A 133,586-nucleotide genomic window follows, 5' to 3' on the forward strand; every position below is an offset into this window, starting at 1 on the left:
TCTGATTTGACGCTTAGCCTGGGAACGTCTATATGCCGAGGGTGAGGCCCTAAAAAAGAAAAACAACAACAACAAAACCTGTTGAGGGTTCCCTTCCTCCTCAGCTTGGGGTGTGATCAGAATTAGAACGCTTTTTTTTTTTTTTTTTTTTTTTTTGTCTATTTAGGGCCGCACCCATGGCATATGGAGGTTCCCGGGCTAGAGGTCGAGTCGGAGCTGCAGCTGCCGGCCTACACCAGAGCCACAGCAACGCTAGATCCGAGCCGCGTCTGCAACCTACACCACAGCTCACAGTAATGCCAGATCCTTAACCCACTGAGCGAGGCCAGGGATTGAACCTGCAACCTCATGGTTCCTAGTTGGATTCGTTTCCACTGCACCACGATGGGGACTCGAGAACAAGAATTTTTTATTGACATAATTAGCTCTCCTAATAGTGAACTGGGAGTTGGGGTTAGTCCATAGGAAGACCCTAAGCAAAGCAGAAGCGAGAAACTTGCAGCATGGCTTGAGCTCACTCAGAGCCCTCTTTTGCAGTGTCCAACCTGCACAACCATACCAACCAGCCCTGGTTAGGGGATTAGAGAGGGAAAGGGAAGAGAAAAAGAAAGGGAAAGCAATTCCACTGGGAACCAGGGCACTATTTAACCTTTAACCTCTACCAGATGGACTTCCATCAAGCCTTTGAAGGACCTGGGGGGAGCTGCAGTCCAGGAAGCCACAAGGAAACCCACCTAGATAGAGAGCCTGTCCTCTTTGGACGGGGCTGGCCTGGGCCCTGTGGGTGAGGAGTAGGGGACCAGGAGGAGTAGGATAGGAAGGTCCCAGCCGAACAACCCATTTTGTCTCTCCATCCCACCCCCCCCAACCCCATCCTGGATCCCGAAGAAATAAAGTACAGCTGGGTTCTTGGTTGCCATGGAGACTGCCACAAAGAATTTGGGGGGAAAAACACCCCGGGGGCATGAAGAAGCAATTTGCTCTCAGCTCCAGGAGGCAGGGGGTGGGAGGAGATCACAGATCAGCAGCATCTCCTGAGGAGGAAAAAGCAGAGAGCCAGGCCAGAGCAGGTGGCCTCCAGGAGCCTGGAACTTTCTACGGCTCTACCCCACCACCAGCCATCCGAGGAGGCCAGAGGGTGTCAGGGCAAGTCTGGCTCAGGTGGGAATTTCCAAATCTAGGCCTTCACTTCTGTGGTCTGCCCGGCAGTCACGTTCTCCCCGCCCTGAGCCCTCCACATCCCTTGTTTTCGGGTCTGCCAGGGTGAAACCTCCATATGGAGTCCTTTTTTTTTTTTTTTTTCTGAGTGCTGATTCCGCCTTGGGACAGGGCACTGGCTGGGGGGCAGCACAGGCCTGACATCCATCAAATTTTCCCCAAACCCAGGAAACAGCCCAACCTGAGTCCCCAGCCCCTCGCCTCCCCTCCCGCTTTGGGCTGTGTAGGAAAAATCCAAACAGCCTGTGATCTGGGGAGGAGGGTGAATTTAAACCCCCAGAGGGAACCTGCAGCCTAGTTCCCCCTCCGAGTTTCCCTAAACCTCTAAAAAAGCAGAGTGTGGTGGCAGCTGCTTTTTTTTTTTTTTTTTAATCTGTTAATAAAACGCAAGTGAATCAAATCCGCTCCAAGGGAAAGGGAAGGGGGGGCGGGCAGCAAGGCAGGGGCCATGGTGTTTGCAGAAGTTGGAAATTTAATAAGAAGGAAAAATAAAAATAGCCACTGTGCTGGAGAGACAGAGGGAGGGCTGGAAGAAGTAGGCGGGTGTGGGACTCCAGGCTAGGTGGAGGCACGTGCAGAGGGGGGATGGGGTGAGGGGCTGGGGAAGGTGAGAAACCCCAGAGCCTAGAAGGGCGAGGAAGGCCTAGCTGTGGGCAACAGAAAAGAAGGGTTTGGGGCACCACCCAAAGTACCCCAATTCCCTGGCAGATTTTCCACAGGGGTTTGCGGGACACAGAGATTGGGGATCGGCCATCTGAAAGCCCAGGTGCAGGAGTACAGCTCCCAGTTCCTTGGTCTTCACAGAGCCCTCTATCTCCTTGCTGCTCAGATGCTGCACTGCACAGACAGGGTTGCCATGAACAGCTGTGTAGGTTGTTCACTGCACAAGCGTGCCTGACAGAAGCCTGAGCAAGGGCACTTTTCATGGGCCAAGAGGAAGGGGCACCTTTTTGTTTTGTATTGTTTTTAGGGCCACACTTGTGGCATATAGAAGTTCCCAGGCTAGAGGTCAAATCAGAGCTGCAGCCGCTGGCCTACGCCACAGCCACAGTGACACCAGATGAGAGCAGCTTCTGCAACCTACACTGCAGCTCACAGCAACACAGGATCCTTAACCCACTGAGGGCGGCTAGGGATTGAACCTGCATCTTCATCGATACTAATCGGGCTCATCTCCGCTGAGCCACAACCAGAATTCTGGGGCACGTTTTAAAGATCCACACAGGAGTTCCTGGCTTGGCTCAGTGGAAACGAATTGGCATCCATGAGGATGCAGGTTCTATCCCTGGCCTCGCTCAGAGGGTTAAGGATCTGGCATTGCTGTGAGCTGTGGTGTAGGTTGCAGATGTGGCTTGTATCTCATGTGGCTGTGGCTGTGGCATAGGCCAGCAGCTACAGCTCCAATTTGACCCCTAGCCTGGGAACCTCCATATGCCACGGGTGCGGCCCTAAAAAGACAAAAATAAAAATAAAAAAGATCCACACAATAAAGGTGGAAACAACCCAACTGTCCATCAACAGATGACTGGATAAACAAATGTGGATATTATTGTGGAATAATATGTGTAAATAATATATAAATGTAGAACATTATTCAGCCATAAAAAGGAATGATGTGCTTATACATGCTGCAATGTGAATGACACTTGAAAACATTATGCTGAGTGAAAGAAGCCAGACACAAAAAATTGCATACTGTATGATCCTATTTATGCAACATGTCCAGAATAAGTAAATCAATGAAGACAGAAAGCAGATTGGTGGTTGCCAAGGGTTGGGGGGAAGGGGAAGATTGAGGCGTGGCTGCTTAGTGGGTACAGATTTCCCTTTGATGTGATGGAAAGTTCTGGAACTAGATAGATGGTGGTTGCCCAATATTGTGAAGGTACTAAATGGCACTAAGTTGTATATTTTAAAAATAGTTGATCTTAGGAGTTCCCGTTGTGGCTCAGCAAGTTAAGAATCTGACTAGTATCCATGAGGATGCGGGTTCAGTCCCTGGTCTCGCTCAATCAGTTAAAGATCCATCATTGACAAAAGCTGCAGCATAGGTCACAGATGTGGCTCGGACCCGGCATTGCTGTGGCTGTGGCTGTGGTGTAGGCTGGCGGCTGCAGCTCTGATTCAACCCCTAGCCTGGAAACTTCCATATGCTGCAGGTGCAGCCCTAAAAAACAGAATGTTCATCTTACATGTTCGGCGAACTTCACCTGAATAAAAAAGGAAAGATCCAGGCAAAGACGGAGGACCAGCTGGGGCTCTGCACATGGCTGATTACTCCCCTGCCATCCCCAGAAAACCCAGAATTGCTGACAGGCTGGGACCAGAGCAACCTTGGGAGCCCTCTGGAAATGGCTCAATGGACTTCATTCATTCATTCCACATCTATTTACTGAGTTGTTTAATTTGTGCCATGTACTGCGCTGGGTGTGAGTCACCCCCTGCCCAGGAGCTGACACTCCAGTGGGGTGGACAGACAGACCAACAAACAGCCTGCGTATAGTACATGAGGTGGTGGATTGTGATATAGGGGGAAATAAAACCTGCAGAGCTGTGAGGAAGTAGGGTCACTGCCTGCAATTTTAAATGGGCAGCCTCACTGTGGAGGTGATATTTGAGCAAAGTCCTGAAACAGGCGAAGAGGGTCAAGCATGTGGCTTAGCAGGGGGGAAGAGCATTCCAGACAGAGAGAACAGCCAGTGCAAAGCGCTGAGCCTTGTTACCTGAAGTGAGTGCCTCTAAATGTAGGTTGCTCAGGGAGTTCCCATAGTGGTTCAGTGGAAACGAATGACTAGTATCCATGAGGACACAGGTTCAATCCCTGGCCTTGCTCAGTGGGTTAAGGATCTGGCATTGCCTTGAACTGTGGTATAGGTCACAGATGCATCTCAGATCCATTGTTGCTATGCTGTGGCGGAGGCCAGCAGCTGCAGTTCCAATTCTACCCCTAGCCTGGGAACCTCCATATGCCATGGGGGAGGCCCTAAAAGGCAAAAGTAAATAAACAAACAAACAAATAAATAAATAAATGTTGGTTGCTCAGCTGAAGTTAAGGTTCTGTTAGGGCTTTTTTTTTTTTTTTTTTTTTTTTTAATTTCCAGTTCTGACTTGGATGATGGCAGTTGGGAGATGGCTCAGGCATGACTTGTATTAAATCTCCCCCAAAGCCAAAAGTCTTTTTCTTTCTTTTTTCTTTTTTTTGGAGGGGTCCACACCTGTGTCATGTGAAAGTTCCCCAGGTCAGGGATCGAAGCTGCGCCACAATAGGCACCTGAGCCGACACAGTGATGTTGCTGGATCCTTAACCTGCTGTGCCACAAGAGAATTCCAAAGGTCCTGCATTTCTTTTCTTTTCCTTTTTTGTCTTTTTTGGCCGCCTCACGGCATATGGATTTCCCAGGCCAGGGATTAGATCCCAGCCTGCAGTGACTCTGGCAATTCCAGATCCCTAACCCACTGTGTGGGGCAGGGGATGGAACCTGTGTCCCAGGACTCCAGAAACGACAGCGATCCAGTTGTGCTTCAGCAGGAACTCCCAAGGTCTTGTATTTCTATCACCAGTGGATGATCCACAGTCTCTGCCAGAACCAGGACAATAGTCATAGCAGCAAATCATAGATAAGACTTATCTGCCTCCAGATTCACTCACTTAACCTTCACAGTGAACCCCAGTGACGTCGAAAATGTTATCTCCATTTTTCAAATGCAGAAAGTAAAGCACAGAGAGATGAATTGCCTCGCCCAATCTGACAAGAGACAGCTCTGGATTTGAACCCAGGACGCCTGTCTGCGGATTCGTAGAGCTGGGGGGGTGGTGCTGAGAGCTTCTTCCACGGACGGACTTTGATGGGGTCCCCAGGCCTCCAGTCTTGCCTTGGAGCTCCCTCTGAGTCCCGGGGCTCACAGAGGGGCTGAACGTGGCAGAGGGTCCCCAGCGCAAGGAAGTCAGCGTTGGCGGGTGATTGATGGTTTAATATCTCACGCTGCGTGCGACCCAGGCCCCTCCTCGCCCACGCTGAGGCAGTCAGCCCCCAACGAAAGGCAGAGATGGGATAATTCGGTTACCGAAAAGAGAACGAAATTCCACAGAGAGAGAGAAAGAGGCACGCAGATCAGGGCGGTCAGCTGGGAACTGGTTTAGCTGGGCTAGGATGGGAGGGAGGAGGCAGGTTCCCAATCCCGTTGGGGGCTGGGGTCTCCCAGAGCCCAGGGCTTCTCCATCCTCCACGTGACTTCCTGTCTTGAAAGAGAAAGAGGAGATGAATGAGAGGCCTCAGGGCAAGATCAAGTCCTCCGAGGAGGAGACGGCAGCATATGGTCTCCACCTGAAAAGCTTGGGTCAAAGCTGGGGCGACGCTGTTAGGAGGCGGGCTCTGGCGCAGCTGGGAGCAGGATCGGGCTGAGGGCTGTAGGTCAGAAGCCTCGGGTCATTCTTAACTTCATTCCTTTCTCCCTCTTTCTCTGTCTCTGTCTCACTCTTTCTCTTATCCAAACCTCGGATTTCACTTCTCCCCACCTCCATGGCCCGGACTTGGTCCAGCCCAGCATTGCTCACCTGGGTCAGGCAGTAGCCTCTGCCCTGGTCCCCAGCTCCTGCCCTCTCCCTAAAGTCTACTCCCACCACAGCCCCCAGGGGGCGCCAGTGAACACCTGAGCCTGGTCGCTGTTTTCTCTCCACAGAACGTGCATGGCTCCCCACTTTCCTGTTGCTGCCATCACTAATTCCCACACATTTAGTGGCTTAAAGGACACGCACGTATCGTCTCAGGTTCTGGAGGTTTGAAGTTTGGTTTGAGTTTTAATGGGCTGAGATTCAGATGTCGGGACTTTGAGGCTTTAGGGAAGGCTCAACCCATTTCCTTGACTGGCAGAAATCGATTCCTTATGATTGTAAGACTTACTGTTGGCTGACGAGGGAGCCTGCACCCATTGACTTGTGGCCTCTCCCTCTATCTTCAGAGTCTGCAAAGGGGAGTCCTTTTCACATGGCAGCTCTCTGACTCCTCTTTCTGCCCCCCTCTTCTACATTTAAGGACCTGTGTGATTAGATTGGACCACCCCATAATAAGGATAACTCCCTCTGAATATCATCAACTTAATTATGTCTGCAAAATCCCTTTTGCCAGGTGAGGTAACATAGTCACAGGTCCCAGGAATTAGGACACCTTTAAGGGGACCACTATCCTGTCTGCCATTCTCTTTACTCAGAGCAAAACCCCAGGTTCTCACTAAGGCACAAAGCCCTGCACCCCCTGGCCCATCACCTCCCTGCCCTCATCTCCCTCCACTTTCTCCCCCTCCCTCCCTCCTGCCACATGGGCCTCTCTGCAGTTCTCCAAACGCCAAACATTCCTGCCTCAGGGCCTTTGCACAAGCTGTTCCCTCTGCCTGGATCATCCTCTCCCAGATATCCACATGCCTTCTCCCTCACTTCCTCCTGGTGTCCCTTCACATGTGTTCCCTCCCCCCCCCAGGAAGCCTACACACAACCATCACCATTTACAACCATCACAGCCCCCATCACTGCTTCATTTTCTCCATCGCACTCACCACCCTGGGATATAACCAAGAATATTTACTTGTTGTTTGTCTTCTCTCTTGTCTGGCAGCCCCACCCACATGTCAGTTCCACCCAAATATCAGTTCCACCAGGATGCTCCCTAACAACTTCATTCCTTCTAGACTCCTCTACCCCTGACTCCAGCCCCTAGCACATAGCAAATGCTCAATAAATATTTGTTGAGTTAATGGAGGACAGAGAGGCAGAGCCCTAGCATGGACTCAGGGGCCTGTTGGAAGGCAGGAGGGCGGGTGGAGAGGGATCGATGTGAGGGGGGCAGAGCAAAAGACCTAGAAGTATCATGGAGGTCAAGAGGACCCTGTGTCAAGATTCAGTAGCACTGACCGGTCCTACTCCTGTTGTGGGATCAAATGCAATTCCCGGTGGGCTTCCCACCACCCCTGTTAGTATTCAGTGGGAGGAGGTGGGGATTGGGAAGCCTCTCCCCCACCCCCAACCCCACCTGCGATGACTGGATAAACTTGGTTTCCTGACTTTTCTCACTCCTCTCAGAAGGCAGATGCTCCTGTGGTCGCCTTAGGTCACAAGGCAGCTTGGACACAATTCGGAATGGCACAGACCCAAGCCCAAACCATGGTTTAGAGTTAACTATTCTCTCCCTTCCCAAGAGCCAGGTTCGGGGGTTCCCTGGAGTGGTGCCAGGCCAGTCCTCACCTCCGCCCTTCTTCATCTTTGCTGTCGTGCTCCTAAAACCAGAGTCTGAAGCACACAGTGTGAAGATACATTTTATTTTATTTTTTATTATTTTATTTTATTTTGCTTTTTAGGGCTGCACCTGTAGCATATGGAAGTTCCCAGGCTAGGGGTCCAATCAGAGCTACAGCTGCCGACCTATGCCACAGCCACAGATCCCAGCCACAGATCCCAGCCACAGATCCACAGCTCACAGCAACGCTGGATCCTTAACCCACTGCACGAGGCTAGGAATCAAACCTGCGTCCTCATGGATACTAGGTTTGTTACGGCTTAGCCACAAAGGGAACTCTTACTTTATTTTTTAAAACAACTATCACAGTAGAAGAAAAGAGATCTCAGCATAGAAGTGGCCTTTGTTCTGAATTCAGGATGAGCACGTGGGGATTCACAGCCAAGGAGCGGGGTGGGGGGAGTGGATGGAAAATTACTAAGAGGAAACCTCAGGGTCAGGGGGGATTCTGTCTCCCCTGACTTAGCTGGTTCTTGTTCAAGCTAGATTCTACAAGGGGGGACCCAGGGAAGCCTAAGTTTGAGTCCTAGCCAGAGACAGCTCGGAGGAGCCTGAGCAAATTTGAGTCAAGGAGAACATCTTTGCAAGACCCAGGATCTGAGCTCAGGGAGGGATGGGGAGTAGAGGGGATTGAATGGTGGTCCGCAGGAGGTTATGCCTATGCCTGACCCCCCAGAAACTCTGACTACGAACTTATTTGGAAGAAGTGTCTTTGCAGACGAAATTAAGAATCGTAAGATGAGATCATTCTGGCTTATCTGGGCCGGCTTCAATCCAGTGACAAGCATCCTTATAAGAGACAGAAGAGGAGTTCCTGTTGGGACTCAGCATGTTGAGAACCTGACGTGAGGATGCGTGTTCAATCCCTGGCCCCTCTAAGTGGGTTAAGGATCCGGTGTGGCCTCAAGCTGCAGCATAGGTCACAGATAAGGCTTGGATCTGGCATGGCTGTGGCTGTGGTGTAGGCTGGCAGCTGCAGTTCCAGTTCAACCCCTAGCCTGAGAAATTCCACATGCCACAGGTGCGGCCTTAAAAGAAAAAAAGAGAGAGCGAGACAGAAGAGAAGAAAACACAGGCACACAGGGAGACGTCTGTATGAAGACACAGGCAGAGATTGGAGTGACACAGCCACAAGCCAAGGAGTCTGGAGCGACTAGAAGATGGAAGAAGAGAGGAAAGATTCTTCCTTAGAGTCTTCAGAGGAAGTGTGTCCAGGCCAGACACCTTGATTTCACATTCTGGTCTCCAGAACTGTGAGAGAATAAATTCCTATTGTTTTAAGACTGGAAGTTCATAGTTCTTTGTTTTGACAGCCCCAGGAAACCAGAGGTCAGATAGTTTTTGTGGAACTGGTCCTATTGTCAGACGACACTGCCTTTCAGGACCTCACAGGTGTTCAGAGCGGAGCTTTGCTCTTGTATATACTTTTTTTTTTTCTTTTTAGGGCCACACCTGCAGCATATGGAAGTTCCCAGGCTAGGGTTCAAATTGGAGCTGCAGCTGCTGTCCTACACCACAGCCATAGCAACTTGGGATCTGAGCCAAGTCTGTGACCTACACCACAGCTCACAGCAACGCTGGATCATTAACCCACTGAATGAGGCCAGGGATCAAACCCAAATCCTCATGGATACTAGCCAGATTCATTACCACTGAGCCACAATGGGAACACCTTTGCTTCCTTCTTATAAGAACACTTGTGATTGGACTGAGGGCCTACTCAGATCATCCAGGATAATCTCCCCATTCTAAGAGCCTTAACCAAATTCCATCTGCAAAGTCTCTTCAGCCATAGAAGGTCACATTCACAGGTCCCAGAGATCAGGAACTAATGTCGTTTGGGGCGGGGGCGGGGTGTGTGTGTGTATTTTTCAGCCTACAATAGTGTGTTCCTCTAGAAGCAAACATTCAACTGAAAATACTTTATTTGGAAAATGACTCCAGGAAGAAGAATGGGCTACAATGTTGAGATTACTGTTTTAGGCAGCTAGGCTTGATTCTTTTTTTTTTTTTTTTTTAAAGCCACACCTGCCGTATATGGAAGTTCCCAGGCCAGGGGTCAAATTGGAGCTGCAACTGTTGGCCAAAGCCACAGCCATAGCTGCAGCAATACGGGATCTGAGCCTCGTCTGTGACCTACATCACAGCTCATGGCAACGCCGGATCCTTAACACAGTGATATGCAGTCACTCCCATCCCATGCCCTCCACTTTCCTTGTCTTTTGTGTTAATAGAATAACTTCATTTTTAAGAGAGGTGCACAGCCACCTAGGAAAAAGACTACATTTCCCAGCCTTCCTTGAAAGCTATGGCCATGTGACTGCATCCTGGCCAATAGCACTTGAGCAACAGTAATGTATCCATTTTCTGGGCAATGCCCTTGAAGGGAAGAAGCAGAGCCCCCACCACAATGCAGCCAACTATTCCAGGCCTGGACCACTTTGCTAAATAAAGTTATCTCTTATTGGAACCACTGTAATGTTGGCTTTCTGTTCCAGTAGCCAAAATGATACTGTAACTGTCACAGAGAATTTGGTAATAGAATCTAAAATTCGTGGCATTTCCTTAGCAAATGGGCAGCTGGTAAGGACTCAGACATGACAGACTGGGAAACTGATGGCCTTTGTTATGCAGGGACAAAACATTTAGGAAGCCTGCTGCTACAGACTCCATGTGTGTCTCCCCTAATTCAGATGTTGCAATCAAATCCCCAGTGTGATAGTATTAGGAGGTGGGGCCTTTGGGAGGCGTTTAGGTCATGAGGGTGGAGCCATTATGAATGGGATTAGTACCCTTATTTAAAAGACCCCAGAGAGCTCCTGGCCTCTTCCACCAGATGAGGGAGGACACTGGGAGAAAACAACTATCCCCACAGTGGGCCCTCACCAGACACCAAATCTGCCGGTGCCTTGATCTTGGACTTCCCAGCCTCCAGAACTAGGAGAAATAAATGTCTGTTGTTTATCAGCCATCCAGTCTGTGGGATTCTGTTATAGCAGCCTGAACAGACTAGGACATCTGCCATCTGTGATATCCTTGAAGACAGCCTGTAGCTCTAGGAGAGTGGTTGGCTTTGTAGAACACCAGCCATGCACCAGCTATGGCTGTTATGTGGGTCAGAAATAAACTCGTGTGTCCTTTCAGCCACAATAATGTTTCCCTTGCTATCCGTGTCCATTCAGCTCCTGAGTTCAGATGGCAAGAGTCTGGATAGCAAGTTGTAATAGTGATGGATACCGCTTTTTTTTTTTTTTTTTTTGTCTTTTTAGGGCCACATGTGCAGCATATGGAAGTGCGTGGGTCAGGGGTCAAATCGGAGATGCAGCTGCCAGCCTACACCAAAGCCACAGCAACTCTGGATTCAAGCCGCATCTGCAACCTATACCACAGCTCATGGCAATGCTGAATCCTTAACTCAGTGAGTGAGTCCAGGGATCAAACCCTCATCCTCATGGATACTAGTAGGGTTCTTAACCCGCTAAGCTACAACAGATGCTGCCTGGATACTGCATTTTCCAAATAGACAATGTTTGGACAGTGCATTTGGGGACCTTGTTGTTACAGCAGCCTAACCTCTGCCTTAATGAACACTCACCCACAGAAAAAAACTACTTCTTTCATTGACTATTGTAGAGATTCAGTTAAGGGATACAGGTAAAGCACCTAGCATGTGCCAAACACCCTTGTGCTCAATAAGTGTTCAATAAACATTGTTCCCCCTACCACTACCACCTCTGGTTCAGGGAAGGAGATGCCCCATCTTAAACTGAGGAAGATGCTTTGGTATCTCTTTTGTTTCCAGACAAGAAGGCTTGTCCCCAGACTGCCTTCCTCTGCAGCCACAGCTCCAGCCTGGTGTCTGGCGCAACCTCTTTCCACAGCTCCCTCTCTCTCTCTCTCTCTGTTCTGGTAACTCATTCCCTCCCTGTGCCCCTTCTTTCTTGGTTAGTTCTTTTCAACCTGCTTAAACTACCACAGTAAGCACACGGCCAGCAGCCAGCTGAAAAAACTAGGACCAATTTCTCACAAAACTTTGTATGAACCTCCCCTGACTACTAAGTGGTTAAAAATATCCACTCCGCCCAGGCAGTTTTGCTAAGCTGGTGTCAGGGGGAGACAGGGAGACGCGGGAGAACTCACAAATGAAGCAAATTGCTGAAAATCGGATTTTTACTGTCTTATCTGGGAGCCACATGAGAGGAGAGGAGATTGCAATTTCTGCCGGAACTTTCTCACATCCCTGAGTCTGGGGCAAGAAAGGGGTGAAGAGCAGAGGAGGAGTGAGTGAGAGAACAGAAGGAAAGGCAGAGAGGGAGGGAGCAGGAAGAGATGGGGGGAAAAAAAAAACCCGAAGAGGAGCAAAGAGAAATTAGGGGCAGCCCTGAGAAAGCATGTGGGGAAGGCAGAAGGTTTCAATGCCACAGCCCCAGCCAGGGGCACCTACAGGAGCTGTATCTCTTTCAAAGTCTCTTTGCTCAGAGCATCCAATTTTAATTGCCCATCAAGCTGGCACAATAAGTAAGAACTACTCACCCATTTTACTGATGAGAAAATTGAGGCTTAGAAGAAGGAAGTCTTTGCTCAAGATCATAGAGCTAACTTATTCTTCACGGGAACAGCCGAATGAGAGTCTAGAACAGAGACAGGGGACCTTTTTCTATAAAGGATGAGATGGTGTTTTCAGGCTACAAGTTCTCTATTGCGGTGACTCCACTCTGCCCTTGTGTGGTGAAAGCAGCCACAGGCAATGGCTAAAGAAATGGGCACAGCTGTGTGCCAGTAAAGCTTTATTAACAAAACCAAGTGGCCCACTGGATTTGGCCTGGGGGGCCTCAGTTTGCAAAGCTCTGGGTCTAGACCTATACTGCCCAATATGGTTGCCACTAGCACTGTGCCTATTTAGACTTAAATTCACTTGACTTAAATAAAATTAAATATCAAATCCCTCAATGGCTAAACATCACTAGCCATGTTTCAAGAGCTCAGTGGCTGTATGTGGCCATGCATGGTGGCTACTCAGTTGGATAGCCCCGAAAGTGACCATTTCCATCATCACAGAAAGTTCTACTGCATTTCGTGTGCTGTTCTAGAGATTTTTTGTCTCTAGATCATCTTTTCTAGGAGTTAAAGAAATGATATTTGGGATGTGTGGAAAAGCATTTACATTTTCATGTATTCAATCAACAAACATTCATCCACTAGTGTCTAGGTGCCAGACACTGGTGGTGGTACTGGGGGCGCAGAGGAGGTTAAAAAAAGGTCCATTCCTAATTCATTCATTGCTTTTTTGTCTCTGAGTCGCCCCTCACCCATGCCTCTGCATGGCACCCTCTGATGCTTCATTCAGTTTCTGTTCCCTTGACACTTCCTCCAGGAAGCCTTCCCTGACCACACCAGCTGAAGAATCTCTTCCTCATGCTCTTTGCCCTTCCTGTTTTCTCTTCACAGCTCTCCCTGACACTATGTTATATATCCAATTATTCACTTATTTGTTTTCATCTCCTCCACCAAAATTGAAAGTCCATTAGGGCAGGAGTTTTGGTCTACTTTCTCCTTGACAGGATTGGTGGTCATGAGCCCAGGCTTTGCAAGAGACTGCATGAGTTAGCATACTGCCCTTCCCTCTCTCAGTCTGTGTGATGTTTAACAAGATGCTTAGGCTTTCTCTATCTCTGTTTCTTTACCAGCAAAACAGAGACAATAATAGTATGTTGAGTGGTGGGCCCCAAAAGATATGTCCTAACCCCCAGACCCCATGAATGTGACCATATTTGGAAAAAGTATCTTTGCAGGTGTCATTAACAACTTTGAGGAGTTCCCGTCATGGCTCAGTGGTTAACGAACCCGACTAGCATCCATGAGGACTCGGGTTTGATCCCTGGCCTTGCTCAGTGGGTTAAGGATCTGGCATTGCCGTGAGCTGTGGTGTAGGTCGCAGACATGTCCAGATCCTGAGTTGCTGTGGCTGTGGTGTAGGCTGGTGGCTACAGCTCTGATTCAACCCCTAGCCTGGGAACCTCCATATGCTGTGGGTGTGGCCCTAGAAAAGACAAAAGATAAAAAAAAAAGAAGAAGAGAAAGTGGTGTTTCTGTTGCGCCTCAGCATGTCAAGAACCCGATGCAGGAGTTCCCATTGTGGCACAGTGGAAACGAAGCCAACTAGTATCCATGAGGATGCATGATTGATCCCTGGCCTTGACAAGTGGGTTAAGGATCTGGCGTTGCTCTGAGCTGTGGTGTAGGTCAGAGACACAGCTTGGATCCATGTTGCTGTGGCTGTGGTGTAGGCTGGCAGCTGCAGCTCCAATTCAACCCCTACCCTGGGAACTTCCGCGTGCTGAGAGTGCCGCCCTCAAAAGAAAAAAAAAGACGCTGATAAAGTATCTGTGATAATGATGGTTCTTTCTTTCTCTTCTGCCTGACAGACTGGCCTCTTAATTGTGGACTCCACCCTACAGCCCTGAAGACAGTGGAGTTTTATTGTTTTTGGCTTTTTTGTTTGTTTGTTTCTTTCTTTCTTTTTAGGACCATTCCTACAGCACATGGAAGTTCCCAGGCTAGGGGTTAAATCGGAGCTGCAGCTGCCAGCCTAACGCACATTCACAGCAACGCTGGACCTGAGGCATATCTGGGACCTACACCACAGCTCAAGGCAGCTCAGGATTCTTAACCCACTGAGTGAGGCCGGGGAGCAAGCCTGCGTCCTCATGGACTTTGTCAGATTCTCAGCCTGCTGAGCCACAATGGGAACTCCTGTTCTATTTTCATTTTGGGCTGCAGGATGCCTCAACTTGATCTCAGTTCCCAGACCAGGGACTGAACCCAGGGCCACAGCAGAGAAAGCGCCAAATCCCAACCACTAGACTACAAGGGAACCCCCAATAATGGAGTTTTAGGCGTGTCGTTCCCAGAGGTACAGATTTGCTAGCAGACACTCCAGCACACCCAAAAATGCAGAACATGGAGATGGTGGTCAGAAGGATTCAGGGCAAGAAGCTGGAAGTGATCTGGAGCCATGGTGATGATAAGACCCCACTCTGGATGTCCAAGACAGCCCTCTTATTCCATGAGGTTTTTCCTCCCCAGGTGTCTCTTAGATTGGGTCCTCCCTACAAAACCACGAACATTAGGTGACAGTGTAGAGCCCTGGTGATGAAGGGGATGTTTGAAAGTAAAGAATGGAGTAGTAGGAGTTCCCGTTGTGGCTCAGTGGTTAACGAATCTGACTAGGAACCATGAGGATGTGGGTTCAATCTCTGGCCTTGCTCAGTGGGTTAACGATCCGGGGATGCTGTGAGCTGTGGTGTAGGTCACACACGTGGCTTGGATCCCGAGTTGCTGTGGCTCTGGAGTAGACTGGCGGCTACAGCTCCAATTTGACCCCTAGCCTGGGAACCTCCATATGTCGCAGGAGCGGCCCAAGAAATGGCAAAAAGACAAAAAAAAAAAAAGAATGGAGTAGTAGTCAGTGGTGAAAAGAAATGAGCTACAAGAGCACAGAGAGGAGGAACCGACCTCCCAGAATCCTTCTTGGCTGAGAAGGTCACGTGCCACCAAAAAGACCCCTGAGTCAGATCAAGTCCGGGCCAAGCAAGACAACTGGCCAAAGACAACCCAGAAACTGACCCCATCCCTGTAAAACCTGAGACTTCGAACCACGTGGCAGAGCAGTTCTCCTGGGTTCCTTTACCCTGCTTCTCTCTGCCCAGGCGTCCCTTCCCAATAGTCTCTTGCTTTGTTGGAAAAAAATAATAAAAAGAGGACACAGAGGAAGCTTAAGTGTATACACTGACTGAAAGAAACCAGTCCAGAAAGGCTATAGACGATGATTCCAGCTATATGACATTCTGGAAAAGGCAAAACTATAGATGCAGTCAAAAGAACCACTACTGGGAGTTCCTGCAGTGGTGCAACGGGATTGATGGTGTCTCTGCGGTGGCAGGCATGCAGGTTTGAGCCCTAGCCTGGTGCAGAGAGTTAAGGATCCAGCATTGCCACAGCTGTGGTATAGGTCACAGCTGTGGCTCGGATTCAGTCCCTAGCTTGGGAACTTCCATATGCCACAGGTTTGGCCAAAAAAGAAAAAGAAAGAAAAGAAAAAAAGGTGACCTTCAAAAGACAATCAGCTATATGGCAGGCCCAGGTTTACAGCAGGTCAGTGGGACAAGGCAGATATTTCTGAGTCTCCAACACAGAGATGCCAACACTTTTCTAAACACAGCTGCCTGCCCCCTGCCCAGAGCCAAACAAGGAGGCAGGAGAGTTCCAAATCCAGCCTCTCCTAGCATCCACTTTCCCAGTCCCAGAGCAAGCCCTATTCTGTCCTTCTCTCCTCCCTGACCCACATTCCTTCAGAGCTGGAGGTTAATAAACTCATCACTGATGAGCAGGGAACACGTCTGCAGAGGTTTTAATTACAGCAGAAAATTGGCCCAATTGGTATTTAATGTAGAGTAAGTATTGAGTTAACTGGTCAAGGCAGGAGTTGCTGAGGTTTGCATGGAGGTGTCATGAGCCCTGCCTGGCTAGTTTTCCCCAGGAACCTCCAAGAGCAGGTAGGGGGCATGGTTCTGGTTCTCTGGGGACGGCAGGGGGACCTCAGAGACCCTGGAAGAGGAAAGGAAGCAGCCTGGGGTGAAGAGGTAAAAAGTCACTTCTGAAACCTCAGCTCAGGGCTCGACTCTTTGGCTTCAGAATTTTTCTCCCTATCGCTTCTCGGCCTTTTGGCTAAGGTCAACTGTAGAATTTTTCTCCCTTGTAATAGTTGATCTCTAACTCTTACAGGGAGTAGTGAAGGAAGTGCTGGGGACCCCACAGTAAGGGCATAGGAGGAGCTAGGGAATGGGGTTGAGGTCTGCTAGGCCTACAGGGATTGCCACTCAGAAAGGCAAGGCTGGAGTTCCCATTGTGGCTCAGCAGAAACAAATGTGACTAGGAACCATGAGGTTGCCGGTTCGATACCTGGCCTTGCTCAGTGGGTTAAGGATTTGGCATTGTCATGAGCTGCGGTGTAGGTGGCAGATGTGGTTAGGATTCCGAGTTGCTGTGGCTGTAGTCTTGGCCGGTAGCTGTAGCTCCGATCGGATCCCTAGCCTGGGAACCTCCATGTGCTGTGGGTGCAGCCATAAAAAAAAATAAACAAAAAACAAAAACAGAGGAAAGGCTGAGCTGAATGAATTAAAATGTCTAAGTGAAAACCAGGAAAGCAGAAATCTCCCTGGTCCTCTAATCCAGCCTCCCGTGTCTCCCCCAGAGGACGTGACTGAGGGGAAGATTCTGGGCGAGCCAGTGCTCAAGAGAGAAAGAAATGAAAAGCCCCAGACTATCAGAGGAAACTGGATAGGAAAAACCAACCCCACTTAGAATCCACTGCAGTTTGAGTTTTCCATATGTTCCAGGTTCCCAGGATGAGTGCACCTCACCCAGAGAGACAGTTTAGAAAAAAAGCAGAGTCGTTGGTGTCGGACTGCCTCGATGCCATCACTGACAATGTCACTTCCTAGCTGGGTGACTGAGAGCAAGTGACTTAATCTGTGTTTCAGTTTCCTCATCTGTAAAATGTGGATGTAAAAGTTCCCATTGTGGCTCAGTGGGTTAAGAGCCCGACAAAGGGCATTCCCTCCGTGGGTCAGTAGTTAAAAAAACGAACCCCACTAGGATCCATGAGGATTCAGGTTCGAACCTGCTGTGCCTGTGGCATAAGCTGGCAGCTGTAGCTCCGATTGGACCCCTAGCCTGGGAACTTTCATATGCTGCAGATGTGGGCATAAAAATTTAAAAACAAATAAATAAAACAGGGTGTAATTTTGAATGATTAGCAGAGACTAGGTGAGGCTGAGGAAACAAAGAAACCTCTCAGTGGCTGAAAATCAGTGTTGATTTCTCACTTGTGCTTCATGCCCATTTGGGGTCACTGGCGGGAAGCCTTGCTCATTATATAGTCACTAGTGGGGCATTCACATTCTCAAACATTCTGAAACATTGTTGGCTGTCATGCCAAGAGGTAAGAGCTTTGGAAGTTCATGCACAGATGTTTAAATGCTCTAGGGTGTGAATGATGTGGGTCAGTTCTACTCACAGCTCATTGGTTAGAATTAGTCACATGACTCACCCACAAGGTGGGCGGAAAGCACAATTCTTGGCCAGTAGCACTGGTTGTTGTGAGTTAATGAGTGTGGAGTGCTTAGGACAGTGCCTGGAGCACAGTGAGCGTTCTTTACATGTTCCCAATGTTGTGTTTTGTCAGGAAAAGTGATGCCACCCAGGTGGATGATGTGTCTCTTTCTTTTCCTTCTTTTCTTTCTTCCTTTCTTTCTTTCTCGGCTGTGCCCGCGTCAGAGGTTCCTGGGCCAAGGATCAAACCCAAGGCCACTGCAGTGACAACACCAGATCCTTAACTTCTAGGCCACCAGGGAACTCCTCTGATGTCTTTCTGATGCTGGACGAGCAGAACCAAGATGGACCAGTGACCGCAAGTCTTGAAAGGGTGCACCAGGTGTGTGCTAGGGATGTCTGATCACTGAGGCGCAGGCATGCCTGACCCTAAACTCAGACAAGACCACAGAGCTCCATCATGTATTCCAGGGTGCTGGAGCCTGCTTAGGCCCTTCACCCCTGGGCCAGCAGGTACACCCCATCCCCTCAGAGACCTATCTGCCCCCACACCATTCATGCCCTCTGAGCAAGGGCAAGTTCACATGTTGGTTCCAGCCTGTGGCCCTGGACCTCCAGAAGGTAGGAGCCCCCCCCCCTTCATTGTCCTTCATGTATTTGTTGGTTGATAGCCTTTTCTCTTGGTCCACATGAAACCAGGCCCTTTCATCTACTCAGTCTTGACTCAAACAGAAGAAGTGACAGGTAACAGGTGAGGAAACAGGCTCTGAGAGGCAAAGTCACTTGCTCAGGGCCTCCTGGCAGAAAGTGATGGAGACAGGATTCAAGCCCAGGTGGCTCTGTTCTTCAGAGCTTTTATTATTATTATTATTTTTTTAAGGGCTGCACCTGCAGCATGTAGAAGTTCCCAGGCTAGGGGCTGAATTGGAGCTACAGCTGCCGGCCTACATCACAACCATAGCAATGCCAGATCTGAGCCGTGTCTTTGACCACATCCTTATAGATACTAGTTGGGTTTGTAACCTGCTGAGCCACAACGGGAACTCCTAGAGCTTTTAAAAATGCCACCAAGTGGCCTCTCTGAGGCTGCCCCTGTGTCCCCATCAACTCCCCTCATGTCCCACCAGCCTCCTGCAAGCAAACTTCCCCCTTGACCCAGCTCATGAGAGCAGGTAGCCCTGCAGAACCCCCAGTTTTTTCATCACCCAATAGGAGCTCTCTTCTGAGGTGGGAACTGAGGCCACCCAGGCACCCACGGAGCACCCCCCACCCACCCCAATGATCAACATCCTCCAAGGGCTTGAAAAGCACTGGCAACTCCAGTAAAGGCCCAGGTGCCCTCCTTGGACACAGCCTAATTACACCAACAGAGCCCAGCCAGGCTCCGGGCCAGCCGGCTTCCTCCAGCAGCTTTGGCTTCAAGGAGAGCAGCAAAGCAGTGCAGCTTGCCAACTTCCAAATCCTGGTCCAGCCCCAGAGGGGACAGTGGGAGGCCATGGCTGGCCTGGCCAGGAGGGGCCGCTTACCCTGGCCACAAGGGTAGATTCCCATATGAGAGAGAAAGGATAGTGTCCTGGCGTGCTGGCAGGCAGAGGGGAGGAAGTGTCAGCCTGCTGTTCCCAGGGGGATGTCCCCATGAACACACCACACTGCCTCTCCTCTGTTACTGGAGCTGAGTAGCCCCTCCCCCTCCCCCAAAATGCTCCAGCTTCTCAGCCCTCATTCCTGTGAGCTAAACCCTGCCTGGGGCCTCCCAGCCCAGAAAGGGCAGGAAAGGAGAGTTAAGGAGGATTTAGAGACCCACCCGCCTGCTGAGAGATTAGCTGAGATCAATATACAGAGGGCTGGGCGAAGATCCCCTTGGAGGGACTCGTTAAGACCCGTGACCCTGAGAGGTAATTAGCAGGCTTACATGGATTGGGCCCCCACCCCCACCCTATACTCAGTAGCCCCTCCAAGCTGGGGTTGGAGTCCTGGCTCCCTCTTCCTCCTCCACACTGGCCCTGCAGGTTCAGAGTCTGGACCCTCCATGTAGCTACTCCCTCGGGGAGTCTGGAGGAATCGGATCGTTAGAATGAATGGTCGCAACCACTTATTTATTTATTTATTTTTCTTATTACTCAAATAATTTATCACATCTATAGTTGTATAATGATCATAATAATCTAATTTGACAGGATTTCCATCCCACAGCCCAAGCACATCCCCCATCCCCCCAAACTGTCTCCTCTGGAGACCATAAGTTTTTCAATGTCTGAGAGTCAGCATCTGCTCTGCAAAGAAGTTCAGTCTGTCCTTTTTTCAGATTCCACATGTCAGTGAAAGCATTTGATGTTGGTGTCTCATTGTATGGCTGACTTCACTTAGCATGGTAATTTCTAGGTCCATCCACGTTGCTAAAAATGCTGATATTTCATTCCTTTTAATGGCTGAGTAATATTCCATTGTGTATATGTACCACATCTTCTTGATCCACTCCTCTGTCGATGGACATTTAGGTTGTTTCCATGTTTCGGCTATTGCAAATAGTGCTGCAATGAACATCAGAGTACATGTGTCTTTGCGAGTCATGGTTTCTTCTGGATAGATGCCCAGGAGTGGGACGGCTGGATCAAATGGTAGTTCTATGTTTAGTTTTCTGAGGACTCTCCATACTGCTTTCCACAGTGGTTGCACCAATTTACAATCCCACCAACAGTGTACTAGGGTTCCTTTTTCTCCACGCCCTCTCCAGCACTTATTGTTTGTAGACTTTTGGATGATGGCCATTCTGGCTGGTGTCAGGTGGTACCTCATCGTGGTTTTGATTTGCATTTCTCTAATGATGAGTGATGCTGAACATCTTTTCATGTGTTTCTTGGCCATCTATATGTCTTCTTTGGAGAATTGTCTGTTTAGATCTTCTGCCCATTTTTTGATGGGGTTGTGTGTTTTTTTGGTATTGAGATGCAGAAGGTGTTTATAAATTTTGGAGATTAATCCCTTGTCAGTTGATTCATTTGCAAAGATTTTCTCCCATTCTGTGGGTTGTCTTTTTGTGTTGTTTAGTGTTTCCTTTGCTGTGCAGAAACTTTGAAGTTTGAGTAGGTCCCATTTGTTTAATTTTCTTTTTATTGTCAATACTCTGATAGGTGTATCTGAGAAGATGTTGCTGTCGTTTATGCCAGAGAGTGTTTGGCCTATGTTTTGCTCTAGGAGTTTGATAGTGTCTGGTCTTATATCTAGGTCTTTAATCCATTTGGAGTTTATTTTTGTGTATGGTGTTAGGGAGTAACCCACGCATCTGCAGCCAACTAATCTATGACAAAGGAGGCAAGAATATACAATGGAGAAAGGACAGCTTGTTCAATAAGTGGTGCTGGGCAAACTGGACAGCCACATGGAAAAGAATGAAATTAGAACACTCCCTAACACCATATGAAACCACTTATTGAGTGCTTGCTGTATGCTGCTAGTTGTCAAAAGCTTTAGTTAGCTCCACGGCTCAGACCACAGTTCTGGAAGGCAGTTGCTGTCACCAGGCCTACATTTCAAATGGAGCAACCGAGGCATGGAAAAGTGAAGGTGCCTGTCCAAGGTCACAACACAAATAAATGATGAGTGAGTTCCCCTTGTGGTTCAGCAAGTTAAGAACCCAACTAGGGTCCATGAGGATGCATGTTCAATCCCTGGCCTCGCTCAGTGGTTAAGGCTTCAGCATTGCCACAAGCTGCAGTAGATCACAGATGTGGCTTGGATCCCTTGTTGCTATGGCTGGGGCATAGGCCTACAGCTGCAGCTCTGATTCAACCCCTAGCCTAAGAATTCCCATATGCCCTAGGTGCAACCCTAAAAAGAAAAAAAAAAAAGATGAATCTGGGATTTAAATCCAGGCCTTTGGGAACCAAAGCTTGGGCCTCCATACTTCTGGACTATAATTTCTTTGTTGTCTCCCCACCCCCTGATCTGTCTCCACTCCTAGTCAAAGCAACACCAATAACGCCACCATATTGTCCCCATTTTTCTGGCATCTTTAACTATCTGGAACTCAATTGAGCATCCAAACACAAGGAAAGAAGTCTCTTCACCGAAGCACTTTGTGAAGTCCGTGCATCAACGAAAGCATCTGACCCAGAAAGTCTATAAGCTCCAGGAAGATGGGGATCCTGTTAATCCTGTCTTAAGAAATATAAGGTCTGGCATGTGGTAAGTAGCCAATATATTTTTGTGGAGTTGAATTGAACTCATAGTTGTGGCCCTTACTTATAGCCTATTCACTCATAGTTTAGACACAATAATGACTACCATAATAACTGGTTATGTTAAATGGGCATAGGAAGTTACTCAAGGTGAACAAACCAATAGTGACAAGGCAAGAGATAGGAAGAAATCTTGCCTCCATCATTTACTAGCTGTGCCTTGATTTCTCCTTCTGTAAATGGGTTATTATGAGGGTTACAGAAAATTATGTCTGTCAAGTGTTCAACATGGTGCCTATACTCAAACACCTTGCATGTTTGAGGGGGCCAATGGAAAAGCTATAAAAAGAGACAAAAGATCTCAAAAAAGTATGGCAGCCTAGAAAGAGCCTTGTGAGGTTGTAGGACTCTTTTTTTTTTTTTGGTCTTTTTGTCTTTTTGCCACTTCTTGGGCCGCTCCCGCGGCATATGGAGGTTCCCAGGCTAGGGGTTGAATCGGAGCTGTAGCCACCGGCCTACGCCAGAGCCACAGCAACTCGGGATCCGAGCCGCGTCTGCAACCTACACCACAGCTCACGGCAACGCCGGATCGTTAACCCACTGAGCAAGGGCAGGGACCGAACCCGCACCCTCATGGTTCCTAGTCGGATTCGTTAACCACTGCGCCACGACGGGAACTCCTTTTTTTTTTTTTGGTTGTAGGACTCTTGAAGGGAGATCAGGAACTTGTTTCCTCCACAAAAAGGAGGGTTGAGATTTCTGCTATCTATAGAAAGCCTGAATAGGTATTTGAAAAATTACCCATAACATTAACATATGTAATAAGAGCTGACATATATCAACTCTGGGCATTTGTACTTCCCAGAAATCCAAAGAAATGGGTACAATGATAACCCTATTTATAGAGGAAGAAACAGAAACTCAGAAAGGAAAAAAGAAGAAGCAGCTCAGAAAGATTAAGAAACTTGCCCAAGATCACACCACATATAAGTGGTCAGGCTAGGACTCGGGCCCGGCTCTGACTGAACCAAAGCCCTGTCCTGAGAAAGACTGTAAGGATAAACACCAAAAGATCAACAGTGATTTCCTCAAGGCTGGAAATGTAGGCAAACCTCATTGTCTTCCAGTACATACTAAGTGTGTTTCTTGCCAGTAATAAGGAAGAAAAAAAGCCAAATATTTAAAAAATTCTCCCTGAATATAGATAAGAGGAAAGCTCAAGAGGAAGAAGCCTTTTTGGTTAGGGCCCCTATGGGAAGCACACTCTGCAATTTAGGTACCTGACTTGAGTCTGCCACAAAGATTAGGAAGCTGTAGGAAGGGCTCATCCATTGAAGGGGTCCTGTGAAGTTGGGGAACCATCACCACACCTGGGGGCTGTGGTTCTGGTCAGGGAAGCAAGCAGTTTGCAGGACAGGCTCAGAGCTGCCCCCGCTCCCCTCCTGTGCCTCCTGGTGGCTGAACACACTGGAGGACCAGTGAGACCCTGATCCGCCCCAGCATCCCAAGCTGGATAGAGAAGGATGAAAATGGATTATTATTATTATTTTTTTTTTTTTTTTTTTTTTTTTGCTTTTAAGGCTGCACCTGTGGCATATGGAAATTCCCAGGCTAGGGGTCAAATCGGAATTGCAGCTGCTGGCCACAGCCACAGCCATGCTACATCCAAGCTGCATCCATGACCCACACCACAGCTCATAGCAACGCTGGATCCTTAACCCACTGAGTGAGGCCAGAGATTGAACTTGAAGCCACATGGATACTAGTTGGTTTCTTAACCCACTGAGCCATAATGGGAACTCCCAAAAGTGGATCTCTCTTTTTTTTTTTTTTGTCTTTTTGCTATTTCTTGGGCCACTCCCGCGGCATATGAAGGTTCCCAGGTAGGGGTCAATCGGAGCTGTAGCCACCGGCCTACGCCAGAGCCACAGAAACGCAGGATCCGAGCCGCATCTGCAACCTATACTACAGTTCACGGCAATGCCGGATCGTTAACCCACTGAGCAAGGGCAGGGACCGAACCCGCAACCTCACGGTTCCTAGTCGGATTCGTTAACCACTGCACCACGACAGGAACTCCCCAAAAGTGGATCTTGAAGGCCACCTGGAAACAACCTTATCCTACCCTGCATCCCCTGTGGAATGTAAAAGAGGGAGGGACAGGATCCGGAAGCCACTGTGACTTTTGGTCCTGAAGCAGCTGTGATGTTCCTACAACACACAGGAAGTCAGAAGAGAGGAGGCAGGGGGCAGGCACCCTTCTCTGTACCCTCAGTGGGAAGTCACCAGCCCATTTCATAGCCAAAGGCTTGGATGGTTCACGTCTGGAGTGTGGCGAATGTCCTCATCGTCAAGGGTGCTTAACCCTCAGTTCTCTAATCCATGAAATGGGTCTGATAATGACTGTCTCCCAAAGCCACTGTAAGGGTTGCATACATTATTACACACAGAAGTGATTGGCACAGGACCTGCAACCTAAAAACAATAGACACTGAGTGACAGTTATAAGCTAAAGTCGTTTTAAGCACTTTTCATGTGTTAATCCATTTAAGTCCTCACAATAACGCTATAAAGTAGGAATTATTGGAGCTCCCGCTGTGGCACAGCCAGTGAAATGTCCCTTGTTGTCTCTGAGGCAACTCGGGTTCAATTCCCCCCTGTCTGCAGTGCTTTAAGAATCTGGCATTGCCACAAGTTGGAGATGCGGCTCCAGTTTTGATCCCTGGCCCTTCCATATGGAAATTCCATATGCTGTGGGCATAGCTCTAGAAAAAGGAATTATTGTCTTGATTTTGTAAGAGAAGAAACAGAAGGCTTAAGGAATGAGCTGAGGCCACACATTGAGGCTACCAGACCCTTGACCTTCCTTTCCTTCTGACTCCAAATGCAGTGCTCTTTCTACCCACCACCCCACACCTCTTATGGAAAATAAATGAATGAACAAACAGGAAAAGTCAGGGGGTTTCCCTTGTGGCTCAGTGGTTAACGAATCTGACTAGCATCCATGAGGACACGGGTTCAATCCGTGGCCTCGCTCAGTGGGTTAAGGATCCAGTGTTGCTGTGAGCTGTAGTGTATGTTGCAGACATGACTTGGATCCTGTGTTGCTGTGGCTGTGGTGCAGACCAGCAGCTGTAGCTTCCATTCGACCCTAGCCTGGGAACCTCCACATGCCGCAGGTGCGGCCCTAAAAAGCAAGCAAACAAACAACAACAAAACAGGAAAGAGTGGAGAAAAACTACATTTTCTTGGGCTTTTCTGGGACCTAGGAGAGCTGGTATAACCCAAAGAGCAGGTGCACACCTTTCCTCTCCATCCTTCCTTTTTTTTTTTTTTTTTTTTTTTTTTGGATGGACCCAGGGCATATGGAAGTTCCCAGACCAGGGATCTAACCTGAGCCACAGCAGTGACAACACGGGATCCTTAACCACTAGGTCATCAGAGAAACTTCCCTCTCCATTCTTTTACTGTCTGAGTTCCACTCAGACCCTCCTCTCCAAGCCGCGATCAGAGGAAAGGAGTTCCCCCTCTTCTGACTCCCATTTACTTTTAAGGAGGAAAAGCTCCCTAGGCAAGGAGGCAGAGAAGTGGGTTGGGGGGGGGGCTCGCACAGCCCCATTGCTATAACAACCAGACTCACCAGTAGTTTCTGGTAGGAGAGTTGCCTGGACCCACAGCTTGGGATGGAAGAGGATTCAAGATTTTAAAAAGGACCTCAAAAAATAAATAAATAAAATAAAATAAAAATAAAAATAAAAAAAGGACCTCAAGAGCATCCCCTTGCCCTCAGACTGGACAATCCATTCCCCAGGGCCAGTGGAAACTAGAGGCCCAAGTCACCACAGGGACATGGGAGAGGTACAATCCCACTCTTGGACCTCCCTCCTGAATCTGAGGTATCTGCTTAAATTTTCCAACTTTTGTCCACACTAGAAGATTGTTGTAAAAAGTCTGATGAAGGAGGTGTCAGGATTCACCCAGTATATGGGTCACATATAGCTCTAGGGGACTTTTTCTTTTCTCTGTTCTCCTCCCCCCCTCCTTTGAATGAGATATAATTTGCATATGGTAAAGTGCTCAGATTTTAAGTTTCAGCTCAATTAATGTTTCCATGTGTATATGCCTGTGTACGCCACTCAGAGCAAGAGGGATCATGTCCATCCCTCCAGAAAGTTCCCTCATGCCCTTTCCTGGGAGTTAGTATTTCTCAATTTGACTTTTTCATCACAGATTAATTTTGCCTATCCTTGAACTTCATACAAATGGACCTATATCCTGTGTCCTTTTCTGTGTCTGGTCTCTTTCATGTTACATTGAACATGTAGGAATCATTGTTGCTATTGCAAGTATTATTAGCCTGTCCTTTTTCTTTGCTGTATAGTGTAGTCCACTGTAGGGACCAATCACAATTTGGTCTCACTATTGATGGATATTTGAATTGTTTACAGTATTTGTTACTGCAAATAAAGCTGATATGAACATTCTTGTATGTGTCTTGGGGAACACAGGCTCACATTTCTATTGGGTAATACCCAGGAATGGAACTGCTGGGTTTTCAGGCAGATATACGTGTAGTTTTAGGAGATATACCAGTTTTCCAGTGTAGCTAGAGCATTTTACATTCCCATCAGCAGTATATAAAAGTTCCAGTGGCTCCACATCCTGACAACACTTGGTGTCAGCAGTCTTTCATTTTAGCCATTCTGGTAGGTGTTTTGTGATATTTCATTGTGGTCTTATTTGCATTTCTCTGATGACTGATGACACTGAGCATTTTTCCATGTGCTTATTGGCCATTTTGTTAACTGTCCATTCAAGTCTTCTATCATTTTATCAGTGTGGTTTTCTTTTTCTTATTGATTTGTAGGTGTTCTTTATATACTCTAGATGTGATTTCTCAGTCAGATAGACCTATTGCAAATGTCTTCCAAGGGAATAGACCCTACTCCAAATTATCTCTCCAGGTTTTGAACTAGGAGTGGCCACAAGAGCAAATAGCCACAGGTTATCCTTTTCTGGCTCCATCCTCATGAAGAATGCAGATGCCTGGTTTACTGAATACCTGTGACATGTCAAGGACTTTACATCACTCAGACCCTGAAATAGTCACAATATTCTCATCTATTTAATTCACTTATTCAACATATATTTGAAAATCTAGTAGATGCCAGATGTTGTGGGGCACACTGAGAATAAGAGTCAGGGTCTCAAAAGAGGTTGTGTTCCACTGGGGAGAGGTGCAGTAGACTGGAAACATGAAAACCCCCCCAAACAAGGCAATGTCAGAGGGTGAAGAGTGCCAGGAAGGTGGTGGATGGAAGAGCAACTGGAGATGGAGGGGAAGATCTCATGGAGGAGGGGCTTGAAGAAGGAGGTGTAAGCAGCCATATGAGATCTAGGGGGAAGGGTGTTCCCAGAGAGGGAAATAGCTAGTGCAAAAGCTCAGTGGATGAGTTCCCATTGTAACAAAGAGGAAATGAATCTGACTAGGAACCAAGAGGTTGTGGGTTCAATCCCTGGCCTTGCTCAGTGGGTTAAGGATCCAGCATTGCAGTGAGCTGTGGTGTAGGTCGCAGACGTGGCTAGGATCTGGTGCTGCTGTGGCTCTGGCATAGGCCAGCAGCTGTAGCTCCAATTAGACCCTTAGTCTGGGAACCTCCATATGCCGTGGGTGTGGCCCTAAAAAGACAAAAAAAAAAAAAAAAAAAAAAAAAAAAGCTTAGTGGAGCTGAAATGGAGTCAGCAATGAGAGAGGGATCCAGAAGAGGCTGAGGGAAGGATTTGGATCGAATCTAAGATCCATGGGAATGGATTGCCATGTCCTGAGTACTCCGGCTTTTTTTTTTTAATTAATTAATTTTTTTACATTTATAGTTGCACAATGATCATCACAACCCAATATAGTATTTCCATCCCAAACCCCCAGGGCATCCCCCCACCCCCAACACATATGAGTACTCAGTCTAAACAGAGGTGAGAGCAGAAGCAGGGAGTCCAAGGCAGAGGCAACCACAGTAATCCGGGAAAGCCATGATGGTAACCAGACAGGGTGGGGTCCACAGGAGCAGGAAGAAGTTGGTGAATTCAGGATCTATTTGAAGATGGTTATTATCATCCTCAAGTTAGAAGGAACAGAATGTCAGAAAGGTGAAGTTACTTGCCCAAGGTCATAGAGCTCAGAAATGAGGAATGGACAAGAAAAGCCAAGTCTGGGAGTTCCAGTCGTGGCACAGTGGTTAACGAATCAGACTGGGAACCATGAGGTTGCGGGTTCAGTCCCTGGCCTTGCTCAGTGGGTTAAGGATCCAGCGTTGCCATGAGCTGTGGTGTAGGTTGCAGACGCGGCTTGGATCCCGCGTTGCTGTGGCTCTCTGGCATAGGCCGGTGGCTACAGCTCCGATTGGACCCCTAGCCTGGGAACCTCCATATGCCACGGGAGCGGCCCTAGAAAAGGCAAAAAGACCAAAGAAAAAGAAAGAAGGAAGGAAAGGAAAGGAAAGGAAAGGAAAGGAAAGGAAAGGAAAGGAAAGGAAAAGAAAAGCAAGCCAAGTCTGATTTTTCAATTACATGAAATGGGGTCTTGCAGAGTTGCCATTGTGGCTCAGTGGTTAACGTACCTGACTAGTAACCATGAGGTTGCAGGTTCGATCCCTGGCCCTTCTCAGTGGGTTAAGGATCTGGCGTTGCCGTGAGCTGTGGTAGCGGCCTGGATCCAGTGTTGCTGTGGCTGTGGTGTAGGCTGGCAGCTGTAGCTCCAATTAGACCCCTAGCCTGGGAATCTCCATATGCTGCGGCTGCAGCCCTGAAAAGACAAAAAGAAAAAAAGTTAAAAAAAAAAAAAAAGGAAAAAGAAAAAGGGTTTTGCTGTAGGAGGCCTGACCTCAGGAAATATAGAAATGAGGTGACTCTGGGTACTGGTGGAGTACTTGAGGGAGGAAGCCTCAGACCCAGAAAGTTCACTTGTCCTTATGTTGGTCCCTACTTGCCCCTGGACTGCAGGGCTGGCAAGTGGCAAGCTGCAAACTGAACTGAGACCCAGTGGGGAGACGTGTCAGAGGTGTCCCAGACTAGCTTGAACTCCCTATACAGCCCTTTCAGAGAGATGACAGGGGCCATGGGTCCCCAAGAAAGCCTGGAAGCCCTGGATGGTCCTTTAGCATAGGGGATGGGCCGAGGGGGCTTGGGCGCTGCAGCTGCCAGCCCCATTAGCACTACCGTCATTATCCCAGATTTATGTGTATAATCCCCCTCGCCCCATAGCTACAGCTTCTCCCCTGGCTGCAAACTCGACTCCCCCGGAAACAGCCACGGAGCCGCCCGCTACCGGGCCATTAGCACGCAGAGAAGGGGGTGTAAGGGGAGGGAGCAGTCAGCAGGAGGGAATCGGGAGAGGACGAGAGAGGAGGAGGGAGGCGGGAACTGGAAAGGCTGGGAGTGAGGTGGCAAGATGGAAGAGAAGAGGGGAAGGAAACGGGGCCGGGAGGGGAGGAGGGGCCAAGGCGGGTTGCGGGGGTAGACAAGTGTCCCAGACTGCTTGGCCTCAGAGAGCAGGACCCCAGGGCCAGCCAAGGGTCTCCTGAGCCCTGCCTGCTCAATGTCAAGACCGATGACGGCTTCTGCTGAGCGCCCACAGTCCAGGAGTTATTACAAAGCCAGGAGCCTGAAACCCCTTTTTCTGGGTACCAGCGCCCAAGGCCAGGGGCCAGGTACCCCGCGTCCCCCTGGCCGAGCGAAACGACCTGCAGGGGCTGCCCCTCGGAGCCCTAGGATTTAGGGGTGGGGGGTGAGGGAGTCCCCGCTGCTGGGCCTCGGCCCTGAAAGGTGACAACGCCCCCAACCCTTGGGATGGCCCCCTCTCCTCCTCCAAGTACCCCTCCCCCCCCCGCCCAGGGGCTCCAGGGAGGGGCCAAATCCCCGCAATTCCGAAGGAAATCAATGCCACATTAATGTAAGATTTCCAGGCGGGGGTGGGGGGGCCCTTCATAAAAGATGCATTGTTTCGATTGCACGCTCGAGGCTCCCTCCCCGCATCCTGCAAGATGGCGGCGGCCCCAGTGGAGGGCGAGGAGCCGAGCCCGCCGGCCCGGGGAGCGGTGGGGGCGGGGGAAGTGCGGCCCTCTCTCCTGCTGGGGAAAGTGGGAAGAGAGGCAGGGATGAAGGAAGGAAGAGGAGAGAGAGAAAGAGGGAGGGAAGAGGGGGCTGGGAGAACGACGGGGAGGCGAGAGCCAGTCAGAGGGAGGAGGGGGCGGGGGAGGGGGCGTGATGGCTGGGAACCCGGAGGAGGGAAGGGAAAGGCCGCCCAAGGAGGTGGCACCGGGAGAGGCTGGAGAGCAAGCCAGGGAAGGAGGCGGGGAGAGGGTTGCGGGGGAGACGGGGAGACGGGGGAGAGGTGAGGAAGGGGGAGGGCAGGGGGCCAGGAAGGGAGGCAGGCTGGAGTGGGAGAGGCGAGGGAAGGAGAGAGAAGGAAAATGGGAGAAAAAAGCAGTGAGGGGAGCCTGGACGGGAGGGTAGGGACAGGGACACCCCACCACCCCCCTCAAGCTGTCGCTGGTCTCCACCCCGGCCTCCCGCCTGGGTCCCTCGCAGGCTCTTTGCAGGTTCCGGTGCACCCTCCTCCTTGGCGATGAGCCCAGGAGCCCACCCCCCCAAAGGAGGTGGCTGAACCCCATTGGCTTGGCTCCCTACCCTTCTTCCTGTCCTGGCACCAGGGGTGCCAAACCGATCATAGCTCCTCCATCCGCGTCTCTCTAGGAACCCCGCCCTGCCCGGAAGCTAGCATGGGGCAACACCCCCAGGGTCCCCCAACTCAAGGCCGCCAGGGTTGACCCCAAAGAGAGCCCCTTTCCTTAGCAGAGACGGATGTTTGGATACATCTGCATCCATCCTACCTTCTGGAGAGGCATGCCAAGTTCCGAAAGAGGGGAAACTGAGGCAGAAGAGAGCCAAGAACACAACATGGATCTCCTTAGCCCCTAAGGGTCCCACCCTTGGCCCCAAACCACCCTTAGTGACCCCACCTCCTGGCCTGCTCCCCATCCTGCCTGGCAACCGAGAGAAGAGTTTCAAGCCCCCCTCCCCCACACCCAACCTTCCTGCTTCACCATAGGGGAGCTCCCAAACGCCTGAAAATATCTTTAAATTAGGAAAAAGAGCTAAGCCGCCAGGGTCCTTTGGTCTATTAAAGGAGGAGCAGAGGCCACTGGCGCCCCCACCCCCCTCTTACTCTGGTTTTGCATTTGAAGCCTAGACAGCAGATCCAGCTGGAACAATGATGGGGCCTGCCCAGCCAGCCCCAGCTGCTTCCTTTTCAGTGGCCCTGTGCCCCCTGCCAGGTGTGCCAAAATTAGGATGGCTCCCTTCTCGGGCCCTTTTCATCTCACCCCTCTCCCCCCACCCCCACCCCCCCGACCCCTGGGGCTCCTGGGGCTTCCAAGACGCTAATGAAGCTCTTGTGGCTGTCTTTTCTTTAAGGCCTGGGGGATCTCGAGACAAAGCTGTTCCTGGAACTGGAAAGGAATGGATTCAGGTGCCCTCCTCAGTGAGGATCTTTGTGCAGCACCTTCCCTTGCCCACTTCCTGCGCCTCCAATCCCTCCAGGTTGTGGCAACAACCACCTCCTCCAGGCAGCCCTCCCAGGCTACTGGCACTTGCTCCCTACTGTTTCCCATGGGGTTGGGCAGTGGGGTCCTACTGCCTGAGTTCACACCCAGGACTCACCTCTTTCTGGCTTTGTGTCCCCCTGGGCCAGCTTTGTGAACTGCTCAGAGCCTCAGTTTCCCCATCTGTCGAATGAGGATAATTATGAAAACTTAGTTCATGAGACGTATATGATGCAGAAAGGTCAGACGTGGAGTTCCCGTCGTGGCGCAGTGGTTAACGAATCCGACTAGGAACCATGAGGTTGCGGGTTCGGTCCCTGCCCTTGCTCAGTGGGTTAACGATCCGGCGTTGCTGCGAGCTGTGGTGTAGGTTGCAGACGCGGCTCGGATCCTGTGTTGCTGTGGCTCTGGCGTAGGCCGGTGGCTACAGCTCCGACTCAGTCCCTAGCCTGGGAACCTCCATATGCTGCGGGAGCGGCCCAAGAAATAGCAACAACAACAAAAGACAAAAGACAACAAAAAATAATAATAATAAAAAAAAAGAAAGGTCAGACGTGCTAAGTGGGTACAGGAATCCCTAGGCCTGTTGCTGCAACCACACCAAGCCCCTCACTGCTAGTTGTCACCTCCTTAGAAGGACTTTCTCTGGCCACTTAGCCATCACTAAGTTGTTTATCATCACTTGTTTTATCACCACCTGACATTATATTACTTCCCTGGTCTTCATTGTTATTGGCGTGTAACCTTGGGCACGCTACTTAACTTCTCTGAGCCTCATTCCCTCGTTTATAAAACGGGGATAGTAGGAGTTCCCGTCATGGCACAGTGTTGCACAGCTGAGTGCAACAGTTCAGGTCACTGCAGAGATGTGTGTTCAGTCCACGGCCTGGGGAACCTCAATATGCCATGGACGTGGACATAAAAACATAAATTAATAAAACAGGGATAGTGATAAAACCTACCTCATACAGCTGGTGGGATGAATAAGCAACTTAGTAAATGGAAAAACTTCAGAACAATGCTTGGCCAACACTTCGGGTTATTTCCCAAACTAAGGTTGTTTCTCTTATTTCTGGATATCCTCTCTCCTTCCCCCCCAACCCCCGAATTAGAATGTAAGCCCTACTTTCTTTCTTTTTTTTTCCTTTAGGGCCGCACCTGCGGCATATGGAAGTTCCCAGGCTAGGGGTCAAATTGGAGCTGTAGCTGCCCACCTACAGCCACAGCCACAGCAACTCGGGATCCGAACCACATCTGCAACCTACACCAGAGCTCATGGCAACGCTCCTTAACCCACTGAGTGAGGCCAGGGATGGAACCTTTGTCCTTGTGGATGCTAGTCAGATTTGTTTCTGCTGAGCCACGATGGGAACTAGAATGTAAGCCCTCCTGATGGCTAATACTTTAGGGGGAAGGCAGTATTTATGTTTTGTTTATTTTTGACCCCACCCACGGCATGTGGAAGTTCCCAGGCCAGGGATGGAACCCTTGCCACAGCAGTGACCTGAGCAGCTTCAGGGTCAATGCCAGATCCTTAACCTTCTGGGCCACAAGAGAACTCCTGGGAGCAGTATTTGTTTTATTCAAGGCTGTATTCTCAGTGCCCAAAGGGCCTAGTATATAACAGATGCTCTATAATTGTTAAATGAGTGCATAAATGGGTTCTGGACCTGTCCAAGCCTCGGTTTTCTCATCTGTAAAATGGAATGATAATAGCATGTACTTCACGGTTGTTGAGGATTCTGTGAAATAAGTGCCATTGTTACTATTTTTACCAATAATTCACAGTGAGCCTACAACATAATGCCTAGTACTTAAAGGGTACTCCGTATAACTGATCTGAATCTAGATCTAGAGGCAGAGGGAATTGTGGGAGACACACTTTATTGCTTCCAACACTCACTCTCATTTTCTTCCTTTGCTAACAGAGCTCGCTCTTTGAATGGCGCTTTGCCCTGCTCTACACGTGCTTCCCACCCTCCCTTGCTTCTCATTGGCCAGAAATGAGCTGAGTGACACACTTCTGACCAGTGAGACCCAAGCAGAAGTTTGCTGGGGGACTCAGGAAAGGATGAGCTTGTTATTTTAGCCTTCCCTTGCATTGTCTACAAAACAGGGATAAAAACAGCAATTAGGGAGTTCCTGCTGTGGCTCAACAGAATCAGGATCAGCAGCATCTCTGGAATGCCAGGACGAAAAGGTTAAATCCCTGGCTGGGGCACAGAGTGTTAAGGATGCAGAGTTGCCAAAGATGCAGCATAGGTTTCACCTACACCTCAGATCTGATCCTGGTGGGGATATCTAGGTGACCATAGGTATCTGGGTGGTGCTGGCCTTGATGCCGTCTGGCTACTGACCTCCAGCAGCATCAGGCACCAAACTCCAGATTGTTTGCAACTTTTGCATTTAAGCCACTGCTCTCAGATAACCTTTGTTTTGTTTTGTTTTGTTTGTTTTTTTGTCTTTTTAGGGCCGAACCTGCAGCATATGGAAGTTCCCAGGCTAGGAGTCTAATCAGAGCTGCAGCCCCCAGCCTACATCACAGCCACAGCAATGCCAGTTCCGAACCACCTCTGTGACGTACACCACAGCGCACTGCAATGCCGGATCTTTAACCTACCGAGCGAGGCCAGGGATCAAACCCACATCCTCATAGATACTAGTTGGGTTCATTAACTGCTGACCACAATGGGAACTCCCACAGCTCAGGTGTCTTGATACTTGCAGCCCAATGCCTTCCCAAATAATGATACTAAATTTTTCTGGATGTCCAAAAATGCTCAGGATAGGGTCATCACTTATTAATATTTTTTTGGCTCCACCCGCAGCATGTGGAAGTTTCAGGGCCAGAGATCAAACTTGCACCACAGCAGTGACAATGCTGGATCCTTAACCCACTGAGCCATCAGGGAACTCCTATTAATATTTTTTTTAAGTCAGCAAAATATAGATTGAGGTTCAGGCATTGCAACATAAAAAGAAAAAATAGGGAAGTGGATGCATTTAACTGGGCCCCTGTACGCCCAGGAAGAGATGACAAGAGAAAGCCCATGTGGGAGGGAAAATGTTATAGGGCAAATTGTGTACCCTTCAAAAAGATATGTTGAGGAGTCCTAATCCCATTGTAGCTAAGAATTCCACTAGTATCCAGGAGCACTCGGATTCATTATTCCTGGCCTTGCTCAATGAGTTAAGGATCCTGTATTGCCACAAGCTGTGGTGTAGGTTGCAAATGCGGCTCAGATCCTGTGTTGCTGTAGCTGTGGTGTACACTGGCAGCTGCAGTTCCAATTCAACCCCTAGCCCAGGAACTTCCATATGCTACACGTAGGCCCTTAAAAGAAAAGAGGAAAGAAAAAAAAAAAAAAAAAGATGTGATGAAGTCCTAACACCCAGTACCTCAGAATGTGACTTATCTGGAAAGAGGGTTGTTTGCAGATGTATTTCATTAAGATGACATCAGATTGGAGTAGGGTGGGAGCTTGATCCAGTATGGCTGGAGTATAGATTTATTCTAAGAAAAGAGCCGCAGATACGTGACAGGAGAATGCCACGCAGTGATGGGTCTACAAGCACCAAGGATGGCTGACAACCCCCAGAAGCTGGAAGCTCTGTTGACACTTGGATTTTAGACTTCTGGGCCTCCAAACTTCCAAATGCTGCCGGTATGGCAGTAAAAAGAAAAGAAAAAGAAGGGAAGGAAGGAGGGAGGGAGGGAAAGAAGGAAGGAGGGAGGAAGGGAGGGAGACCCATCTGCCCAAAAAGGAGAGAATTTTCATTCGCATGTGAAACACTTGAGCGAATCTCAGTGAAGGCCCCAGTGCCAGTGTTGAAACTTCCTGGGTTCAGATCCAAGTGCCCCTGGGACTGCCTGAGTCACCTTGTATATATGTGTCTTTGTTGCTCTGTGCCTCAGTTTCTTTGACTGTAAAATGGGGAACCATGGCCGTCCTACCTTTTAGGGCCATTTCAAGAATTAGGTCTTTAATCCATTGTGAGGTCAGTTTTGCCAGTGGTGGAAAAGAAGGGTCTAGTTTTATTCTTTTGTATGTGGATATCCAATTTTCCCAGCACTGGGTGTTCCCCTTATGGTGCAACGGAAATGAATCTGACTAGCATCCATGAGGTTGTGGGTTTGATCCCTGGCCTTGCTCAGTGGGTTAAGGATCTGGCATTGCCATGAGCTGTGGTGTTGGTCACAGACGTGGCTTGGATCTTGTATTGCTGCAGCTGTGGCATAGACCAGCAGCTGTAGCTCCAATTTGAGCCCTAGTCTGGGAACCTCCATATGCATTGGGTGCGGCTCTAAAAAGCAAAAATAAATAAATAAATAAATAAATTTTTTCCCAACACCATTTATTGAAAAGACCATCTTTTTCTTCTTGGCTCCCTTGTCAAATATTAGTTGACCAGATTTGCTTGAGTTTATTTCTGGGCTCTCGATTCTGTCCTATTGGTTTATGTGTCCTTTTATTTTTCTTTTTAGGGCTACACCTGCAGTATATGAAAGTTCCCAGGCCAGGTGGCAAATCAGAGCTGCAGCAGCCAGCCTATACCATAGCCACAGTAACGTCAGATCCAAGCCTCATCTGCAACCTACACCATGGCTCATGGCAACACCAGATCTTTAACCCACTGGATCTTTAACCCACTGATCACTGGCCTCACTCGCTCATCCCCATGGATGCTAGTCAGATTCGTTTCTTCTGAGCCACGATGGGAACTCCCCTATGTGTTTTTTTAAAATGCCACTACCATACTGTTTTGATTACTATTGCTTTTTAATATAGTTTGAAATCAGGACGTGTCATGCCTCTGGCTTTGTTATTTCTCAAAATTTCTCTGGCTCACTTCAAGGATTAAAGGAGATCATGCCTGTCAGATACTCAGAAGTCAGATGCACAGTGGGAGTTCCTGTCGTGGCAAAGTGGTTAATGAATCTGACTAGGAACCATGAGGTTACAGGTTCGTTCCCTGGCCTTGCTCAGTGGGTTAAGGATCCGGCATTGCCGTGAGCTGTGGTGTGGGTCGCAGACTCAGCTCGGATCCCGAGTTGCTGTGGCTGTGGCATAGGCCGTGGCTACAGCTCCAATTAGACCCCTAGCCTGGGAACCTCCATGTGCCACGGGAAGCGGCCCTAGAAAAGGCAAAATGACCAAAAAAAAAGAGAGAAGTCAGATGCACAGTAAGTACTTAATGAGTGTTGGTCTCATGCAGCAGTGGGCAGCACTGGCTAACTGTGTGCACAGAGGACGATGTGAAGCCAATAAGCTGCCCCGTCTATGCTCCCCTTATATCATTTCCTTCCTTAAGCAGGTGCAGGAAGGAAAGAGGACTGACCCGGGGGTTATGAGAGATCTAATCTAGCCTGCCTTGACACCTGACTTCACTCCATCATTACTGAGCACCTACTGTGTGCTAGGATCTGATTTATGATTGGAAAACCCTCTCTGGCTGTTGCAAATCAACTGAGTGGAGACTGGTAGGAAGAAGAGACCCTTGCTTTAATGAAAGTGAGAAACAAGGATAGCTTGGCATGAGCCGATGGCAGTGCAAGTGGAGAAAGGTCTATGTGATTCAAAAGAGATTATGGAGTTGGAGGTGACAGAGTTAAGCTAATGGACTGGATGTGAGAGATGAGAGAAAGGGGGAAGTCTAAAGCGATTGGGTAGTTGGTTTACCATCACTATTTGTGTGCCTTCCCCCATGTCCCTGTACAGGCACTCAGCACCTCCATGTAACAAATTATCCCAAAACCTAGTGGACTAAAACAATGTGCACGTCCTCTTTTTTTTTTTTTTTTTTTTTTTTTTTTCTTTTTACAGCTGCACCTGTAGGATATGGAAGTTCCCAGGCTAGGGTTTCAGTCTGAGCTGCAGCTGCCAGCTTATGCCACAGCCACAGCAATACCAGATCCAAGTCCCATCTGTGACCTATGTGACAACTTGTGGCATCACTGGATCCTTAACCTACTGAGCAAGGCCAGGGATAAAACCCAAATCCTGGAATTCCTATCGGTGGCTCAGTGGAAACGAATCTGACTAGCATTCACGAGGACACAGGTTCGATCCCTGGCCTTGCTCAGTGTGTTAAGGATCCAGGCATTGCCGTGAGCTGTGGTGTATGTCGCAGATGTGGCTCAGATGCCACGTTGCTGTGGTTGTGCAGTAGACGCCTAGCCTGGGAACCTCCATATGCTGCAGGTGTGGCCCTAAAAAGACAAAAGACAAAAAAAAAAAAAAACCCACAAACCCCAAATCCTCATGTAGACTATGTCAGGTTCTTAACCCACTGAGCTGCAATAGGAACTCCCAGTGTGCACTTCTTATTTCACTGTTTCTGTGGCTCAGGAATCCAAGTATGGCTTAGTCCGGTGCCTCTGGCTCAGTCTCACAGAGCTGTGACCAAGATGGCCGCTGGGGCTGTGGTCTCATCTGAAGGACTGACTGGAGGAGCCACTTCCAAGCTCACTGGTTGTTGGCAGGATTCAGTCCCTCACTGGCTGTTGGTCAGAGGCCTCCTTCAGTTCCTCACTGTGTGGACCTCTCCATAGGGCAGCTGGCAACATGGCAGCTGGCTTTCCTCAGAGCAAGCAAGAGAGAAAGGGTGAGAAGGTACTCAAAGTAGAAGTTACTGTCTTTTTTTTTTTTTTTTTTTTTTGGCTATGCCCACGGCATGTGGAAGTTCCTAAGCCAGGGGTCACATCCATGCCACAGCAGTGACCTGAGCCACAGCAATGACAGTGCCAGATCCTTAACCCTCTAGGCCACCAGGGAACTCCGTCACTGACTTTTCATAACCTAATCTTGGAAGGGATAGCCCATTGCCCTTGCCACATTCTGTTGGCCAGAAACAAGTCGGAGACTCCCACCTGCACCCAAGGGGAAGAACTCACATAAGGGTGGGGATTGTTGGGAGCCATTTAGAGGCTCTGCACATCAATCCTATGGCTCCATACCACCAACACCTGCAACTCTGAGCCTGGCAGCTCTCTCTGGCTGCAGAGGCAGCTCAGACATGCCTGGCGGCAGCCAGACATCCTAAAGAACCATTCCCCTGCTAGCATACATCCACCAGTGAACATGACCCAGCTTACTCACCCCTCACGTGAGGTGACTCAGGTTTATGTGCCCCAGAGGTCTCCGGGGGGAATTAAGCCCTAGGTGTCCCAGTATAACCTGTTAAGGAACACACTCTTTGCTGGTGCCCCACTCCCCATTTCACCTCCCCTCTCCTCTGCCAGTGTTTCCTGCAATCGCCTTCCAGGTAAATCACAGGTATTCAAATCAAGGTGTCAGCAGAGCTCATTCTGGAGAACCCAACTGTGTGCGTTTCCTAGGGCTGCTGTAATAAGTTACCTTGGTGGCTTCAGACAACAGAAGTGTGTTGTCTCACAGTTCTGGAAGCCCAAAGTCCAAAATCAAGGTGGAGGCAAGGCCCTGCTTCTTCTGATGGCTCTAGGGGAGGATCTCTCCTTGCCCCTCTCCTGGTTTCTGGTGGCTGCCAGCCATCCTTGGCTATCCTTGGCTTATAGCTGCACTGCTCCAATCTCTGCCTCCATCTTCTTCCCTGTGTCGTATCCACCTCTTAGAGGGGCACCCATCACTGCTTTGAAGGCCCACCCTAGATCCAGTAGGAATCATTGCAAGATCCTTGGCTAATGACCTCTGCAAAGACCTTATTTCCAAGTAAGGTCACATCCTGAGGTTCCAGGTGAATGTGGACCTGGAATGGGGGAGGGGGTATTATTCCATTCATTACACTAATGAAGAACAGTGAGGCTGCCATTGACTGCAATGGGGAAAACAGGAAAGGTGCAGGTCTTGGGCAAGGGAAGGGGTCAAGAGTTTGGGTTCAGACACAATCCTTGGGCATTCCTATCAGGTTTCCAAATGGAGACATCCAGGGGGGCAGCTAAAGGTCAGTGGAGAGACCCAAGCTGGAGGTGTCATTGGAAGATATCATTGTTAGATATGTGGCATTTAAATCCTTTAGACTACATGGATGGACCTAGAGATTATCATCCTTAGTGAAGCTGGTTAGACAGTGAAAGACAAACATCATCTGATATCACTTGTATGTGGGCTTATTTGCAGAACAGAAACAGACTTTGAAAAACTTATGATTACCAAAGGGGACAGGTTGGTGGGAAAAGATGGACTGGGGGTTTGGGATTGGCATATGCACACTGAGACACTGAGGTATATGGAATGATTAGTCAATGGGGACCTGCTGTAGGGCCCAGGCAACTCCACCCAATATTCCGTGATAAACTATGTGGGGAAAGAATCTGAAAGAGAATGGTTGTGTGTACATGTCTAACTGAATCACTTGGTTGTACAGCAGAAATTGTCAGAACCTTGTAAATCAACTATACTTCTATAAAACTTTTTAAAAAAATGAAAAAAAAATCCTTAAGACTGGTTGAGATCCCCGGGAAGATAGACATATACACAGGAAAGAGGAGGGCAAGCTCATGGCTCTCTCTCCAACATTAAGGACAGGAGATGAGGAGGAAACAGAAGAGACTGAGCAGGGGCAGCCAGGGAGGTGGAAGGGCGACTCAGGAAGCAATGCATCCTGGAGGCTGAGAAAAGAACCTTGAATTTGGCAGGATGGAGCCTTTTCCCTGGCCAGGCAGGGACAAAGGCCCAACTGGAGTGGGATGGAGAGGAGCTTAGAGGAGAGGATCTAGAGGCCACAAGAAGAGACAGCTTTTGGAATCGTTTGCTGGGGACCATGAACGTATTAGTTTCCTGTGGCTGCTGTAACAAATAGCCACAAACTGGATAGCTTGAAAACAAGAGAAAAGAAAAACAGGTATTCTCATTGTGGCTCAGCAATAACAAACACAACTAATATCCATGAGGATGAGGGTTTAATTCCTGGCCTTGCTCTGTGAGTTAAAGATCTGGCGTTGCTGTGGCTGTGGTATAGGCCAGCAGCTATAGCTCTGATTCTACACCTAGCCTGGGAACCTCCATATGTTGACAGTGCTGCCCTGAAAAGAAAAAAAAAAAAAAAAGAAAAAAGAAAGAAAGAAAGAAAACAAAAAACAAAAAAAGCAAAACCAAACCAAACCAAAAATCCCCAGAGAAAGGTATTCTCTCATGGTTCAGGAGGCCAGAAATTCAAAATCAGTGTCATCAGGCCCAAATCAAGGTGGCCTTCTGGGGACTTTAGGGGTGACTCCATTCTTTGCCTTGTCCAGGTACTGGTGGCTCCAGGCATCCCTTGGTGTGTGACTGCATCACTCCAGTCTCTGCCTAGGTCTTCTTGTGTGTGGCCTTTCCCTGTGTTTGTGTGTCTCCCTTTCTCTTCTTTTTCTTAAAAAAAAATTTATTTTATTGAAGTTTAGTTGACTTACCACGTTGTGTTAATTTCCGTTGTACAGCAACGTGATTCCATTATACACACATAAAAACACACACACACATGCACACTCACATGCACACACCCTCTTTCTTTTCTTTTTTCAGCCACCCCAAGGCATAAGGAGTTCCTGGGCCAGGGCTCAGATCCAAGCCCCAGTTGCAACCCACACCATAGCTGCAGCATCACCAGATCCTTAACCCACTGTGCCGAGCCAGGGATTAAATCTGTAACCCAGCACTCCAGAGATGCTGCCAATCCCATTGTACCACAGCGGGAACACACCACACACACACATACACACAAATATATTCTTTTCCATTACGGTTTTATCACAAGATACTGAATACGATTCCTGGTGCTCTACAGTAGGACCTCATTTATCCCTTTCTCTTCTTTTCTAACCATGCTTGTCAATGGATTTAGAGCTCAACCTAATCCAGGATGATCTTATCTTAAGATTCTTAATTTAAATGATACCTGCAGTGACCCTTCTTCCAAATACAGTCACATCTGCAGGTTCTGGCGGGAGAAATACGGGAATATCTTTTGGGGGCCACCATTCAACCAATTACAGAGAGGAAAGGAACAGGGTTTGGGATGGAGAGGGATAAGGGAGTGACCTTGACCATCCACCTGACCTCCTAGAGCTGCTATTTCCAAGTCAGCAAAACAAGGGCTGTCACTGGCCTTGAGACCAAAGTGTTGAATATGCACTGGATGGTCATGGCCACAACTCTATACAGGAGAACCCCCTTCTGCCCAGAAACAGGGTGAAAGCCCCCAGGTCTCTGGCCACTGACAGAGGCCCGAGATACTCACCATGCCTCGGCACCCACCTAGCCCTTGCCTACACTGGACCCCGTGACTTTTCTCCTAGGTCTGAGCCTGAACCAACTTCTTTCAAACCTCAAGATATTGGCCCAGGAAGTTCTCTCCACTGCAATGGCCTTCCCTCTTGCAACTCGGTTCATCTGTCCTCCCAGGTTCAGCTTGAGGGGCTCTTCCTCGGTAGGTGGGGCTTTAGTTATGTCAAGATCCCGTTATCTCTTCCATCACACCTTACACTATCACCTGAACTGTTTCCATTATTGTAATCACATAGTTTTACACAATTATTATTATTATTTTATTTTTATTTTTATTCATTTTATTTTATTTTATTTTGCTTTTTAGGGCTGCGTTAGCAGCATATGGAAGTTCCCAGGCTAGGGGTCAAATCGAAGCTACAGCTGCCAGCCACACCCACAGCCACAGCAGATCTGAGCCAAGTCTGTGAATTACACCACAGCTCACGGCAATGTCGGATCCCCAACCCAGAGTGAGGCCAGGGATCAAACCTGCGTCCTCATGGATACTAGTCAGATTTGTTTCCACTGCACCACAACGGGAACTCCCACAATTATTTTTACATGTCCATCTCCCCCTTTCTAGAATGCAGACTGGGAGGAGGCCAAGCCTGGGAAACCACTGTGTCCTTTGCACCTAGTTCAGGTACAGCACACACACAGCAGGTGCTCAGCAAACGTGCCCAGGTTTTTGAAGGCATTCCTTTGTCTCGATGGGGGATGCTCTGGGCATCACCTAATCTGACAGGTGACTTAGTGTCTCAGTGAATGTTCTGGAATCTTCTCTGAGGCGACGGGGACATTGGCCATGTGCACACACACACACACACACACACACACACACAGAATGAGCCCCTAGTCCCCAATTCCTTGGTGGAATATTCTTTTCCCCCAGGGCAGAAAATGAACCATTATTAAAACAACAGAGGACTGGTTGGGAAAACCCATTTGCAGTGATTTACATCGCGTCACCCTCGGCGTCACTGAGGCTGCTGAGAGGAAATGGGAGGAGAAGCATGGGCTTTAAGCACGGGGTGAAGAATTGCATTCCATCAGAGGGAGAACAGATGGGTGTTTTTTTCTCCCCTCTCCTCCTGCTCCCGGCTCCAAGTCAGGAATCCATGTCATCCCTGAGTTTGTTCTTGCTGTGATGGGGGCGACTCTTGGAGGAGGCAGGCCAGGCTGGGGGCCCACAGGGGAGGCTTAGCACCCTATCCCTCTACCCACATCCTGTGCCGTCACCTGGGCTGGTAGGCTGCCTGATCTGAGCCCCTCCCCCCAATCACCTTCCTTTAATTTTTCCATTTTTTAATCGCCACCTGGGATTTTCCTCTCCCTCTATTTCCTCCCTCATCCATTGGGCCTTTCCTCAAAGGCCGTACCACGTCCTGTCCCTTCATTCCCGGCACAGAACACACAGCAGTTGGTCAAATATCCACAGACATGGGCTAACGCACCCTTACACCGCCGTTGCATCCTGTTCTGACGTTATTATTTATGCATCTGCCCTCCCCACCAAGCTGTGAGCGCACTCAGAGGAGCGAGCTCTTTCATTTGTTTCACTCATTTATGGATTCGTGGTCCTTCCACCCCCAAAGAAAGCTTAATCCACAGCCAGCATTGGGGTCAGGGGAGGCACGAACATGACTGAGTCATTCAGCTGTTTAAAAGCCATCAGTGGCTTCTCTCCTTCAAAGTTGAAACCTGTTAGCTTGGCTCCAATGGCCCCTCCCGATCATGACCCCAAACACCTGTTCCTTTTCATCCCAACACCCTGCACCTCACCAGGCCCCAGGCATTTTCTAGTCAAACCCGATGGCCGATCCACGGTCCTCATCTCACCCACGGTGCTTTGTGCGGTGGCCTCTTTTGAACATCCCAGTTTCTGCATCTGGATGCCCTGCCCTCTCTGTGCCCACCTTCTGAGCCTGGGGATTTGAGATCCAGAGCCCAATCCAGCTGAAAGATGTGATTTGTGTGGCCCAGGCAGGGTTTTAAAAAATTGTAACGAGTTGCCAGCCTTTAAATATCAGGCGATTGTTGCATAAAAATCTGGATTCCTGGCTTTCCATCCAAAGACGCGGTCTCTGTGAAGCTAAAGGCAGTCACCCAGCAATGAGGGGCACTGCTCAGTAAGGGCCCCCACCCCAAGGAGACAGCAGAGGTTTGCCAGTTCTCATGCGGTGAGTAGTTAAGGGGACTCTGGACCCAGACAGAATCAACCTTCCTGTTCTGAAATCTTCCCTTTGCCCACCTGGAGCAATTGTCCCGGCTTTTCCACCTAGCTTGGTGTCCTGGGAGGATGGGATGTCTGGGCCTCACCAATAGGCTCCTGGGTCCTTTGGCTCAGGTTGTGTTCAGCCAATGAGGACCCCTGCAGGGAGGGAGGGGAAGTGAAGAGGATTTTTGTTCCCTGGTTCAGTTCAACTCTGTGTCCTCTGTGTCCTATCTGCATCACTGTCAGTAGTCACAGGTTGTCCCCGTCCATGAAGCTGGTGGTGTCTCCAGCTTATGGCAACCACTCCCTCCCCTTGCCTCTCAGACCTAGGGATGCTAACGGCTCCCCACTTTTATTACCCCAAGGCGTGGCATTATCCTTGTGGTTGCCTACATCTGTTCATGCTTTGTAAATTCGTCCCTTCTTTGAACTCTGCTCAAAAGACCCAATTTGAATGTATCATCTGTTTCCTGCCTCAGGCCCTGACTGTGCCTTTATCCCTTTGTTAACCCATCTGGTAAATGGGGCTAATGCCTGCTTCTAGAGTTGATGTGAGGATAAATGAGTTAATACTGTGTAAAGAAAGGGCTTAGCAAGTGCTGATAAATGTTAGCAATTCATCATTTTTGACACTGTCCTCACCACTCCTTATTGTCCCCCCAATGCTAAACTGAAGGTCTCCTGCACCACGGCTGACATGGTCACCTTCTTGACTTGGCAGATCAGCGTGTTTGTTTATATAACCAGCTGTCCCCAATGGTTGTGGCTTGCCTGGGGCCAGCTTGGTGTTGTCACCTCTGCTGTAGCAAGTCCCCCGGCAGTCCTCCACCGCCCCCCCCACATGTCCATCCCGCCATGCTCTCCTCCATTAACAGTGATCCCAGCATATTGGAATGATCCATTTGTGTGTTTGCCTTTCCCACTGTACCATGAGCCCTTTCAAGGCCTTCAAAAATGTTTGGAGAATTGAATATGAGGCCCTGTATTAGTTCCCTAGGGTTGCTATAACAAAAGACCATAAACAGGGTGGCTTAATATGAGGAATTTATTCTCTCACTGTTCTGGAGGCCAAAATTGAAATCAGGACATCACTTGGGTGGTGCTCCCTGCAAAGGCTCTAAGGGAGGACACTTTCTTGCCTCTTCCAGCTTCTTAGCTTGTGGCTGCATCGCTCCAGTCTCTGCCTCCATTTTCACAATGGCCTTCCTCTCCTTTCCACAAACCTTCCTGCCCCTCCACAAAGTTCTCTTTTGGGTCCCTTCCCAGTCAATCTCCATATCCATTGTCCTAAGGTAACCTCTGTTCCAATTTTTTTTCCATCGTGGATTACTTTCTAAAAAATTTTTTTAGCCATGCCTACAGCATATGGAAGTTCCTGGGCCAGGGATCGCACCCATGCCGCAACAGCAACAATGCTAGATCCTTAACCCGCTGAGCCACTAGGGAACTCCCTCTTCTCTTCTAAGGACATTTGTCATTGGATTTCAGACCCATCCTAATCCAGGATGATCTCATTGCAAGAGCCTTAATTATATCTGCAAAGGCATTGTTTCCTAATTATGGTCACAGACCCAGGTTCTATTTATTTTATTTTATTTTTTCTGTTTATAGCCATACGTGCAGCTTATGGAAGTTCCTAGCTTAGGGGTTTAATTGAAGCTGCAGCTGCTGGCCTGCATCACAGCCACAGCAATGCTGGATCTTTAACCCACTGAGTGAGGCCAGGGATTGAGCCCGCATCCTTGTGGAGACTGTGCCAGGTTCTTAGCCATTCAGCCCACCAGCCGTTCCCCCAGTTTCCCGGAGCCCTTAGCGTGCTTGCTATCTCTCTTCACTCATTCAATTTTTTGAAGCCAGCAGAGACTCAGACCCTGAAAACCCAGCAGCCCCTGGCCCCCTGTCCACACACTGCAGAAGGGAGGTGGGGAGTTGGGGGAAAAGGGGAGCATAGGTCCAAATGTCTCTCAGTGACCCTCAGTTTCCAATGCAGGCTGAGCCCTCAAGAAGTCTGCTCCTCTGTGAGCTGCTAGAAGACCTGGAGTGAGGCCCCCATCTGCTCTCCAGCTCACAGAGAACACCCCCACAAGCACTTGGGGGGGTGTTTATCATCCCTCTGTGGCGTCAGGCTGTGCTGAGCACTTGTCATTTCTCTTCCACACGTCAGAACTCTGCATTCCCTTCAACAGTTCGCCAGCTGGCCTCTGACCTGCCTGCGATTTCTCTCCAGGGCTGACAGGTTGGGTTAAGAGGGAGCGCTCCCCTGAGCCGAGACATACTTTTTTTGCCTCTGTTCTTCAGCCTTCCTCTTGCCAAGAAGGCCCATGGCTCCCACTCCCCATCCCCACCCCCACCACCCCACACCAAGTCAGCATTTTCTCTGGACAGACGTTGTCACCTGTCACCTCATTTTCCCCACTGTCCCCTCCCTCCATTGCAAAGTGGCCAAGCTGGCCCAGGGACCAGTTTTGTTCAGCCTATTTAGGTTAACTCTCTTTTAAAAAAAAAAAAATTCTTTTTGAGGCAAAATTCAACAAAGATTAACCATGTTAGTGTACGATTTGTCACAGTTTTGTATATTCTAGTGTTGTGCAACAATCACTAGTATTTAATTCCAAAACATTCCCGTCACCTCAGAGGAAACCCCAACCCCATTAGCAGTCAATCTCCATTATCCCCTCCCTTCGTCCCCCACCCCCCTTCCCTAGGCAACCACTAATCTGCTTTCTGTCTCTATGGATTTGCCTACTCTGGACATTTCATATAAATGGAGTCATGTAATCTGTGGCCTTTTGTATCTGGCTTCTCTCACTCAGCATCATATTTTTGAGGGTCATCCATGTTGTAGGGTTCACTCTTTTACTGTAAAACACATACCTCTTAAGAATACAGCTCTGTGATATATATATAATTACATATATAAAAAAATTTTTTTGACTGCCCTGAGGCATATGGAGTTCCTGGGCCAGGGATCAGATCCTAGTCGCAGCTGCGACCTATGCTGCAGCAGCAGCAATGCCAGATCCTTAACCCACTCTGCCAAGCTGGGGATCAAACCTGAATCCTGGAATTGCAGAGACACCACCGATCCCATTGCACCACAGCAGGAACTCTGCGGATTTTAAAAACATGTTCCATCCTGATCACCACCACCGTGCTCAAGATATAGAATATTCCAGTCCCAGAGTTCCTGTCATGAATCAGCAGAAACAAATCTGACTAGCATCCATCAGGACGCAGGTTCGACCCCTGGCCTCACTCAGTGGGTTAAGGATCTGGTGTTGCCGTGAGCTGTGGTGTAGGTTGCAGATGAGGCTTGGATTTGGTGATGCTGTGGCTCTGGTGCAGGCCAGCAGCTGCAGCTCTGATTCAACCCCTAGCCTGGGAACCTCCATATGCTGCGGGTGCGGCCCTAAAAAGATTTAAAAAAAAAAGAAAGAAAAGAATATTCCAAGGAGTTCCCATCGTGGCGCAGTGGTTAACGAATCCGACTAGGAACCATGAGGTTGCGGGTTCAGTCCCTGCCCTTGCTCAGTGGGTTAACGATCCGGCGTTGCCGCGAGCTGTGGTGTAGGTTGCAGACGCGGCTCGGATCCCGCGTTGCTGTGGCTCTGGCATAGGCCAGTGGCTACAGCTCCGATTCGACCCCTAGCCTGGGAACCTCCATGTGCTGCGGGAGCGGCCCAAAGAAATAACAAAAAGACCAAAAAAAAAAAAAAGAATATTCCAGTCCCTCAGGAGCTCTCCAAGGCCACTTTCTAGTAAGTGTCCTGCCCCAAAATATAACTTTCCCAGTGGTCTGCACCTGAAGGTGATTGTGGCTCCCCCAACATGGGACATGTGTCACAACTAGTCATGTGCTACTGGCACCTAGTGGGGAGAGACCAGGGATGCTTCTCAACGTCCAAGGCACAGGACAGGCCACTACAGCAAAGAATCATCCAGACCCAAATGTCAATGGTCTGTAGTTAGGAAATCATGAGCTCCCAGACTCCACAGATTACTTCCACCTTTCCTTGAGTGTCCCAGGTATATAATCACTCAGCACACCCTATTTGTGTCTTATTTGCATCATGCACAGGGCTGTGTATGAATTCGTACTTTGTTCTTTTTCATTGCTGTATCATATTCCATTGAATGAATATACCCAGCTAATTCCATTTGCCAATTGATGGGCACTTGGCTGGTGTTCAGCTTCTGGCAATGGTGAACAAAGCTGCTGTCAACATTCACATCTGAGTGTTTTGGTTGCATGAGTGCCCATTCCCATTGGGAATAAACCCAGGGCTGGAATTGCTGGGTCAGAGTGATTTAACTTTAGTAGATCAGTCTGTAAGAAAGTTAAAGCTCAAGGAATTTTGCATAAAAACCCTGACTTCCAGCTTCTCTTGAAGAATCCATTCTGGCAGTTCTGAGGCTGACTTCCCATGGGGTAACTCTCCGCTGAAGCTGAGTTGTAGCAAGCGACTGCTGGCTTAAAAGGGGGTGCATCTCCAGCTCCTCACAGCTGTCACCCTCTCTCCTCGCTGCCTCACACCAGCCCCATTTCGGGTTTTGTTCCCCGGTTGGCATTTGGCATTGACGCCCCTGCCCCGGGTTCATGCAGGGTCAGGAATTACTTTTTACCTTCCTGTTGCCAAACTGCAGCCTGGACCCTGCAGGCATTTTTCTTGGCAACGTTCTTAGAGCCTCTGCTCTGCCCAGACCATCACAGTCTTTTCTCTTCAGCTGGTGGGTTCTTGCTCTCTGCTTATAAGTCACTTCCCCAGGACAACCATCTCGGAGCCCCCTGGCTGGGGAGGGCCTCCCACTTGAACTCTCCCACAGGCCCTATCCGTCTTCCACCCTTTCCCCCAACAATGTCCCTGGATTCCTTGCCAATTCCGGGTCAACCAGGACTCCCTCTGTCTCCTTCATCTGCCCACCACCCAGCTCAGTGCACGGTGAATAATGGACATGGGCATGAAGGAGAGACAGGGAGAGCCCTCATGCCCTCGGGCCTCTGGGTGGAGCTTGACGTGCACACCTCACTCCTCAGAAGCCCTGTCCCCACTGCTGGCCCTAGGGGGTCAAGGCCTGAGAAACTATCCTCTCCTTCCCTCCCCTCCCCCACAGTCCACATCGGCCAAGGCTGGCAAAGTGCCCGGTCCCTTCCCTGGGGTCCTTAATTTACCACCGGCCAGGCCCACCCCTCCTTTAACCCTCCTAGCCGTCCAAATGTTCCCCTTCACTTCCAGGACTCTCCCTGACTCCTTACCTGTTCAGCTGTCTTCCCACCCAGCTTTGCGCTATGCCGGGAGTAGTTTTCCCCCAACTCCTCTCTCTGCCAGACCCCTTAGCTTTCCCTCCTCTTTCCCAAGCACGCAGCAGCCAGCCATCTCCTCCTCCTCACCTGAATCCTCCATCTTCCCCATGGCTTTTTTTCTACCCCCTTTCAGCAGACCCCACGTTGGAGGCAGTCAGCTCTCTCCTTTCTCCCCCATTTTGCCCCCTCACCCCCGACTCCTCCCCCAGCCCCGGGCTCTTCACCCTCCTCCCCTGGCCGCTTGGCGGCGCCTCCAGTACATCTGGGGGCGGGGAGGGGGGAAGAGGCGGGGCCTCCTCACCTGGCGGCCTCAGAGCAGCGGAGCAGCGGCCCCTGGCGGCCGGGGAGGGAAGCGCAGCCCAATTGGGCTCCCCTCCCGGTTGTGGTGCCTAACTGGGAATGGACCACCATTCCTGCCTGCTGGCTACTGCTCAGACTGGACCCAGGCAGCTTCCTAGACTCGCCTTCCGGGAGTGAGGAGGGTGAAGTGTTTGGAGTTTTCGATAGTGTGATCAAGAGGTGACATTTGAGTAGTCCCAATGGAGGGGTGGGGGTCCTCTAGGCTTTGTCCCTAGGATATGCCTCAAATCTGACCACTTCTACCCAGCATCCTGATCCAGGCCCCCATTGCCTCTCACCTAGATGGACTGTGGAGGCCACCTCCCCAGTGTCCTGGCTTTCTCTCAAATCCTCCCTATCATTTTGTTTTAATTGAGGTAAAATTCACCTAACAGAAAATTAGCCACTAGTCATTTCAAGGTGAACTATTCTGTGGCATGGAGTATATTCACCATGTTATAACATTGTGCAACCACCACCTCTGTCTAACTCCAACACATGTGCCTCATCCCAAAAAGGCAATTCTTTATGCAGTGGCAGTCACTCGCCCTTCCCCCTCCCCAGCCCCTGGTAGTGTCGAATCTGCTTTCTGTTTCTATGGATTTGCCACTTCTGGATATTTTATATAAAGGAATCATATAATACTTGACCTTCAAGCTCTGATTTTTTCATTCAGCATAATGTTTTCAAGAAAAATCCACATTGTGGTATGTATCAGAACTTCATCCTTTTTTATGGCTGAATAATATTCCCTTGTATGATTATAGAGCATTATCTGTTCATTGATGGACATTTGGGTTGTTTCCATCTTCTAGCTTCTATGAATAGTGCTTCTGTGAAGACTGGTGTACAAGTATTTGAGTGCCTGTTTTATATTCTTTTAGGTACATATCTAAGAGTGGAAACACTGGGTCATATTGTAATTCTATATTGTATTTATTGAGGAACTGGCCCTATGGTCTATTCAGCTTTCAAATAAGAATATGTCATCCCCCTGCTCATACTACTCCCCTAGCGCCTCCTGTCACTGAGAATCTCATTCAGACCCTCCTCATAGCTTCTCAGGCTGCGTTTGGTGATCCCACCGAGCTGGCCCTCTTGCTCTTCAAATAGTCCTGTCTGTTTCAACCTCAGGACCTTTGCACTTACTGTTTCCTCTTCTTGGAATGCCCTTCCCCCAGACAGCACATGATGAACTCCTTTCAGCTCTCAAATCTCAGCTCAAAAGTCTACACACACACACACACAAAACAAACAAACAAACAAACAAACAAAAAAAAAACAAAGACAAGAACAAACAAAAAAGGAAAAGAAAAAAAAAAATGGAGTTCCTGCTGTGGCTCAGTGGGATAATGGTCCAGCTTGTCTCTGTGGTGTTGCCAGTTTGATCCCTCTCTGACAAAGGTGTTCTGGCATGGGTCACAGATGAGGCTCAGCTTCAATCCTTGCGCCAGGAACTTCCATATGCCACAAGTGCATCCAGACAAAGGGAAAATTACAACAACAAAGAAAAAGTACCCCCCCACACACACACCCCTCCCAGCCACCTTAGCCTAAATCATACTCACCCACATCCCACCTCATGATTCCTCATTGTTTTTTTCTTCACAACATGGATGACACTCTGAGATTCTTGTTACTAGTGAATCATCAGCCTCCCCAATAAAGTGTAAACCCCAGGAGGACAGTGACTTTGTGTCTCTTATTCACTGTCATACCCTCAGGTTCCAGAGCAGGGCCTGGAACCAGAGTCAGGAGCAGAGTAAGGCCCAGCCCTGAAGAGAAAGCATATTTTAATGCAACACTTAAAAAACTCAAAATTCATGATGAACAAAATGTCCAAATCTTCAATAAAAAGATAGCATCAGTTTTCCTGACTTTCCCTTTCCCCTCAGGTTTCAAGGTGGCTCCACATGGCTCTCTTATTGATCCTGCCTTTATTTGAAAAGTTGATTATTTTGATCATTGTGGATTTTTTACATGAATTTTGGGTTTCTTAAATATTGCACTGCCTTTTTTTTTTTTTTTTTTTTTTTTTTTTGCCACAGCTGTGATATGTGGAAGTTCCTGGACCAGGGATTGAACCTATACCATAGCAGTAACCAGAGCCACAGTACTGACAACACCAGATCCTTAACCTGCTGAGCCACCAGTGAACTCCTGGCATTATAATCTTATTTCTCTTGATTGTTGAGTTTGGGGGCATCCTCTTAAATTTTGTGGCCTAGGAAGTGCCTTACCCCAGTATCGGCCCTGTCTGGAGCCTGGTATTCGCTCTCTTCATCTGTCCGTGCTTGAGGATGAATGGATGAGCCAGAAGGAAGCTGGGAGCCAGGCAACCACCAACACTTGCAATAGCAGGGCAGCAGCTCCAAGCAAGGGTCCTAGGTCAGGGCAGTCCTGGCTCAGAAATTGACTTCATTTTTTTAACCCCTTGGGCAATTATGGAGCCTCAATTTCCCCTTCTGTAACATGGGGAGAAAGTAACTACCTCATGGGGTGATCATGAGGGGTAACTGACACCTTTACTGTTAACTCGGACCACTTCTCAGCCAGCCTGAGTCTCTCCCTGGTCACCTATTCAACATCTCCACATGATTATCTATTAAACCAAATGCAATTCCTGGATCTAACTTCCAAAACCACTTCCAGGGTCTCCACCCTTTCAGGTGCTCAGGCTACAAGCTTTGACTTGCCTCTTTCCCTCGCATCCCATTTCCAATATATCTGCTCCACCTTCAAAGTGGACCCAGAATCCACCCACTGCTCACCTTCTGTCACCTCCCTGGTCCTGCCCCAGCACTGATCCATCCGAACCAGTGCAGTCGCCTCCTCCATGGTCCCCCAGCTTCTGCTGTTGACCTCCACACTCTGTTCCCACACAATGGCCAGAGGGCACCTTGAACATCTGAGTCAGGGCACAGACCTCTGCTCAGAACCTTCCATTGCTCCCAGCTGATTCCAAGCAAAATCCTTCTCTCCCCCCAGCACACCAGGCCAGCACAATCTGGTCCATCACCTCCGTCCCCTCACTTCTTCCTTTTTGTGCCCTCACTCACTCACTCCAGCCACACGAGCTCTCTCATGGATCCTTTGAACACCCAGCATGTTTCTGCCTCAGAACCTTTACACAGACCCTTCCCTCTGCCTGGAACCCCCTTCCCCACCCCCCCTCCCCCCCCCAGCTCTCCAAAACTCTTCCCTCACCTCTTCCGGTCTTTATCCAAATATCACCATCTCAGAGAGGTCTTCCCCGACTTCCTCGATCTCACATTGCAGCCATCACCTCGTCTCTTCTCTGTCTTCCTTAATTTTCTTTCATAGCACTTATCACCGTCTGACATTCTGTATCTTTTATTTTCTGGTTTCTCATCTGTCTTCCTGATTAGAATGTCAGCCCCAAGAACAGAGAAGCCTGTCTGCCTCGTTGATTACTGTGCTCCCAGCACAGTGTCCAGTGCACAGTAGGTGCTCAATACGTTTGTTGACTGAATGCACATATCCCCCCCAAGGCAGCAGCTGGAATTAATCCCCACCCACATGATATCCTCCCAGCTCAATTCTGAGACCACTTTACCTGACTTTTCATTTGGCTGAGGGGGTAGGATGGGATGGAGCTCAGGCATTGCCCAAGGAGACTCCAGGAGAGCCAGCAGCACACAGAACCCCACCCACCCACACCTCAAAGCTTGAGCAGATTACCATCCACTCCCCTAGCACTCTGCTCACTTTCCAGGCTTCCTCCGTCATGTTTTCTGTGTCTGCCCTACCCACTAGAACCAAGTTGCCAAAGGGGCTCTAGTTAAAGCCAGACTGGGGGCACCTGGTGGGCAGCGGATGTCGGGGCATTGCCCTGGTTTCCCCTGAGTCCAGGAACGCCTTTTATCCCCTACCTCCAACCCCGCTCCCCCCCTCCCCCGCTCGTGTCCAATGATCTGCGCCGCGCCCCCTCTCCCCCCTCTCCCCCGCCTCCCAGGACCTAAGCAACCTGAGGCAGGACACCCATGACTGAGGGCACCTGAGGCAGAGGACTCAGAGCATCAGAGACGGGAGGGTGGAGGAGCACAGCACCCAGGGAGGTCAGCGCAGGATCCTGAAGCAGTGGGCCCATCACACGGAAGGCATGGGGTGGGGACGGGCAGAGCGTACAGGTGAGCAAAGCCATCTGTGTCTGAGAGCAGGGTGCCCCAGGTACTTGGAGCGCAGAGTGTAGGGTCTTCAGGATGCCTGGGGATTCGGTACATGGGTGTCCTAGGCGCGGGGCAACCTCGATGTGGGGTATTCTGGCACGGGTGCGCGGAAGAGTGGAGTGTCCAGGTGCAGAATGCACAGGACATTGGGTATCCAAGGCGGGGATAACACTGCGCGTGGGAATCCCGAGGCACAAGATAGGATGCGCCATGCGAGGAGCGCCCTGGGGAGTAGAGAGTAGGGCGTCCTGGGCATAGGTACAGACGCGCGTGGTGCTGGGCACTTGGCATCGGGTGAGAGGCGGGGACGAATAGTTCCCGGAGCCCCACTGCTGGCGCGGCCTCCACTGCGGCTGCGCAGCCGAGGGTCTTGGGGAGAAGGGGAGTTGGGGCTCTTTCACCGCCCCATCCTCTACTCGTCCTCCTCTCCAGCGAGGCCAGAAGACTGGGATAGGATGGGAGGCTAGTGAACCTATCCCAGCCTCCACCAGGAGCGCTCCACTGACCACTGGCTTTGGGAGAAAGAGGAGGGGCCGAGAAGGGGTCCTGGCTGGGATTTTTCCAAACCAAGCCAGGAGTTTCTTAAAGCATTCCAGTCCTTCCCCTCATATAAGTTAAAGACACCCCTTTTCGTGGCCACCGAAGAATGCAAGTTAGAACCATCCCCCAGGCATGCTCATAGATTCCTAGGGTTGCTCCATATAAGGAGGTGGGTGGACTGCTAGGGGCCAGAGGGTGGAGTGGTAGGAGGAGGCTTAGAGCCTGAGGGCTCTGGAGATGCTCAGCTTTCCCAGAGCTGCAGGTTCTTCCCCCTTTTAGTCCTGTTGAGTTTACAGAAAGCTGGCTGTTTGGGTGTGGGGGAGAGTGTCCTGGTAGCCTCCTGTGGCACCGACCCCTCTTCCCAGCACCCCAGAGGGTTCCATGAGCCCTACAAGGTGCTGCCAAGATACCTCAAAGTGGGAAATTGATGTGCAGAGAGATGGAACGTGCTCATCCTCCCACCTGGAGAACTGCACGAACCACAGATGGATGGGATCCTTTTTGCACCCACCAACCTCTACTTCGCACATATTTGGGCCCTCAGATCCAGCTGGTGGACCTGGCCACCCAGATTTAAAGCCCAGTTTTGGCAGCCATGGAATCCTGGGTGCAAAGAAATGGCCTGCTTACTCTTTCCACCCCTAAAGTTTGGGGACCTGATTTGGCTCAGTTTCCAGGCTATGAGAATCCCTGCCCAGTCCTGAAATGATGACTGGGAGTGTCAGAAGGGAGTGGAGTGTGGGTGCCACAGAGGTAGCCCCTGGTTGTTGAGCCAGCCTGGAAGTCTAGAGTCTGCCTTTCCCTAAGTTCAGCCACCGGGACAGACTTTGGGGAAAGGATTCTTAGAGGACAGGTTAATCCACTTGCAGATATTCAGTTTAGTCTTAGATATTCCTGGTTCCCATCCGAGTCTGCCCCAAGTTTTGTGTATTTACCATCCCTCCCCCTCCCCCTGCTACTTCCACATGCTTTCCCAATTCCTCACCCATTCTGCAGAGCCTAGCTGGGTTGCCAATGCATTCTCTTCCCTGGAGACAGAGACCAAGGTTTGCCCCTCTCCCCATCCCCAGCCCATCCCTTTCCTCTATAATCCAGAGCTGGACTGTCCCACTATTGCCTGCTCTGTGTCTGCCAAGATTCAGCCCAGACTTTGTAGGAGCTGGACAATTTACTATTTAGGCCTCCCTTGGATGGACTCCCTTCCCTGAGGATCCAAGCCAGGGATTTGCTCCTCCCCAGCCATCCATCTTAGCGTCGCACCCATCTTTCATAAAATGCCAGACTTTCAGGTCCCATCTCCCAAGATCCTCACCGGATCTTACCTCTCAGGACCTTCCTGTAACTGCCCCCCATTCCCAGATTCTTGTGTGCCCCCCACCTCCAATTTTTCCTCAGCCCCCACCCTGCACTAAACTGTCTATTCTGCCTTAGTGCCTATGTTTGGCCTGGGTCCCGGTTTTATAGCCCCCACTGTGGGTCTTGGCAGTCACAGCTCTGGCTCCGGGGATCCAAGCCAGGTTGGGCTGCCTTCCCTAACCCGGAGAGGGGGTGCGGGGCTCCCTTCTGTAGCCTCTGCCTGAAACCTGCCCCTCGCCTCACTCTGCCAGATGCCTAGGAACCCGCTGGTTCCTTGCCCTACTTCTTCAAGTCCACCAGCTGCAGTGTGGTTGCTAAGCTGTAGAAATCCGCGCCGAGGTTTTGCTCTTGCCGATAACCTAAAATTCAATTTTTTTTTTTTCTCTCTTCCCCTGCCCCCCTCCCAAAGTGAGACGTTTGAGGCGTTTATAGATACTAACCTCCCCCTAACACCCCTCTCTCCGCTCCTCCTGCCTGGTCAGCTCCAAGCCCCTGTCCAGTTGCCAGGGATCCTCTGCTGGGGTCTTGTCCCATCCCTCAGATTCCAGTCCTGGCTTTGCGGTCCTCCCTCGCCTTTTATTGTAGGTCTGGTCTCCCAGGGTAGCGGCCTTCCCGTCTCATTCCTTTCGCATCATCCCTGGATCCTCAAGCCGGTTTTACCTGCCCGCTTCGGTGCAGCCGGCGCTCCAGATCCCTTCGTGCCAGAGTCCAGCTCTCCTTTTGCCCCTCCTTCCTGCACGTCGCTGCCAGGAAGACAGGGGCAGCCCACGCCGCCTCAGCCACTTAGCAGCCCCCTCCCGGAGCCCCCTGAGAGCCCATGTCTGGGAACTCTAGGCCAGGTCTTGTTTGTTCCCACTGCATTAGGCATGACGCATTACTCCGTCTCCCGAGGAAGAATCCGGCCCGAAATTTGCGTGCCCCGGGTGCATTTGGCCCTGTCGCAGCTCCCTCCTTTCCTCCCATTGCTGTGTAATCCAACCCGGGTTTTGCATACCCCTTACAGTTCTCTCCAATTTCTCCCTTCACCGGGCTCGGCGCTTTTCCCTTACTTCACTACTGGCAAAATCCGCTCCGGGTCTTCCTTGTGCCCGTCTCCCCTCCCCCCACTTCCCGTTCCAACGCCGGGATTCAGCTCGTCGCCTTCCCTTTCCCCGATTTTCCGGAGGGGTTAGAGGGGGCCAAGGGGAGGAAAATCCATCCCGGGTTTTCGGGCCGGCCCCCGGTGCGCTCGGGCAGGTTGCGGTGGCCCGTCCCGGGCGACGACTCCGGGCCGGGTTTTGTGCGCGCCCGACGCCCCCCCTCCCGGAGCGGGTGCGCCGGGGAGAGGGGCGAACAGGCGGCTTGTCATTGCTGGTGCCCGGCGCCGGCTTGGTCCGTGCGTCCTGCGGTGCCCACGGGCCCGGCCCGGCGCCCCCCCTCCGGCCACCCCGGGGGCGCGACGCCGCCGCGCCCGCCTACAGCCGCGCCCCCCCAGCTCCGCGCCGTCCGCCCCCTACCCGAGCCCCCCGCGGCCACTGCGGGGAGCCCGAGCCGTCGGCGCGGGAGCTGTCGGCGCTGCGGCGCCCCCGCCCCGCCGTCTGCCGAGGAGGCCCCGGCGGATGGGGCCGCGCGGGCCCCGGAGCGGCGCCGCTGGGCGGCGGGGGGCTGCAGGCGCACCTCAGCTGCCCCGTTAACCCCTCGGCTGCCGCCGTCGGAGGGGGGTGGGAAGTCGCCTGGGCACACACGTGCCTACTCCGTCGGGGCCGCGGAGCTGCGGGGGAGATGCGGGCCGCTGCTGGCGCCGCCTTGGGGGGCTCCGCCTCGCCCCAGCCCCCAGAGCTCTGACACCGCCCCCGCCCTGCCGCCTCCGCCACCTCCCTCCCCCGGAGGGGCGCGGACCCACTCACCCCCAGCCCCGAGTCTTCGCCGCCGCGAGGGGGCCGCCTTTGGAGCTGTGTAATCAGCTTTGCTTTTTTTTTTTTTTTTTTTTAAATTTTTGGTTGGTGGCGGCGGTACCCCGCCGCCCCTCGTTCGTTTCCCCCCCCCGCCCCGGTTCCGGGAGATGTGCCGGGCGGGAGGCATTGGTTCGCGGAGCCGCAGGAGAGACGCGCAGGGCCGACCCCGGAGCGGCGCTGGACAGGTGAGTGTCTGCGGGCCCAGGGCGAGGGGGACGCTGTACCTGGGCCAGGTGTGCGGGCCGAGGTGGGGAGGATGGGAGCCGGGGCCTGTCCGGGCCGCGAAGGGGGAGGGGATGCTGGAGCCGCGGGTCAGGGCACCTGAGCGCGAGGGGAATCGGGGGCGGCCTGCACCTCATCCCCACCGGCGAGGGGAACCGGAGGGGCGGCCCCCACGGAGCGTCAGGGGTGCGGATGGGCTGCCGCGGGGTGCTCGGTGGGGGGAAGGGACCGCGAATGTGCCCGCGCGTGGCTGCGTGTGCCCGCGCGCGCTCCAGCCTTTGTGGGGAAGCGGCGCGGCGGTGCCTGCGTGTCCCCGGTGCGTGTGCGCGCGGGTGCTTGGCGCCCTGTTTGTGTAGGTGTCTGGGTGTGAGCGGAGAGGGTGCGTGTGCGCGCGGCGCGCGGGCCCCGGCCCCCGGAGGAGCCGTGTCGGGGGCTGGCCCCGCAGGATGTCGGGCCGGGGGTTGTTTTTCTCTGGGAGGCAGAGGCGCGAGGGATGGGAAGGGGTCTGTCTGGGTGTCTGGCCGGCTGCAGTCACCGCGAGCATCTTTCTCTCCGCGGTACCGGACTAAGTGTGGGAAGCTGTTGGGTTTGATCTACCCGGATTCAGGTTTTGAGGGCCAGCTCTCTCTCTCTCTTTCTCAGGTGTTTATTGGGTAGCGCTATGGGGTTTCAATTGTCATCCTTCCATGTGAGGGTCCTGGGACAGAGCCTGTGCCAGACGAGGGTGGGCAGCACTGTGTGTGCTCCAGCCATGACCAAAAAGTGGCCCCCACAGGCATTGCTCCAGGGCACCTGGGGCACCCATGTGAAGACAGCCTCCAGCCTGCACACATCGCTGTCCCTGGCCTTCCAGTCTCAGTCAGCACGCAGGCGCACCCCTGCCTGCCTAGGACCTCGCTGTACCTTCCTGCTCCACTCCTCCTTGTCCCTCCCCCCAGTCATGGCAGCTGTGTGGGTGTTCCTCCATCCTAGTCTATGAGATAGGGCCCCCTTTCTTCCTGGCTTCTGCAGGACCCAGGGCCTGGGTTCCTCTGCTCACATCCAAACATGTGGTGTGTCTGGGGGGAGCAGGGGGAGGGGTTCAAAATGGCTGCCAAGATGGCTGGTTGCCTCTCCACCTCTCTCTTTCTCTCTCTCCCTCTCTCGGCTTGCCCTGTTCTCTTGGTTGCCACAGGAGTCTCCAAGGAGAGGGGTGGGTAGGACAATGTAGGGGCAGGTGTGGGGAACACTTGAGGGTAGATATCTAGCCTGGGCCGTTGACCTCAAAGCTGCTTGGGAAGAAGCCAGTTGATCTCTGCTCCCGTCTCCAGCACCCAAGGGCTGGCTAAGCCTGTAACCTGACCCCAGACCCAACTTCTTTACCCCGGCTAACAGCCTGGGGGCTCCAGGCCTGACTCCCTGCGTCCATCATCAAGGGTGTCAGGGGGCCCCCACAGTCTCTCATCCCCTCCATCTGCCAGCCGGCCATAGACTGAGGACTCCTGGTGGGCCTGGGTCGGGCCTCAGCTGTGGGGGCAGGTGACTTCTCCTTCCTCCCCCCTCCCCTCCCGCTAATGCTGAATTTATTACTTAAAAGTAGGATGAAAACAGGGAGAATAAGAGAAGGAATACAACCTTCATTATCATATCGAGAAAATTATCCATGATTTTCCTAACTAGTAATTTGCCTGCCATGCTGTTCAGAACTGACTTGCCCATTAATTACAGAGATGAAAAATCATCTGGAAAGCGGAAAAGGGAACTAATTCGATCCCTGGCTGGCAGCAGTGGCCCCCATGCACTGAGCCACATACGTGTGTACTCACATGTGAGTGCCCTGTCCTCCTGCTGGCATTGCCACCTTCTTTCTCCTCTCCCTCAGTGACCTCCCTCAGGGCCTCAGCTCACCGCATGCCTGCCACTCCTGCTTTCTAATGCCCTGCCAGGCCCTCCTCACTACCTGGGGTGCCCATCCCAAATCCCACTCATGGGGGGCTGGCCCAAGGCAGGATTGTCCCGTGCTGATCACCATGCCTGCCCTTGGGCGTGGAGATCAGGGTGGGGGGAGGGCAGGGAGCTAGGGACCTGCACACCTGGGCCACAGAGCCTGCAGGGAGGAGGTGGAAGACAGGAGACTCCAAGCCTGGTTTCTATTCCCAGCTTGCCCTGGGGAGCCCCTTATCCTGGGGGGAGGGGGCAGCAGGTGCCTTGGCCCCTGGGGGGTCTGTTTGCATCAAGCGGTCTGGTCCTGGCCAGGACTCCACCTGTCTGTGAGGGGCTGCCTGGTGCCTGCGCCTGGCATTTGCATCCTCCCTGGGCACCCAGGCTGGCAGGAGAGAGTGTGGTGCTTCAGTCCAGCCTGAGCATCTGGGGGCAGGGAGGCAGGTGCTGATCCCAAGAGGCAGTGCTGCTTGCCCCCCTCCCCCCAATGGGTTCCCCTGATGGAGAACAGGAGGAGTGGGATCCCCGCCGTCCCCACCAGCTGGCCATTGAGGACCTGAAGTTCGCAGTCTCTGCCGCCTCATACCTCTCCAGCCAGACGTGTGGCAAAGGACACACAGAAGGCTCTGGTTTCTGTGTGGGCTCCTCTCGAGGATTCAATTTCCAGACGCCAGACATTTTCCTCCTCCAGACCCTCCAGGGAGATGGCGAGGCGGGGGGCGGGGGAGGGTGGCTCCTGAGATGGGGGTTCCCTGGGTCTGAAACTGGACCCGACCACTGGCCACCGTGATGAAAGTGGAAGCGGGGTCCAAGGCGGGAGGGCAGCTACTGAACAGAAGCCTGGGAGTGGGTCCCACGACCCCTAGAATCCAGTTACACATCTGCCTGCACCCGTTTGTACCTACCAGGTATGTGTGATTTGGATAGTGATCTGGATTAGCCACTTGTCCAACAGGCTGATCCTAGGTGCCTAAGTGTCTCTTGTGAGTTTTGTAGAGGGGCTGGCGTGCACACGCGTGTATGTCCACGTTTGAGCCACTGTCTGCATCTTGTGTGCACCTTCTGGTGTGTGCCTGATGTGTGTATATGGGGCTCTTTAGAGCAAGGCTGTGTTCACCCCTTCATGAGGTCTGCAAATATTTGCCAACTGTCTTTTTCACAAGGTGCCAGGCTGGGGACATTGGCGGGGAGACAGTGCTCCGGTCCTGTCCTCAGGCAGCTCACAATCTAGTGACACAGGCAGTTTCACTCAAGGGGCTCCTCTCATAGCAGCTGGGGAGGAGACTTGTGTCTCCTGACCCAGCGTGGCTCAATTCCCAGCTGGGGAGGGAGAGCCCCTGACTCAAAAGGCAGCAGCCCCTGCATCTAGGCACGATAGCTTTCCCAGGCATGGGGGTCCTGGGGTCTAGACACCTCTTCGCCCTCAACTCCACTGTCCCCGCTGCCCCTCTAGCATGCTAAACGCAATTCCTGGGACCCTTGCTCCTTCCCCCAGGACCCTCCCCTAGCCAGCTGCCAAGCATTGGCTCCCTCGCCCGCCTCACATGTCACCTCCTCAGTAACCTTTACCCCATGTAGCCTGTTTTAAAATTGCAGCCTCCCACCCACCTCCTGACTTTCCAGAGTGTGGATGGCTTTTTGCACACTCCGTAATTTCCTGATTTATTGTGCCTGTTTGTTTATCGTCTGTCTCCCCGACACTTGTGCTCAGGGAATTTGTTCCTTGGTTTGCTTTTGGGTGCCAGGTGCCTAGACGTGTGCCTGGCCCACCGTAGGTGTTCAGGAGCTCTTAGCAGGGAGTTCCCATTGTGGTTCAGCAGAAAGGAACCTGACTAGTATCCAGGTTCAATCCCTGGCCCTGCCCAGTGGGTTAAGGACCTGGCATTGCTGTGGCTGTGGTGTAGGCTGGTGGCTGCAGCTCCAGTTCAACTCCCAGCCCAGGAACTTCCATATGCAGTGGGTACGGCCATTTAAAAAAGAGAGAGACAGAGCTCTTAACTGAGTGAATGGGAATGGGGCCTCTCAAAAGACTGGAGACCCTAGGGACTCCTCACCCATCCAGTCCCCTTGGGGGATTGAGAGCTACCCATCAGGGGCCGGGCCAGGCCAGCTTTGCCCCTGTCCCATGCACACACCTGTGGGGACACTCCCTGAGGTGGCTCATTGGTGCTCCGGTGTGTCAGGCTGTGTTCTCAGGCAGGTGGCTCCCCTGCAGGGTTGTGTGCATGTAGAGATTAGAGCCTGGAGGGTAACGTGGGGGGTCCTCTGCCCTTCCTGGGGGTAGGAACTCAAGGATGAGGATTTGAGAAGCCCCTCTTCCAGGGGGACGCTGACCCAGTCTCACTCTCACAGAGTGGGACCCTCACCCTTATTTCAGTGCTCTGTCCCAGCTCTAGGGAACTAGCCAAGCAAAAGCCTCCTGACACCCTCCCTCCAACTCCAAAGTATGGGGAGGATAAAGTTGGCAATAAATAGGTGCCCAACCATGACGGAAGATAAAAGAACAAAGGGAGGAGTTACTCCTGTGGCACAACAGGATTGGCAGCATCTTGGGAGCTGGGACGAGGGTTCAATCCCTGGCCCAGCACAGTGGGTTCAGGATCGCCCCCTTAGGTTGAAGCTGCAGATCGGATCTGATGCCTGGCACCGGAACTCCATGTGCCACAGGGCAGCCAAAAAAGAAAGAAAGGAAGGAAGTGTATATATGTGACTGAGTCACTTTGCTGTACAGCAGCAATTGACACAACACTGTAAATCAGCTACACTTTAATAATAAAAAAAAAAATAGATGCTCAGACTGAAAACATCCTTTCCCACCCCCAAAGCTAAAAATAGCCAGGGCCCCTCCCTCTGAGGCTAAAAATACCCAGCAGGTCAGGAAGCCAGGTGGGTGCTCCTGTCTGCAGGGAGGTGGTGCAGGCAGGTGAGGGGCCCAGGGCAGGGTCTCCCATCTGTGCCATTCCTGACATTTGGGGTTGCATCATTCGGTGGAGTGGGGTGTCCTGCGCACCCTAGGACTTTTCAGCATCTCTAGGCTCCACCCTCCAGACACCAGTAGCATCCCCCCTCACCCACCCAGTGATGACACCTCAAAATGTCTCCAGACATTGCCACATGGCCCCGATGGCGGAGGGGTAGAGTCATGCCCCTTCTGGAATGAGAACCATCGCCGTAGATCAGGGGGCCACACCCACCCTCTGTGAAGACCCTGGAGAGCACATATTGGAGACCTTTGCAGGCTTCTCAGCCCTGTTGCATTTTCTTCCACTGCCTCTTCTTCTTAACCCTTTGAAAGTGGCAGAACCGTTTTTAGCCCACTGGTGGTGGGCGCTGCCTAGGCTGTCAGGTGGCCAACTCCCACCCTGGAGCACACATCCCCCCCCCGCCCCGCCCCGCAACCCTGTTGCTCCTGGTGGTGAAGATCAAGACATCCTTGGATGCACCCTCATCAGCAGAGGGGCCGCCCTGCTGGGGGCAAGTCTAGTGCTGTCACTCTTTCTCACCTCCCTGCCCTCTCCTCCTCCCACTCCTGATGCTCGCTCCCTCCCTGGCCTCAAACACACAGGCCTAGGCCGGCCCCAGGGCCTTTGCACAAGCGATACCCTCTGCCTGGAATGCTCTTCTCCCTGGGCTTTTCTGTGGCTTCTCCCTCATCTTCCCAGAGCTCTGCCAAAGCATCCAGGGCACTCTTCATTGCCCTATTTAAGATTGCACGACACCCCCCCCACACACACACACACTCTCTCTACTATCACATCACAGGATTGACCTCTTTGGGGCTCTTTGTGTCTAGCTCAGCACAGCTGTCTCTCCAGCACCTAGATCAGTGCCTGGCACATAGTAGGTGCTCTAAAAGAGGCATGTAGAATGGCTGAATGTTATTTCTAAACCCCACAACCACCATTGGGAGGCTTTCATCCCTTTTCCCTGGGGAAGAGACAGAACTCAGAGGAAGGATGTCATGTGGGGGCCCCATCACACAGCCTCAAGTGGGCATATCTCAGATTTGAACCTAGGACCCTGAAACCCAGGACCTCTCCCCCTCCCTCTGGTCTCTGCATCCATCCTGCCCCTTCACTGCTAGTCTGGTGGTAGCAGAGGGCCCCAGAGCCTTCCTCCACGGCCTCCCCTTCAGGCCCTGATTCCTGTGACTGTTTTTGGCACTGAGGCTTGTGGCTGGACAGTGATCACCCTGGAGCAGAAATGGACCTCAGGCCACCATGGTACTCAAGCCGCTCTGGTGAGGCACGTAGAGGAGGTACTAGCTTGCAAGTCAGAGAGGGCTTCCTGGTGGAGGGGGCTTCCCGGCCAAGGCCTGGAGGGGAAAGTGGGATAAGGTGGAGGGGAAGGGAGAGTGTGTGAGACAGAGGGGCCCACCCTGAGGTCAGAAAGGTGGGTGACTCAGAGGGGGAAGGAAAGATACTTCCTGGCCAGGGGCAGAGAGAGGAGGCTGGTCTCGGGGCCAGAGGACTGTTTGTGGATTTGAGTTTCTGCTTGGAGGGGTGGTGCTGGGGAGGCCTGTGAAGGGGTCAGGGCCCATGAGACAGGGTTGGAAGGATCAGCATGCGCTCCCTCTGGCTGCTTTGTAGGAGAGAAGGAGAGAACTGTGCAAGGGAGGCCGAGAGGCTGGTGGAGGAGGCCACTGCAGCCTGTCAAGGTGAAGGCTTGTCTGGAGACCTTGAGACCTTAGAGATGGACCCACGTGGGGTTTTCAAGACAGACTTGACATGATTTATCAGATGATCAGCTGGAGGGTGGTGTGTGTGTGGGGGGGGACTACAGGTTTCTGGTTTTGACAGCAGGTGGACGGACCCAGAAGGGGGGGGCACACCCTCAGGTCTCAGTAACACCCCCCACACACACACACAAACACACACACACAGTCTAATCCCCACTCAGCAGAAGGGGTCTGCAAGTATCTGATTCAGGGGGAGTGTTCTTCCCACTCAGAACCTCCAGGGCCCCCACCTCAGTCCCACACACTCTACCACGTGGCGCACAGGCCCTGCTCGCTCTGCCCTGTCAACCTGCCCTCCTCTTTTCCCATCCTCCCCTCATTCACTGGGCCAAGGCCACACTTTAGCACATTCCTACCTCAGGGCCTTTGCATGTGCTGTTCCCACTGCTGGGGGGTGTTTGTGGGGGGTGTTGCTCTTTCTGCAGTACCTAGATGGCTCACCTCCTCCAGACCTCTGCTAAAATATTACCTTCTTGGAGTTCCTATTGTAGCTCAGTGGGTGAAGAACCTGATGTTGTCTCTGTGAGGATGCAGGTTCGATCCCCGGCCTCGCTTAGTAGGATAAGGATCCGGCATCGCTGCAAGCTGTGGTGTAGGTCACAGGCACAGCTCAGATCCCAAGCTTCTTGGCTGCAGCTGCAGATCTGATTAGACCCTTAGCCTGGGAACTGCCATAGGCCACAGGTACAGCCCTAAAAAGAAAAAAATGGCTATAAATTGAAAAAAATAAAATACAATGTTCCCTTCTTGGTGGGTGTTCTGGGACCACCCCATCTACATTTGTACCCACACATACCTCCCTACTCTGTCTCTCCTATGAGCCTATTTTCCTCCAAAGCAGTTGCAACAGAATAAGAACTGGTTAACTATCCACTGAGTGGAGGAGCAGTTCTGTGGGTATGTTTCATCTTCATTCATTAAACAAATTAACAAGTACCCTCTCCTTGCCCAGGGCTGGGCACGCAACAGAGAGCCAGGCCAACCCATGATGGAACTTTCCCTGCAGAGTCCCCAGCTAGTAGGATAGACAGACTTTGAACTGCAGAGCCCAGGTCCAATTAGGGGAGCAAAATGTGGAGTGGGCTGCTAGTGTGGGTACAGGAGGGACCAACACAGTCCTGGCAGACAGAGCCTTTGGAGGCAGAAGGGACAGAGGGTGGGGTCTGCTGTGTATGTGAGAGAGAGATGTGGGAGGGGGTCGGTGAGGAGAGAGGCCCCAGCAGAGAAGGTGATGAGAAGGTGGCAGGAGACCAGGGCCTAAAATGCCATGTTGAGTTCCCACTGTGGTGCCATGGGATTGGCAGTGTCTCCTGAGGGCTGGGACACAGGCATGGAGGGTTAAAGGATCTGGCGCTGCTCGGATCTGATCCCTGGCCCAGAAACTCCATATACTGCAAGGTGTCCAAAAAAGAAGAAAAAAAAAATTTTGGTAAAATGCCACATTGAGGCCTCTGAGGCAATAGGGAGCCATGGAGCACTCTAGGCAGGGAGAGATTCGATTGGGTTTTCATTCTGCAAAGATCACTCTGGCTGCAAGGTGGAGATGGCATGGGGTGGGAGTGGCAGCTAGATGGGGGAGACCAGGGAGGAGGCATCTGGGGGAAGGGGGGTGTTTCGAACCGTCCCCCCACGCCCACCCCCCTGCAGTCCAGTGCCACTTGGCAGCCAGAGTAACCTTTTAAAATTTACAAGACAGACAAATCCCACCCTGTGGTACAGACATGTAGGGGGAGAGAGAAGCCAAAAAGTAAAGCACGTGGCTGGCATGCTAGCGATGAGCGGCGGGTGTGGAGGAATAAAGGCAGGGTAGGATGCGGCAGTGCTGGAGGCAGCGGGACCTCCCAGAACCAGCAGTGTTTTTGTGTAAAGACCTAAAGGAGGCAAGGGAAGGGTTATGCAGGTGTCTGGAGAGAAGGGAACAGCCCTTGCAAAGACCCTGAGACAGGACTACACCTGTGTTCGTGAGTCAGGGGGAGAGTGGAAGGAGGTGAGGGTAGGAAGGGGCCGGGGCAGAGTGCGCAGGGCCTTGCGGGCTGAGAAAGGACTTTGGCTTTTGCCCTGAGTGAGGTGGGAGCCATGAAGGCTTCAGAGCAGAGGAGGGACATGCCCAGAATCAGGTGCTCACAGGCGCCCTCTGGTGGCTGCAGAGGGAACAGACTAGGCAGCAAGGACCTGAGAACCCGGAGATGAGATGGGGAGGCAGTGGCACAGCTGGAGGAAGGGGGAGATGATAGGACTGGACCAGGGAGGGGAGAAAGAAGGTGAAAACACAAGAGCCGCTGCAGGGAGGAGAGGAGGAGAGGCATCTAGGAGAACTGTGGTTCTTGAGCACCTGGGAGGACTGGGCAGCCTTCTGCTGAGATATGAGAAGATTAGGGTATGGAACTGAGGGATCCGTGGGGACCCTGCCCTCCCTGAGCCCATGGCCCCTTTCCTAAAGGAGGTTGCGTGCTAGACACTGTGCACTTGGCTCCCTCTCTGCCAAGGAAATCTGTTTGTCCCAGGGTAGCGGAGGGGAAATGGGCTCAGAGAGGCCGAGTCTGGCCTGAGATTACACAGCGAGTTCAGACCCAGGAGCCAAGTCCTTAGACCATCTTAGAGCCTGCCACTTACCCACTCTGCCATGCCCAGGGGTTTCCAGGAAGAGGGGGCACTCGTGGAGCTGGGCTCTCAGGCTGCTGGGTTTCGGGAGGACTCAGGCTGCTGGGGAGGGAGCAGGAGGCAGGAGACTCTTGTGTTCATGGGCGGGGCAGTGAGGGGCCTGGAGCCCCCCTGTTGGTGCCCCCCCAGGCATTCAGACTCCTACCCACTCAAGCACAGGGAGTTGCCATGGCAACCTCACTCTAGGGCAGGTTAGCAACCCCCTCTTCTCCAGCAGCTGGTTCTCCCCCTGGCACCCTCCCCTGCCCCATGCCAGGGCACCTGAGGACAGATCCACCCCCGCAACCCCCTGCCCCCACCCTTGACTTGAGACTGATGTGGGGCTCAGGCAACACACGGAGGCAGGTGTGGGGCCATTGGGCAGCCCACTTGATCTGAAGGTCCAACACATCTGGGGCCCAGTCCCCCCTCATGTTGAGGAGCCCTGTTTCCCATGGGTTAAATTGGGGTCACCCAGGTCCACTGAGGCTTAAGGTGGGGACAGATATGGGGGCGGGCTCACCTGACCCCTGTGGGTGCAGAACTTCCGGGTTGGCCCCTTCTGAGGATGCTCAGTCACACAGATGCAGCAGGGGCCCAGAGGAGGGTGCTCTCCTGGCCCCCTTGGGTGTCTCCAGCTCCCCATGCTCAGCCTGGGGTACAAAGCCACCTTGCCAGTCAGGTGCCTCTGAGACCTTATGTGGGTACGCACCCCCAACTCTTACTAAGTTCTCATGAGGATTAAATGAGTTATCAGTGTGCAGTGCTCAGAATGGGGCCTGGAGGTTTTGGCAAACGGGAGATCCCAGCCCCCTCCACATACCCCATAATTGAAAGTTGTGTGGCTCAGAGACCTGCCCCCCATCTCTGCCTCCACCCCCTTCATGTGTCCCAGCCCCCCTGTGTGAGTTTGCTAGGGCTGCTAGTGACAAAGGACCCCAGGTAGGGCAGCTTTAACAACAGAAATTTATTGGAGTTCCCATTGTGGCACAGTAGAAACAAATCTGACTAGTATCCATGAGGATGCAGTTTCCATCCCTGACCTCACTCAGTGGGTTAAGGGTCTGGTGTTGCCATGAGCTATGGTGTAGGTCGCAGACGCAGCTTGGATCCGTTGTTGCTGTGACTGGTGTAGGCCAGCAGCTATAGCTCTCATTAGACTCCCAGCCTGGGAACTTCCACATGCCACAGGTGCAGCCCTAAAAACCAAAAAAAAAAAGAAGAAAGGAAAGAAAGAAAGAAAAAGAAATTTATTGTCTCAGAGGTCTAGAGGCTGGAAGTCCAAGATCAAAGTGCTGGCGGGGCTGGTTCCTCCTGAAGGCCCTGAAGGAGAACCTCTCCCCCAGCCTCTGGTGGTTGGCCAGTAACCTGAGCTTCTTGGCTTGTAGACACATCCCCCTGATCTCTGCCTCCATCTTCACAGGGTGTTCTTGGGTGTGTCTGTGTCCTAGGATCCCCTCTTTATAAGGACAATCTAATTGGAATAGGGCCCACCCTAATGGCCTCGTTCATTTTAACTTGACTTCTTTACTTTTTTTTTTTTTTTTTTCTTTTTAGGGCTGCTCCTGTGGCATATGGAAGTTCCCAGGCCAGGGGTTGAATTTGAGCTGCAGCTACAGCCTACACAACAGCCACAGCATCACAAGATCCAAGCCACATCTGCACTGTATGCAGCAGCTTGCTCGACGCTGGATCCTTAACCCACTGAATGAGGCTAGGGATCAAATTCACATCCTCACAGACACTACATCGGGTTCTTAACCCATTGAGCCACAATGGGAACTCCTTGATTACGTCTTTAAAGACCCTGTCTCCAAATAAGTCCTGTTCTGGCTTAAGCCACCAGGTTTTTGTTTGTTTTATTTTTCTCTTTTCAGCTGCATCCCCAGCAAGTGGAAGTTCCTGGACCAGGGATCAAATCCATGCCATAGCAGTGAGCCAAGCCACAACTATGACAATACCGGATCCTTTACCCACTGCACCACCAGGGACCCTAAGGTCCCATTCTGAGACGCTGGGGGTTAGGACTCCAACATACCTGTTTTGGAGGGAACACAATTCCATTCATCCCAAGGCTTCAGGGATGAGCAGGCCTGGGTCTCCCAGGTAGTTCCCATCTAGCCATGTCTGACCTTACCTCCTCACTTAGGTAACCACACGTTGGCCAGCGAATCTCCCCCAGGCCAGTTGGGTGGGTGGTCAGGCCAGGAAGAGGGGGAATGGGAACTGTAGTGCCCAGCTTTGCCTGCTCCAGCCCAGAGGTAGGGGCAGTTCTGGGGGTGCTTGGGGCTTCCTGGAGGAGCTTCTCCAGGGAGGGGCTTCAGGGAGCAGCAGACAGCCTGTGGGGCATACTTTCTATGCCCTGAGGCAGTGGTGCCCGGCCTGTGTGGGCCAGGCTTGGCCCCCAGCTCGTAGAGCAGATGCCCCGTCCAGCTGCCCCCACCACCGTCCTTGTGTCCATTTGGTAAATTTTTTTTTGTCTTTTTTTTTTTTTTTTTAGGGCCACACCCACAGCATATGAAGGTTCCCAGGCTAGGGGTCGAATCGTTGGTACACCCTACAGCCTACGCCACAGCCACAGCTGTAGCAACGCGGGATCAAACCCACAACCTCGTGGTTACTAGTTGGTTTTGTTAGCCACTGAGCCACGACGGGAACTCCCCATTTGGTAAATATTTGTTTGAGAACACGCTTCATGTCTGGGTGCCAGGAGACAGCTTCGGGAGCTTCCATTCTTCCTTTCTGCGTACAAAGGACATGCACGAATGGACAAGTCAAGTCACATGGCAGTGACATGATGGATGGGGACAGGGGATACTTTGTACTTGCTATGCTTCAAGCCCAGCCCTGAGTGTTTCACGGGTATGAATTCTTGTCATGTAGCTACCCTACGAGGTAGCCCCATTTTACCAAAATGTTATGGGATAATGAGGGACAAGTGGGCATTGACTGCCAGGTGCCATGACGGAGGGTGGCAAAGGCCCACCCATATCTCTGAGGAGGGGACATGAGCTGAAATCTAAGGGACACAGGCCAAGACTGCATGGTGGGAACCTACACAGCTGGAACAGGGGGGAGAGGACAGGAGCCAGGCAGTGTGGCCTCCCAGGCTGTGGACTGGGAGCTGCGGCAGAGATTTAAGCAAATGAGCAATTGTCAAGATGGTCTTTAAAAAGTCCCCTCTGTGGAAACAGCCCCAGAGTCCAGCCATAATAAATGGATAAACAAAATGTGGTCCATCTGTACAGTGGAATATTACTCAGCCAGAAAAAGGAGTCACGTACTGATACACATTATGATGTGGATGAACCATGGAAACCGTTTGCCGAGTGAAAGAAGCCAGACACAAAAGGCCACAGATTGTTTGATTCCATGTGTATGAAAATGACCAAGATGGGCAAATCTACAGATTTCGGCAGAGACAGAAAGCAGATTAGTGGTTGCCAGGGCCTGAGGGAAGGCGGAAATGGGAGTTCTTTTTTCTTTTTTTTTTTTTTTTTTGGCCACGCCCATGGCATGTGGAAGTTCCCAGATCAGGGATCGAACCCATACCACAGCTGTAACCAGAGCCATAGCAGGGACAATGCCAGATCCTTAACCCACCAGGGAACTCCATGGAGTTCTTGATTAATGGGTAATGAGTTTCTGTTTGGGGTGATTTATTTATTTATTTATTCTTTTATTACAGTTGATTTACAGTGTTCTGTCAGTTTCTGCTGTACAGCAAAGTGACCCAGTCATACATATAGATACATTCGTTTCCTCATATTATCTTTCATTATGTTCTATTCCAAGAGAGTGGACATAGTTTCCTGTACTGTACAGCAGGACCTCATTGCCTGTCTATTCTAAATGTAATAGTTTGCATCTACCCACCTGTTTGGGGTGATTTTTTTTTTTTGTAAGTTTTGGAACCAGATCGCAGTGGTGATGGCCCCGCATTAAGAATGTAATTAATGCCATCGAATTGTATACTTAAAAATGGTTTAAGTGACAAGCTATATGTTTTATGTATATACTGCACCACAGTTTTTTTTTAAGGCCCCTCCAGCTGCCAGCAGGGAGCCTGTGCTGTGGGAGCAAGAGGGGCTGGGAGAGGTTCCCGTCATGGCGCAGTGGTTAACGAATCCGGCTAGGAACCATGAGGGTGCGGGTTCGGTCCCTGCCCTTGCTCAGTGGGTTAACGATCCAGCGTTGCCGTGAGCTGTGGTGTAGGTTGCAGACGCGGCTCGGATCCCGCATTGCTGTGGCTCTGGCGTAGGCCGGTGGCTACAGCTCCAATTCGACCCCTAGCCTGGGAACCTCCATATGCCGCGGGAGCGGCCCAAAGAAATAGGAAAAAGACAAAAAAAAAAAAAAAGAGAGAGGCTGGGAGGCAGCTGGGAGGAAGTCAGGGCCGCCTGGCAGGGACAGAGATATCCAGGTGTGCAGGACGGCTGCCAAGGACAGATGGACAGACACTCGGGTATTCTGGAGATACAGACCCAGGACTTACCCCTGAACCAGATGTGGTAGTAAGAGAAAGAACCCAGGATTATGACTCCTGAGTTTTTGGCCCAAGGATGTGGGGAGGATGGTGGAACCATGGACTGAAATGGGGGGGGGCGGGGCGCGCTGTCAGGTCCAGTCAGGCTCAAGGATGGAGGTGTAGACATAAGGAGAGAAGCAGGGCTGGGACGCAGGTGTGGCAGTCGTCACGGTCTAGACAGTGTCTAAAGCCTTGAGGTGGGGAGTTCCCATTGTGGCTCAGTGGGTTAAGAGCCCAACTAGTATCCATGAGGATGTGGGTTCGATCCCTGGCCTCGCTCAGTGGGTTGAGAATCCAGTGTTGCTGTGAGCTGGGCCTAAGTGCCGAATGCAGCTTGGATCCCTGTTGCTGTGGCTGTGGCTGTGGTGTAGTTGGCGGCTGCAGTTCCGATTAGACCCCTAGCCTGGGAACTTCTATGTGCCACGGGAACAGCCCCAAAAAGACAAAAAATTAAAAAAATAAAAAATAAAGCCATGGCGGGGTAGAGGGTGGATGGGGAGGCCTGGGGAGAGGAAGGGGAGCCTCCTTCCTCAAATGGATGCTCCCTGGGCCTTAACTTCTGTTGTGCTGGGACAGCGGCCTCTGATGCCCCCCCACCCCGCGCTGGCCTACTGTGTGTGTAGACTATCATCCTTACCAGAACCCTGCAGATTCTCTGGAGGGAGTTGTGGGGGATGGCATGCAGGGTCAGGGAGACTGAAATGCCAGAGTCAGGCTCCAGACCCAGGTTGGCCCACTGCCCCCATAGCCCAGCATCTGGCAGCCGCTCCAGCATTAACCAGACACTAACCAGTTTAAGTCCCTAAAGGAGAGCCAGGGAGCGGATGCTAACGAGTTTAACTCTCTAGGGAAGAGTCAGGGAGGGGAGTGTCCATCAGCCTGGGGTCAGTTCCTCCCCACACACCACCCCCATCTGACCACGGCTGGAAGATGAGGTTGGGGGGGATGAGGCAGTGAAGAATGCACCCCCACTCATGTAAAATTTCAGAATGCTAGGAAATGAACCAAAACCATCCGGGCAGGGTCATGGGACAAGACAGTTGTGGACTGAGGAAGTGGGGAGCTTCCTAAGCGCTGGGTGGTAGGGAGGGCACTGAGAGCTGCTGAGGGGCAGTGAGGGGAGATAGGCTGCAGGGCTGCCCTATCACCTTCCGGGTTCATGTGAGAGGCGATGGGCCCTGAGGGCTGTCTTGCCCATGAGTGAGCCACCCATATATCTTTCCTTTTTTTTTTTTTTTTTTTGCTTTCTAGGGCTGCACCTGAGGCATATGGAAATTCCCAGGCTAGGGATCAAATCAGAGCTGCAGCCACAGCAACGCAAGATCCAAGCCACATCTGCGACCTACACCTCAGCTCACAGTAATGCTGGATCCCTGACCCATTGTACAAGGCCAGGGATCAGACCTGCGTCCTCATGGATACTAGTCGGGTTCATTACCGCTAAGCCACAACAGGAACTCCACCTGAATATTTCTTGAGAAGCTGTGCTGAGTCTCTTGCCTTCAAGGAGCTCCCAGTCTAGTGGGACAGGGTGACAACAGACCTACATATAGAAGAAGGTAATTTCAGGTGCTGTGGATTAACCAGAAGCTAAAGGATGGCGAGCGAGGGAAGTTCCCATTGTGGCTCAGTGGGTTAAGGACCCAACTGGTATCCATGCAAGGGTGGGAGGTGAGGGTAGCTGGGGTGGTTGGGATGGTCAGGGTAGGTAGCTGTGCTGGGGTCACCTTGAGGTTGAGCCCTGAATGGTGAGAAGCTACAGCAGGCATGTGGAGACTCTAGGAGAGTGTTCCAGGCAGAGGAACAGCCCAGGCAAAAGTTCAGCACCAGGGACCCCAGAGAGCCGTGAGGGGGGTTAATACTCCGATTTACATCATTAAATGATCCCTTAGCACTGAGTAGAGGGCAGGCATGGAGGCAGGGAGGTGGAGGAGGCCGAGAGAAGCATCTAGGTAGAGCAGGAGGGTGACTTCGACCTGGTGGTAGGTGCTGGGGGCCAAACGTGGGCGGGTCGGCAAGAAATTTTGGAGGCAGAGCCCATGGGCCTTGCCGATGGAGCTTCTGAAGGGGAGGGAAGGAGAGGGGTGAGAAATCGAGGAGGCTTCCTAGGTTTGGGTGCTGAGATTCTTTCAACAAACATTCACCACTGTGTGTCAGGCCTGTTCTGGGAAAAGGGCCAGGAGCAAAACAAGGCAATGATCCCTGCCTATGCCCCAGGCGGGTCCATCCAAGAGCTAAATGGTTGCATTTGAACCAGGGCCTAAAGGAGGTGAGGGAGCAGAGGGAGAGGCCAAGTGGATAACCAGCGGGCATCAGATACAGACAGAGGAAGGGACAAGTGCAAAGGCCCTGGGGCAGGGCAGGGTCTGGTATGGCTGAGGGACAGCAGGGGCAGGAGCAGGTTCAGGGAGCTAACTGGCTGGCAGATAGACTTTCTTTTTGGGGGAAAAAAACAGTAGTTGGGATTCTTTTGAGAGATTTCAAATTGGAAATAAGACGTTTGGAAAGAACTGCCTGGTCAGCAGTGTTGAGACTGTGGGACAGGCTGGGGAGACATTGGGAAAGGACAGAGTGGGGGCGTTCGCACAGTGAAGGGCTGGTTAAAACATGGGGTACTGGCCCTCCTCAGAGTGTGTGTTTCTAGCAAGTTCCAGGCCAGGGTGGCGCTTCTGGGCTGAGGCCACACTTGGAGAACGGGGTGCAGATAAAGCCAAGGGCCAGGAGCAGAGATCTGGGCTTGGCAACCTTGAGACTCTCCAGGGTGGCGGCGAGAAGAGGAGAGGCCGTGAGGGAGAAGTGGGTCAGAACCAGGCTCTGTGCCCTCGGAGCTGCTGTGCCTGGGGACAGGCAGACAGAGGGGAGGATGGCAGGGGAGGCCACATGACGGCCCCCGCCACCCGCCTGCTTCCCTGCCCTCCAGGGCCTGCACCCGCCCCTCACCCCGCCTGCCTGTCTCCAGCTTACCCCGAGGGTCCCCCTGAGAGGAAAGAGGGGACTCAGTTGTCCCTGGTTCCCAATCTGTGGCGCCAGCCAGCTGGATCGTAATTAGCCACCAGAGCCGGAGAGACAGGAAGCAGGGGGCTGGGGGTTGGGCCCTGGATCCTGGCCCAAGACCCGGTGGCTTCAGGATGGGGCCAAGACGCCTGGGTCCCCCACCCCAGACACGGTGCTGGGTGAGGAAGCTGGGGTGGGAGGAGACAAAGGGCAGGCTCCTGATTTCGGATGGGGAAAGTGGCTTCCAGAGGGTTCTTCTCCAGGATGAGAAGCTGCCTAGGTGCAGGTGGGCCCTTCACAGCTGTGACACACTGAAGAGTTGTCCCAACTACCCAGGCGGGGCTCAGACCCCGGGGAGGTGCTTCCAGGAAGTCCAAGGTGCCAGATGAGCAGGTCCATCTGTCGGGGTGGGGGTGGGGGTGCAGGGTGCACCAGAGGCCTTGGAGGGGGGTCAGCCTCCGGCATGAGGGTGCAGCATCTGTCAGATATAGCTGGCTCGAGGAACTTACATCCACCAGCCCCTCTGAGGACTGCAGGATGGAAGCCCTCGGCCACCAGCAGGAGGAAAGGGAACGGGCCCAAACGCCCCTCCTCCTAGGCCCTGTGGCGGCCGGCCCCTGCCCCCATCTCACTCTTCTTGTCCTCCCTAGGCTGGTGGGCCAGGCCGTGGTGCCCACCTGGTGATGCGGGGCGAGGTCCCCTGCACAGGCCACTGAGAGCCCTGAACACGCCCCCGGCCGCCCGCTGCCGCCATGGCCCGCCTGGCTGTCGTGCTCTGGAGTCTCTGCATCACTGCCGTCCTGGTCACCTCGGCCACCCAAGGTAGGTGCTACTGGGGCCGGGGAGGGGCCCGCCTCCAAAACCTTGCTGGGAGGGTGCATAACACATTGAAATCATTGAAATACCTCCCGATCACCTGTTAAAGGACCACAGCCCCCAGCCAGCCCCAGACCATGGCGGAACCAGCCCCAAAGAAGACTTAGTGATTACACCCCCTGCCCCCGCACCACCAAAGGGTTCCCAGATCAGCCCCTCACTGCCCCCCACCCCCGACCCAGAGGACCTGGCTTCATCCCACGGTGGGGGGGTGGGGGGCGGTCCCAGAGCCTGGGATTCGGGTTGGTGCCTCCTGGAGCCAGGACAGGCCTTCCTGGGGAGGCGATGCTCTTCTGTCTCATGCATGTGTGTCTCTGGGTGTGATTACATCGCCAAGGCTCTCGCTGGGAAGAAGGCTTAATTAAAGCATGCCCGCTGACGTTTATTTAAAAACAACTAATTACCCGGCTCGGCCCTATGCCGGCCCCGGGATCCCATGCACATGCCACAATTAGTGCCCCGGGCCTGCCCGCCTACCCTCACCGATTACTCAATTATCGTCCCCACAGTGGGCCCAGACGGGGGCAAAGGCAGGCGAGAAGAGAGCCAGAGAGAAAAGGCATGCCCTGTCTGCAGGGCACTGGCGGGGCACACCGCTGCCCAGTGGCCCCCTCATATAGCCCCACCCTCTGGAGAGCCACAAAGGTGGAGGGGGCGTTGTTGATCAGCCCTGCCACAGGGCCTTGGCACTGCTCTGGCCAGCTGGAGCCCTCCACTCCTCCAGCACCTGAGTTCTCTCCGTAGCCAGGTCCTGCCCCACAGCCCCAGCTGGGCCAGGAGGGGCCGCTTCCACCCCCAGACCCATCGGAGCCAGCCCTCCACCCCCGGCCTCCTTCCCCGGCCCAGGGAGAGCTAAAATTAGCTGTGGAAGCAGATGGTACAAGAGGAACACATGTAAAACTTTCCCCCGAGTGGGATTCAGCTCACCCCAAAAAACCCCGAGGGCCTGGCTGCCAATCCCTTTGGGCCCCTAGTCAGCATTAGAGGGACCAGATCTCAGAAGAGGAGCCTGTTTGGCTTTTCTGCCATTGTGCACCGGTGTCTTCTCTTGATCTACAACTGTCCCCCACTTGGAGCCTCGGGGCCATGCTCTGCACCCGCACTTCCCTCTGGCATCCCACAAGACCTGCCTAGGACAGTGTCCAAGAAGGTGGCCTCCCTGGGCAGGCGTGGACTGTAGTGAGTCCACTCTGTCCGACAGAGACGGGCTGCTTTAATCATCTTAGTGATAACGGTCATTAGCGGCCTGTAATCTCACTGTGCACCGGGCACGTGCACTGCATCCCTCAGCACGGGCCAGTGAGGTAGGAGTTGTCTCCTCCTTAGGGAAGAAAATAGGGCCACAGAGGTAGTCAGTGACTGGATGAGGCCACCAGTCAGGGAGTGGCTGAGCTGGGATTTAAACCCTGGCCATCTGGGTCCTGAGTGCTAGCTTTCAGTCCAGCACAGTATGGATGCTGACGTGTGACAGTGCAGCCCCTCTGAGAGCTGGCATGCCTGTGGCAAGTTCCTTCATTGTCACAACGACCCAGGGAGGTTTCCCAGGTGAAAGCAAAGAGGCCACTCCCTGTGGCGCCCTCACTGCACACGGCACCACGCACAGCACCTCCTATGAGAACATTTGGTAGCACAGAATCCTCCCAGTACTGCCCCAGGCTGTGGTGGCCCATTTTACAGAGCCGGAAACTGAGGCCTGGTGAGGCTCCGGCAGTGGCTGTCTAAACTAGAGTGTGGGTCAGAATCACTGACAGGTGCTTCGATCCGAAGGCTCTTGGTTTCACCCCCTAGGATTCTGATTCAGCAGGCCTGGGTCAGGGGCCCAGAATCTGCATTCCGAACATGATGCTGATGCTGCCACACCCTGAGAAGCCCTGGCCCAAAAGACCCACCTGGCCTGTCAGCTGGGAATTGGCAAGGCCAGGATCTTTGGATTCTTCCGGAATGCAAGCCTCTGCCTTCCTGCACCCTCTCTGCTCCTTGCATGGGGCAGTGTGAAGTTAGGGAAGGACCCCAGGCCCCCCTCACTTCTGACACCCATCGCAAGTTCCAGGACTTCCCCTGGACACCCTCAGATCCCTCTTGAAGGAGTCACAGAATTCCCAGATGAACACGCCGTGATACTTGCAGTTACAGTGTATTACAGTCAATAGATACAGATTAAAATCTGCCAAGAGAAGAGGTGCCAGGGACGGCAGCCAGGAAAGTGCCATGCAGGGGGCTTCCGGTGGTCCCCTCCCAATGCAGTGGATGGCATGAACTCCCCTGGCAACGATGAGTGACATAACATTGCACTGCCCACCCAGGAAGGCTTCCTGAGCCTGGGTGTCCAGAGTCTTTACCGGGGCTCAGTCATGCAGACAGGGCTGACCACCCAGAGGCTGACCTCAATCTCTAGCCCCTCCAGGGGTCAGCTCTTTACACGTGACCCAAAGCACCTTCCTGAAGCCACATTGTTAGTGCACTAGTTTGCCAGGCATGCTGTAACAAAGTCCCACAGACGAGGGGGCATAAGCAGCAGAAACATAGTCCCTCCCAATTCTAGAGGCCAGAAGTCCAAGATTAAGGTGTCAGCAGTATAGGCTCCTTCTGAGGGCTCCAAGGGAAGGATCTGTTCAGCTCCCTCTCCTTGGTTTCTGTCTGTCTGTCTGTTAGGGCTGCACCTGCGGCATTTGGAGGTTCCTAGGCTAGGGATGCATTCAGAGCTACAGCTGCTGGCCTACGCCACAGCCACAGCAATGGGGGATCTGAGCTATGTCTGTGACCTACACCACAGCTCACGGCAACACCAGATCCTTAACCCACTGAGCAAGGCCAGGGATTGAACCCGCATCCTCATGGATGCTAGTCAGGTTTGCTAACCACTGAGCCATGACAGGAACTCCTCTCCTTGGTTTCTTGATGGCCATCTTCTCCCTGTTTCTCCACATCGTCCTCCCTCTGCGTGCACCTGTTTTTCTGGCTGCATCCACTGCATGCATAAGTTCCCAGGCTAGGAATCAAACCTGTGACACAGCAGTGACAAGGCTGGATCCTTAACTGCCAGGCTACCAGGGAACTCCCCAAATTTCCTATTTTTATAAGGACACCATTCATATTGGATTAGAGCCCACCTTAAATTCAGTTTAGGAGTTCCTGTTGTGGCTCAGCATGTTACAAACCCAACTAGCATCCATGAGGATGCAGGTTTGATTCCTGGCCTCACACAGTGTGTTAAGGATCCGGTGTTGCCGTAAGCTGTGGTGTAGGTCGCAGATGCCGTTTTAATCTGGTGTTGCTGTGGCTGTGGCGTAGGCTGGCAGCTACAGCTCAGATTTGACCCCTAGCCTGGGAACTTCCATATGCTACACAGGTGTGGCCCTGAGGGAAAAAAGAAAAAGTCGAAAAACCTCAGTTTAACTTGACTACTTCTCTAAAGACCCTGTCTCCAAACTCAGTCACATTCTGAGGTTCCAGGAGTTAAGACTTGATGTCAGCATGTGAATTTGGGGAGGGGGGCAGACACCATTCAACCCGTAATAGCACGGACTGCCTGGCATGGCTCAAGGCCCCCAGGCAAATAAAGACACTCTTCTCAAGCATCACACTTCAAGGGCTTAGGGGACACCTCCCAGGAGCTGAGGCAGAGGCCAGATTCTCTTTGGGCCAGGTTAATGGTCTTACCACCCAGGTGGGCACATTGAGAAGCCATTTCACAGACGAATAAACAAGGATGACACAGCCCACATCGCACTGTCAAGCTGGAGATGGCGCTTCTTGGGCAGGGTATGACTCCCTCCGCCCATCCCCACAGGCCTGAGCCGGGCCGGGCTCCCGTTCGGGCTGATGCGCCGGGAGCTGGCCTGTGAAGGCTACCCAATCGAGCTGCGGTGCCCAGGCAGTGACGTCATCATGGTGGAGAACGCCAACTACGGGCGCACAGACGACAAGATCTGCGACGCCGACCCATTCCAGATGGAGAACGTGCAGTGCTACCTGCCGGACGCCTTCAAGATCATGTCGCAGAGGTGAGGGGCCTGTGGAGAAGGGGTGGCAGCAGTCAGCAGGGGCTTGCCGAGTAAAAGCCATGGCAGGACAGGGTGAGGTGTCATGAGAGCTAAAGGACAGGCCAGAGGTCTGATCAGGCTTCCCTGAGGAGGTGACCCCTGAACACAGGTGACCAAAGTGTACGTGCTTGTGAATGTCAGAATGAGTGTGAGAATATGAGCAAGCGGGTGAGTGTGAGGACTGTTTCTCTGCATCTGTGGGGGTGGGTAGGCTAGGGAGAGGTGCTGCGTGTGCAGAGCTGCAGAAGCCACTCTCACACTTATAGCCAGACTACCTAGAGCTGGCCAGCTCTTCCTTTAAATTATACCCAGATTTGACCACTGCTTCCACCTCCAAACCCCCAGGGCTGCTCCTGTATCTTCCTATTCTGGTCTGTTCCCCGCACAGCAACCAGAGGGCGCTTGTGAGCACCTGCATCCAGTCCTGTCCCTCCTCAGCTCAGAGCCCTCCTTGGTTCCCAGCCTCAAAGCAAAAGCCTAAGTCTTCTTGGAGGCCCACCAGCCCTGCACACACTGCCCTGACCTCTCCCCGGCCCTCACCTCCTCCATGCCCCCCATTCACTGGGTTGAGTTACCTGGCCTACTCCTTACACACACCAGGCATCTTCCTTTAAGGGCTCCCTCTGGGCCTTTGCACTAGCTGTTCCACCTGCCTGGAATGCTGTTCCCCGAAACCCACATGGCTTCTCCCTCCTTTTACTCAGGGATTTTTTTCAAACTTAACTGGCCTCTTAGCACCTCTGACCACCCTCTAAAATCCCAGCCCCCGTGTCCCAGCCCCTTCCCCAAACTCTCTCTCTCCTAGTCCCGACTTCCAGCTACAGTCCTATTGGACACTGTGCCTCTTTATCGTTCCTATTTTATGATTTTGTAAAATGTCTTCCCTCACTGGGCTGTGAGCCCCACGGGAAAGGGAGTTTTGTCTGTCATTGCAGCGTCCACAGCCAGATACACTGCAGTTGGTCACTAAGTTATTGCCAAATGCCTGATAGAGTGCAGGGTTCACTCCAGGTCCCTAAGTGTAAAGCTGGTAAAGGAAGGCGGCCTCGTGCAGCCCTACAGCAACTTGGGGGTTCCAGAATATGTCACTGGCTGGGATCCCTGAAAGCCTCCTGAGTTTGGGGCACGGGATGGACATGGTCAGGTGGACCAGCCGGACCCACCTCATCCCCTCCCTCCCACTGTTTCTCTCTCTCTTCCCCTCAAACCATCTTCCCCATTTCCTGTCCACGCCTGCATGGACAGTCGCCCTTTTCTCCTACCTCCTGCCTCTTCAGAGTCTCCCTGCCTGCTCTGTTCACATTGGCTTCAGGGTCTGTGGTATTCTCTGTGCAATCTCCCCAAGCACCTAGCTTAGTGCACAGTGAGACTAGCCAGTTCCATTGCTTATGGGTTCTCAGTTCTGCAGGGGGGACACTGAGCAGTGCAGTCACTGGGACTGAGGGAATATGATGAGGCCACTGCTCTGCCATCTGAAAACCTGGAAACCTGGAAACATTGGGGTTTTTTTGGCTGTACCACAGCATGTGGAAGTTCCCGTGCCAGGGAACGAACCTGTGCCATAGCAGCAATCCAAGCCATAGCAGTGACAACACCTGATCCTTAACCCACTGCACAACCAGGGAACTCCAAAACCTGGAGATTATTTTGAGACTTTTTTTTTTTCCTGACTGACCCACGGCATATGGAGTTCCTGGGCCAGGGATCAGATCCAAGCTGTGGTTGCGACCCAAGCTGCAACTGTGGTTGTGGCAACACCAGATCCTTAACCCACTGTGCTGGGCCAGGGATTGAACCTGCATGCCAGCGCTCCTAAGAAACCACCAATCCCATGCATCACAGCGGGATCTTCAAAACCTGGAGACTCTATAGCTCTGCTACTCTGACCAAAACACCCCAGAATAAATACAGTGACCTAAAACAAGATCAGAGTTGAAAAGACCCTTTGCAACCACTTCCCTCTGTCTCAGCACCGCACCCCCACTCCAGCCCTTTAAAGGCCATGTTACAGCCACTCCCACCTCTCAGGACAGAACTCAGCTGTAGGGGAAGCTGGGAAATGCAGTCTCCAGCTGGAAGGCCAGCTTTTTTTTTTTTTTTTTTTTTTTGTCTTTTTAGGGCAGCACCCGAGGCATTTGGAGGTTCCTGGGCTAGGGATCAAATCAGAGCTGTAGCCACTGGCCTATACCACAGCCATAGCAACACCAGATCCAAGCCACGTCTTCGACCTACACCACACCTCATGGCAGTGCCGGATCCTTAGCACACTGATGAAGGCCAGGGATCGAACCTGTGTTTACATGGATACTAGTCAGATTTGTTTCTGCTGCACCACAACAGGAACGGCCACGATTATTTTTAAATGTCCATCTCCCCCTTTCTAGAATGTGACCACATTGGGAACTCCAGTATTTTTGTTTCTGTTTTTGTTTACATCTTTATATTGAAATTCGCATAATATAAAATTCACCATTTGATGAGTTACCGTTGTGGCTCAGCTGGTTAAAAACCTGACGTAGTGTCCATGAGGATGCGGGTTTGATCCCTGGCCTCTCTTAGCGGGTTAAGATCCGAGATTGCCAAAAGCTGTAATGTAGGTCATAGGTGCAGCTCAGATTCTGCATTGCTGTGGCTGTAATGTAGACCAGCAGCTGCAGCTCTGATTCAACCCCTAGCCTGGGAACCTCCATATGCCACAGGTGCAGCTCTAAAAGGAAAAAAATTTCACCATTTGAAAGTGAACAATTCACAATGTTGTACTGTCTCTGCCTCTATCTAATTCCAGAACATTTTCCTCACCTCAAAAGGAAACTCCATCGCACTTAGCAGCAGTCACTCCCTACTCCCGCCCTCCCACCCCCACCCCCAGTCCCTGGCAACCACTAATCTCCTTTCTGTCTCTGGATTTGCCTCTTTTGGACGTTTCATATAAATAGAATCGTGAAACATGTGGCCTTTGTGGCTGGCTTCTTTCACTGAGCATGATGTTTTCAAGGCTCAGCCACGTCGTGGCTTGTATTCCTTCCCTTTTTTGGCTGAATGATATCCCTTGTGTGGATGTACTATGTTTTGTTTATCCTCTCGTCCATCAATGGACATTTGGGTTGTCTCTACCTTTCGGTGATGGTGTGAATGATGCGGCCAAGAACTTTTGTGTACAAGTAGTTGTACATGAATACACCTGCAGTATTCCAGTAGATAAAAGCAATTGCTTTCCGTTCCTTGGACAATAACTAGGGAGGTGGTTCCTTAGCCATAGATAATTAAGTCTCTGTTAAACCTTCTGAGGTCAGTGGGGTTTTTTGTTTCCCTCTTATGGCTGCACCTGCGGCATATGGAAGTTCCCAGGCTAGGGGTCGAATCAGAGCTGCAACTGAAGCCTACGCCACAGCCACAGAAGCACTGGATCCAAGCTGCATCTGCAACCTACACTGCAGCTTGCGGCAATCGGAGATCCTTAATTCACTGAGCAAGGCTGAGGATCGAATCCATATTCTCATGGATGGTAGTTGGGTTCTTAACCCACTGAGCCACTACAGGAACTCCTAAGTGGGTTTGTTTATTGGTTGGGTGTTTTTTGTTTTTTGGTTTTTTTCGGTTTTTTGTTTTTTTGGGTTTTTTTTTTTTGCTTTTTAGGGCCACATGTGTAGCATATGGAAGTTCCCAGGCTAGGGGTCTGATCAGAGCAGCAGCTGCCAGCCTACACTACAGCCACAACAACTCAGGATCAGTGCTGCGTCTGCGACCTACACCACAGCTCACAGCAATGCCAGATCCTTAACCCACTGAGCAAGGCCAGGGATCAAACCTGCATTCTCGTGAATACTAGTTGGGTTTGTTACTGCTGAGCCACAATGGGAACTCCCTAAGTGTTATATTTTTAAAGAAGGGGATTGGGGGAGTTCTCCACCAGGCTAAGGATCTGGCCTTGTCACTGCAGCAGCATAGGTGCAGGTTCAGTCCCTGGCCCAGGACTTCCTCATGCTGCAGCCGTGACCAAAAAAAAAAAAGGGGGGGGGAGAATTGAGGTGGGTGGGTGTAAACAGATCCTCATTTTTTAAGCACTCTTGGTTAAGGGCAGGATTAAAAGGAAGACACAAGAGCCCCCTCTGCCCTGTACCTGTCAAGAAGCCCCCCAAACCACTTCATACACACCCACAGTCAGATCGCTGTCCTGCCTGGCTGAGACCTGGCCTGCTCTAGGAAACAGAGACCTTGATTGTGGGAACAGACAGTAGAGAAGAAATATCTTTTTGTTGTTGTTAAGTAGGCCTCCCTGTACATGGTAGCCAGCCTCCTGAGAAGTTGACAGGGACTTGGGGTGTTCCCCATGGGGGATCGAGGATGGCTTCAGCATGAGGTGAAGACTCTGCCCCTGTCCTGGGCCACAGAGCCGCCCAACAGCGCTGTCCAAAGGTGGGACACATCAAGACATGATCTGAAGTAGACACAGGCCGATACTGTGAGCATGTCATTAAGAGCATGTTTGCAAAGACACCACCTCACATATATAGCTTCATATCTTTCTCTTCCGTAAACAAAGGAGGAGCTTTACAGTCTAATTTGGAAAAATAACAAGGACACAATGGCACTGGTGCCACTCAGGCAGGATGAAAGTGATGAAGGGTGGCTGGGAAAGCAGTTTATGGAGCAACCCCTCTGGCCCAGCCCTGAGCTTCATGCTGTGCAAGGGTTGAAATAGAAGAATCCTATCTAGTGGGAGAGAGGAGGCAAGAAGCAGAAAACCACCCCCACACAAGGCCCCTGGTGTGGTCACCACGGTTCCTTCCCAATTTGGGGGTGTCCATTCCTCTCCTGACCCTGGGGGCCCCTCCCCAGTTCCAGGCCTGTCTTTTTCCAGCATCCGTCTCTCTTACACAGGTGTAACAACCGCACCCAGTGCGTGGTGGTCGCCGGCTCCGATGCCTTTCCCGACCCCTGTCCTGGGACCTACAAGTACCTGGAGGTGCAGTACGACTGTGTCCCCTACAGTGAGTCATCTTGTTCCTCGTGCGGTCACGGGCCCTTCCCCCTCCCAGAAGCAAGTGAGGAGGAGACACCTTGAACACACACACTGACGGCCACATCAGGGCCAGGCACACGGGCCAGCTGGGCCTGCTCTCTCCCTCATACATTCTCTTCTCCCAGACACCCTTGTACACAGTGGTATTGCCCCACCCCCACCCCCACCGATTCTGTCTGCATCCTCCTCCACCTCCCATTACCCTGGCCTGCTCACCCTGCTTCTTCACATTCCCTTGGCTTTTTTTCGCACTTGGAGGCCACACCCAAGTACTCCACCTGGCACACTTAGATCTCTCCTCTCCTCTCCCTGGACCTCGACCTCACTGCTCTCTAATTCCTCTGCCTCCTTCCTCTTCTCACAACCCCTCCCTTCCCGACACCCTTACACACCTGCTCTCCCCTCTCCCTCACCCCACTTCCTCTCAGCTCGTTTCCTTTCTCTTGTCCACCACACATGCCCCCACTCCTGCCCCTTCCTAGTCCTGGAAGCTGGACTCTATACCCTTGGAGAGGCGGACCACCCTCTAAGGCCTGATGAGAAGGGCTAGGGGCATCTTCCACAGAGTCACCACTCCTGGTTGGTTTGCCCGTTACCACAATGGTACTTCCTGTCTGCAAAGGAAGTGCCGCCATGTTGGATTGGGGGTGGGTGGCACCCAGGAAGCCTGAGGAAGGTGATCTGGGGAGCCAGGGGCCTGCCATTCTTGCACCTGGCCAAGGGGAGCAACCAATGACAAGGTCTCTCCTCCTCAGCAGCCCCACCCTTAACATGGCCCTTCTTTCCGGCCCTCACTCTTCCCTCCCTTTTCCCCATCATCCATTCCCCTCCTCTCCACCCCCAGCTTCATGTAGCCAACCTGGAGGTAGGGCTTCTGGGCAGAGGGGGGAGGAGGCAGGGCCACCAGGGTGTCTGAGTGTGGTGGGGGGTTGGGGGAAGCAGGGACAGGGGGGAGCAGGAGGCCCTGTGACTCTCCCTCCTCCCCCCTCCCACCCCAGCCTTCCTTCCCAACCTTTGATTTCTTCTCGCAGGTGACCACAGACGCGCTGGGGGAGACAGGATCTCTTATGTGCTTCCATAACCTTTTTCCTTTACTCCTCACCCTTTCCTTTCAGCGACCAAGGTCTCCAGCCACTGCCTGAGGGAGACGCCCATCTGATCCTTGAAGCCTCCCCACAGCACTGGGGACACTGCCCACCCCCATGGCGGGGGCCGCAGGAAAGCAGGGCAGGAGTGGGGAAGCATGGCACAGTGGGGGAATCAGGCTGGGTTCAAGGCTTGGCCCCCCGCTGTTGGATTTTATGGCTCTGAAACTTGAGCAAATGACATAATTTCTCTGGGCCACTGAAGAAGGAGGCAAGAGTCCAAGCAACCATGTGTGCAAAGAGCCTGGCCAGGGTGGGCCACAGAGCCTGCTCCTGAGGGCAGAGTGCCAGACATAAGCTCCCTCAGGACAGAGGCCTCACCTTCACTCCTCAGCGCCCAGACCCAAGCCTGGTTCACGATGTGCTCAGTAATGGTTTGGGTGCCCTTTCAATCCGGCTGAGCCTGTATCTTCCTGTGTGACGGTGGGAGGGGATCAGACGCCTTCCCTGAGATGCTGCCAGGAGTATAGAGAATGTAGGTAAGAACTCCTTGTGTGCCCTCAGCCATAGGTGTGAAGGAAACAGTGCCCACTTTTGTCAGCTATGTGGTCTCAGCCGTGTTGCTTCACTTTACTGATCCTATTTTCTCATCTATAGACAGGGTTCTCAAAAGGCTGCACAGGAGGTGCTTAGCATGGTTCCTGGCACATAGTAAGTGCTGGGCACTTGGTAGTCGTTGCTTTTGTTGTGAATGCTCATCATGATTTTTTCCAATTATTATGATTGCTATTGGTAATCAAAAATGAAACTAACAATTGGAGCTCCCACTGTGGTGCAACGGGATCAGAGGTGTCTTCAGAGCACTGGGACTCGGGTGCGATCCCCAGCCCAGCATAGCGGGTTAAGGATGCAGTATTACTGCAGCTGCAGCTTTAGGTCGCAACTGCAGCTCAGATCTGATTCCTTGGCCTGGGAACTCCATATGCCTCAGGGTGTCCAAAAATGAAAAAAATAAAATAAAATAAAACAATAGATGACAAACCGAGCTTCTCCTGAGGCAGGTAAGGTAAAGGGCAGGAAAAAAAATCCCTGGTCCAAGAGATGTCCAAAGCAGGTAGATACCATGCAGGCAAAGAAGCAGGAAAAAGGAGTTCTTGTTGTGGCTCAGCGGGTCAAGAACCCAGCTGGTATCCATGAGGATGCGGCTTCAGTCCCTGGCTTTGCTCAGCGGATTAAGGATCCAGCATTGCTGTGAGCTGTGGTATAGGTCACAGACGTATCCTGGATCCCCAGGTGCCATGGCTGTGGCGTAGACGGGTAGCTATAGCTCCGATTAGACCCCTAGCCTGTGAACTTCCGTATGCCGTAGGTGTGGCCCTAAGAAGAAAGAAAAAAAGAAGAAGCAGGGAAAAAGTGGGTGTGGGGGAGAAGGGCTTAGAGACCTCCTGAAGCCAAACCTCCAAGTCTGGCCTGGGGGACATGACCCACAGACCAAGAGGGCCCAGGGGATGGAGGGCAAGGTAGCCCAGGGGATGGGCAGCTCCCAGTCTGATGGGAGAGAGCTAGCCTGAGCCCTGGAGGAGGGGCTCACACACGCGCGCGCACACACACACACTCACGGTCACACACGGGCTGAGCTAGCTCCTGGTCCCAGAAGAGGGCTGGCATTAAAAGGGTGATGGAAGCCAGGCCACAGAATAGGGAAGCCAGGCACTCACTTATCCCCCAAACACTTCGCTGAGCACCTCCTGTGTACCAGGCCCTGGATGAGGCGCTGGGAGAGGAGCCAAACACTGCCTCCTCCTGAGAGGGGGCAGGAGATAGAGGCCCGGGTCAGAGGTCTCTAAGGGGCCAGGGATACAGAACCTGGAGGGGGAGCAGCCTGGGCAGGCATCTTGCTCTAGGCTTCAGAGGCTGGGGTGACCCCAGTGCTGGTTAGGGGTGGGTGCAGGGGCTACCGTGGGAAGGGAGCAGTGGGTGTGTGGGACTCCCCCTGGCCCCCACTCACACACTGGACAGGCCCGACTAACGCTGGATTTGCCTTGCAGCTGAGCACAGTCTAACCGTGCCCCCTTCCTCCCCCAGGTGCCGCCCGCCCACCCCAGCAGTGGGCTGGGGAGCTCCCAGCTCCTGGGCCCCCGGGGGTTGGGGGGGGAGAGCTGGGCAGAGAAACTGAGCCCCAGGCTTGCCCCGGGGGAGTGTGGGAGCGTGTCTGTGCCCCCACCTGCTGTCCTGCCTGTCTGTGATGTTGCCCCACCCCAGCCTCTTCCCCCTCTGCCTCTGTCTCCCCCACAGGGCCCTTTGAAGCCCAGGGGGCTCTGCCTGTTTGCCTCTCCGTCACCCTGTGTCCACTGCTGCCACCCTCTCTCTGTGTTGGCTTTTGGGGGGGGTTCTGAGGGTTTGGGGACACTCAGCTGGACTCTTTCAAGGCCAGCACAGAAGGGGAAGGAGTTCAGTGTGTTCTCTGATGCACAGCTGCCGGGCCCCAGGAGGCACTGAACCCCCTCCTCTGGGCCCCCAGTTTTGGCAGGAGGGCAGCAGGCAGGGCTGGAGGGGATCCAAGTGGTTCCTCCACCCCCCATCCCTCCTTGGTGCCCCCCTAAGCAGAGCCATCTCCCAGCTGGGCCTTCCCCCACACACCAGGGCCTGCTGCACTGAGGGTGCCGGTTCTCATCTGAGGGCTCTGCCCCCTGCCTGCCTGTACCCCCCACCCCCTGTGTCTCTCTTGGTCTCTGTCCTCCTGTGTGTCTCCCCCTCCCTGTGACTGTCTCCCAACACCCTCCCTAGAGGAAAGGACTTGGGGGTGGGGGCTGATGCTACGTTCCGGGTTGGGGAACCAGGAGTGAGGAAAGAAAGGAAAAGGGGGCGTGTTGCCAGAAAAGAAACGAAAGCAATTTAATCTTTTTTTTTTTTCTCTTTTTTTCTTGCACATTTTTTTTTCAATTTGTTTTCTCTCTCTCTTCCGATGCTTAAAGTAGAAGTGGAGCAGAAAGGTAAACGCACTGTTACCAATGCTAACCCCTAACTCAGACTTTGTTTTACCTGTACCATACTTATGTGACCCGCCCTCCCCTCCAGCCCCTTCTTTTCCCCCCCCCCCCAACTTGGTCTAGTCGCTTTCCCTCACCCCGGTGTCCCCCCCAGTGGGGCCAGCCCTGGTGTGGCCAGGCGACTCCACCCTCCAGACACCCGAGGAAGCTCCTCTCTGAGCTCGGGCAGGACCTTCTGTCTCTCTCTCTGCCTCTCTCTCCTTTCTCTCTCTCCCTGTCCCTCCTTCCTAGTCCCGGCCCTTTCGAGGGGACCTGGCCTTCTCTCATACTTCTTTTGCCTCCTTCAGGAGAAGTGTGTAAGCATCCGGGGCGGGTGGGGAGGGAGGGACCCCCTCCCCTGGCTCCCAACTGGGGGCAGAGGGCACCGGGTGAGCCGTCTCTCTCTCTTCTTCCTGCCCCAACTTTTGTAACATGTGTCTCGTTTGGGGGAGGGGGAGCAGGGTGGAGGGAACACTTTGTTTTCCTTTTGGGGAGCAGATTCCTCCTCTTCCTCTCTCTCTCTCTCTCTCTCTTTCTCTCTGGCTCCTGGTGGCTTAAGTTCCTTCTGGTTTGGCGTTTCCAAGGCCCAGAGCTGTTTTGGAGCACGGAGCACCAGTTTCCCCACCCCCAACCCCCATCCTCCACCAGCGGGAGAGCCCAGCCCTGGGGAGGGGTATAAGCTGTCCCCAGCCCTGGGAGGGCAGCCTGCCAAATTGGGGCGAGGGGGTGGGGGCGGACCTCACGGTGGGGGGAGCGAGGGGCGGGGGAAGTGTTTTTTTTTTTTTTTTTTTTTTTCCTCTGGTTCTGAAATACTTGCGAAGCTGCAGTCAGGGTTTCTTCTGGGCTGTTGTGGTTAGAGGACCAGGGAGAGGGGGGGCGGGGGAGGTCTAGGCTGGGTCAGGGGACTTCAACGAGCACCGTAATTTCTTGCAGGTGAAACCTTCAGCAGAGGAGGGGAGAACTCCGTGGTGGGCAGGGCTGCAGCAGAAGGGCTTGGAGGCCTTCGATGCTGGGGATGGTCCCTTCCTCCCCTGAAAGTTTTGGGAATTTGACAGCTCTGAGACAGGCAGCAGGGGGCAGGGCTGGAAGAGATGACCTTTCAGGAAAACTTTTGCCTTGAAATTACGGTGGTCTATGGAGCATCCCCTTTGAGGGAGGTGGGATGGGGTCCCTCCGAGCTGCTCCCCTCCCCCCTTGTCCCCTCCCCCCCATCTCATAGAGGCCTGGGCAGCCAGCCCAGCGCCCTGCCCCTCACTGCACCCTTCCACTCTCTCCCTCTCTCTCCTGGAGTCTCTCTCCCACCCAGCACCAGACACTCTTCTTGCAGGCCCGGTGGTGGTTTGGATACGGCAGCCTGGGATCTTTTCTCTTCAAGGGGCGGGTGGGAGGAGGCTGGAGGGCAGAGGAGGTCTTGGGAGCTTGGTGCTGGGGAGGGGTCCTTGCTGGCAAAGGCCCCAGGCAGACTCTTCCTCATCTTCTCCCCCTCCCCCTGGGTAACCTCTAACCACGTTTTCCTCCTCCATGCCCTTCCAACCAGGCCAGGCTCTGAGACCTCCCATTGCCCCCCTCACACACACCAACATATCTGCTCAGGCGTCACAAAGCTGGTGGGGGGAGGGCCCAGACTGGGAAGAGCGGAGACTCAGGCACAGGGGGGAAGAGCAGTGGCTAGGTGCGCTGGACAGAAGGTGCAAGCCAACCCCTCAGGCCCCTGGGGACAGGGAGATGGTGGAGCCCCAGGGCTCAGGCCAGGAGCCTTCTGGTTCCCGCCTCCCTCTGTGCGCCAGACTCCCCTCCCCCTTCTAAAACATGCTCCTGGCTGCTTGTGCCTGGAGACCCTTGGGTCAAACTGTCCTAAAGCTGTGAAGGGAGGGCTGGCTATTCCCACTCACCCACCTAAGCCTGCTGAAGAAGGAGGCTGGAAGTGGGGGAATGAGGATTGGTTTCTGTCCAAGCCCCTCTAGCCACTGTGGCCATCCCCCAAGCTGATGCCAAGTCCCAGCCCTCCCTGTCCCCTCGGGGCCAGCTGCTTTGGTGACAGGCCAAGCAAGAGCAGAGAATTCACTGCAAACTCTCACCCTGGCCTGTCCGTGGGTTCTGCTAGGAGGGAGGTGAGAGGGAGGCCCCAGCCATCCTGGATGGAGGGACGTCATCACCATGGGAGGAGGAGGGGAGCCTGGCCACACTGACTGAAAGTCCAGACCCCCACCGGGTCAGTAAGGGGAGGCTAGGCATAGGTGGCTCTGGGACGTGACTGGGCAAGGGTGGGCAGGCCATTGGTGGCCAACGAGATGCAGTTGAGGTTTTCCTCCTTTTCAGGGAATGGGGGGGTGGGGCGGGGCCCCCCACCTTTCTGACATCAGCGCTGCCTTGGTCCCTCCTCCCGAGCCGGGGATGGTTGCAGGTAAATCGGGGTCGGGGCAGGGGGGTGGGGGGAGCTGTCGGGGGCGGGCTGGGTCTTTATCCTAGCACCTGGTTCCCTCCCTTGCCCCCTCTGAGCTGGACCTGGGACTGCCCCCCCAAGGGACCCTCAGTCGGGCCTGGGCCTTGGAGTGAATTCTCTGCTCACCCCCCTCTCTCCTCGCCAGCACTAACCCTTTCTTCCCAGGTGCTCTCCAGCGTGCCTCCCTTGGAGCCAGGACCTCGCCGAGCCCCCCCACCCGACCCCACCTTGTCTCTCTTCCCTCCACACAGCTCTCCTTCCCCTTCCCCAACTCTCCCGGGAGTCCCCTCCCTTCCCATGTCCTCCCCCGCTCCCCTGTGCACCAGTGTCAGTGTCTGCTGCTGAATGAACCCCATGAGAGACCCTGCCGGCTGGGGGCAGGGCTGGGCACCCACAGGAGGGGCTGGACTTTTCTGAAAACCCTTCCTCAGCTACTGATTTCATGGGTACTGGGTGTGGGGGGTGCCACAGGCTGCCTGAGGAACCTTGGGTGCCTTCCCACCCTGGAATAGGAGTGGACTCCTCACACCCACCCACAGTGGGTATGGAAATGTCACTCTGCCTTGCAGTTTTTGCAGGAGGAAGAATGGAGTTTAAAAAAAAAAAAAAAATCTGTGTCCTGATGTGGTTGGTGAAGGATGGGACCCTTGACCCTAGCTCTTCCATAGGGGGCGTAAATGCTGGCAAAGGGGCAGAGCCCTGAGTCTCTGGAGCCTCAAAACCGCCAGTGGCTGCAGCGAGGAAGTCGTTTCCACCTCCACTTAAGGCACACGGATGTAGGATGGCTCTTGCCAAACCCCTTATCCCCAGCCTGTGGGGTCTCTAGCAGCCAGGGAAGGAAAGAGGGGCACCACTTCCCCCCACTAACCCTGCTCTTAATGGCCTCCAGGGTTGACATCTCCAGGGAGAGGGGCAGCTGGGCGGGGCAGGGGTCCCAGCCCGGAAACCCCCTTCCCATCACCAGCCCTACCAAGCAACCGTGACTGCAGCAGCAGGAGGGGACAGCCTGGCTCCCCCCTGGCCGCGTGACCAACTTGCCTCTCTCTCTCCCCCTCCCTCGCCCCTGCTCTTCCTCTCCCCTGTGTCCTCCCCGCCCACCCGCCTGGCCCAGTCTTCGTGTGCCCAGGGACCCTGCAGAAGGTGCTGGAGCCCACCTCGACACACGAGTCAGAGCATCAGTCTGGCGCGTGGTGCAAGGACCCACTGCAGGCAGGTGACCGCATCTACGTCATGCCCTGGATCCCCTACCGCACGGACACGCTGACCGAGTACGCCTCGTGGGAGGACTACGTGGCAGCACGCCACACCACCACCTACCGTCTGCCCAACCGCGTGGACGGCACAGGTTTCGTGGTCTACGACGGCGCCGTCTTCTACAACAAGGAACGCACGCGCAACATCGTCAAGTATGATCTGCGCACGCGCATCAAGAGCGGGGAGACGGTCATCAACACGGCCAATTATCATGATACGTCGCCCTACCGTTGGGGGGGCAAGACCGACATAGACCTGGCGGTGGATGAGAACGGCCTGTGGGTCATCTATGCCACTGAGGGCAACAACGGGCGGCTGGTGGTGAGCCAGCTCAACCCTTACACGCTGCGCTTCGAAGGCACGTGGGAGACCGGCTACGACAAGCGCTCAGCGTCCAACGCCTTCATGGTGTGCGGGGTCCTCTACGTGCTTCGCTCCGTGTACGTGGACGACGACAGCGAGGCGGCCGGCAACCGCGTGGACTACGCCTTCAATACCAACGCCAACCGTGAGGAGCCTGTCAGCCTGGCTTTCCCCAACCCCTACCAATTTGTCTCTTCTGTCGACTATAACCCTCGTGACAACCAGCTCTATGTCTGGAACAACTATTTTGTGGTGCGCTATAGCCTGGAGTTTGGGCCACCCGACCCTAGTGCTGGTGAGGACAGCTTAAGTTTGCTCCCCAATCCCACCTTGGTCCCAGGGTGGGGGGTGCACTCTGTGAGCTCTTAGGGATCTGGAGGTGGGTCCTGGGGAGCCGTGGAGGTCACAGGCATGGCGATGTGACAGAGGCTGTTCTGAGCAACTTCTCTGATCCTCAGAGTATGAAACAGGGATTGTTACTGCCTCCATTTTACAGATGAAGAAACCCAAGAACTGGGTGGGTAGGAGACTAACTTGCTTATTTGAGGATTTGAACCAAGGACTCTGGGCTCCTAGCCAAGCTGCACTCTGTCTCCCAGAGGCCTGTGCATTTTGAGCCCTGGAACCCCTTCAGCCAAAATCTTGAGTGGAAGCCCAGTATCAGTAAAACAGAACAAAAGCTGAGCTGCTGATGTTGACCAGGGTCGGGGCCCCCTCAGCTGCCCTAAACCAACTCTAAACAGCCCCCATAGCTCCAGGGAGCTGGATCTAATCCAAAAGGAGGAACTGAGGCCCTCCCAGAGGGAAGGGATGTGGCCAAGTCAGACCAGAGTGAGTGTAGAATGAGGGTGGGAGGTAGCCGTGTGCAACAGCCTCCAAACACCTCCGTGCTGGCTGGTCCTCTGTGATTGTGCTCGCAGACCTCAAGAGTACGAACTAGTGAATTGTTGCCATTTTCTTATGCTTTAGATGGCCCCAGGGGTACGAGGGCCCTCTGGGCAGAGGCCAAGGGCAAGTTCCCAGACCTTTTGGGGACCAGGATAGCTTTCCACTTCAATAGCCTCTAGCACAAGGGTAACCCTATCACATATCCCCTCTTCCTTCCAGGCCCAGCCACTTCCCCACCCCTCAGCACGACCACCACAGCCCGGCCCACGCCCCTGACCAGCACAGCCTCGCCCGCAGCCACCACCCCGCTCCGCCGGGCGCCTCTCACCACGCACCCTGTGGGTGCCATCAACCAGCTGGGACCTGACCTACCTCCAGCCACTGCCCCGGCCCCCAGCACCCGGCGGCCCCCAGCCCCCAATCTGCATGTGTCCCCTGAACTCTTCTGTGAACCTCGAGAGGTGCGGCGGGTCCAGTGGCCAGCCACCCAGCAGGGCATGCTGGTGGAGAGGCCCTGCCCTAAGGGGACTCGAGGTGAGTGCAGAGTTGAGGTTACCTCTGCTGCAGCAGGGGCTTGGGGAATGGCCACTGCTGGTCTGGCCAGGGAGGGGACGGGGACATGCCCATCACCCAGCTTAGCCTAGGTGCACTTACCTGTGCATCTCCCTTGCCTGAGCATGGCCTTTGTGCAGGGGTCACACCTGATGTCTGTAGCTGTAAACCCAGAGCCCAAAAGAGCACAGTAGCAGAGTTGGTTTCCCTGCTTTGTTCCCTATGCCCTTCTGTAATACTAAGCACCTGCCTTATGCAAAGTGCTGGGTGGACCCTGCAGGGAGCCCATGGGAAGTGATTTGGGTGGCAGGACACAGAAGCTGAAGTGCCACAGAGAGTGGGGCTGGGACCACATGCTCCAGGGATCTGAGGGGAGGGTCAGAAGAGTGGGGGGGAGTGGTGAGGCCTCCAAGGTGGGCTTTGCTAGAAGGTTCCAGCTGTGGTAGGCAAAGATAGAAAAGGAGCCAAGAGGGAGGGTTTAGGGAAAGTGAAGGGTGGCTTATGTCACCTCAGAGTGACACCTCTCTTGACTGTCCGGCCCACTTCATGTCTGGTCTTCCATGTTCCCCTCACCTCTCTCCTCTCCCCCTCTTTCTTTCATCTCCTTTCTTCCTGCTTTGGCCCATCCTTCTCTCCTTCCCTGTGCTTCCCTTCTCTGTTCCTGTCTGTCTGTCCCTACAGGAATTGCCTCCTTCCAGTGTCTACCAGCCCTGGGGCTCTGGAACCCCCGGGGCCCTGACCTCAGCAACTGCACCTCCCCCTGGGTCAACCAGGTGGCCCAGAAGGTACCAGCAGCAGCTGCTCCTCACAGACAGGCACATGTGCTCACACAGCGGGCCCTTGGTGCCTGGGCACAGGGCCCAGCAGGGGCAGTGGAACAACTGGGGAGAGGAGCAGGGGCCGGCAGGTCTGGGAGGCAGGACTGTGGGTCCACTCCTGGGCCTACAGAGGGAGCAGAGCTAGATGGGGAGGGAGAGGGAAGACAGGGAGAAGGACTGCTGAGAGAGGGCTGAGAGGGGCTGAGCAGGCTGGGCGTGTGAAAACAACCATGTGGGAAGCAGGATGGTCCCTGACAGAGACCCCCACTCCCACCTCACACAGATCAAGAGCGGGGAGAATGCAGCCAACATTGCCAGCGAGCTGGCCCGCCACACCCGGGGCTCCATCTATGCGGGTGACGTGTCCTCCTCTGTGAAGCTGATGGAGCAACTGCTGGACATCCTGGATGCCCAGCTGCAGGCCCTGCGGCCCATCGAACGCGAGTCAGCTGGCAAGAACTACAACAAGGTGGGGCCTGGCAGCAGGGCCAGTGGACACTGCCCTGGGCACTTAAGAAATATCCAGACTAGTACCACAGCTGGGCTGCCACCCACCCATCAGAGAGGAAGGAAAGACAGGCCCCAGGACTACTGGGTCTCCCTCCTGGACTGCCCTGTAAGGTCCTGGGGGAGGGCGATCCCTTAGGAGTGGCTCTTGCTCATGGTCTAGCCCCAGGTCAGTAGCAGAGGCAGAAGTGCAAGCTCCCCAGGGGCCCAGATGTGAGTGTCGGGGTTGGAGGAGTAGGTAGGGCTGGGAGGCCAAGCCTGACTGTATCCCATCTCTTTCCCTAGATGCATAAGCGGGAAAGAACCTGCAAGGACTACATCAAGGTGAGGCCGAGGGGCTCCTGCTGGCCGAGGGGGTGGGGCAGCCCTTGTCACTCCTGGAAAGGCCCCAGATGGCACTGGGGACAGAGGTTCAGAGAAGGGGACACAAAGCCCAGCCCAAGGAACTGGAGGATGTAGGGGGAATCACAGCGCTGCCTCCCCCACACCCTACCCCTGCCCTCGTAGGCTGTGGTGGAGACGGTGGACAACCTGTTGAGGCCAGAGGCTCTTGAGTCCTGGAAGGATATGAATGCCACCGAGCAGGTGCACACGGCCACCATGCTCCTGGACGTCCTAGAGGAGGGCGCCTTCCTGCTGGCCGACAACGTCAGGGAGCCTGCCCGCTTTCTGGCCGCCAAGCCGAATGTGGGTGAGTGCTGTAGTCATGCCGGGGCCAATCTGGGTACCAATCTTGACTAGTGGGGTCTGCCCAGCCTGAAGACCACAGGGGATACCCTGGCTCTCGATCTCGGGCCTCTTGCCACAGCCCGGGCCCCTGGACTGTGGACAGACCCTAACCATGTGTACCTTGCCATTCCCTGTCCCCGCAGTCCTAGAGGTCACAGTTCTGAACACCGAAGGCCAAGTGCAGGAGCTGGTGTTCCCCCAGGAGTACCCAAGCGAGAACTCGATCCAGCTGTCCGCCAACACCATCAAGCAGAACAGCCGCAACGGTCAGTGCCTGAGCTCTGTGCCAGCATCCCTGCTCCTCTTATGGGGGATAGCAGTTCCTGATTTTTATCAGATTGTAGAATCCCATAAGAGGTATCCACCATTCAAGCTAGTGTAACACTTCAGAGGATTCATAGAGACCCCCGCAAAGCCCCACAGAACCTAGGACACTTTGCAGTTTGTAGAGCTCACTCCCGGGCAGTAGTATTCTCCTAGCTCAGGCAGGATTGTCCCTTTTGAGAGTAAAGCCCAGAAAGGTTATGGATTTGCAGAAGGTCACACAGTAAGTGAGAGATGTGCTGGGAACCCAGTCCCTGGAAGGGCTCTCCCAGAGGTCCATTTGCCTGAGCTGCAGCCTGACTTCAGAAGTCCTGGTGGCCAGCATGGCTGGAGCTGTGCCAGCCAGGGGCTGACAACACACCCCGTTGTGCCTGTCTTCCCCAGGAGTGGTCAAAGTTGTCTTCATTCTCTACAACAACCTGGGCCTCTTCCTGTCGACTGAGAACGCTACGGTGAAGCTGGCGGGCGAGGCAGGCCCAGGGGGCCCGGGGGGCGCCTCCCTGGTGGTGAACTCACAGGTCATCGCAGCATCCATCAACAAGGAGTCCAGCCGAGTCTTCCTCATGGACCCTGTCATTTTCACTGTGGCCCACCTGGAGGTGAGCTAAGGTGCCCCCTTTCTCCATGAGGGCCCCAGCATCCTCCATTTTCCTAGGCTATGTATCCTCCCCTACTGTGTGATCACCCACCCCAAGAGCAAGTTACAACCTCTCCCTGGGGCACCAGCCCCCAACTCAGCAGCTTGGGCCATTTGTCCCCAGGCACCTCAGACTGTTACCTGGAGCCCAAAGCCCCAGGCACTTCTCTCCTGCTTGTCACTATCCCTGTAGTTGGGCACAGGGGCCGGAGTGGGATTCCCTAGATCTGACCCCTCGGCCACTACCACACAACAGGCCAAGAACCACTTCAATGCCAACTGCTCCTTCTGGAACTACTCGGAGCGTTCCATGCTGGGCTACTGGTCAACCCAGGGCTGCCGCCTGGTGGAGTCCAACAAGACCCATACCACCTGTGCCTGCAGCCACCTCACCAACTTTGCTGTGCTCATGGCTCACCGTGAGATCGTAAGCTGGCCGGTGCTCTGCTCCTCCGGGCAGGCCCCCCCCTTGCTCGCCCAGCTTTGCATGGCATAGAGAGAGCTGCATGGGCAGTGCCAGGGAAGGCCAGCTTCATGGGCAGGGGGGCCCCAAGTCTTGCCCAGGGCCTGAGGCCATACGTCTGGTTTTCTCTGGTCACGGTCCCACATTCTTCCAAGGCATTCTGGAGAAGCAAGTTGGTGTCACCTTTGTCATCTCTCCACGAGCCTTCCAGAGCATGAGGAAGTGAGCGTGCCGCCTGCACAGGGGTGGGGGCTGGCAAGTTGGCCAGGGGGGCAGAAGGCCTGGTGGGTGGCACTGGTAGTGCTTGTGACCCACGGCCTTGCCCGTAGCTGGCACTAAGCTGAGCCCTGGCTGCGTGCAACACCCCTGCTCCTTCCCCAGTACCAGGGTCGCATCAACGAGCTGCTGCTGTCGGTCATCACCTGGGTGGGCATCGTCATCTCCCTGGTCTGCCTGGCAATCTGTATCTCCACCTTTTGCTTCCTACGGGGACTGCAGACTGACCGAAACACCATCCACAAGAACCTGTGCATCAATCTCTTCCTGGCTGAGCTGCTCTTCCTGGTTGGGATAGACAAGACTCAGTATGAGGTGAGTGGGCCTCTGGGGCAGGAGGGGCTGGAAGGAGAGGTGACACCAGCAGGGCAGCCCCTCACCTGTGGTGCTCCCCGCCCCCCTAGATTGCCTGCCCCATCTTCGCCGGCTTGCTGCACTACTTCTTCCTGGCTGCCTTCTCCTGGCTGTGCCTAGAGGGCGTGCACCTCTATTTGCTGCTGGTGGAGGTGTTTGAGAGCGAGTACTCCCGCACCAAATACTACTACCTGGGCGGGTACTGCTTCCCGGCCCTGGTGGTGGGCATCGCAGCTGCCATCGACTACCGCAGCTACGGCACCGAGAAGGCGTGAGTCTCCCCTTCGCCCCCGAGTGTCTCCTGGCTCCTTGCTCAGCAGCACCCCGAGGGCACTGGCCTCCCTCCTCCTGAGCCCTGAGGCCACAGTCAGCAGAGTCCCTGGGCTCCTGGCATCGGAGGGAGGGAAGGGCCCACACCCCTTACCTCTTTCTACCCCGGCCCTGCTTCCTTTACAGCTGCTGGCTCCGCGTGGACAATTACTTCATCTGGAGCTTCATTGGGCCCGTCTCCTTTGTTATTGTGGTAAGTTGGAAGACAGCAGCCCCCAGTCTTTGTCCTTCATCCAGGCTAGCCTTGACCCAAGCCCTTCATTTTCCCTGAGCCCTTGAAAACCATCAGAACTGAGCGGCCAGCTAAGAAAACAAGAGCAGAGTGGGTCTGTAGAGCTCTAGCACTGAGGTCTGTCAGTCTCTGTCCATCATCCAGGAGCTGTGATTTGAGCCCCAGATCTGTGTCAGGCCGTGGACCCTGTCCCCCCAGTCCTGGGAGACACATTAACAGTTATATCAGTTAGCATGCCCCTGGGGACAGGTATAGATAGGAGCAGGGGGGGGTCCTGAAGAGGGAGGGGCGGGGAGTCAAGGCTGAACCCAGGCTAGGAGCTGACAGCAGGAGGCAGAGGGACCCTGGCCCAGCTCCTCCCCTCATCCTGCCCCCAGGTGAACCTGGTGTTCCTCATGGTGACTCTGCACAAGATGATCCGGAGCTCATCTGTGCTCAAGCCTGACTCCAGTCGCCTCGACAACATTAAGTGAGCACCCCCTTCCCGTACCCATGCGCTAAGAACCCTGAGCTGGCCAGGCCTCTTCCAGGGTTTCCTAAAAGGGGGTGTTCTCACTTCTGGGGTCTGTTACATACTGCAATTTTAAGGACAAAGGTGGTGTTATTGTGCTCTTTGGGTTATCTTTTTAATAAGTGTTAGAAAACAAGGCATTGGCACATCGAGCTCTGGTTTTAGGCACATAACTGCTTAGAGTGAGGCAGAGTTCAAAAACATAGTCCATTTCAGGGTAACTTAAAGAGAAGTGACAAAAATAGTTTAAAGTTCTGAAATATGGCCCAAAGGATGAAGGCTGCAGGGGAATGACCCCTGACTTCCAACTGCCCTTCAGGCTCAGCCTGAGTGAAAGCATTGCTGGGCAGGCCTGCTCACTCCAGGGCAGTGTCCAGGCCCACCCAGAGGGACGCGCAGCAGGGAGAGGCATCTCTGCTGGTGGGGACTTTGACGTCCCCGTCCCCTCTCCACCTGTCCCCAGATCCTGGGCCCTGGGAGCCATCGCACTGCTCTTCCTGCTGGGCCTCACCTGGGCTTTTGGCCTCCTCTTCATCAATAAGGAGTCGGTGGTCATGGCCTATCTCTTCACCACCTTTAACGCCTTCCAGGGGGTCTTCATCTTCGTCTTTCACTGCGCCTTACAGAAGAAGGTGAGCACCAGGGAAGGGGCCAGGGGGCTGCCTTCTGCAGTGGGACCTGTTTCTGCCTGGAGAGACACGCAGGCTCATGGGCAGGGAGGTTTTAGCCAGGTGTGGAGAGGGTTCTGGAAAAGAGCAAGGTAGCACAGCCTAGAGGAAGGAGAAAGCAAGACAGATTCAGGGAGCTGGGAGAGCACAGGGCAGGGAGGTGGTGACAGACCCTCCCCACAGTGTGGGGCATAGATCAGGCATGTGGAGGGAAATGACCATGGGCACCACCCAGACAGAACATTTCCTACTTAATAGTAATGGGACAGACTGGGAGTTTTGTGGTGATAGGAAGTTTCCTTTTTAAGTAAAGTGTGTTCAAGTCTGAATCTTTAGGGAAAAAAAAAGGAGAAACAGAAGCAGAGGAATGCAGAGAGGGTGTACAGGCAGTAGGCTCAAGACCAAAGGCAGGGAAACTGAGCCAAGGCATTTTGGACCGGTCAGACTGACTGGTCTGGGGGGACAGGGCGGGGGTAAGGCTAAGGAGGGGAGTGGAGGAGTCTTGGCTACAAGGTTGACTGTATCCTTGCTCTGCTCAAAACTATCCCCTCGGAGTTCCCGTCGTGGCACAGTGGTTCCCGACTAGGAACCATGAGGTTGCGGGTTCCATCCCTGCCCTTGCTCAGTGGGTTAAGCATCCGGCGTTGCCATGAGCTGTGGTGTAGGCTGCAGATGCGGCTCGGATCCCGCGTTGCTGTGGCTCTGGTGTAGGCCAGTGGCTACAGCTCCAATTAGACCCCCTAGCCTGGGAATCTCCATATGCCACTGGAGCGGCCCTAGAAAAGGCAAAAAGACAAAAAAAAAAAAAAACCTATCCCCTCATCACACAGGGATATTCTTACACACCTCTGTGAGGCACACAGTCAAAACCAATCCTTGCATGGCCACCACCTCATGTAGTGACAGTGACAACCTTATAGGGGCCCCCAGGCCCACATGGTCCACCATAAGGCCCCCCTTTCCTTCCCTTCGCTCCAGCCATGCTCTGCTCTCTGACACCAGGAGGTACTCCCTCCTCAGGTCTTGTCACTTGCTCCTCCCCAGAGAGGCCCACTGCCTTATTTCTTTGAGGTTTCTGCTGAAACGTCTCCTTAGTGAGGCCTCCCCTGATTTATTTGAAATCACTCACCAGTGCTGCCCTGCCTAATCCCTGGCCATAGTTCTCTTGGGCAGCACCTCACACCATCAGACATCCTTCACAATGTACTGATGTTTGTATCCATGTTATATCCCTGTCTACTAGAAGATGCCAGCTCTGAGAAGTAGGGCTTTATGTCCAATTTGTGTCTATCCTCGGGGCTTAAGCCACGCCTGGCACATAAAGGATGCATGTTAAAGCTCTGCTGAGTGAATGAATGAGAAACTGTTGGTGGAGGTGGAGAAAGGAGGGTGGCCTGCGTGAGGAGAGACAGCTTGGCTGGCTCTTGGGGACAGGAGATAGTAAGCTTTCTGGTGCCTACTGGGAACTTGGTCTTGAGACTCCCAAGGCAGGGGTACCCACTGCCAGCTGCCTGTCCTCCTTGGCCCCCCAGGTGCATAAGGAGTACAGCAAGTGCCTGCGTCACTCCTACTGCTGCATCCGCTCCCCGCCTGGGGGCGCTCACGGCTCACTCAAGACCTCAGCCATGCGGAGCAACACCCGCTACTACACGGGGACGCAGGTATCCGGGCAGGGGCCGGGGTGCCAGGCAGGGCTCCCTGGGGCTGAGTGTTGGACCTGAGAGCCCAAGAGGCAGGGCAGTTCTCCGCCCAGGTCCCTGGTGGTGCTCATCAGGCAAGTGGTCTCAGAAAGATCCTGGAGGGTGGGCAGCCCAAGGGCCCCCTCACGTCTGGGCTGTGTCCCCAGAGCCGAATCCGGAGGATGTGGAACGACACAGTGAGGAAACAGACGGAATCCTCTTTCATGGCGGGCGACATAAACAGCACCCCTACCCTGAACCGAGGTGAGATGGCATCCCTCACCCCAGGCTTCAGTCCCTCAAGATTCCTGGGCCTGCATCTCCTGGCCGCCTTGTGACCTCTGACCTCCTGGGCAGGTACCATGGGGAACCATCTGCTGACCAACCCTGTGCTGCAGCCCCGTGGGGGCACCAGCCCCTACAACACCCTCATTGCTGAGTCGGTGGGCTTCAATCCTTCCTCACCCCCCGTCTTCAACTCCCCAGGTGAGAGCACTCTGGTGCTGGGAGAGGGTGACAGCCCTGGTCAGGGAGTGTGGGGTCTCCACTTGAGGCATCCTCCTGCCTCCTGAACTGGAGCCTGGACTTGGCATTGAGCTCTCTCACCTTCTCTCTCTTCCCTCCTGGCCGGCACATGCAGGGAGCTACCGGGAACCCAGTAAGTGTGATTATTTCCTGAGAACATTTCCAAGGCGGGGAGGGGAACTCCACCATGGCCTCCGCAGATGGCCTAACTTAGAAACTCGGGTGCTCTCTCCCACACATACTGCATGGTGTTGTGTTAGGTGGGGAATGAGGGTGATGGGGGGCAGAGCATGACCTGGTCACCTGATCTCCTCGTACTGCTGAAAGTCTGAGCCCCCCAGCTGGGAGGGGACCCTAGGGTAATTGTAAGTGGTCGCCACACCCACCTCCACTAATCTACTGCCGAGCTGCTGTCCCTGCTGCCAGTGGAAAAGCGGTACAAGACCCCAATCCCCAGGGGCAGGGGCGAGCCCAGGGAAAATCAGGCAAAGGCAGGCAACCACTCTGAACTCTCTGAGCAGCTCCCTTCTGCCTGCAGAGCACCCCTTGGGAGGCCGGGAAGCCTGCGGCATGGACACGCTGCCCCTCAATGGCAACTTCAACAACAGTTACTCCTTGCGAAGCGGGGATTTCCCTCCAGGGGATGGGGCCCCCGAGCCACCTCGAGGCCGGAACCTGGCCGACGCTGCTGCCTTCGAGAAGATGATCATCTCGGAGCTGGTGCACAACAACCTGCGGGGTGGCAGCAGCGGAGCCAAGGGCCCTCCACCGCCTGAGCCCCCCGTGCCGCCAGTGCCAGGGGGCAGCGGTGAGGAAGAGGCAGGTGGGCCCGGGGGTGCTGACCGGGCAGAGATCGAACTTCTCTACAAGGCCCTGGAGGAGCCACTACTGCTGCCCCGGGCCCAGTCGGTGCTGTACCAGAGCGATCTGGACGAGTCGGAGAGCTGCACGGCAGAGGACGGGGCCACCAGCAGGCCCCTCTCCTCCCCTCCAGGCCGGGACTCCCTCTACGCCAGCGGGGCCAACCTGCGGGACTCGCCCTCCTACCCGGACAGCAGCCCCGAGGGGCCTAGTGAGGCCCTGCCCCCACCCCCACCTGCACCCCCTGGCCCCCCTGAAATCTACTACACCTCGCGCCCACCGGCCCTGGTGGCCCGGAACCCCCTACAGGGCTACTACCAGGTGCGGCGGCCCAGCCATGAGGGCTACCTGGCGGCCCCAGGCCTCGAGGGGCCAGGGCCCGATGGGGATGGGCAGATGCAACTGGTTACCAGTCTCTGAGGGACCTCACGGACCAGGGGCTGGTGGCCCAGGCCAGGAAGGGAACCCTGGGTGGGGCTCTGATGGGAGAGGGAGGCTATGGAGGCAGTGGCTGATGGGCCACTCTCTGCAGGAGCCCCTCAGCCATGGGCCCTCCAGGGCTCTGCTGTGAGGGCCCGAGGTGCAGGGTTCACAGACAGGGTTTCCCACCAGCCATGTGCACCAGCTCAATTTGGGGGAAGTGCAGTAAGGAGCCAAGAGGTCCCCAGGGGAGTGAGGAAGGAGAAATTGGAAGGGTGCAGCCCACTCTTGACTTCCCCCTCCCTCCCTACTCTTCCTCCTCCCTGGAGGGAAATGAGGGCTCTGGGTTCCTTGGGCCAGAGGCCCTGCTGGATAGAACCTGTCAGCTGCTCCTCTCTTTGCAGCCAGAAGTGCTGCCAGCTGCACCGGGATGGAGCAGCAGGGGCAGGACAGATGGACAGGTTCCTCTGCACTACAGTTCCCTGCTCCATGGAGACTGGGGCCTCTGGCCCAGGAGAGAGCCCTAGAGGGGCAGAAAGCCCCAGGGCAAGAGGAATGGGCGGTTGTGGCTGGTGGTTTAAAGGTGGAACTTTCTCCGAAGCTCCTTCTCTCTGCTCTTTCGTCCCTGCCTTCCCAGCAAGCTGCCCCTTCAGCCCTCCTTGAGTGCACCCAATGACCCCCTCCCTTGGGGTGACTCCCGATGAAGCACAACTCCCCACAGGGCCCCCAGCCCACAGGGGTGGCCATATTTGAGCAGTTCCCAGTCCTGTGGGCTTGGCTATCTGGGGAGCAGATTTTGGGTCTGGATCTCCCTGGGGAGTGGGTCCTGGGCTTGGATCTTTCCCTAGGGGGCCCTCTTACCCCTTCCTCTCCTCTCCTCCTCCCCCATTGCTGTAAATATTTCAATGAAATGGAAAAGAAAAAAAAAAGACAAAAAAAAAAAAAAGAAAGAAAATCTCATCACTTGAAGCCACCGGGAGCCTGCGGCCCGGCCAGCCCGGGATTTCTCCGGAGCAGAGCTGCACCGCCGGGCCCTGGAAGCCAGGACTTCTCCATGTATTTGTGCATCCCCAGCCGGGGTGGGCGGGCCGCCAGAGCAGCTTTTTACAATCCAGAGACAGAAAACAAAATCTAGAAGCAACATCGAAACAAAGAACCCGTTTCCTTCCCGGCACCCGTTTCTGTCGCCTCCTTCCCTGCTTTGCCTCTCCCTGGCATCAGTCAGCCCTCCTGGGGCGTGTACCTCACTGCCTGCCCCAGGACTTGGGGCCTGTCTCCCCCTCCCCTCCCCACTGGCCCGGGGGAGGCACCCGCACACCCAAAGATGCTTTTGCCAAGATGGCTGTGCTGTCCCTTTGAGTTCCTGCTTCTTTGTATACTGCTTCTGGGACTCTCGGCCTGGGAAGGGGTTAATTTCCCACCTAGAGAGGTTGACAGGGAAAGGAAAATGACAGCGGGGTTTGATGGTGGTGGGTGTTAACTGAGAAGGGAGGGCTGGCAGTGGGGAGGTGATCTCTACCCTACACACTCCTGCATGGGAGGCAAAGCCAGTACCAGGGTCAGGCTAGAGTCAAGACACCTATGTTCTGAGGGCTCAACCCCAAACCTGCAGATGTCATAAGCTCCAGGCTTGGGATGTCACCTGAGTACCTCTCCCAGCCCCCTCCTCTTCAGTCTGTCACCATGGCCTTCCCAGCAACCGTCCTAACTCTTTGGGGAACAGCATAGTCCCATTGCCATACTAGCCCAGCCTTGTCATTGTCATTTCCCCAGTGGTGGTGGTCCTCCACCTCTGCTCTGATCCCTCATCTCTTTTGCCCCTCTTTTCTCACAAGTGCCATGAGTTTTCAAACATCTTCGGGTCTTAGCCTGCTGCTGCCATGAACTTCTTTGGGTTAAGGAGGAGGGATTCTAGGGAGGAACTAGGAGGAGGGGACAGATAGGTGGCTGGAGGGACCCTTTTTGCTGCTAGAAAGCCCCTCCCTTCTCCTGGGGAGCTGGGGCTTGCTTGTCCCCATCAGTTAGGGGAGAAGGGGTCAAACCAAAGACGGTGGTTTGTCCCACACAGGGGGACAGGAGTGGAGAGAAGGTAAGGTTGTGTTCCACCTGTTTTTTCCTGGTAGGGCGGCTTAACCCCTTTTATAAGACCATGGGTGAATCTGGACAGGGAGGTGAAGTAAGGAAGGGAACGGTCTTGCCCAGATGGCTCTGTGAGGGCAGGAGACAGCTCCATGGCTTTCTTGGGCTTTGCTAGGCCAGACACTCCTCTATGGGGAGGGGTGGCTAGAGATCTAAGAAGAGCTGGTAGGAGACAAGGATAGATGAAGGACTAGGCCTGGCCCAGGTATCAGCCCAGCTGGAGTCAGAGACTGCCTCTGACACCAGCAAAGAGGGCAGGGTGAGAGAGTTCCCCAGGGAACTGGACGCAAGCAAGGAGTCCCACTTCCTCTCCTCTGCCCAGTCCTCTTTTCATCTCTCCAGACTCCGACAATCAAGGGTGAGAGGGTGCAGCAGGTCCCTTGGTTCCCAGTCCAGCCAGAATCACCAATATGGGTTCCCAGGCCTCAGAGTTGTATGGCAGGGCCCCTGGTAGGACTGGACATCACTACAGTCCAGTATAAAGCTACCCCGGGAGCCCAGGTATCCCCCCCACCCCAACCAGACCTGGTGCCTTGATGCCCCCACCCCAGCTGGGACGGTATAGAGAAGGAAGGGTCTTGGTTTCCTCTCCTACTCACTTCCTTAGGCTCCTGAATTCATTTGCTTTTGAATCTTATTATTTTTCTGGGTTGTTTTGTTTTGTTTTGTTTTTTTGGTTTTGGTTTTCCTTGCCTTCCTTTTTCTCTGTCTCCACCACTTTCCCTATGTCTTTCTCATCGTCTCTTGTGTTTCTCTTCTCTCACCCTCAATTTCTCTGTCCATTCCGGGCCTCCTCCCCCTTCTCCCATTCCCCTGGTCCCTCCTTGGTCTCCTTTTCGATATGCCAAACCAATTTTGGGTCGAGTGCATTTAACGAGAACAAAACAAAAGGCTCATTAACAACAAGATCGTTTCAGAAAAAAAAAAGTTTTAAAAAATTGTTGAGTCAAAAAAAAATCAATAAAGAAATTAAGATTTCTTGGAATGATAAGAGTGGTGTGACTCATTTAGTGGAGGGGGGAGGCAAGAACTAGGTGAGTGGATCTGCACAGAGCATCCCCATGAGGCTGTGACACAATGAGGAACCTGTACTGAAGTGTTTAGAACCCACAGCAGGGGCCTGGTGAGTCACAGAATCATTGTTTATGGAACTGGGTAGTTTCCTGGGCCTGGTTGAGCAATTCAGGTGCAATTTTTGTCTGAATCATAAATGCACTAGGTGGAGGCTCCAATTTTACAGACAGGGAAACTGAGGCTTACAGCATCTGAATACATACACATCCAACTCTCTATGGGCCAGGCCAGTGTGCCATGTTACGTCTCAGAGAGCCCTTCTTGGCCCAGACATCTGTCTGCAGGCTATATCAGAGCACAGCACAGGAAATGTGTGCTGTGCCCTTCTGATTCCACCTGTCATTCCTAGACTCTCAAAATGCTACTGAAATGGTAATTTTCAGTGATGACAGCACAGTGGAATTGCATCATGTTTATTTCACATTCTCAAATACAACTGCCAGTGCTTAGAGAGAGAAGAATGAGCAATCAAACTGTTCAAGTACCTCTCTCCATGCCCTCTGCCCTCAACACAAACATCCAGGATGCTACACTCACCCGTTCTTCCCACTCCCCAACTACTCCTTCCCAGTCTTCATGGCTGGTCCCCTCTCATCTCCTGACCTCTTAATGTTGGCAAGGGCTCAGCCTTGGTCCTTTTCTCTATCTACACTCCCTTCCTAGGAGAGAGCTCTCATCCCATCTCACGGTTTTAAATACAGTTGTCCTCCGAGCAACACAGGTTTGAACTGTATAGGTTCACTTGATGTGGATTTTTTTTCAATAACTATACTGGAAATTTTTTGGAGATTTGTGACAATTTGAAAAAACTCTTAAGTTCCCATTGTGGCTCGGCGGTTAACGAACCTGACCAGTATCCATGAGGACACAGGTGCTATCCCTGGCTCTGCTCAGCAGGTAACGGATCTGGCATTGCCGTGGGCTTTGGTGGCCACAGACTTGTCTCAGATCTGGCGTTGCTATGGCTGTGGCGTCAGCCTGCAGCTGTAGCTCCAATTCGATCCCTAGCCTGGGAACCTCCATATGCTACAGGTATGGCCCTACATAGATTATGTATATATGTTAGTCAACTGTTTATGTTATTGGTAAGGCTTCCAGTAAACAGTAGGCTTTTAGTAAGGTTTTGGAAGAGTCAAAAGTTATACATGGATTTTTGACTGCACAGGGATTGGTACCCCTAACCCCTACATTGTCCAAGGGTCAGCTGTACTATTATGCTAACGACTTCCAAGTGCAGAGCTCCAGCCTCAACTTCCATCTTGAGCTCCAGATTCATTTATATCCAACTACCCACTCCACATCTCCCCCCAGGAATCTGGTAGGAGCTCAAATTTAACCTGTCCTAAACAGTTACATACATAAATACAGGGAGTTCCAACGTGGCTCAGCAGAAATGAATCCAACTAGCATCCATGAGGACATGGGTTTGATCCCCGGACTTGCTCAGTGGGTTAAAGATTTGGCATTGCTGTGAGCTGTGGTGTAGGTCATAGACGGCTCGGATCCTGCATTGCTGTGGCTGTGGCGTAGGCTGGCAGCTATAGCTCTGATTCAACCCCTAGCCTGAGAACTTCCATATGCCTCAGGTGCAGCCCTAAAAAAATTAAAAAAGACATAAATACATACACAAACACACACACACACACACACACACACACACACGGATACTCCAGTTCCCACAGGCTTCCCCACCTTGACTAATCACAAGTCCATCTGAGATTCAGGCTAAAACCCTTGGAGCTTCCCTTGAACTTGTTCATAGTTTCATACCCCACATCTAATCTGATAGTAGATGCAATGGTGGCTTTAACTTTAAAATATCTGGAATTACTAACTTGGTTCAAGCCACCACTGTCTCTCACTAGGACTGCTATTAATGGTCCCCTAACTAGCTCTCTTCCCCTCTTCAAGCTTTTCTCAACACAGAAACTAGAGTGATCTCAGTAATTATATCTTGTCCCTACTCTGTTCATAATTCTCCAAAGGCCTCCTCTCTCCCTCAGATGAAAAGCCAAGGTCAACACAATGGCCACAAGGCCCTACAGCATCAGATTAGCCCCATGGCTCTCCTCCTCCTTCCTTCTACTTCAGCCATACTGGGGTCTTCACTGTCCACAAATATGCAGGCACCCTCCCGCTTGTCTTAAGAGCCTTTGCACTGACGGTTCTATTTCTTAAGGTTCACTTATTCTCTTGCTGGGCTTATGAAAATCAGAGCTTCTGAGCAGGCCTTCTCAAGCTATTCCATTTAAACTGCAGTTGGCCACTCCAGAACTTCCTAACTCTTGTCTTGCTATTGCTTCTCATAGAACTCCCATCTCAGAAATTCCCTTGTGGCGCAGAAGGTTAAAGGATCCAGCATTGCTGCAACTGCAGAACAGATCCAATCCCTGGCCTGGGACTTCCACATGCCATGGCTGTGGCCTAAATAAATAAATAAATGAATAAATAAAATTCCCATTGCACAAACTATCTTTTTTTTTTTTTTTTTTTTTTGTCTTTTTGCCTTTTCTAGGGCTGCTTCCCACAGCATATGGAGGTTCCCAGGCTAGGGGTCAAATCAGAGCTGTAGCCGCCAGCCTCCGCCAGAACCACAGCAACGTGGGATCCAAGCCATGTCTGCAACCTACCCCACAGCTCACGGCAACGCCGGATCCTTAACCCACTGAGCGAGGCCAGGGATTGAACCCGCAACCTCATGGTTCCTAGTTGGATTTGTTAACCACTGCGCCACGACAGGAACTCCATCTTTTTTGCTTATTATCTGCCTCTCTGACTAGAAAACAATTTTCTTTTTTCTTTTTGTTTCTTTTTTGGTCTTTTTGTCATTTTAGGGCCACACCTGCAGCACATGGAGGTAGCCTTTTCTAGGGCTGCTTCCCACGGCATATGGAGGTTCCCAGGCTAGGGGTCGAATCGGAGATGTAGCCACCGGCCTACACCACAGCCACAGCAACTCAGGATTTGAGCCACGTCTGCAACCTACACCACAGCTCACAGCAATGCCGGATCCTTAACCCACTGAGTGGGGCCAGGGATAGAACCCACGTCCTCATGGTTGCTGACTGGGTTTACTAACCGCTGAGGCACGATGGGAACTCCTAGAAGAAAATTTTCAATGGTCTGTTTGTTTGTTCACTGCTATTCCCTTCTATCCAGCACAGTGTCTGGCACACAGCAGGTGATCAATAAATTTGTTAAAGGACATAAAGCTGAATTGAGCCTAAGACCCAGAGTAGGCCTGAGATGACAGTTAAGACCATTCCCTCAGCTGCTCTCAGGTACCATGAATCTCTCACCATGTAATACTGTTTTTTAATTCAGCATGGCCCTGAAACCTAAGTTCAGCATTTCAGCTGGCGCCCAACTCTACCCTATACTGAAGAGGAACTGATTCTACTGCACTTATTGAGAGATGCTCTGTGAGCAAATTCAGGAACTTTAAGGGTCAACGTAACTATCTATGATTTCAACCTAATGCTTTGACTTTGAAATTTAATCCTGGAATAAGATGAGATTCTACAGCACAGCCAGTTCTTCCATCTTTTTGTCCTTTGCTCTCCCAGCACTGCACACACCCGGCTCCTCTACACACACAGTAAAACCTGCTGTGCCTGACAACTTGTGACCCTCAGTGGTTGTTAGTGGCACCAGTACATAGCTGGGGTAACCATTTTCACATGCCCAGGAACAATTAACATTCATGTTGAGATTCATTTCAAAACTCTTTCCTACATTTCATCTTACTTAATTGTCACAAGATATGTATTATTATCCCCATTTATCAGATGAGGGAACTAAAGTTAGAGTGATTAAATGACTTATTCAAAGAAGATTACTAAGCAACTCAAAATGCCCACACCCCACAGATGCTTTATCTGTCCAATTTAATCCTTTCAACCACCCAGTGAAGCAGGTTTTTACTTAGTCCCATTTTACAGCTGCCCAGAAAGATTTGAGAACATACCCACATTCACTTAGCTAACAAGAGAAAGCTGGACCAGGCCTAACATCTTGGTCTTGCAATCCCAGGGGCTGCAGCTACAGCTGTCTGCACTCAGCTACAGTTGCCCAGTCCCCATCACCACCCACCAAGCACACTCAGTATACACTAGGGAGGCTGACTATTTGGCTCCCCACACCAGAGGAGATGCCTGCTAGACATGCCACACCCTGACGGTCCCTATGTAGGTAGTTTTTTAATTATTTTTAATTTTAAGTGAGAATTGCAATTATTTTTAATTTTTTTATTTTTTAAATTTATTTATATTTTATTTATGTATTTATTTTCCTTTTTAGAGCCGCACCTGTGGCACATGGAGGTTCCCAGGCTAGGAGCCAAATTGGAGCTACAGCTGCTGGCCTACACTACAGCCACAGCAATGCCAGATCCAAGCCGTGTTTGCAACCTACAGCACAACTCACAGCAATGCCAGATCCTTAACCCATCTGGATCTGGGCAAGGCCAGGGATCGAACCTGCAACCTCATGATTCCTAGTCAGATTCGTTTCCTCATGGTTCCTAGTCAGATTCGTTTCCACTGCACCAAGACGGGAACTCCGAAGCTAATATTTTAGGACTGTCCAGGGTGGACCCAGGTAAGTTAGGCCAGAGGGAAAGGCCTTAATGCAGAGTAACAAAGAATTCTCTTCAGTTTCCCAAAGGATGGAAAGCACTGGAACCTCTTACCCTGAGGAAACATCCTCTCTCCCATGAACTCTTGGGAAAGCCTAGTGGAGCCAGACTCAGGCTACTCCTTTATCCCTACAATATCCTCAGGCTTATTCTGCTCCTCTCTTACCCTTTCAAACATCTCAGTCATGGCAACAAGCTGTGACAACAGGACCCTGCTGGCTTCCTCCTCCTCCATTTATATCCCTTCTTACTTGACTGAGACTCTCCTTAATCAAAACCCTTGCAACAACTACTCTTCTCTATCTGTCCTTCCCCACTGTTTTCCACTACCCTTTGCCCCTGTCCAAGCAATCCCAGCTTCTCACAACTGAAGCCATCACTTTAAGCCATCCAGTCCTCTCCTGGGAACTGATCATAAGGAACCACGCATGTACATGAAGAGAGTGGCAAGAAGGTTCGCTGTAGTCAGGCTTCTAAGAGTAAAACACATGAAGTAATCTAAAATTTCAGCACGGAAAACTGTTACATAAATTATGCAAATCTGTAAACAGAATACCATGCAACCATTAAAAATGATAATGCAGAAGAACACTAAATGACATGGAAACATATTCAAAATAATACTAAGGGTAGAAACCTAGATATAAAAAAAGAAGGTAGTAGTTCTCATTGTGGCTCAGTGGTTAACAAACCCAACTAGCATACATGAGAACACAGTTCGATGCCTGGCCTCGCTCAGTGAGTTAAGCATCTAGCACTGCCGTGAGCTGTGGTGTAGGTTGCAGACATGGCTTTGATCCAGCGTTGCTGCGGCTGTGGCTGTAGTGTAGGCTGGCAGCTGTAGCTCCGATTAGACCCCCTAGCCTGGGAACCTCCATATGCCACCGGTACAGCCCTAAAAGACAAAAAAAAAAAAAAAAAAAAGAAGAAGAAGGTAAAGTGGAGTTACTGCTGCAGCACAGTAGGTTAAGGATCCAGAGTTGTCACATCGTGGAACAGGTTGCAGCTGTGGCTCAGATTTAATCTGTGGCCCTTTCCAGGTGTAGCTGAAAAAGAAAAAAGTATCACCCTACCTTTCTTTTGTTTTCATGGCATGCATATATAAAAAGTGTGTGTATATATACATACACGGAATTGTGTGTATCTGCATGTGTATGTGGGTATATATCTCTAATATATGCAGAATATGAAGCAATACACCAGAATATTAACAGTTTATCTGCAGTGGGTAATTTTAACTTTCTCGCAACTCTATTTTAAAAATTATTTGCATTAAATATATGTTACTTTTTTTTTTTTTTTTTTTGTCTTTTTGCCTTTTCTAGAGCCGCTCCCGTGGCATATGGAGGTTTCCAGACTAGGGGTTGAATTGGAGCTGTAGCTGCTGGCCTACGCCAGAGCCACAGCAACATGGGATCCGAGCCGCGTCTGAAACCTACACCACAGCTCATGGCAACACCAGATCCTTAACCCACTGAGCAAAGCCAGAGACCAAACCCGCAATCTCATGGTTCCCAGTCGGATTCGTCAACCACTGGGCCATGACAGGAACTCCAAAATATATATTACTTTTATAAGAGGAAAAAGTATATGTGTGTCCTACTTTCTGTGGAAGAACAAAGGCCAAGAATAACACAAATGGAAGAAGAAAGAACAAGGTGGGGAACTAGCCTTACCAAGATTGGTTATAGCATGATAATGTTTATGACAGTGTGGTTTTGGCACAGGAAGAGAAAAAAGTCCAATGGAAGAGAACTGTGACTAGATGGAAACTTGCTCTAGGCAGAGATTACAAAATCACTAGGAAAAGGATGGATTAATCTAAAGGATCTTATATTTTGGGGTCTTGAGATCCCTTTACCCTTTTAAAAACTGATGGAGATGGGGAGGGGGATAACTGGGAGGAACAAAAAGGATTTTTAGAGCAGTGAAAATACTCTGTATGCTATGATGATGAATATATGCATTTGTCCAAACCCACAGAATGTACACAAAGAGTGAAGCTTACTGTAAACCTCAGACTTTGGGAGATAATGACATGTCAATACAGGTTCATGAATTGTAACAAATTCACCATTTTGGTGGTGGATTTTAATGGTAGGGGATACTATGCAAGTGGGAGGGGGAAGGGGTATAATAAGAAATCTATGTACCTTACTTTCTTTTTTTTTTGTCTTTTGTCTTTTGTCTTTTTTTTAGGGCCATACCTGTGGCACATGGAGGTTACCAGGGTAGAGGTTGAATCGGAGCTGTAGCTGCCAGCCTACACCACAGCCACAGCTACACAGGATCAGAGCCTCATTTGCAACCTACACTACAGCTCACAGCAACGCCAGATCCTTAACCCACTGAGCAGGGCCAGGAATTGAACCCGCATCCTCATGGATACTAGTCGGGTTTGTTAACCACTGAGCCATAACAGGAACTCCTATGTACCTTACTTTCAATTTTGCCATGAACACAAAACTGCTCTAAAAAAAAAAAATTAAAAAAAATAATGAGGGCCCTAATGAACTATTGTTTATGGGGACAGAGATTATATCTATCTATATTTACTGAATTGGAAATTAAAACTGAGAAAAAATTTTAAATATTCAAATTAAATTAGCTAATAAATCATTAAATGTTAACATAAATAACCTACTTTATTAAAAATAACTATATATATATATATATATATATATATTTTTTTTTTTTTTGCTTTTTAGGGTCACACTTGTGGCATATGGAAGTTCCCAGCCTAGGGGTCAAATTGGAGTTTCAGCTCCCAGGCTACACCACAGCCAAAACAATGCAGGATCCAAGCCACATCTATGACCTACACCACAGCTCATGGCAACACTGGATCCTTAACCCACTAATCGAGGACAGGGATCAAACCCACATCCTCATGGATACTTGTCAGGTTCATACTGCTGAGCCACAATGGGAACTCCACTATATATATTTTTAAAACAAAGCAGTGAAAAGAATAGCATTGTTTTACATTTTCGTAAAGTACCTACTGTCTGGCATAATGAAAGACAGCTAGATTTTCACATAGACTCAGCAATCAATCTGTTGCAATACGCTATTCTGGTTGAAGTACATGAAGAAAATCCAGCCTCAAAGATATATAGTTGAGAGTTCCCTTGTGGCACAGCAGGTTAAGGAACTGGTGTTGTCACTGCAGCAGCTTGGGTCCCTACTGTAGGAAGGGTTTAATCCCTGGCCTGGGTACTTCGACATGCCTCAGGAGCAGCCAAAAAAAAACCCCAAAGATCAGATAGTTGGAAAAGGTAGGAGTGTTATAGACTTCAGCTAACTGGGGATATTCTACTTTGTTACTATACCAAAACTCAACAAGTAGAGGTGTATTTAAAGAATATGAAACTGTATCAATAAACTTTTCATACTCTGTTACAATGAAACCCATTGATCTTTCATGACTGATTTTTTAATATCATGCATTGGTCTTTAGAAAAATATTAGGGAGTTCCTGCTCTGGCACAACAGGATCTGTGGGGTCTCTGAAGCACCAGGACCCAGGTTAGATCCCGGCCAGCAGAGTGGGTTAAAGGATCCAGCACTGCTACAGCATTGGTCACAAGTGCAGCTCAGATCTGATCCCTGGCCCATGAACTCCATACGCAATGGGGTGGCTCAAAAAGAAAAAAAAGGAAAAAAGAAAAATATAGTTATGCTGAGTTATTACATTTCATTATGCAGTATTTTTTAAATCGTTATGTGTTAATAATATCACCACTTATCTCATCAGAAAAGCCTTTAAATACTGAAAAGTTGTTAGGCTCATTGGGGTGAATAAATTTCCCAAATGTCAAAGTGTTTTATTTTGGAGGGTTTCCTCTTTTTTTTTTTAGGGCCTCACCTGAGGCATATGGAAGTTCCCAGGCTAGGGGTTGAATCGGAGCTATAGCTGCCAGCCTACACCACAGCTGCAAGCCACGCCAGATCTGAACCACATCTGCAACCTACACCACAGCTCATGGCAATGCTGGATCCTTAACCCACTGATCGAACCTGCATCCTCATGGATACTAGTCAGGTTCATTACTGCTGTGCCACAACGGGAACTCCAGGTGTCTAAGTTTTGCTTGAAAGCTCAAATATTATCATTGGCAGCAAAATATCAATTGTCCTCTAAGTGACCACTCACTTTATTTCTACAAAAATATAAATGAAATATCCTACTCTGAATAATAATTAGTAATTACTTGAGTAAAAATAGTGTTCATGAAAAAAGTAGGCAGTTCCACCTCAACTCAAACACCTGTACAAGTACACTACCTCAACTACCATCATTCCTTAGCAGGCAACAGAAGTGCTCTATGTAATCTTCATATTTCACCACACAGAATATTAGGAAGACCTGCCGTAGGGCTAAGGTTTAACACAGTTACTACTTTCACTGCTTCTTCAATGGCATTCTTTTTGTTTGTTTTTTGTCTTTTTACGGCTGCACCCAAGGCATATGGAAGTGTCCAGGCTAGGGGTCGAATTGGAACTACAGCTGCCAGCCTACACCAAAGCCACAGCAACACCAGATCCAAGCTGCGTCTGTGACCTACACCACAGCTCATGACAACGCTGGATCCTTAACCCACTGAGCGAGGCCAGGGATCAAACCTGTGTCCTCATGGACACTAGTCAGATTTGTTTCTGCTGACGACGGGAAATCCTCCAAGGACATTCTTAAGTGAAACTGTTTTAACATTGAGTGTGGTGATGAGGAATACAGTAACAACTACCAAGGTATGGTGACATTGCATTGATTCCTGCTAAAGTGCCTGCTATTTTAGCTATTGTTGCTTTTGTACCATTAGTGCACATAACAACACAGCACAATGCCTTAGAAGTATTATGAAAAGAGTTCATTTCATAGGTTCCCTAAAAGGTTCTTAGGGATCCCCAGGGGATCACATTTTGAGAACCACTGGACTACCCAAGTGGAGCTGGGACAACTGGTTATCCACATAAAAAATAACCAAATCACAGTCCTACCTCACATCAAAAACAAAGAGAAATTGCAGGTAGATTTTTTTTTAAGCTAAATATGAGAAGTAGAACTTCCAGAAGAAAATACAGTAAGATATCTTACTGACCTCAGAGTAAATTTTTTTTTCATGCAGTTATTTTAATTCTATTTTTATAGGTCTTGGTACTTTCCTATACATGTTAAAACTATAGGAATCTTCTTTTTGATTTTACCACCCCCAAAATTCTGAAGATCTTAGCTAAGGGGTCTTTTTTTTTTTAAGAGTAAATTTCTTAAGCAAGGCATACAAAACATAAACTATATGTAGATTTATAATTCTGATGGCATTAAAATAATAATGATGATAATGATAATAAATTCTGAACATCAGAAGACACTATACAGGAGTTCCCTAGTAGTTCAGCTGGTTAAGGATCTGGTGTTGTCATTGCTGTGGCTCTGGCTATTGCTGCAGCGTGGATTCGATCCCTGGCCTGGGAAGTTTTGCATGCTACAGGTGCAGCCAAAAAAAAAAAAAAAAAAAAAAAGCAAGGATGAAAAGGCAAGGCTCAAGTGTAAGAGTTAATGCACTTGATAAAATGATTACAATCCAGCAGGAAAATGGGCAAAGGTACGAACAGACAATTTACAAAAAGCAAATGCTCAAAAAACACATGAGAAAAGCTCAGCCTCACTAGTAATCAGAATAAAGCTAATTGAAACCAATAATTCACACCCATCAGAAAAACAAACATGTCAGGAGTTCCCTTCGTGGCTCGGGAGTTAAACCCAATTAAGACCCATGAGGATTTGAGTTCAATCTCTGGCCTTGTTCAGTGGGTTAAGGATCCAGCATTGACCTACTGTGGTGTAGGTCACAGACGGAGCTCAGATCCCGTGTTGCTGTGGCTGTGGTGTAGGCCAGCAGCTATAGCTCCAATTCGACCCCTAGCCTGGGAACTTCCATATGCCGAGGGTGCAGCAAAAAGGCAAAAAAAAAGAGAGAGAGAGACATGTATAAGTCTGACAATATCCAGTGTTGATAAGGACACTGAGCAGGAGCAACACTGCTGGTGGGAGTGAGAACTGGAAAATCATTTTGAAGAACAAACTGGCAATATCTAGTAAAGCTTAATATTCCCCAAACCCAGCAATTCAAATCCTAGGGAAACTCTTGCATGTGTAAACAAAGGGCTGTGCACAGCAATGAACACTACGGTACTGTCTATAAGAGTAGAAAACTGGAAACAATCTAAATATCAAGCAGGGGGTGGATGGATAAAACACTGTCCAACAAAACGTTCTGTAGTCACAGAAATGTTCTTTATCTAAGCTGTCTAATGTGGTAGCCACTAGCCACATCTGAATATATGAAACGTGGCTAAGTGACTGGGAAATTGAATTTTTCATTTAATTTTGATTAACTGAAGTTTAAATAGCCAAATGTGGCTAATAGATACCACATCAGATAGCACAGCTATGTAGCAATGATACACACGTGTCGCATCTATACACCTCAAAAGCATTATGTTAGACCAAAAAAAGCAAGCTTCAGAAGGTAGGACAGGAACCAGGGTGAAGCAAGCTAGGTATCTACGATGAAAATTTTAGGAGACACTCATCCTGAGTCATGCAGGTATGAGCTAGCACTTGTGTGACTTGGAGAGTGAGTGCCCCCTTAAATTGTGTGCCCTTGCTTTCCTCATTCTAGTTCCAGCTCTATTGCAATATATCTGGTATGATACTGTGTTGCGGGTCCCCAAGATCACCCCTAGGTTTGATGTCTAACTGGGAGGATTCACAGGATTTAGCATATAGCCTACTCAGGACTATGATTTCTTACAGTGAAAAGATACAAAGCAAATCGGCCAAGGGGAAAGGTGCGTGGGTCAAAGTCTGGAGGAGAGGAAACCAGGTACAAGCTTCCAAGAGTCCTCTCCCAATAAGTCACATGGGATGTGTTTAGTTCCTACAGCAGATTTGTGACAACACACGTGAAATGCTATCCACAAGGAAAGCTCATTACAGACTCAGTGCCTGGGGTATTTGTGGGGAGCTGGTCAAATATCAAGCTTCCAGACTCCAGAAGGAAGGCAGATGTTCGATACAAACCACATTGTACAGGAGTTCCCGTAGTGGCTCAGTAGTTAACAAATCCAACTAGGAACCATGAGGTTGTGGGTTCGATCCCTGGCCTTGCTCAGTGGGTTAAGGATCTGGCGTTGCCATGAGCCGTGGTGTAGGTTGCAGACTCGGCTGGGATCTGGCATTGCTGTGGCTGTGGCGCAGCCCAGCAGCTACAACTTCAATTAGACCCCTAGCCTGGGAACCTCCATATGCCGCAGGAGAGGCCCCAGAAAAATGCAAAAAGACAAACAACAACAACAAAAAAACCCACATTGTGGAGTTCCCGTCATGGCGCAGTGGTTAACGAATCCGACTAGGAAGCATGAGGTTGCGGGTTCGGTCCCTGCCCTTGCTCAGTGGGTTAACGATCCGGCGTTGCCGTGAGCTGTGGTGTAGGTTGCAGACGCGGCTCGGATCCCAGTTGCTGTGGCTCTGGCGTAGGCCGGTGGCTACAGCTCCGATTCGACCCCTAGCCTGGGAACCTCCATATGCCGTGGGAGCGGCCCAAAGAAATGAAAAAAAAAAAAAAAAAAAAAACCCACATTGTACAGTTTAAGCACTATCAGCCATTTGTTATCATTTAGGGAATCATGGGAACCCTCCTGAAATCCCAGTTCCTAGACACCAGTCAAGGACCAGCCTTGCAAACAGGCTTTTCTAAGAACAGCAGTCTCAGGCCAGCTATAATAACTCTTTCTTGCACAGGTATCATTTATATAAGTTTGTAGAACATGACATAAATACTACATATAGTTTAAAGACGCATATTAAAGATGCACAAACATGCACAGAAAGATAAACTCCAAATCCAGGACTGCAGGTACATTTTCTTAAAAAGGGGAGAGGAATGGATTTGAGGCTGGGGTATCAGGCCTTTCAATTGCATCTTTAGTGTTTTACTCCTTAAACTGGGTAATGAGTATGAGTACACCTGAAACACTACATAAGAAAAATGAGGACTTACTACTACTAAGCACTATTAACAGTCCATGTTTATGGAGTACCTTTCACATTCCAGGTTATGCTAAGGCCGTTATATGGATTTATTCTTTTTTTTTTTTCCCCTGCTTTTTAGGGCCACACCCTCGGCATATGGAAGTTCCCAGGCTAGGGTTCAAATTGGAGCTACGCCACAACCATAGCAACTTGGGATCTGAGCTACATCTGTGACCCTACACCACAGCTCACGGCAACACCGGACCTGAGACCCAATGAGCAAGGCCAGGGATCAAACCCACATCCTCGTGGATACATGCTGGATTTGTTCCTGCTGTGCCACAAGGGGAACTACCTGGATTCATTCTTTTAGAAAAATTTACTGAGTACTTCCTACATGTGAAGCTCTGTGCCAAACTCTGGAAATACACTACTGAAAGGTCAGCGTGAGACAAGAGAGATCCCGTCCCTAACCAACTTTCAATCTACTGTGAGATGATAAGAGATAATAAGCACAGTTGAAACCAACATATGGGGAGTTCTTGTTGTAGCTCGGGGGGGGGGGGGGGCCAACCCAACTAGTGACTATGAGGACACAGGTTTGATCCTTGACCTCGCTCAGTGGGTTAAGGGTCTGGCATTGCTGTGAGCTGTGGTGTAGGCTGCAGACATGGCTCAGATCCATTCCTTGGTATGGCTGTGGTGTGGGCCAAGAGCTGCAACTCTGATTTGGCCCCTGGTCTGGGAACTAGTGCGGCTCAAAAAAAAAAAAAACACACACACACATACGTACAGATTCTGCTAAGTGCTCCTAAGATAATAAGGCAGGCTTTTGTAATAAATGAAGGTCTACTTTAGGGTGGTCAGAGAAGGCTTTTTTGGGAGGGACATTTGAGGTAAACCATAAATGATGAAAATGAGACAGCCATGCAGTTATCTCAAGGAAGCACATTCCAGACAGAAGGAACAGCAAGTGCAAAGCCCTGCAGCAGAAATAAGTTTGGTGCTGAATGACCAGGAAATAAAGCCAGCAAAGCCTGAGAGTGGTGACGAGAGAGACTGGCAGATGAGGCTTGAGAGGTCAGCTGAGGCCACTGGGCAGGGCCTCCTAAGCCAGACAAAAGATCTTAAGTTTCATTCTAAGTATGATAAGCCTTTGAAGGTTTTAAGCAGGGTAATGACATGATCTGGTTTACAACTGAAGATTATTCAGTCAGCTGTAGGGAGAAGGCATTATAGACAGGGCCATTTTCTTCAGTAGTACCAGAGACATAATGCTCGTGGATGATGAGCTTTTCAGGGGCTAAGAAAAGGCTGGGGCCAGGGATAAAGAGAAAAAAGCTCCACAATGCAAAAAGAAAACTACAAAGTTGTAATGAATAAATGTTTAATTAAACATCTAGAAAACATAACATCATAACAACTTCATTCATCAAATTTCATATTCATAAGCAACCAAATTACATTTGGAAATAATTTGAAAATTAGATTTTCTCAAGTCACAAAAGTTCCCAAGTATGCCCAAAGACTGCCAAGAAATCACAGCCAATAATAATGTGAATTTTCTTGCAGCTAAATTGTTTCAATGGGGAAAAAGTCCTTGCAATGAAAAAAAAATTTTTTTTTGTTTTAACTTAATGTGAGGTGTAGATACAAATAAATGTCTAGCATCATGAGGCCACAGAGGAGCATGGATAAGAAAAGCTTGGGCTTGAAACAGTACTGTTCAGACTTACATTCTCTTGAGTTTGAACACTGTTCAGAGGACCCTTGGAAAGGTTTCAACTCAGAGAAGACATTTGAGCAGAGATCTGAATAACAAGAAGGCACCAGCCATGCCAAGAGCTGAAAAAGAGGTGGGAGAGTCATGTCAGATTTTTATGGAACAAAAAGAGGGTCAGTTTGGCTGGACTCAAGTTGCGGCTGGGTGGGTAGTAAGAAACAAAGCATGAAGAGTCTTGAAGACAGTACTCTCACACTGAAAACAGAAAACCATTCACATACTAAGCAGAGAGGTGACTGATCCAATTTATTTCAGACCTGCTGCTGTCCAATAACACAGTGGCCACAGAGGATCATGAACATCTGAAATGTGTTTAGTGCCACTGTGAAAAGGAACATTTCATATCACCTAACTTTCATCAACTAACATTTCAATTTAAAACCGACATGAGGAGTTTCCGTCGTGGCGCAGTGGTTAACGAATCCGACTAGTGAACCATGAAGTTGCGGGTTCGGTCCCTGCCCTTGCTCAGTGGGTTAACGAACGATCCGGCATTGCCGTGAGCTGTGGTGTAGGTTGCAGACACGGCTCAGATCCTGCGTTGCTGTGGCTCTGGCGTAGGCCGGTGGCTACAGCTCCGATTAGACCCCTAGCCTGGGAACCTCCATATACCGCGGGAGTGGCCCAAGAAATAGCAAAAAAAAAAGACAAAAAAAAAAAATACAATTAAAAAAATAAATAAAACCGACATGAGATCTAACTCATGGGAAACTTTTAAGCTTGCTGGGAACAGCGTGGGCATATGAGTCTACAATACAGCTGTAAATTTTATGAAATCTAAGCTAATTTTCAGTGAAAATGTAGCGTCCAGATCACAGACGTGTTGTTAAGTAAAATAAAGGATTTCAACAGCTTCGTGCTGAGTAACAAAATGTAAGCTACCTGTGTTGTATTTTTTAATACTGAACATATGCTGAAAAGGTGTTTCAGCTAAATTTTAATATATTTAAGAGTATGTTAAAATTAACTTTTTAAACTTTTTTAAAAAACGTGGTTAACTTCAGAAAAGTGTAAAACTAGGTGCGCTGTCACAGGTGGAAGCAGGGAGTGAGTGCGGATGTCCCTACAGTCTTCCAGACAGGGGGCGACGGCGCTCCAGCCCCAGTGTGGGAGTAAAGTTTCTAGATGTATTATGCAGTCATAAATCCTGCCAGTAAATTTTCATGACCCTGTTCAACGCGCGGGGAAGGGTGGCCTCGAGAGGTAAGTGGAAGAGGCCGGACTCGAACTCTCATTTACAGCGTGTCTACCTGAAACCTCCCCAGAGGCTCTCGAAGGGGAAAAAGCCGGATTCGAACCAAGCCCGACTCCCGCGACCCAGGCCCCCGTGAGCCCCGTTACTGTCACACCGTCTCCCTTCAGGGATGGGTTAAACGTTCACAACGTTCACAACGGACTCCCGGGCCGCTGGGCCTGAAGGGCCAGGAGACCCATAGAGAAACTTCCGGCAACGCTCACCTGCTGAGACTCCAGAGCCGCAAACGCTCTTCCTTTCTCTTCTTACACCCCGCTCAACAGCGCCGGCAGTCGACTTCCGCTCCACTCCTACGAATCCCCCACCGAGTCTTATTTCCTCCCGCCCCCCAAGGTCAACTCAGCCAATAAACTCTCAGAGAATCGGCTTTATTCCCGCCCCACCCCTGCCTGCCAATCACCGCAGGTCAAGCACCGCCCTTCCCGCACTTTAAGAGGGGATTTGGCGAGCGCCGCGCGCCACCAATTGACGGTTGGCGGCGCTGCCCGCGGCTGGAAGCACCTCCCGGAAGGGCGGGGCTAAGTCCGGACAGCGCTAGTGCGGGGACCCTCGGGATTGGCCAAGAAGAGCCCTGCGTTTTGACCCCGCCCACCCCGCCCTTGACATTCGAGTCGGAGACTCTAGGGATTGGTTCCCGGCGGACTCCCAAAGAAGCCAAGAGACTGTCCCGCCTCCCTCCCGCATCCAGAAGAGGGAGCTCCACCGATTGGTCTCGGGAGTCTCGGCGCTTGCCTACCGACGCTCCAGGATTGGCTGGGGGGGCGCTCGCGCCGCCAGGGAGCGTTGACGGTGATTGGCTGGAGGGTGGGGCCGGCTATTTGAAGGAGGCGCGCGAAGAAGATTAGCTCTTCAGACCGCGATCGGAGGAGGCGCGAGCAGTTTTGGGTAACGCTGTTCTGCTGACCTGACAAGACCCAAACGTAGTCTTGGCCCCAGCTCTGGCTTCAGCCTCGGCCCGACGAGGCAATGGCTAAGGTGTCGGTGCTGAACGTGGCTGTTCTGGAGAATCCGAGCCCTTTCCACAGCCCCTTCCGGTTCGAGATCAGCTTCGAGTGCAATGAGGCCCTGACGGACGGTGAGACTGGGCCTGCGTGGAGCGACCCCCCTCCCCTGGGCCGCCCCGACCCTCCCCTTGGAGACAACCCTGTGAAACACCCCCTCTCCCCCAAATCTGATTTCCCGTAAACCAACACCCACCCCCAGCCTTAACCTCCCCTTTGGGAAACTACCCCTTCACCGTACCCCTATGGTTACTCGCGTTTTCCCCCGTGAAAACCTCATTATCCCCCTCTTTTTCCTGTAGCTCTCCTCTTGGGTACCCGTTTTCTAGGTAGAGACCGTCAGCCACCCTGACTTTCCTGTAGCAAGAGACTGCCCCTACCTACCTACTATTTAGGGGCAAGCCGCCATTCCAGCCATTCAGTCCTCCCCACCAAAAGGCTGTCCCCTGTGGTGAGGCACTCCCATCTCACTTTTTTCCTATGGAAACCCCAACCTCCAGCCCCCTCGAATTTCTCCTATGGAAATCCAAGCCCCCTCCCAATTTCCCTATGGAAACCTCAGCACCCTCCCATTTTCCTTATGGAAACCCCAGCTCCCGCCCCTTTCCTATATGGCAACTTCAGCCCCCTGTTCCATTTTCCCAATGAAGACCCTCTCCCCCTGTGACAAGACCTCACTCACCCCCATCTTCCCATCTGTCTTCCCATAATCTCCTCCCTGCTTGCTGATGCTCTACCTGGGGAAGCATGGCCAAACAAGCATAAGTTGGTTCTTACCATTTGCCTGCCAGATTCCTGCTGACTTACTGTAGCAATTCTCCCCCACTTTTGATGGTCTGACCTAATCTGGAGGGTGGGTATGCCAGGCTGAGCCATGAAGGTATCTGGCTTCAATCAGCTCAGAGGTCACAACCTTTTGTGCATCTTTTTCAAGGCGCTTTTATAGATGTACTTATTCATCTGTGTGACAAAGGTGGACATGACTCTCATCTCACAGATGAGAGCATGGGATCCACAAAGAGTAAAACACCTTTTTTGTACTTCTATAAAAATCAAAAAAAAATCTAAGGTCATTCAGAGAGTTTTGGCACCACTTTCGGGAGAAAGTACTCCATTAGACCTCTTCTCCACTTAGTGGTTAAGAGGCAGCGGCTAAGGAGGTGGAGATCTGTGAGGCCAGGGTGTGCTAACTAGCACCTCTCAGTGGTAGGTGTGTGCTTTGCATGCAAATTAGCCACTTGGTCTAGCCTGGAGTTGATAACCCTTTTGATATATGTGTGTGTGTGTGCTTAGACTGGGCCAATGGATCAATCTTCCCTGTTTCTCTCCTTTCTAAATTAAGGAATCTACTTGTGACTATAGTATAAGCCCAGTTAAATCCTTTCTGGAACAAGACAGTGTAAATAAATAAAGTGAAGAATCACCCTGTGGAATAAGATTTCATTTTAAAGCTAGGAGGAGATGTAAGGAGCTAATAGGTTAAGGGATTCACAGAGCCAGATGGCAGAAGATTGAGTTTCAGTATGTCTGTTTGTGATCCTCGGGGTTAAACATGGTTGCATGGTCATTATCTAGTACATTTACTCCTACAAAGTTCCTCTCCTGTTACTTTACTAATCTGTTACTAGAATCAGCACAGGAAAGGCTAAAGTCAACCTGCTGATCATTATCTTTCTTTTTTTTTTTTCTTTTTTAGGACTGCACCCACAGCATATGAAGGTTCCTAAGCTATGGGTCAAATTGGAGCTACAGCTGCCGGCCTACACCACAGCCACAGCAACGATGGATCCAAGCCTCATCTGCGACCTACACCACAGCTCACGGCAACGCCAGATCCTTAACCCACTGAGCTCAGCCAGGGATCAAACCAGCAACCTCATGGTTACTAGTCAGCTTCATTAACCACTGAGCCACACTGGGATCCCCGGTCATTATCTTTTAATAGAGAGAAATGGAATGATTTCTCCAAGGTCACATAGCCAGTTTGTAGAATTATTGACACTAGGTCTTGTCTCTGAGTTCTTTGTCCAAAGTTCTTTATCTTTCTGTAACCAGGGAAAGGCCTCTCCTGTGGAATGTAAATAGGACTGACCATAGATTTTATTTCCACATGAAAACACTGTCAAAAGAGGGAAAGGTGGTGCTATTATTAATTATACCTGGACAGTGAAGCTTTTGCTCAGAGAAATTCCAGTTAGAAAACCTGGAAATGTAGAGTCTTTTGTTGTACCTCTAGGGCTATCCTTGACTCTGACCTGCCAACTTGCTTTCTGCCTCTTCCCACAGAGCAGAGAGAATTTGTTTCCTGCCTCCCAAACAGATGGAGTGGGTCTGGCTTTAGAATTCTCTCAGATCCTGGAGAAATCTCAGTCTTGTTTCCTAGTGACTTCAGATACTGGTAACTGAAGATTTGAACACTCAGCCCCCAGTCTGACCCATTTCTCAAGGGCTCTGAACCTCTTTTGCTCTCTCTTCTTCTTAGCATCTGGAAATAGATGTTTGCAAATCATGAGTCCACATTCAATACATTAGATGTGTTTTTCCCCTATTTAATTGAGAAATTCAACGGATGCTGCTTGAATAAGTCTTAGAGCCAGATGTTCTGACCCACACTTAACATGCTATAGACAAGCCAAGGTTCATATGTATGATTATAAATAAAGGGAAAATGATAAACAGAAAAAGCCCTATTGGTTAAGTTGGTTTTGTTTTTTAATTTTTGGCTTCACCCATGGCATGTGGAGGTTCCCAGGCCAGGGATCGAACCTGCACCACAGCAGTGATAATGCTGCATCCTTAACCATCAGGGAACTCCAATAAGTTGTTTTTAAAATCACGGAACAGATTCTCCAGCTAGTTGAACTACAGTAATTTTGTTTTTACATGTCTTTCATCATCATTGGTTTGGGGTTTGCTTTCATACATAAGGGAGGACCATCTTGTGCAGTGGTTAGATTATAAAGTTAAGGCATAAAGACAAAATGTAATGTAGTCAGTTTACCCTTAAAATTTCTCAGAAGGTTAAGTACACAGTGTTACCTGTATGCAAACATGTCCTGTATTCAGTAGGAATGAGTTTTTGCTGTGTTGATTACTGACACCCCATATCTAACAAAAATAAAGTCACTTTTAAGCATACTTCTGCTTAAAAAACTTAGGCAAGTTTAAGGCAATTCCAATTTGTAGATCCTCATTTTGATCATCTTCTATCCTCCACAGATGATTTTATCAGATCTTCTAACTCTTGAGTAAGTATTTCGCTGTTGTAGTCCTGGTTAGTTCTCTGGTTTCTTTCTGGCCTGTGCAGAGGGAGTCACTATGACCCATTTGCCTGGCTGCTTGGTTTCTCTCTTCCGGTCTTGTGATTCTTCTCTTCCAATCAGCACCTACACGGTCTTTGTTTAGGTTTTGCCTGTAGTGCCAGGGCCTGCTCTATTGTAATCTCTTTTTCTTTTTTCTTTTTTTTTTTTTTTTTTTTGTCTCCCCCTAGCACATTAGTTAAATACACCCATATGTCACTCCAGTGGTGATGGGGAAAAGGCCAGAAGGAAAAATACCAAATGATAGAGCTGCTTTAGAAAGGTGAGAACAGGAGTTCCTGTCATGGCTCAGTTGTTAACGAACCTTACTAGTATCCATGAGGATGAGGGTTCGATCCCAGGCCTCACTCAATGGGTTAAGGATCTGGCGTTGCCGTGAGCTGTGGTATAGTTCTCAGATGAGGCTCAGATCCCACGTTGCTATGGCTGTGGCGCAGGCCAGCAGCTTCAGCTCCAACTGGACCCCTAGCCTGGGAACCTCCATATGCTGTGGGCACAGCCCTAAAAAAATCAAAGATGAGAGCAGAGCTAGCTTGTTTGCTGTTCATCCAAAAACATGTTATTTCTAATTGTGTCACTACTTATCACAAAAATCAATAAACTTAGCTCCTCCCTGCAGATAATAAGAGACTGGAGTTTGACTGAACCCCAGTGAGCCCAATGGCCACCATATCCTATAGACCTGGTAGAGTCTGGTAGGAGAAGCCCAGGGTGTAAACTGCAGAGGGGCAGGAATCTAGTGTATCAAGGAAGATCATGGAGCTCAGGTGACAAACTTCTGTAGTTGTAACCCACCATTGCTGTGCTTTCAAAATTGGATGCTCTTGTGGGACATTAGACCAAGGAACAGGGCAGCTTCTAAGACAGTTCACTTCCTGTGAAAATCACAGCTTGTGAAATCTCCCCCAGCTGCTGGGGCTGTAGATTGTGTAATTTCAAAGAACCTAAAATAAGTTTCAGGTCTCCTGCCAAATTTCCCTGTACTAGCGTGACCTTGCCCCTGATACACTTGGACCTCCTGCAAGAGGCCACTGCGGTCACTGGGAATTTCCCGTGATTGATGGGCAGGGTCTCACTGAGCACTTTTCCTTGTATCTTTCCGGAACATCCCCAGGCATGGGGGTCCCCCCTACTGGATGGGATCAAGAGGGTTGTGTTGCAAGGATCACCTTAGGATGCCACATGTGTTGACTGAGTTGCTGTTGCCTGAATGTCTGAGAGCAGGCATGACTTGGTACTGGATCTGGAGGACCTGGGGACTGGCTGGCTCCCCCAGCGACCTCATCTTCCCTTCCTGCCGGCTGGCTCTCCTGGATTGCAATCTGCTGCCCTGCCCCAGTTGTCGAGGGATCTACTCAGTTTGGTGGCACCAGTCCCTGTGTGTGAAAGAGGATGCTGCTTCCTATCCCAGCACCCAGTGGGCAGGGCCCTAAAATGGCCCAACTCCCTGCTATTCCCTCCTCACCATGCCTCTGAGGCTCCATCACGTGGCTCTTAATTCAACCTCTGCCATACGGTTCACCCTCAGGCTCTAAGAGGCCCGAGTTTCCTGGGAGGTACAGAGTCAAGGTCTCCTGGCAAAGCTAGGTCCACAGAAAAAATTTCACCACTGAAAACAGAGCTTCCCACTTGCCCTAGTGTTCAGGATCATAGTGCCTGTCACTTATTGCCTAGTGGATGTCAAATGTTCTTGAGAATAAAAATCTATCAATATATTAAGGACCTATCCAAAAATAACACAGGAAGACCCTTGCACAACCTTCTTGCTGCCTAAGCTATTTCAATTACTTAACACCCCGTGTCCTTGCAGACCTGGAGTGGAAGATCATTTACGTTGGCTCAGCTGAGAGTGAGGAGTTTGATCAAATCCTAGACTCGGTACTGGTCGGCCCTGTCCCAGCAGGGAGACACATGTTTGTCTTTCAGGTAAGAAAGACCAGGCCTTAGGCCTTGACACCTTGAAACACCTCCATCTACCCAAATGCACACAAAATGGTTCATCAGTCAAAGTTCAGGTTCACATCCTGGCTCTGCTCTCAAGGACTGTCTGACCTCTCAGAGGTACTTCAAACACCTCCTTCTCCACCTTTATGTTGTATGTTACCATGAAACCCTGATTTATAATTGATTCTCATTACTCATGGGAGTTACGTTCTGTAAAGTTACTGTGAACGCTGAGTTAGTGAATTAGTGAATGCTGAACCATTGCCCTTAGAGGAAATGCAGGACTGTTCCTGCAAGTCACTTTTTTGTCAACCAGTTAATATTTATAATATTGTTTTATGCATTTTTCCATTTAAAGACACCTTGTTTTGTATTATTGTTGACTTACTCACATTGCATTCATAGCCCACAGCACTGTAACTCATGCCTGAACAAAGCTTATCTAACACACATATTTTTCTCCATAACGTACAAAGAGCCAGCCCTCTCACTTTTAGGGACTCAGTATGACTTTGGGGCCCTTTTTCTTTTTCCCTTCTTTTTTCTTTTTTTAAAGTTTTATTGACATATAGTTGATTTACAAGGTCATAATAATTTCTGCTGTACAACAAAGTGATTCAATTATGCATATACATACATACATTCTCTTTCAGATTCTTTTCCCACATAGATTGTCACTGAATATTGGGTACAGTTCTCTGTGCTCCATAGCCGGTCTCCATTGGCCAGTCATTCCATATGCCTCAGTGTGCATATGCCAATCTCAAACCCCCAGTCCATCCCCCCACTCCCAAGAACCCTTTTAAATAGCAAAATTACCAAGAAAAATGCAGAACCTGTGGCCCTAAGACCATAGTGAAAAAGACACATGTCCACAGCCTGAGACTGCCTTGATCTACCTCAGCTGGGAACATGTGCATAGAGCTACTCAAATCCCACTCCTGCTCTGTGCATGTCCTTGAATGACCATAAAAGCCCCAGAATATTGATTTCAGGGCTACATGTAAATTTTAGCGAATAGCTGAATTTATAAATGTGGAATCCATGAATAATGAGGACCCACCGTAGTTGCTAAATGGCTCTCTAATCCACCATCACAGGGGTTGTCAGAAATGCAGATATAGTTTGATTCTTAGACACGCTGAAGTTTGAGAGCCTCTGCTCAAATCTATTCACTTACCTGATCTTGGCTATTCCCACCCCAGTCTAAGCAGCCTCATCCCATCACCTAACTCCTCACCCACCTATATCCGGTCCACCAGCCAGCCCCAACTTCCCTACCTGACAACCAGGGCTGGCTTCCTAGGCATGTGATTCATGCAGTTACACTGGGCCCTGCACTTGGTATAATGTTCTGCTGTCCCTGACTGAAACCTAACTGATTTTTGAACACGAGACCCTGTGTTTTCATTTCATATCTGTCTCTCTCTCTTTTTTTTTTTTTTTTTTTTTTTTTTTTTTTTTGTCTTTTTGCTATTTCTTTGGGCCCCTCCCGCGGCATATGGAGGTTCCCAGGCTAGGGGTCCAATGGGAGCTGTAGCCACCAGCCTACGCCAGAGCCACAGCAACTCGGGATCCGAGCCGCGTCTGCAACCTACACCACAGCTCACGGCAATGCCAGATGGTTAACCCACTGAGCAAGGGCAGGGACCGAACCCGCAACCTCATGGTTCCTAGTCGGATTCGTTAACCACTGCGCCACGACGGGAACTCCCTCGTATCTGTCTCATTTTGCACTGACTGTGTAGCTGATCCTATTGTAACAACACACCCCACCCAAATGTGCCCACCTATGTCCTTCTCTACTGCCTGGTCTAGGCCACCATCCTCTCCAGGTGACCTCTGTAGCCTCCTGCCCAGTCTCCCCACTCCCACTTAGCCTTCTTTCTATCACAGATCGACTGGCCTCCAGAGGCATCTTTTCAGATGCCAAACTTACCTCCTGCTAAACATTCTCTTTCTTTCCCAAACCCTTAACCGACCCAACAGGTTCTGCTTGCCCTGGTACCCACCTGCCCACCTATTCAGCTTCATTTTATACCACTCTCCCCATTGCTTACTACACTTCTCCTCGATACCTTATACTTCTTGGTGCCACCTGTCACGTTGGCATATTACAGGCATTTGTGTGATTGAGTCTATCTTCCCCACTGGACTGAAAACTCCTAAGGGCAGAGACCATACTTTGGCTCAGTAAATACATGTTGCTTGAGAATTTCAGGGACCCAGTCTGTCAGGGTTAACTAAATGTCCTGGCAGACTTGGTCTCTGGGACCCAGTTTTCCAGGATCATCGTATTCCCAGTCAAGGCACAACTGACAGTCAGTGCTAAGGCCCAACATGTGTTTCCCCTAGGCTGATGCCCCCAATCCATCCCTCATCCCTGAGACCGACGCGGTAGGTGTGACCGTGGTCCTCATCACCTGCACCTACCACGGACAGGAGTTCATCCGCGTGGGCTACTATGTCAACAATGAGTACCCCAACCCTGAGCTGCGGGAGAACCCACCCCTGAAGCCAGACTTCTCTCAGGTAGGGCCTCTCTGCACTTCCTGCTTCAGATAGGCAGGTTTCTTTGCACCTGGGGGGTAGCTGAGTCATTGGAATTGGGAGCCAAGGTCACTTCTTAAGGTTTTCAAAGTAGTGCTCAGATCTTACAGCACCAGGCTGGAACAGGAGAGAAAAGGTCTTTGTTCCTCAGAAGTTTGCCTCACAGAATCAAGATTAGATAGTCATGGTGCGTAGGCCATTCCCCAGAGTCCTACAGAAATTGTTGCTTTGGGTGGAATAAGCAAAATCTGCTCTTCCTGGGCTTGATGCTGGGGTCTGGGAGTGCCCTGCTCTGTGGGAGCAATGAGAGGGTGTGCTAACAAGGGCTGACATTCCTTTTCCTGCCCCAGCTCCAGCGGAATATCTTGGCCTCAAACCCTAGGGTGACCCGTTTCCACATCAACTGGGACAACAATACAGACAGGCTGGAAGCCATAGAGAACCAGGACCCCGCACTGGGCTGCGGCTTCCCCCTCAGCTGCACTCCTATCAAGGGCTTGGGTCTCCCTGGCTGCATCCCTGGCCTCCTCCCTGAGAACTCCATGGACTGTATCTAACTGTGGGACTCTAGGCCCTACCTGAGCCCAACTGGGACCTCAACCAATCTCCTGGCACATCTGGAGGGGGCAGCCAGGCCTCCTAGAAAGTCTCATGGAGGCCATGTGGAGGACTTAGGGGCCGTCAGCTGTGTCCAGGTCAGTCAAACTTGGCCTCAAGGAAGGAAGAGCCCTCAGGTCTCCTCTAGCCCCAGCCCAGAGGATCATCTCACCTCTACTGCCCAGGCCTGAAAGAAGCAGATACTTCAGTTCTTAATTCTTTCTGACTTGTGTGCTCTCTTACACACACACTATAAACTCCACCTGCAGACCATTGTGCCACCATGCTCCCTTGAGTACCATTAACCCAAAGTTCTTCCCACAGACCTCCCTGGCCTGCCATGAGGCTTTACCGGTCAATGCCTGGCAAGGCTCTGGCCCTATTGGGCCAAAGGCTCTGTCATTCCTTTCCCTCCCCAAACATCTGAGCAGATCCACCCAGCTTTTTGCAGTCTCAGGCCAGTAGTCTTTGTAAAAAATGGACTTGGACACAATCTCTGTCCTAGGATGATTTTTAGGTCTTTTCAATCCAATAGCCGCCTGGAAAACTTGTTCCCAAAAGGGTGATCAGCAGGGTGCTGAGGAAAGATGGTCGACTCTTCTCTCAGTCACCACCATCTTTCTGTTACCTCCCAACTGGATCTTTCTTTCCTTGGAGGCTGCCACTGTAAGAAGATGACATGTTGGAGGGGTCATCTGTGCTCAGTTTGTCTCAGTGTTGGTTTCAGGACCCTCTGCTTGGTGGCTGCCTTGATCTGCCCTCTGCTAAGACCTTATGCTCTCAGAGGCCACAGAGTGCAGACAAGGGAAGCAGCAGGGATCCTGAAAACCTTCCCTTTCCCCCCCACCCTCAACCCCTTGCTGCTGCGCGGATGCTGTTGTGATTGTAGTTTGTATATTAAAGGATTTTTTATATTAAATATGTTTGGTTGGTCTAAAAATAAAAAAGCATTTCAACTAGACTGTTTCTGTTTTTGCCTCAAGTGGGCTAAGGCAGTTTTGTCCATCTCTTCTCATGACTGGGGGGGGGGGCCTCTTGCCCCAGCCAGTAGGTTGACTGCCCCTTGTCCCCAGGTTCAACTTCCTACTGTAGTTGTAATTATTATAGTTGTATTCCAGACTGCGGTCCAGGGAGGGGTTTTTCTTTGTCAAAAACTTAAGCAATCCAGCTGTTCTGAAGATAGAGCATAACCAGTGATTTTTCTAACTTTGACCTTGACCCACAGGAAGAAATTAACATTGAATTCCAAGCAAACACACACACACACAGCAACACTTTATTAGATTTTTTTTTTTTTTTTTTTTTTTGTCTTTTTGCTATTTCTTTGGGCCCCTCCCGCGGCATATGGAGGTTCGCAGGCTAGGGGTCCAATGGGAGCTGTAGCCACCAGCCTACGCCAGAGCCACAGCAACTCAGGATCCAAGCCGCGTCTGCAACCTACACCACAGCTCACGGCAACGCCAGATGGTTAACCCACTGAGCAAGGGCAGGGACCGAACCCGCAACCTCATGGTTCCTAGTCGGATTCGTTAACCACTGCACCACGACGGGAACTCCGACTTTTTATTCGATTTTACTTAGCCTTTCTTTGTAACTCCACAGCCCCAGGTGGAGTGGTTTGGCTGATGAGCCGTTTCCTCATAATTCACAAAAAAAACCAGCATCTTCCCTTCCTGAGACTGGTAGACTTAGGAACATGGGTCCAGACTGCTGCTAGATGGGGTGCAGGTTGTACAAATCCAGAAGCAGAGGAGCAAATTGACTTGTAGACCTTAGACCAGCTGGCCCCTCCAAGCCAAGGAGAGCTGGCTCATCCAATCTCC

The 133,586-nt window shown here is 51.5% G+C and overlaps 2 protein-coding genes across 8 annotated transcripts; both read left to right on the forward strand.

The window, feature by feature from the left end:
* ADGRL1 (adhesion G protein-coupled receptor L1) lies at nucleotides 57,200-106,550 on the forward strand. 7 transcript variants are annotated; one of them, XM_021083697.1, is made up of 24 exons: nucleotides 57,200-57,679; nucleotides 75,187-75,358; nucleotides 79,203-79,416; nucleotides 84,337-84,446; nucleotides 88,542-88,556; nucleotides 92,147-92,947; nucleotides 93,760-94,074; nucleotides 94,774-94,877; nucleotides 95,194-95,379; nucleotides 95,703-95,741; nucleotides 95,925-96,108; nucleotides 96,290-96,412; nucleotides 96,855-97,069; nucleotides 97,364-97,534; nucleotides 97,952-98,161; nucleotides 98,251-98,471; nucleotides 98,657-98,723; nucleotides 99,140-99,231; nucleotides 99,737-99,905; nucleotides 101,474-101,602; nucleotides 101,788-101,884; nucleotides 101,978-102,106; nucleotides 102,261-102,278; nucleotides 102,684-106,550. In XM_021083697.1, the coding sequence occupies exons 2-24, from the start codon at nucleotides 75,289-75,291 to the stop codon at nucleotides 103,424-103,426; spliced, it is 4,422 nt and encodes a 1,473-aa protein (XP_020939356.1). In that variant the 5' UTR covers nucleotides 57,200-57,679; nucleotides 75,187-75,288; the 3' UTR covers nucleotides 103,427-106,550. The 7 variants fall into 7 exon arrangements, with proteins under 7 accessions (XP_020939356.1, XP_020939357.1, XP_020939359.1 ...); XM_021083701.1 differs by lacking the exon at nucleotides 88,542-88,556 and adding an exon at nucleotides 90,912-90,996 and having other exon boundaries at nucleotides 57,509-57,679; nucleotides 102,684-105,311; XM_021083698.1 differs by lacking the exon at nucleotides 88,542-88,556 and having other exon boundaries at nucleotides 57,247-57,679; nucleotides 102,684-105,311.
* On the forward strand, nucleotides 123,227-132,722 carry ASF1B (anti-silencing function 1B histone chaperone). Its single transcript, NM_001137625.1, is given in 4 exon segments — nucleotides 123,227-123,426; nucleotides 128,483-128,598; nucleotides 130,972-131,148; nucleotides 131,517-132,722. Coding segments are annotated over 4 exon segments (609 nt in total). The 5' UTR covers nucleotides 123,227-123,317; the 3' UTR covers nucleotides 131,724-132,722.

The sequence above is a fragment of the Sus scrofa genome, chromosome 2, assembly GCF_000003025.6.
Source record: "Sus scrofa isolate TJ Tabasco breed Duroc chromosome 2, Sscrofa11.1, whole genome shotgun sequence".
Lineage (NCBI taxonomy): Eukaryota > Metazoa > Chordata > Mammalia > Artiodactyla > Suidae > Sus > Sus scrofa.

What these genes read in the sequence shown, in the direction of transcription:
- ADGRL1 (XM_021083697.1), top strand. Translation starts at nt 75,289, where the DNA reads ATGGCCCGCCTGGCTGTCGTGCTCTGGAGTCTCTGCATCACTGCCGTC. An exon ending in GGTCACCTCGGCCACCCAAG is followed by an intron (nt 75,359 to 79,202) that starts GTAGGTGCTACT and finishes CCATCCCCACAG; the next exon opens with GCCTGAGCCGGGCCGGGCTC. An exon ending in CAAGCAGAACAGCCGCAACG is followed by an intron (nt 96,413 to 96,854) that starts GTCAGTGCCTGA and finishes TGTCTTCCCCAG; the next exon opens with GAGTGGTCAAAGTTGTCTTC.